The sequence below is a fragment of the Aythya marila genome (assembly GCF_965140915.1).
Source record: "Aythya marila genome assembly, chromosome: 1".
NCBI lineage: Eukaryota > Metazoa > Chordata > Aves > Anseriformes > Anatidae > Aythya > Aythya marila.
The window spans coordinates 169,895,164-170,039,028 of record NC_139042.1 but is presented as its reverse complement, the minus strand read 5'-3'; the positions used below and the strand labels follow the sequence as shown (position 1 = coordinate 170,039,028).

Here is a 143,865-nt window from a genome sequence, read left to right as displayed (position 1 = left end):
TCCACTCCAGTACCAAGGCTTGACATTTTTTGGCTAGGGTTGCCACTACACAGGGTTCTTGTAGTGCCAAGACCTTTCATCTGAGCTAAAGAAAGCAGGTATTTAACTGAAAGAAGACCCCAAACGTGCACAGAACATTTCTAACCACTGCCCCTAAACACAGCTGATGGTGGGGGAATTCTGCCTTTGAAGTCATTGTTCCTATCAGATTTGTTTTTAATTGAGTTCGGAGAGTTGCACTGCGAATATTTTTTAGAAAGGAAGCAGTCGTATGCAGAAAAGATTGGGTTCTGTGCATTGCCATTGGGGAGCAATGGTGAATTTTGGGATTGTTATTCTACTTCTCCCTGATGATTGTGTTAAGGATTGGAAATTCTAGCATATTTTATTTTCTATGAAGTAGGAAGATGTGAATATCTATCTTAGTGGACCTCACCCAATACGCAAGAGGCCGGAAAAGCCTTACACACTAGAGTCCTCCTACACATTCAGTCTCCATGGTTTCTGCAGTTCTGGCAAATCTAGCCCCAGGTTTTATGTGTGGGTTTCCTAGGAAAGCTGGTGATTGGATGAACACGAATAAAAATGGCATAAAATGGAAAATGTTCTGGTACAGTATCAACCTCAAGATAAAAGGAATTCCTTTGAACGTGGAAATATTTTGGGAATGCCTGAGGGATTTTCCATTGCCCTCCAAGCTCATCATCTGTAATCTCTGCCTCTCTGCTTCCCACCATATTTCAATTTGCAAGACTTCTAAGGTCATAGCAGAAGACAAGAAGTACTAGGAAAGATGCCACATGAAACTGGTGTATTTATGACATATACCTATACAATGAGCCTAGGTTTGGAGGAGAAAAAGAACAAATATATGCATTTGAATGAAGCAAAATGTTTATCAGCCAGGCTTGCTGCACTGAGTATTTTCTACATTTTACAAAATATCTCCCATACAAGTCTGGTCTTTGCAGAACTTACTGCAATAAGTGGGTTATCTGAATGGTGAATTGTACCTGAAGTGTTATTCCCAATAATCACATTTGATTAGAGAGTGCATCTGTGCTTGCTTTCTGCAGGAGTTGCCCATGTTCTGAGGGTCGGGAGTTACACCTGTTTTCACCAAGGTAGACCTTTGGAGCAGATGTTGTATCGATCAGACTTCTAGGACACACATCACTGCAGAGCCCAAGTCACCTTAGGCAGCATATTTCAGAGCTATGTATAAAGAATATTGATTTTTGGCCATGTATTTCTAAACACAGCAAAAGCAACATCTGCATCTTTGTCCTGAACTTGCACCTGGCATTTTCAGTTCTTTCTGTGCAGACTGGCTGTGAAACGTTTCTAATACCTAATCCCACTGAAGTCAACAGCAGCCATCTTCATGTGGACAAGATCAAACTTTGAAGAAGTAGATTAAGATCAAGGTGAAGGAGAGAGACATAAACTTCAGCTTCACAGCTTCATATTGGAAGCCTCTTTCCAGTAGCAAATGTATGATAAATTGCTTCATCAAGGGGAAAATGCTTTGGAAGAAGCGATGCTGTTGCAAAAGATTGGACAGCAAACTTCTGTACTCCACCCTTTACCCCTACCAGCTCATTCTCAGCTGATTCCTGGATTAAAAAGTGGGGCATCATCATAGAAACAGAAAACACGATGAAACAAAATAATGGTCCTGTGGAAAGAAAGGAAACACACCTCACAACACTTAGATCCAAAGGTAGAAGCAAAGGGTTACACTATTACTGATACTCTCATGAGCCTAATCACCAATATTCAAGAAGGCCTGCCTGAAAGTTATTTTCTTCACACATTTTTGCAAGCACAACTTGCAAGTGCAAACAAGAACATGACCACAGAGTAAGTTTAGGTTTAGATTGGCAATAACTCTAGCGGAGTGGAGACTGTTGGTACCTGATGGTGCCCAGTGACCCTTGTGAGTTAGGATGGTCCCTGCAGGGAACAAATATTGCACATAGCCAGGAATAACACACCGTGCTCTGGTTCTTCGAGCAATGCAGGTATGACCCTCTCTAATAAGCAGACACAGGTGCAAAGAGTGGACCCAGCTCACACCTTGGAGGTAATTTAACTTACATCTCAAGGTTTTATCCAACGTTGAGAACTTTGGGCAAGCTGTATGTGTAACTTATCCTGATAGATACAGGGAACTTGCTTGCAAATGTTGATCTCGTTGACAAATGCAGGCTATTAAAAAAGTCTTGCATTAGCAGCACTGTAGTTAGATGACATATGAGCAAGTCAGGGGTGATTAGGGAGAGAGAGTCCTTATACTAATTGATTGGTTATGTTCTCTATTATAGGGAGCTCATCCACTATGTTTTAGCTAGGCATAGGTTTTAAATGACAAGGTTTTAAAAGTGCCTTTGGAGTTGGGAGCTAATATGAAATATATTGCAACATAAAGTTCCTTCAGAAAATGTAGCCCTGTTTAACACACTGGCGTTAGGAAGACAGTGAGGATTATTTTCATGAATAAAACGTGCAGAATTTGGCCCGACTTTTTATATACTGCCTGAGTGGTTCTGTGTGATTGCTTCTGCATTTGTTTTTGTTTCCAACTAAAAGCAAGTTGTTTTCTGTGGGAATCTGAATTGTGCTCTGTGTATTATTTACGTGTGCTGAAAGAAGCAGTGATGTACGATAGGAGCCAGTATGAGACTGCAGCAGAGGAAAGCCATTAAAACATATACATGCTGAACTCATTAACTAAATTTATCCAGTATTATTTTTAGTAAAAGTCCAGATGACTGTGTATCCCCATTACATCTCCCTGGGCTTGTAAATGATTTATTTGTAAAACAAGAGAAAAGGAAGGCTTAATGGAAATTTATCAAATTATCTTTCTAAAATGTGTTTCATCCACGTTGTAGCCGAACACTGAGGGGCCACAGCAGCTGCCCCTGTAGCTCAGTGGTTGCAGCAGAAGGCAGGCCTACACCACATCCCACCTTCACGTCCTGCCTCCCCAGCCGAGTGCTCTTAATTAAGGCATCATTATCCCCTGTATAAGGGAGCCTCTGCAATAGGAGAGGCTGAAAAAAACCCTCATGCTGTGAAATGAGTTGAAAGCCGGTGCCTTGCTTGTCTCCAGCAGAGGAGGTGTGGAGTCAAGCACCCTCAGGCCAGGGAAGACTTTCAGCCTGCCGTCACCATGTCTCAGGCAGGTTTCTCTCCAGGCAGCAGAGATAATGCAGCAGAAAGCCTGAGCAGGGACACTGTCACTACAGAGTCCCTTAGGAGGACAGACTCCCCAGTCGCAGTGGCTTTTATCACTCCCCTGGCCCGGTGCCTTATTCCCCCCCAGGTCTGCACAATGCCACGGCTCTAATAGGTGACAGCTGATCCTTTACAGAGCATTTCATCCCGGGCTATAGCGGGCATTTTTCCATACTGCAGTGACAGTCAAAACTCAGTCCTAATGGAGAACACCAATTTTTTCTACCCAGACCTCTCAGCTGAGCAAAGCCCTCTGCACCAGTGCTTGCTCCACCCCTGCCTCACACCTCCGAGCTCATCTTCCCCACCACTGGAGGGTGAAGCATCCTCAGGACACCAGCAAGACAACTCCTTCTTCCAGCACCCTTTCCTCTTCACAGATGCTGTTTGCTACATGTCATTCAAAAGCAGAGAAGCAGGCAGTGAGATCACCCTGGCTGATTGCAGTCTGTCCCTCTGGCTCTTGACATCTTCACTCTTGGCAAACAGCGAGACGCTGACTGTGATGGGGGGACAGGGACCTGCTGGGGGAGTTTTATGGCAATTAAATCTATGTCAGAATAATTCAGGCACACTTCATTAATTCTGGTGCACCATTGATTTTACTGCAATTAAGTTCTGAATCTTTCAGACTTGGTTGAAATGTCAAATATCAATTAAAAAAAAAAAAAAAAAACAACTCAGGCATTCACAAAAATGGATACTTTCTGGAGATGATTTAGCAATACTTCACCACTCCCTTCCATTTTGGTCACCAGCTCTGATAAACTTCAAGTATGAATCTTCGTCTGATAGTGTTAAAATGTTGGCCAATGCGTCTGGGAATCATTAACACTTCAACCTTAGAGCTAAATTCATGAACATTAACCAAGGAGAGGTAGGTACCCAGTTGCCAATGCAGGCTTGAAGACAACATGAAAATGAGAAAAAGCTCTGCTATCATGTGTGAGCCAGTGCAAGGTAAAATTAAAATACATAATGGGAGGAGTCAGTCAAGTTTTAATACAGAATAAAACATAATACAGTGGTGATAACACAGTGATCACAGAATCACAGAATCATCTAGGTTGGAAGAGACCTCCAAGATCACCGAGTCCAACCTCTGACCTAACACTAACCAGTCCTCCACTAACCCATATCGCTAAGTTCAACATCTAAACGTCTTTTAAAGACCTCCAGGGATGGTGATCTTCAGGGATGGATGATGCATCGATGTCCCTCCTAACTAGAGCTGGTGTCTCATGAGCTCTGCTCCTGGTGCCAGGACCAGCTGTGCTGGATGGGGCTTGTCTGTGGACCCCGTGCACAAGGGTCCACCCTCCTGACTTCCACGTGTTTCCAGTGCACACATGCTAGAAATCCCTGTTGCACCTTGCCCACATCCTAGGAACAGCATCCCTGCCTTCCTCTGCTCCTGCAGTGGAGAAGGGGAGAGGACATGATAAACACCACTGATTACGCTCGAGAGATCTGGAGAGTGAATTTCTAAAATATGATGCTCATTTTGTTAGACACTGTTTGAGGATATTCTAGATGAGAATTAATGAAAACCAATAGCTTTCTAGTTGTGTTTATTGTTTTCTCATTTAATTAGGGACTTAGCTCCATGTTCCAGTGTCAACAGAGCCAGCAAATATTTAAATGAGGTTGGGATACTCATTTCTTCATCACTTTGCTTCAGGGGAGAGGAAACTCCATTATCAGTTTCTCCAATATTTTATTATGAAGCTGCAAAACAGTTTTTGTCCACATCGTGCATTGCCAATAGAGGGGGAGAACACAAGACGCCGGTGCACAGGAGGCTAACACACCTTGTGTCTGCATTATGCAGGAGCGCAGCTGGGCTATGGCAAAGTGCTGTCCTAGGCAAAACGCAGCACGGAGCCCCCTGATGCTCCCTCGACTCCCCCAGGGGCACGCCGTGTGCCCTCACATCACAGGGGACTTTGCTTCCCTGGCAGGCAGAGGCTGGGACTTCCCTTCCAGCCACTCCTGGCACCATGCTGGAGGCCAGGGGACATCCTGTAGCATTTCCCCATGCTTTTTGTGGGGTGCCCTGCTGTGTCACACTCCTCCTGCCACATCTCCCCGCCAGGATGCAGTCACTCCTCAATTTTAGGGTTTGCGCTCTAATTTTATGCTTTGGGCCAGCCTGCCTGCTGCCAGCAGGCTCGGGCATCACCGCACCCACCAAACACTCCTCGCCTCCAGCACATTTCCTCCTGAGCACGAGACCTAGAAAGACACACGAGCTTATGTAGCTTATGTTCAGATGCAGTCACACGTCTCCCGGACGCAGAGACCAAGGCTCAGGTGTGACGTTCGGCTGCCAGCAGCACATCTAGCGCAGGGGTTGCTGCTGGGAGCTTTCTTGTTTCATGCCAGAGTTCCCCTAGCACGCTGAAAGATCGGGAATGGAAGGCTGCTTCAACCGTAAAGGTAGCATCCATTTGTATTTAATAGCTAGCATTGATTTCCAATTTCATATCTGCTGAACAGTAGCCACCGGCCACATTAAAATTCATCATCATCTTCGCTGCACCTTCCAGTTCAGACTCTGCCATCACCCTTAATGAATCAATCCATGTCAGCACAGCCTGCGTGTGTTCTTAAACAGCTCCTGGTGACATTACAGAGTGAGCTCGGCTGGACCCTGCACAGCCCGGTTTTAGTCCACGGGGCTACAAGGATGATTTAGGCATAAAACACTCAAGCAGCTGGAAAGACGTGCTCAATCTTTATGGAAGAGCTACTCTTTGTACTCGTTGTGCTACTCTTTGTCCTTAACGCACACATTTATTGCAGGATAATTGTATTTATCCGTCATTGTAAAGCTTTGCTGTTCTTTAAAGCAGCACGGAAGGCACGGGATCAGCTATGTTATCCTCTGCCAGTGCTGAAATACAGCTCCCTGCCTGGCCTGCCCTACGTGCACACCAGCCAAACCTTCCTGGGGGTCAGGTGTTTTGCCATGCAGGCTTTGTTGCAGATGACCCGGAGCCACCCCACTCTTTTCACCTTATTACAGGGCATAAATGAAGCGCATGTCAATGCCGGTCTCCTCCAGGCCTGTGCAGCCCTTTGCCGGGAAGAGGCCCGGATATTTAGTGAATTTAGTGCACTGTCAGCAGACAGCAGCAAGCTCACGTCAGTGCTCGGTGCCACGTTCGAGTGGGGCTTTTGTTTGGGTAAGGGCAGCTCTGCTCGGATCACGTTCTCCTTCAAGAGATTAGTTCTCCCTAGACCTAATGTTAGCACAGTGAGCCCAGAGATATTACTCATCAATTAAAATTTCAATAAAAATAAGCTGTCATTACCATAAGCCTTCTGACTGGGAAATGTGGAGTTGAGAGCTTTACCACCCCGGCCTCTGACAAAAGCCCCGAAGACAGGCGGCCGTGGTGTTAATTGATTGGTGTCATTTATAAGTAATCTAACAATGCTGAATAATTTATTTGTCAGTGACAGGCGCTGAAAATATACAGCTGCAGGGATATGGGCCCAGCCCCGGAAGAAACGGTGCGAAGCGGGGCGCAAGGCAACGATTAAGATGCGGCGATCTCCTTGGGAACACTTTCTCGTGTGCTTTGCTCGCCTGTGCTTTGATTACGGCAGAGGTGTATAGATCTGACAACGGGGGAGTATAGATCCGGGTGGCCAAAATGCATGGCCTCGATACTCTCTTTTGCAGCAGATCACCTATAATGAATTTTAAAGGCCTGCACCATGGATGCCTAGCAGGAAATGTGTGGTGTTGAGTGCAGCCTTGCCAAAAGGACGTAAAAATTGACCATAGCATTTCCACGCTGAGGATGCTGCTGATGGGAAAAGGCCATATGGTTTCATCTGTCTGACCAAAATGGAATCAAAATTCTTGCCTCTCAGTGCCTGCGGAGTAGGCTTTCCAAGGGTCACCTAATAGGGAGTGCCTCTCATTAATCTGCATTGTTTTTGCAACTGCGTGAGTAGTCCCAGTTCGTACGCTTTGAAATCAAGAGAAATCACCCCAGGGAGCAAGAAAGGCTGGAGAGGCTGGCTGGCAGAGCACAATCTCTGCCCTTGCAGATGTAGGAGTGAAAAGTTGCACTTAGCTCTGTATTCGCTCAGGCAAATCTCCCCCTGCAGCCGATGGCTAAAAACCGGGACCAGATTCAAGCCCACGTCACAGCAGCAGGCGGGCGAGTCCTGTGCGGGGGCATCCCACCCCCACAGGCCAAACCACGGCTTTTCAGTTCTCTGGAGCACAGGATGATTTTCTTAAAGGTCCATTTTACTGGGAAAATTAACTGCATTTCTGGGACTTGCTTTAGAAAAGGTTCCTGTGCTTTGTAACTCTGACGTTGGTCCCACTGGGGTTTGTAGAAGAACTCAGATTAGCCCCAAAACAAAAAGGACGGTCCCTTTCGGTCCCTTTACTGCATCATTTCTACACTGTTGAATAAAATGTAAAAAAAAAAAAAAAAGAGAGAGAGAGAGAGAATTATATTGTTTAGACCTTATTCATGTGGCTAGCTTCAAGTTGCGTGTTTACAAAATATAGGTACTTTAACAAGCGATGCAGGGTGGGGTATTTCACCAGTTTTTGAAGTCAGGCGATTATGTGGAAATCTTAACTTTCACAAAGCCTTTAGTTCTCCAGTCTGCTCCTGGAAGTGAGCCTAAAAATATAACCAAATATAGCCAAATGCCTCGGAAACTAGAATGTTAGAAAAAAAAAAAAAACAAAACAAAACATGCAAAACTCTATTTTAAATCCATCTATTCTTTTTTTTTTTTCCCTTTCCCCTAGTTAGATGTTCCTTCTCAACATGAGCTTGATGATCTCTGCCTTCTCTGAGTGACTCTTCAGCATTTCCAGAGCTGTGCTTGCTGGAGGGGAATGCTGACTGCGGACAGCGGCTCCAGCCTTGCTCCGAACGAGTCAGCAGCAGAGCTCTCACCGACTTCACTCAATGCTGGATGGGGTCCAAAGAGAACAAGGGCAGGAGGGAATATACTTGTTTTCATTACTCATGTTGGTTGTGTAAACAGCACTCACTTCTCACTGAGAAATATGCGACTTTATTTCCATCATTTTTAGAAAAGAAAAAAAAAAAAGCAAAAAAAAAAAAAAGCATTTACCAAGAAAATAATCATTACTGCACGCTGATTGCTCTTTTATTTTTTTTTTCCATTGCTGCGCACATCAGAGCACGCATTGGTACAAATACAACTGATCTGGTTAAGTGTTTTAATACACAGGGGAGTAAATTGTTTGGGATGAAAGAAATTCATTATCCACAGTTTGCAGGGCTGAAAGTCTGGCTGTTTTAATGTTACTGCAGAGCAAAAAAAATTTAAAAGTGCATGCTGCGACAAGCTGAAGGCATCTTTAGGCTCCATTATACTAGAGTAAGCATATTAATTAGATTATTGTTCATTCCTTCAGGAAAGCTGAACCCCGACACGGCCAGTAGGAAAACCAAAGGCAATCAGCCAAAAGAATGGCCAATTTCCCCAGATTCTTTTTTTTTTTCCCATTAATTTCCTTCACAACGGGAAAACTCCTGGTTCCCTCCTGAGATAAGGATGGGGAAAGCCTAAGTGCACATTGTGGGGAGGCCACACGTGAGTGCAAGCAGCAATGTGTGTGCTCGGCAGGGCAGGAGCGCGTGTTAGGCTGCAGACCCCGACAGGGTGCACGCTCCCACTCAGGGCGATACGGGTCAGAGCCTCTCCTCCCCCTGCAAACAGAGGTCTCCCACATACAGCAAACACATCCAGGCCTTACACAGAGCTCAGCTGTTTGGACAAGAGATTCTGTGATTAAACATTAAAGGACCTCCTCGTCCAGGTTTTTGCATCAGCTTTTTCCTGCAGGGCTGTTGTTTTTGTCCATACTACCTGCCAGCTTCTGTCTGATAAAGGAAAAAGAAGACATATTTATTTACTCCCTTATTTGTTTACATTTTACCCCTACTTTGGCAGAGTTTTGTGATCCAGAAAACTCACCTTGTGCTGTCTGAAGCGATTCCTCTTTGTGTACAGCATTGGAGCAACATCTTGGGAAATGACGTGTTTCCCACACGGGTTCTTGTACAGGGCTGCTGCCAGATCCCCCTTTGAGCCCCAAGGACAAGACATTAAAGTGAAATCATTTCCAATCCATGAAAAAGCTTTGTGGGGTGGGATGGTCCAAGGTTCAGCACAGAGCTGTTCTTATAGGATTGGGTTTGCAAGTGCTGGGTTAGCTGCCTTCAGAAGAAGTTACCTCAATAGAACCAAACCTGTCCCATCCAGAGGAGCAGCGTGAAGGCTGAGCAGGCTGCAGGTGTTCCCAAGGCAGCCCCCAGCTGCAGCTTTCTGTCCAGGTTGCATTTAATACATCGCCCAGTGATGTGATGCTGCTCAGCTCCCCCGAGCCCAGCAGCTCCCTGCAGCTGAAGGCACCTCTGCATGAATTGCTGTCGTGTCTGCCTTGATGATCCTGATTTTGGGGTCTCTGGTCATATCTGCCTGTGTCAAAGCATCCCTATCCTGCCCTCCAGCTGGAGAGGAGGAGGCAGGATTTGTTCCTTCACAAAGAAAAAGGCATCACCCCAGGCATTGCCCCTAAATTCCTTCACACCGTGGGGTCCTGGCTCGGCTAGGAGCCGCAGCATTGGCCCTTATCAGGTACTGACTGTCTGGGAGGACAACAGCACGAGGAATTTTGTTTGCTCAAGTAATGGCAGACTTTATTATAGAGCAACCATGCCATACCAAGCACGTTTAATAATTAAGTGGTGAGATATGACAAGTGGTGAGCTCCAGCACAATTTTTACATGCCTGGGATTGTAGTACAAGGCCAAAAGGCCAAAGAATTTCCATCAGAGGAACAAACTATTTTGCATTTGAATCACCTATTTTGTCTATTTTTCTGCAGTCTGTAGCACAGCTGTGATATTCTGTCATAAATATTGTAAGCATAAAATTTCTCATGGTCTGAGACCTTGGAATCTCTTCTCCCCAGCAATGCATGCATATCGCCAGCATGCAGGACACCGGAATACACCCCTCTGTCCCTGATTAAGTCTGGAATTGATTTTCAGACCACAGCTAACAGGTCTGAAAAACAGGTTTGCTGATGGAATTGCTGACAGATTAACTACATCGATGCAAGGGCCATCACCTCAGTGCCACAGCTGCTAACGCTCGAATATTTCTCCTTATGCCATAGCAAAGGGGAGAAGAACTTGAGATTTCAAAATGATACTTGTTCTTATCTGCCCCAAGTTTGACGTGAGTTTTGTTTGCTGCTTACTTGTCTCTCTCCAGTGGAACTTGAGCGCATTGTTATGAAATGCAATATTTTCCGCGGAAATGTCGAACTAATGCAGCATCGACCCTGAGACTTTAATCCTAAAGAAAAAAAAAATCAGAACCAAAGTCCTCACAATAAATTTATAACAAGCTCTTTGTGGTATTCTTTGCAAGGCCCTTCTTTACGCAGAGAACATAACACCGAGCGATGTGACGTGCTGTACAGCAAATATTTATTTTTTCAGATAAGCAGAGAGGCTTGAAAGGCCTAATGAGCTAATTGAAATAAATAAGGCTCTGCTGGAACTCTGGGCCGGATGCTTGCGGCTGCGATGGGGAAAATGCCCAGCTGCTCTGCTGCTCCTACTCTGCAAGCTCGCCATGGGCGCGCCAAGCTGCTGGTGGGCCAGGCTCCATGGGTTTAGGCTGCTCACTGCTCCCCACCTCTGCTCTGGCCGACCCATACCTGCAGGAATAATATGAGCCATGCCTGGCATAACCAGACCTGACTGGCGATTAAGAGAGGGTGTGCTTGATCGGGGCAATTAAAATTAGAATCCTGCTCTTAGTAATGGCCAGAACGTGCTGTTCAGCGGAAAGACAGCAAAACCAAACATTAAATCATAGAATCATAGAATCATAGAATATCCTGAGTTGGAAGGGACCCTTAAGGATCATCAAGTCCAACTCTTGACACCGCACAGGTCTACCCAAAAGTTCAGACCATGTGACTAAGAGCACAGTCCAATCTCTTCTTAAATTCAGACAGGCTCGGTGCAGTGACCACTTCCCTGGGGAGCCTGTTCCAGTGTGCAACCACCCTCTCTGTGAAGAACCCCCTCCTGACGTCCAGCCTAAATTTCCCCTGCCTCAGCTTAACCCCGTTCCCGCGGGTCCTGTCACTGGTGTTAATGGAGAAAAGGTCTCCTGCCTCTCGACACCCCCTTACAAGGAAGTTGTAGACTGTGATGAGGTCTCCCCTCAGCCTCCTCTTCTCCAGGCTGAACAGGCCCAGTGACCTCAGCCGTTCTTCGTACGTCTTCCCCTCCAGGCCTTTCACCATCTTCGTAGCCCTCCTCTGGACACTCTCCAACAGTTTCATGTCCTTTTTATACTGTGGTGCCCAGAACTGCACACAGTACTCGAGGTGAGGCCGCACCAGCGCAGAGTAGAGCGGGACAATCACCTCCCTTGACCTACTAGCGATGCCGTGCTTGATGCACCCCAGGACACGGTTGGCCCTCCTGGCTGCCAGGGCACACTGCTGGCTCATATTCAACTTGCTGTCTACCACGACCCCCAGATCCCTCTCTTCTAGGCTGCTCTCCAGCGTCTCATCGCCCAGTCTGTACGTGCAGCCAGGGTTTCCCCGTCCCAGGTGCAGGACCCGGCACTTGCTCTTATTGAACTTCATGTGGTTGGTGATCGCCCAGCTCTCCAACCTATCCAGATCCCTCTGCAAGGCCTTTCCACCCTCATTCGAGTCCACAACTCCTCCAAGTTTGGTGTCATCAGCAAACTTGCTCAAAATACCTTCTATTCCTACATCCAGATCGTTTATAAAAATATTGAAAAGTACTGGCCCTAAAATGGAGCCTTGAGGGACCCCACTGGTGACCGCCCGCCAGCCTGATGCAGCCCCATTTACCATAACCCTTTGGGCCCTGTTGAATATTTTGTAAGATATCCAATGTTCATTAGAGATACCAAGAGGGTGCTTGTGATTCCCACCCTAAAAAGCTTCTGCTTCTGCAGCAACCTGAAGACCATGCTGGAGACCAAACCCACAGCGGTGACAGGCAGCCTCACCTCGAGGAAGATGGCCATCGTGCCTGGACTGACGGTGGCCATGTGGAGCTGGAGGCAGGCAGGCCAAGCAGGAAAATATGGGATGGTCAGTGAGCATCACCTCAGCTGCTCTTAAAATGCATCCTGTATGTAGGCAGTTTGATTACAATACAGAGAGGCAAGGGTGAGGAAGGGAAGCATCAATTGAGATGTGATCATCTGGCCGCATGGTGAGGTATTTGTACATCTTCCTGTGTGCTCAGCCAGCTGTGTGTGTAACATCTGGAATTAGGAGGGGGAGTACAGCTGGGACACATCCCTTTCCTGATTCCTGCAGATAATCAGCTTGTGCCCCGAGGCACTACACTTTGCTAACCATCTTCTTCAAATCCAATTTTAAATGGACTGCAAGATCATATTGTCATGCTGGCTGACTGGTACGGCACATAAATACATAAACCCAAGGTATGACCTGCATGTTACAATGCAGTTCAGGAACTGGGAAAATGCAGAAGGAAATCTCTTATATTAAAAAAGACAACAGCATTCTTTCTATGTGACCATTCTTTTTATTAAATTACGTATATCAAGATTTCTACCATTTTTCCTGAAGAAGTAAAGGCTGCTTCACAGAAGCTTCAGGGAAATGGCTGCATTTTAATACAGTCTAATTGACTTTTATGGTTATCTCTGAGGAGTCCTGGTCATAAAAGCTAATTAAATTATACTGATCTACATATTCAAGAACCATTCTATTTCTCACCCTTGAAGAAAAAAAAAAAAAAAAAAGAAAGAAAGAAAAAGCTGGAGGATCATCCTCATGATTAGGACACGTTACAATCTCCTGACACCCCTCTTTGTGCAGTTTGATTTGCTCAGTGTTGCAGGATATATTTAACCTTCCTGAACAAGTGACTGTCCTTACCAGCTTTAAGGATGTCGGCGATGTTATTTCAGATCTCTCCTTCTGCAAGTGTGTAGAAAGATGTATGTGCTCGATTTACAATTCTACACTCATCTAATAATTCTCTAGAGAAAAGGTTAAAAAAAAAAAAAAAAGTGAATGCAAAAGTAAATCATCTAAATCTGCATGACAAGGGGTTTAAAAGTAGACTTACTGTATTTCTTCATTTTCTTTTTTCTTTTTTTTTTTTTTTGAGATTTTTTTTGTTTCTGCTCTCAGCTTGTGAGAGATTCTGACTTTGTTGTAATAGCAGCTTAATAGCATGCCAGACCTGATACTGTAAAAAACAGCCTCACTTTTTTTTGTCTGACCTCCCATTATTTTCACATCCTGATTACCCACACAGTGCCAGATTTCCAAGATGTATGAGAGCCAAACAAATCAGACTTGTGCCAAGAAGAATTTTATGAAGCAGGAAAAAAAGAATGAATACCCTGGTAGTAGTCTATCTCTATCTTTCAGTACCCACATACTTTTGCAAATCTGGCCTAAGGCTGTAAGCAAAATTCTCACCTAGAGTTATGGCCATTGCCCTGAACAAAAATTGCAGAAATGAGTTCCTCTGGAGTTAACATCAACATAATTAGACCAATTTTTTTAAAATAGTCTTCTGACACAATGCCCCATACAAATCTCTGTCCAATGCCTTAATCCAGCTAATACACTGTGCAGTAAATAACTACTAAGAATTGCTCAGCAGCAGCTCAGAGTCCAGCAGGCTCCCTTGTACTTGCAGCCACCAAGTCGGGGGGTATAAAATACTATAGGCAGCAGCAGTGACATGGTAACATCCCCCTTTTTCTCTTTTATTACTGCCTGACTGAGCAGCTCAGACCTTCTTTCATCCTCTACCTGCCTGTCCCTCCTCCTCTGAACTCCTTTGGCTCCAAGCATCCTGGGGACAGCTGTCAACAGAGCATCTGCTGCTTCTGGTTTGCATCTCAGAACGATCTGCCAATACAACAGACAAGCATTGTCATATCCAGTGCTGCTACTTATTGCTGACCTACTCTTTCTCCCAGCTCCCAGAAGTTTTTGAAAACACCCATAGCATGATTTGAAAGAAGTCCATTCACTAAACATAAAAATGTGGGGGAAGGCATTGAAGAACTAATGCAATTGCTTCTGTAGTTCTTATACTTACTTCTATAGCATCAGCAAATCCCTGAAAAGACCCCCAGTAATGTGGGAGTTTGTAAGGTGAATATATGAAAATATAAAAGTCACTTCCAGCTGGGGAAAAAAAAAAAAAAAAAAAAAAAAGGAGCTGATTTGTCAATTTTTTTATTTTTTTTTCTACAGAGCAACATGTGAAACTACCAGATTTGGGCAAAACATCATGAACTTCCATAGGAAAACATGCAAAGAAAAGGAGGTATGACTTCTTGGTAATCGAACCAAATTGGGAAAGGGGATGTTGAGGGACCAACCTCAAGATTGGTCCCTGCCTCTGTTTCATACTTTGTAAGGCTCCACCTCTTTATGGCATGAGCTGTTAACCAGCTCTTAGCCATGCTAGGCAGAGAGCTGGGGGGGGTCTCAGTTTCTTCGGTGAGGGCAGACTGGTGACAAAGCTCCATTGTTCTGGTGCCTTGTCGTCCTGTGCTGTGTGATGGGGAGGTTTCCATGCCAAGCTTCTAGCTAAGGATCAGATTGCAAAAGAGAAAATCCCTTTGGCCTGAGAGCCTGTACAAAACAAGGGCTTTGTGAGACAAAGAATGAGGGCTCCCATCGAGACAGGCACCTCTTGCATTCTTGTTGACACGCATGTTCAGCACCGCGGTGAAATCAGTCACGTGCTTTGCATAGCTTTCTTGACCCTAAATAGGACAAAATTCAGTGTCCCATTCATTGTCTTTTCGGAGAAATTCCTGACCAAACCAGACATTTGTAGTTACAAGAGTTCTCTATTTACAAAGATCCAACTAGTTCTGCTTCCTTGAGCATATAGCTGCCATCAGACAAGGCAGTCTTAGTCCCATGCTGCTGCCCGGGACCAAGGTGGGGCTGGGAAGTCAGGCCAGGATTGAGGGGACATGGCCTGGCAGCACTGGAGACAGCACTCCTGCAGCACAGCTGGTGGCTTTTTGTATATTCATCCTGAATGGAAAGCAGCTGATATGCCCACAAAGCTTAACCTAAACCAGAAAAATATTAGCTAGAACCAGGCAGTCTTAGATACCGTCTTATTTCTATTTGCTTTACACCCAGCCCCTCAGATAACAAGGAACAGCAATATTTCAAGGGTCAGGTTTCAATCGTGAATTTGTGCATACAAAAAGCACAGGTCTTATCTTTGCAAGTGGTCTGGTAATCTGGAAAGTCTTTGTTTTCACCTGGGAAATCTGACCCCCTGGTTTCATAGCTGGCAGGGCTTGGCTGCAGGTGCTGCTGCTAGCCTAACGCAGTGTGTGCAGTGTCTCTAAAGCGGCTCTCAGTGACCTGATCAGGCAGGTCGATAAATATGGCTGATATACTTTAATTGAGTAGTTTCACGGCTCGGTTATGTCCTTGTTTGTAGATGGATTGCTAGTGTGGAGATTCACAACTTTTGTTATTAGAAATGTCTGAGACGCTTCCCCACCACAGCCATAATTCAGAAGGAAACTGCACCAGCTGGACCTCTTCCCTTTTAGCAAAGCCACTCAGCTGTGTGTGTTTGATCTAAGGATGGTTATGTTATATTAGTGTGAAACATCTGATAAACAGGGTGGATGATAGCATTAGAGCCTGTGGTGTTGACAGAAACTCTGCCCATCCACCAAAACCTGCTCAGCCTATGCGGTGCTTGGTGAGGATGTACTGAGTCCTTTCCCTGGTGACCATATCCTGCTTCTACTTCCCACCCTCCCTCACCCACAGTTTTGTTTTGCTGTTGTCTTCTGCCCACAAGGCACCACAGTTTCTGCAGCTGCTGACTTCTATGACTCAAATGCTTTTCTGAATCCAAAGCCGGGTTACAGAAGTACTGATGGAGCAACCACAGCCAGTGTTTTGGCTTCTTCTGTAGGCATATGCTATGAAGAAGGGCAAGTGTACCCTTTTAGCACAAGGGCTGAAATGTAGCTACGCAGCTTCTTGGTCTTTTAGGAAAGCTGTGTATTATCCATTCATGACAGTAATATAAATCCTCAAGTTACTGCCTGACTGTACTCTGCCTGAGTGACCAGGGAGTAACAATTTTTAAAGGTAACTCACATCTGAGAGCCTTCCTTCCTATTGGACTTGGGGTGTATTGGACACTTAAATAGGAGTTAGGAGCCTAAATGCCGTTGGTCAAGGACATTGGCCTTGACCTTAGGGATGTTTCTAGGGGTAGATCTAAATCCTTAGAACTAAATTTAACTTAATATGTGAACAACTGCCACAGATGATTTGTATCGTTCTGGAAAGCCCAAAGACGGCCAGGAATGGTACTCTCTGTACTAGGCCTTGCTTGGACACCAAATGCAAATACAGTCCCGGCCATAAAAACTTACAGCTTAAGGTTAGGAAAATATGTGGCAGATAAGCAGAAAAACAGAGAGGAGAGCAAGTCCTAGGAAGTAATGAAACAAATATTTGTTAGTCTAATAGGTTTCACTTGAACTCATAGAGGCACTGTGGCAAAAGGAGAGTTTTAAGGAAGGACTGAAGAAAAATCGTGGGGCAGCTTTGCTGATGTTTACAGAGATCTCCCAAGTGTTGGGGGTGGCTTAAGACAGAATGTGGAGGCAAAAGCTAGCAAGAGGCAATGAGCACTGATGCAGTGATCTGGTGAAAGGCAGGATTCAGCTTCTCAGCCCTGGAGGATATGGTAGGATGGGATGAGGATAGGCCATGCTTCTCCCCACCATCCCCAAGCTGGCATGGAGGGAAGGTACCCACAGAAGAACTCCCCTAGAGCATTACACACGCTGCCTGACAACTGAAAGCCCCCCTTCTTTTGACTTGCCACAAGTTGAATATAACTAAAAAGCTGAAATGGAAACAAATGGATAGATAAATGCTGAGGAAACAGACACCATAGAAACATTATAAACATGCACACTGTTTTTCAAAGTTTTTTTTGCTTACGATTCAGTAAGAAGATATTGGATGTACCTTCTGAAGTTAGTGAAGAATTTTATACGCTTTGAGTGTAAAGTTTATTCCTCCACTTACACTTTGGCTTGTTTGCACTTATTTTTATAGTTCTTCCTTACCACACTCTTTGTGTTTGCTAACATTTAACATCCACTTCTGGCTTCAGCTGCAGCTTTTTATATCAGTGTAACCACTTTTCTCATGGTCTCTTGGTGCTTGTTCTCTGCTTTGTTTAGATTAAAAGGAAGGACAGGCACTTGCAATCCAATCAATTGCTACTTGAATATTTCCCAGTACCTACTTGTAAATTCCTGGAAGTTTTAGTGAGTTTTGCATAATTCTTCTGATGATTATCTCTATTGCCTTTTATAAAGCAAAACTTGTGTCAGAGTCATCAGTATTCTGCATTCTGTCTGCTCCAGAAACAACCATAAAGTCAGACGTGACATTTGCCTGGATTTGACTCTGCCAGCCTGAGCACTTTCTTTGCAAGGCGTCCAGGTTTTTTCTTTGCACATCCCAGACCATTAGATGTGCAAGTAGGAGGGAACCAGAGCTGCAAAGAAGAGACAACCTTACCTTTTTACACTAGGGACACCGTGTTCCTACCCCTCTCTCAGAAACAAATTTTCTACCCATTGCCAAGGGCTGTCACTGCTCTGAGCCAGTCTTCAGAGTGAGGAGGGTAGGACTGAAGTAAGATCCTATCCTGAAGAGATATGTGTTGAAGTTAAGGCACAGATAGATATCAGAAAAATATATACCACTGTGGTGTTGCTACCTTACACTCAAATATTGTTGACCCTTTCTCTCTTCAACCTTCTGTTTATTATATTCACCTTAAAACAGTGTGGAATGTGCAATCAAAATTTCCCAAATTATCATTAAAATTTATTCCTTCATGATTCTTTTGGACTGATCTCTATCATCTGTGCAGTGCACAAATATTTTTAACTATTGTAAACTATACTGATGGGCCAGAAACATGCAGTTTACTGTATTTCATCTGAAATTGTGCTATTTGGGTCAACATACAATGTGAATATTCATGATAAGTCACCTACATCAACAGTGTATTTGTCCCCTATTAAAAACCATACTATGCAGATTAAAGTTCCATAGCTCCCTTTTTAATCTCCTGTTCCACAGTTATGGGGATATGACTGCAACCTCTATCCCATTAGTCCACCACATGGGGGGTTTATGAACAGTCAGGGAAGTGTACATTCAGTGGCTCATAAAGAAGTCCACTTCCACAGTTCTGCAGCTAAGTGCTCATATATAGCTAACATTGCTTTAACTACAGGAGACAGAACATTTCAAAGAGTAGTGTTTTTAAACGGTTTAACCATTTCATGGTTTTTGATTGTGCTTTATGTTTTATGTAGAACCTACAAATATCTGAAAGAAAACTCAAGATTCAAATGTAGGTGACACCAAGATCCTTCACCATATTTCAGTCCCATTATGCCAAATACAGGATTGACATCACAGTGAAAGAGGTTTACAAAACTGACAGCAGCAAATATTCCTTTGGTTCAAGCACTGCTGAAGACAATAGAAAAACCTGGACACTTACACCAACAACTGCCAGCAGGAAACGCTAGGAAGGGCACTGATGAGGAAATGAAAAGCACCAGGGACAAGAGTGTCTCTGGGTTATGTTGTCCATAAAAGAATTGGGCTTAGGTTTCAATATGCTTGAAAAGTCCCAGGTGCTATCATGAAATCAGGAGAGTGCCCCCAGGCCTGTGGTATGTATATTGTATATCCTGGAAATGCAGCACAGAATTTTACGTGTACATTTTTGAAAACACTGCTATGCAAGATCGACAATCAGCTGAATTATTCATTGTGGAGAATGAGAATGAGAACAGGAATGAGAACAGAAATAAGAATGAGAATGGTCCAGCTGGTCCAACATGGGACTGGGATTAAGAACTGCTGGGTCATGTTCTGGGTCTGTCTTTGAAATGGCTGTTTAAGAGATTGTACAACTCACCTAGCACACATGCACATTGCCATGTTCGTCTTTTAAATAATAATACCAATCTGCTGAGAGGCTTATATAATTTCTGAGAAAGTCATTTAGATACTTGAATGACAGAAGCTATGAGCAGGCATTGCATTATTACTGTCCCGTGTGGTCTGCAGCTATCTTCACTGAAATATTAAGCAATGACCCGATTGATTATTCTTATGACTTTTTGAACAGAGCCATTACACAGAGTTACGTGTCTTATTTGCTGACTTGACAAGAAGCCTTGTAGTGGGCCCCAGGTTTCTTGCCCATGGAAGAAGGAACTTAAGACCCTTTTCATGCCCAGAGGTTTACCAAACAACCAGCCACCATTTTGCTGCCCATGAGTCCAAGAATAGATCTTCGTGCTAGGCTCTCCTCACAGCTTGTTCAAGCTTTGCTTTTATTTCCTTCCCCCCCCCCCCCCTTTTTTTCCTTTTTTGCTGGGATAGGAGAGGGTTATTGGTACCTCTGTCTGTCACACATATTTCTTCCAAAGGTATTAGCCAGAAGGCCTCACATCAATCTTATATAGGCCTTTCCTGTAGGAGATGATCTGCTGACTTTTTTCTTTGTAGAAACTACTATTTTCTAGTTTCTTTGTTACGCCCTCCACCTTTGGAGAGGTGCAGCTCACACTTGTTTAACAGAGTAAAAAGCCTGTTTTTTTCCCCTGCAGGACTCCCAGTGACTTCAGCAATAATGTCACTGCAAACCGAGATCAAAATTTTCCCTGCATTTGGGAGTGCCTTGCCTTAGCTGCTAGAAAAGCCACTGTATTTCAAATAAATATTTACATTTGTGTTTTATTTGTAGCTGATACTTTGGGAAACAATTAAATGTTTCTTTTCCTTACTAAATCTGAATGATTCATATTTGGAGCTGATGAGTTCGTTGTGTAATTTTTACTTGCTTTGCTGTATTTTTATTGCTGAATTTGTTATGTTGAAGAATCATGTGTGTCAGATGTAGTCAGCAGGCAATTTCATTACTCATGAGTACACATTTCTGAGTGTCACATGGATTGTCCAGAAGAAAGAGCAGACTATCAAGCTGGCAACATCAGAAAATGTTCCTCTGAACAACTTGGAACTTTAGGGACAAATAAAGGTTTTTCAAACTTAAAAATAACCTGCTAGATAATCATTCTATCCATATGTTCCAGGGCTGTTGTATAGTCATTTCCTTATGCTTATTTAGTTTATATGTTAGTATATGTTGTTTGTAGATAGATTGTGGACTGTTTCCTGACTTCAAAACCCTGAAGTTTCAGCTAGAGTTGAAAAGGAATATTAAGGATGTTTTTAATGGGAACAAAAAAAAATCTACTGATATTGAACCTCTACTGAGTTTCATACTTCTGACTCCAAGTAAATGCAAAAATCATTAGACAGGCCACTCCTAATGTGGTGGGTTTCTTGATGCTGATGATGGCTATCGCATGACTCCATAAACCATTTATGCAGTTTTATACAAAGCTATCTGTAAGAAAGTGCAGTTCAGGGAACATACACACAATCTAGACTCCTCACCCATGTTCCTCTTACCAACATCCTACTGAGGTAGTGGGAAGCATGCGGAAAAACTAGCAGGTGTGTGCCTTATCTTTGCACCTTCAGCACATGCTTTCCCAGGTGGAGATGTTTTAATCTCCCTGAACTTTCTTGATTAACTATTAAAATTTGTTGATATATAGTTTATTTGAAAGTGTAACATTTTGTATTTGCATTTGTTTTATAGAAGTCCTTACTCTTGGTACAAGAAGTGTAGTTCTAAATGGATATTCCACTGTCCATCCAAGCAATCAGGGCTTTAATTCTGCTTTCAGTGAAGTTTTAGTTTTTAGCAGACACAAAAGCAGATCTGCATTCATGACTGCTTTTTATAATTAAACCCCAAAGAGAGGAGCTGCGATTAATGTAATGCAGTTTTCCAAATCAATATTGTGGCTTCTTCCTCCCTGATCTGCTGAAATACAATTTCAGAACACAGAACACACTGAAGGCTCTTGGGGGGGAAAGGCACAGCACCTAGCATTTCCTCATTGTCTGAGAAACTAAAAACTAGGTAGGTGGACCTTAAAGAAGAGAAGCCAAGGGGAATTGGGAGAGCTAAGCAGTTCTATATAGCAAGGGACATCAGCTTAAGACACTGTTGTGCCTGTGATGGTTCCCTGCAGGGGGAAAGTATTATCAACCTCCTCCTTGCTTCCTCATTAGTTATTTTTGGCTACAGACAAGTCCTTCATTCCTCTTTACCAAGAATGCTAGACTTCCGTCACCATCAGAAGAACAACAGCAGCAAAACAATGTGCATGTCTGCGTGCGCTCAAAAGAATGATGATCAAGTATAGAAACTGTTGTGACATTTGAACAGAATAAAGAGTGTTTCTAATTTAGCAACTGCATTTATGTCATAAAATGTTATACTGGCAAAGATATAACATACTTTGTAAATACATTTTCCAGGCTTTTCCAAAGTCAGCTCATGCTACGAATATTTCATTTTGCAAAGTTCAAGAAGTAATATGAATGTTTCCAAAACAGGGAGGCCTGCAATTGCAAGATACAGATTATTAGATGAACCTGCAGAGGACTATACGCCATCAGAGGACCAGGTGTCTAGCTCAAATGTAGATGTTTGAATTGCCGATGACTCAAGCTAGGTGAGATGAATCCTGGGCCATATGTCTTCTTGATTTTACAGGCTCTCTTGGAAGCAGAGCCTGGAGTAGGCAGTGAAAATACTGAGGCATTTTTGTTCTGAAAACCAGAAAGTTTGGTGTTCCCCAGGCAGGTCTACTCACCATATGTCTTTACATTTGTTCTGTATCATAAAATTGACTTCTTGTTGCTTGGTTAAATACAACATTTTTAAGAAGCCAACATATGGTGGTATCATGCCACTTTTCAGAACTGGGATGCTATGGAAGAGCAATGGGGAATTCTGTTTAAAAATTGGTGTTAGGACCTATCCTCAAAAAATCTCTGCTAAATGGGGGAAAGGATAAGTTTTTTATGAGAAATAAAAATCTTAAAATATTGATAAATTACTTAACATAGTATAAGCTCGCTGAATCAGAAAATGTTTGTGGCAGTTGTTGAGTGTTATATTGAGGATTTGATTCTGTGCAACTAAATGCATGAAAATTCTTTACACATAGACAGATGTTTAAGATGCAAATACATTAGAGATGAACCTGTCAAGTCTAAAAAAAAAAAATCTTTGCTTGCAGTTTTCTCCATCTTTCAAGTAACATTCATTTCATTATTATTTTTGTGTTTCAGGGTAAGGAGTAAATAATGTAATAGCAACCAGCTGTCTCACTGGCACCAGTCTCCCTGCCCCCTGAGGCTTCGATACAGTCAGGAGGTGTCTCATGCTGTGAAAGCCAGCAGAAGAGAGATCAGAGGGAGGAGGGAAAATCGGGAGTTAAAAACAAAAACAAAAATAAAAATATCTCTCTAGTTCAGATTCAGCACACTCTGGACCAAATTCTTGCCCTCAAGGGTAGAGAAGAAGGCTCTGCAGAAATGTGGCACTGCCCAAGGGCAATACACGTGTTGGGTGATGGCAATGACAGGAGCCACATCTACATTGTTCCAGAAGAATATGGCAATTTTACGGGAGCTTTCTGAGTGTTGCCATTTCCCTCTGGACTAGGTCGCACAGGTTGTACTGAACATCATCTGGAGGTAATGTGGTGGGAAATATCCTACCCACTTGCTCCCACATCATACTATTCCCTACATCCTAATACTTCAGATTATCAGAGTGTCATCTTCAGAGCCATCCACCCACTTTCGTAACCCCCCTACATCTGAGCGGAGGAAGTCTCAGCGGCAGGGTTCTCTGTCAGCACAGCTCACGCCAGACCTTAGGTTCAGAGTAACCCATCCTGTTTCACACAAGTTCCCAACGCTCTGCTGGCGTGCCAGCATCGCCGCTGAATCACCGAAGCGTCTTAGTCAGCCTGCTTAAAATGGCACAGCTCTGAATTGTCTGGTTGCCTCCTCCAAATTGCATCTGACCTTCTGCCAATCCCGCTCACTTGTTTCTAGCTGCAGGCCTCTTCTCTGAATGTGCACCCCCACGCTCCCTGAGGCGTCTATGCTCTACAGGCCATGCTGCTGTCTGCATCCCTTTCCTCCGAAGAGGTTCTGAGGCTTTCCTCCATTTGCTCTATCAGACCATCAAACCTTCAGGGTGAGGGCTTATTGTGTGTTAGGCGCTGACCTCTTCCTGTACCGCATCATGTACATTTACAGCACTATCAATTATTTAAAACAGCTCTGCCTTCAGTTCAGCCACACGCTGAGTTAAGCTCCATAGCCTTTGGGTAGTTCGCAGCAATTTTATTTTTCTTCCTCAGTGTTTCACAAATTGCTTGCTACTTTGTAGCACTTGTTACTATTTGCTAGAGGAGATGATATGGTGTATTATCACTCAATAGAAGTGTTTTTGTGGAGATAGTGTTAGCTTTCTTCCCAAAAATTCAGATATGCCTGCATCGGAATGTAATCCCAGACCCTACCCCCAGAGGGTCCTTGACTTCATTAGCACCTTCATTTAGTTCAGACAAGTAATTATTAATATCAACATCTAATTCTAGCAAATCTAGCTGTATGTGCCACAAGGTGACAAGATGTAATAAACATAAAACCATATAGACTTAGAAGAAGGAAAAAATGTTCCCTTCAGTTAGCAAGGGACAGACAAGATAGCAATAGCAACAAACACTGATGCACATAAGTAGATTCATATTTTTTATCTTAATCTTGTTCCCATGCACCAAGGTAATTGTTTAATGCTTTTTCCTTTGAAGTGCTGGGGACAATTTTAATTATTTACTCAGGTTAATGAAGATGTTAAGCTCTGCCTTGTGCAATATAAATACCAGGATGTTAGACGACACACATGCTATTTTTATTTAGCTCAGGAATAGCTGCAGACAAATGCACAGGGCACACAGGGCAGTGCTCTGGCTGGCTGCTTCAGCCATCTCCAGCCCCATATCCACCCTGTAGGCCCTACACCCCAAGGTAGGCCAGGGTCGTACAGAGCAACCTCAGGACCTTCACCTCTCCCAGTGGCCCTTCAGCTTGCTGGCTGAAGCCTGGGGGCGGCGGGGGGGGGGGGAAGCCTCTGCAAGCAATGTCCTCGTCCTCTTCCACTCCCTCCTCCAGTGCAGGGCTGTCCTTGCGGTACCTGGGAGGCAACGCTGCTCCTCACCAAGGTCTAGGGCTAAGAGTCCTCCTCTTCAAGGTCTAGGGTCTAGCCCTAGCAAGGCCTGTGGGCTCCCCTCCTGTCTTCCCATCCCATGTGTGCTCAGGGATAAACCAAGAATTATGAGGTCAGGGCACACAAGGACATGGCAAAAGCCAGATGGGATGAGGGACCTGTCCTGCTCTTGCCTGTGTGTGTAGGCATGTGGCAATTCCCAGAGGAATCTGGGAGTAAGCCAGGAGACCATGTCACCAAATAACTCACATGCTATAGTCATGAAGAGTCCAAAAATGTTATTGTTCCTATTTTTCTCTCTTCAGGCTTGCACCTCTAAATAATATTTTTTCATCTACCATGCCAAGAACATTAGACCCTAGAACTACTGAGCCTCATCACAGAAGACACAGCATTCCCTCTATTCAGGCAAGCCCTCAAATCAAAACATTACTTAGACTACTCAACAGACATGGTATAACACACAACAATCAAGCTTTTAATGGGAAAGCTGGAGGGAAGAGAAACTGTTACCTGAACCACTTCCCATGACCTGTAGGTCTGTGCCCAGCCTCCAGCAGTCCCATGGTAGCTGGTAGACTGGGAATGTCTCAGCTGAACGTGACCAGCAGTAGCTCAGTCACTGTCAAAGCTTCTAAACTAAAGGACAGAAAAAAAAGGGGCAAAATCCTAAGGCATAGTTCTTAAATTTTGCTCAGATGTCAAAACCTCTGCATGTGGAAAACTTACACAACGAATTACAGAGAAGAGTCTGTCTCCCTGTTTCAGTGCAGTACATCTAAGCCAGGCTGGGACAAGGTTCTCTGGGGAGACTAACACTGGCTGTGACACTGCCTGGCTGCATCCTCAAAAGGAGTATGGAGGAAAGAGGAAGACGAAGACATGGAAGGTCTAAGCCAGACACTTGAATAGTTCTCCTGATATCTTCTCTGTCATTTTAAGCCTTTGGCCAGCAGAACCCTTTTGCACCATGTGTGAAAAGATGTCATCATTAGAAGTGTTATTTTATTATCTGATTGAGAAAAAATTCCTTCGTGCTTCAGTTGAAACCCATTTCTTCTTGTCTGACTGGAGCTCTTGACACTTAGCTTCTTTATTCTTTTTTCTTCTGTATCTCCAGAATCTCAATATTGTGTTTAAAGTCTCATCCTCTCTTCCAGTGAACTCATGGTCACCCCACAAATGGCGCTGTCTGCAAATTTAATAACCCGTTTCATCATTTGAGATGTTAATGGGAACATTAAATAGTACCAGACCGAGAGAAGCCTCTGTCCTACCCTACTGCATACCTCTGTACAGTTTTGGTGAACTATTAGTTACCACTTTCCAGACACAGTTATGCAATGAACTTGGCTAATCACGCCTTGTATCACACTCAGGAGCCCCAGTAACTTCACCAGTGGTCAGGGGAGGTGATCCAAGAAATCATAAGGACACACCTCCAACCTTCAGGATCTTCCACCCTTACTCCTCATGTTTTTGCTGCTTTCTACACTTCCTCCCATTCATCACATCCCTGTTGGAGGCACCACAACAGCAGCAGGATAGTGCCAGTGCCACTCTGAGGAGCAGCTACCAGTGGAGCTACACAGAAAAGACCCTATGGCACTGGGCAGGTGACTCCAGGCAAGTTCTTACTCCTACATTTTGTCTAGGGAAAAACCTAGAAGTCCTGGAGAAGAGTTCAACAATGCTACTAGCTTTTATGATTTCAACCTAGGGATCTTACTCCGAGACCCTGTGGTGAAATGCAGAAAAGAAGAACTTAAGCAAAAACAGACCAGAGACTGAAAATGCCAAATGAGGAGGAAATAATTTTGAAATTTTTGCTTGTCCACAAAGCTCATTAAAAAGCCACAGACACACAGCAGAAATAAGGCCTCTAAAAGCAACACTATAAAACTGTACCCTTTGTTTGACCTGCAGCTCACAGTTTAGGCAGCCTGGGGCTAGAAGTGGATGGTGTTCTTATCCAAGTTTTAAGTAATCATCATGGTGCACTTGCCATTTTTTCCTATGTCTGACCAAAAAGATCCAATTGAAACTACCCACATATTTTTAAAAATGTTTAAAATTCTTTTTTCAGTGAAGCTGAGGTTTTACTCATCATCCCTCAGCTCAAAAAGGGAAGCAATAGAGGAAAAGCAAAGTATAAATTTATGATGGCTGGTCCTCTATGTATTCCCGAAATCTCCTTTACTTGCCTATTATGCATAGTCTTGCTTCTTTCAGGCCTTCCAAAAGATGTACATTTCAGTAAGGAATTTGAGTGAAAGGAGCAGTGGCCTTAGTGACTCCTTAAGGCAATAGCTGCAATAATCCTTTCAGAAGAGAAAATATACATACACTTAACTTGATTAATATTCTACAGGATAAAGTATTACTTTTAGAATGACTTCTTACGTGAATAGATGAGCATCTTCTAATGTTCAAAGTGTCTTTTACTGCTAAAAGCAGCGTGCAATGCAAATAGCATGACCTTGTAGAGCACACTGCAGTTACAGGATATACTGCTGTGAAATGCATGCGGTATGAACAGTCAATTGAGCAAAACCTGTCCCATATAGGTAAAGTTTTATACCTAAGACATTTTCTGGGTGTAGTCCCACAGCAGGAGCCACTGTGGAAGTCGTTTTATAGCTTGTATTTCTGATTATCTTTTACAAGAATAAAATACTTCAAACAATGTGTATTTGCCATCAAACTTGGGGTAATAAACTAATGCTTCTCTGGGACATATTGTGAGGATAATGGTGTACTGGGAATGCTTTCCTCGAGCAAGAAGTCATTCTCTCTCCTTATCGGGGGACCATTCAGAAAGAGCTGTTTTCCATTGACTCCAAGAAACAGACAATTGCAGCCCTTGTACTTGAACATTCTCTTCATGTGCGCTTCTGTGTGCCATGCTACTCTTCAGGAAAAATAATTTTGGAATGGGTAAACACATCCAGACTAACATTAAGCTAGTTAGCAAGTGTAACGAGAAGTAGTGGCATTTGCAGATGACTACTATGTGTACTCAGGCTGCTTGTACTCTAGTTGCTAGCCTGTGCTGTCATATCTTATTAAAATTAACACAGGTATCTCATAGTCAAATCTATCTTGAGTAAATGTTTATATTCTATGTAGACATATCCAGTTCAAAAGCCAGAAAAAGTGGAACAAGTGTCTCTAAAGAAGCACTTCTCCTAATCTTTTTTTTTGTCTTTTTGCATATTAGGAAAATAGGCTTTCTTTGTGGAAGTTGTTATTATAGTCTTAGAATAGATTGGCATGCTAGGGGCTGAGTCATATTGGGTTTGATCTCCCTTATAAGGCAGCAAACCAGGAGTAACTCCGCAGAAATACATTAAATAAAACTAGGCTAAGTGGGATCAGAATCAGCCTCACAAGCTTGTGCAGGGTTTCCTGCTGATGATACATGTATTTTGAAGTTAGTCCTCACCTTATACATCACTACAGTGACAATCACAGTTGTTGGAATTGGACAAGAGTCCAAATCCACACAGGAGAGCACACTGCAGTACGACCTGAGAAAGAGCTTTTGGTTTAATGTATGATGTATGAGAGTCATTCAAACACACTATCGATACTTGCACTCCATAATGTTAATGGGACTAAAAGCATAAGTAAGGGTTACAAGATAATCCCTGACATCATCCTACTAATGCCTTACACTCATTTTTTTCTGATTCACCTGGCTGTCATATAACTAGACCTGTGGACTTGTGCAATTGGTGTGCAATTTTTTGTGAAACTTGTGTAACTGGACTACCTGGACTAGTGCAAAGCATTTGACACTGTTTTGCATGATATCCTCGCCTCTAAATTGCAGAGACAGGATTTGACAGATGGACAGTGGGTAAGGAATTGGCTGAATGGTCGCACTCAAAGAGTTGCAGTCAATGGTATGAAGTCCAGGTGGAGATCAGTAACGAGTGGTGTTCCTCAGGGGCTAGTACTGGGTCCAACACTGTTTAACGTCTGTAGGTGACATGGACAATAGGATCGAGTGCACCCTCAGCAAGGCTTCAGGGGTGGGCCTGTGTGAACCTCCTGAAGTTCAATAAGGCCAAGTGCAAGGTCCTGCTGCTGGGTTGGGGCAACTCCAAACACAAATACAGGCTGGGTGGGGAATGAATTGAGAGCAGCCCTACAGATAAGGACCTGGGGGTTCTGGTTGATGAGCCAGCAATGTGTGCTTGCAGCCCGGAAAGCCAACCATATCCTGGGCTGCATCAAAGGAAGCATGGACAGCAGGGTGAGGGAGGTGATTCTCCTCCTCTACTCTGCTCCTTGTGGGACCCCACTTGGAGTGCTGTGTTCAGCTCTGGGGCCCCCAGCACAAGAAGGTCATGGATCTGTTAGTATGAGTTCAAAGGAGGGTTAGAAAATGCTCAGAGGGCTGGAGCACCTCTCCTACAAAGACAGACTGAGAGGGTTGGGGTTGTTCAGCCTGGAGAAGAGAAGGCTCTATGGAGACCTAACAATGGCCTTCCAGTGCCTAAAGGAGGCCTGCAGGAATGCTGGGGAGGGACTTTTTGTCAGGAAGTGTAGTGATAGGACAAGGGGTAATTGTTTTAAAGTAAAAAAGAGTAGATTTAGATTAGATATAAGGAAGAAATTCTTTACTCAGAGGGTGGTGAGGCCCTGGCACAAGCTGCCCAGAGCAGCTGTGGATGCTCCATCCCTGGAGGTGCTCAAGGCCAGGCTGGATGGGGCTTTGGGCAACCTGGTCTGGTGGGAGGTGTCCCTGCCCATGGCAGGGGGGTGGAGCTGGGTGGACTTTAAGGTCCCTTCCGACCCAAACCATTCTGTGGTTCTGTGATTCTATACACTATGTATTAAAAACTACTGGGGAATTCTTTGTGATTTAGCTCTAAAAACTGGTTCACAAATCTTGTGATCTGACTAGCTTAAAAGCCCACTTGTTCCCAGACATGTAAGCACCACTATAACAACATAAAATAGCAAATCATCTCATCTTCAGACAATTCCTGAGAATGTATTATTGCTTAATTGCTATCAGTTTTGTTGGCAAAGAATGTACCTACTTCTTTTCATGGTATATTCATTTCAAACCATTTCTATTGCAGTCCCTGCTGTTCTTCTTCATTATTTTTATCCTCTATGGGCCATGAATCACATTGCTGAATCCAATGTCTTTTCTTAAAAGCCAGTTTTCCTTGCTAAGTTGTTAATTTTTATTTTTTTTTTTCTGTTGGCTTTGATGTCTTTCTTCAGTTTCCCAGTGCATCTTCAGAACTCCAATTCATTTCAGGCTTTTATTTCTGTTGATGTCTTCCCTTTAATTTATTACTACATATGCCAGCAATTTACAACTGTCTGATTTCTTTAATTTGAATTTTTCATGCAATAATAAGTAAGACATTAAGTTCATGTAGTGCTATCAACCTACGGTGACAAAAAAAAAAAAGGAAAGAAAAAAAAAAGTGAGTGGTGTACCAGATATCATCTTCAGTTTCTTTATGATTCCAAATCTTCATTACATTTTTGGTCTTCAAATCTAAAAGGTAAGGACAAAGATATGTAAATTACAAACAACAATGAAAATAACTCTGAAGGAAAGTCCAGTGTATTTGAGAGCATAATTGTGTTTAGCAATGAAGCTAAAATACTCACTTTTTCAAAATGCATTCTAAATTTCAAGCCCAAATGCCCAAGGCCATTTGAAACTCACTTTCAAGAATTGTTTGAAGGTGAACTGCTCTAGGGGGGTGAAAAAAAAAAAAATACATAGCAAAACCATGCAGATATTGCACACAGCAAAACCCAGCCTGAGCCAAAACTGTTCCCTTTGCTCATCTCCTGTCACTGTTTTCATTGTCTCAAATGTTCGGATGTTCATGTTCCACCCTTCATGAGGGCTACAGAGCAGGGAGAAAGCATAGGGGAAAAAGAGGAGAAAGAGATAAAGCAAAGAGGAAGAAACAAAGACTTACAGAATTTCCCTGTGTCTTTTTTCATTCCCTCCAGAATATTTTGTGCAACCCACCGTTCCCCATTTAGCTCACTACGGGCACAAAAGCATAATGTCTCTGTGTTTTCAGTTCACCTTTGAGATCTCACTCTCCTGAAGTTAAATTCCCGTAAAGCTCTAACATACAGAAACATTCTGCTTGTATTACATGGAAAAGGCTTATATTTTATGTAGATGTAATATATAAAGGTGGTGTTTTCTGTATGTGGTTAAAAAGGAAAATGGAGAATATAGCATACTTAAATTCAAAAAGGGAAAATGTGAACATACTTCTAAAGGAAAAAAAAATCAGACGCAATTCTCTTTGTTATGTTCATAAAATCATCGTTTCTGTGTGATTCCTTTTAAGTTCAAAGCACTGGGTTTTTTTAGCAAATGAGACAAGGGGGAAATGGTGAGGAAATGGTGAAAACAGTTTCCCTGGGGAAAACTATTCCCCAGTTCTGAAAAAAGTTTGAACATATTTAAACCTTAGGGAGATGAAAGCATTTTCCATCACATTTGTGCTTCTCCTTTTTTTTTTTTTATTATTATTATTATTTTTACATAATATAGCACAGAAAGAAAGTAGTATACCATTCAGATTGATAAAACTGCTCTTCCTTTGGCTGACACCAATCTCTTCTTTCATACAACCTTTTGAAAGGTCTCCCACCATTTTCAATGGGGTGGCAAGGTACTTCTTGCTGTCTCTACATTGGCCCCTCATTCAGCTTTCAGGGTTTTGTAAGTGTTTTGTGTCTGATGGGACTAAGAAGGAAAATTCAGTACAAAAAAAAAAAAAAAAAAAAAAAAAAAAAAGAGTAGTTTGAGTTATGTCCCAGATTTTTTAAATATATTTCCGTATGAAATACCCTGGAAATCTTTATATATACCATTGGACTTGCAAACAGCAGCCAGGAAGGGACCTCAAGGAGGTCCTCTTGCCCACCCCACTTCCCACAGTAGGATGGACTATACCTATGCCATTTCTCACGGGCACTTCTCAAGTTTCCTCTTAAAGATCTCCAGAACTTAGAGATCTGCTTCCTAGGACTACTCTAGTGTTTCACTATCCTTACTATTAAACATCTTCACTGACACCCAAAATGTGTGTTGTTTTTTTATTATCCCCCTTAACACATTTTTACTGGTCTTATCCAATGTGAACATGGAGGTCAGACTGTTTCCTGTCCTGTCTCTGCCAGGCCTTGATGTCTCTGAAAAAAACATGTTTGAAGGCTGGCATCTTGTCACTCCTCTTTCTCTGTTTCTGCACACAAAATAACCTCAGTTCCTCCTGCCTTTCCTCAGAGTCTGTGTTCTCGTGATTATTTTTTGAGCTTTGATCATTCTCGTTGCTTTCCTCATGAAATTTTGTCATTGCTCTCCCTGTCTTCTGAAGTGGGCTATCCAAAAATGGATTCTGTATGGATGAGAAAAAGAGCCCACCCTTCTCAGCCCCTGCTTCTGCTGATATATGTAATATCAGTATGGGAAAGCTTCATCAGATATAGTAGAAACAAATAGTATTTAAAGATCTATTACACTCAGCTTTCAGGAAATTGCAGTTTGGCCTCGTTGTGTCATTTGCAAGCATTAACAGGCATTAAGGCTACAGCCACATGCAGCAGAATAAGTGGATACACACCCAGAGGGAAGGAAAGTTAGAGGTGCTGTTGCATGTAGACCTGGAGTTTCCTTTCTGCCATGTAAAGACCTCCACCACAGCACCCTTCTAAAGGTCATTTGCCTCCCACACACATGAAGAAAAGAGAGGTAGAAAAACTGAGATGAGAGGGAGAAAGTGCTGACCTGCTGTAACTCGATCAGTGCTACTGCAAGATGATGCTTGCATAGCAGGATCATATCTTCATTCTTTCCTTCTCTTTCAAAACTCAATCCAGTTCATACTCAATAAGTATCAAGTTTTCTGGAGACTAGCTTTTGGAGTTAATCTCCTGTAAGACTGATCTGTAGTTTTAATAACAAGAAACCCGTGCCGCATAGCTGCCCAGGGCTCCTCCTGTGTTGTATTTAGGATTCCATTCAGAAGCAGCTCTCACTTTGTCTGCTGCCTTCATAAATAATAGATACATCTTGCAGTAGAGATTAGCAAAGATTGTTAAACTTGCTTTTTTTCCGCATGTGTAAGATTTGGTAGCTTTTAAAATATTGATATAGTTGTGAAAGTTGGTGGACCTATTATATTTTTAAGCAGGAATGTATTTTTTTTAGAAAAAAAAATGCAAAGAAGAAAATGATAGATCTAAAAGGCAGATCTCTGACAGTCAAGAACACCAGAAAATGTGGTCCTTGTTTTCATGTCTGTGGGAAAATAGTTGCATTACTGACTTTTGTGATATTCTTTTAAGAATATTCCACAGATATCGCTGTAGATTTCAAAGCAATTATGGTAGGTCATGAAAAGCCTTCAGGAAAAGCTGCCAAGGTACTGCACCATCTAAAAGGAAGAACACAGTGCTGGAAACTTTTCAAATCTGATTGAGAATAGACAGAGGAAGATAAATTTCCAAAGCCTTCTTTGCTTATTTCACTGATTTTACTTTTAATGTAATACTTTGCAATTATATCTGTTATTTGAAAACACTTTCATGCTTCGCCTTGGTATTCACTTTTGGGGAAAAAAAAAAAAAAAAACAGATAATTTACTGCATGTTTTTGGTAGAAACCAGTTCTATCAAGACTGGTGACTTCTGTTTTTTCTTTTGTGTGCATGCTACTGATTTTAACTGTCTAAGCAGCAACATGGTACTTGTTATTGTGGTTCTTTGGATGAAACGATGTCCTATTTCCAGCTCTCTGGCCCATCCCTTCCACATATCCCACAGACACGACTCTTCAGTGCAGCTTATTACAGGGACAAGTTAACTGGTAATTCCATTGTGCTTCGTGGCTAGGATCCTGAAGTGCAGGCTGCCTATCCAAAAAATGGTGGACAAGAAAAAATATTTAAAAAAAAAAAAAAAAAAAGAGAGAGAGAGAGAGAGAGACTGCATTAAATAACCATAAAAGTTACAGGGTCTGATAATACACACAGCTATGGCAAAAATCATTGCTTTCATGATGCAGCCAACTTGCCATTATCCAGAGCTATGGGAGAGGAGGAGAGGAATAAAGGCCTGAAATAACCCAGCTAATGGAAAATTGCAGGCAATATGGCACTGAGCAACTCAGTGCCAAGGCATCTGAATGGTTTGCTGTGAAGTCAGCCAGAATGGCTGGTGCCACATTAGTGCTAATAAGCCCTTCTGGAGCACATTGATTCCTTCAGGATCTCACAAGCACGGCCTTTTGTCCACGTTGCACGTTGCAGGGATACTCAGAGCTGGCTGAGGAGCACAGTGCAGATGTAGAAAGGGCACTGCAGAAGTTAGCTGAGGTGCAGCTGGACTCAATACCTCAAGCTTAGTGCCAGACCTGCTAAACTGAGGCTGGCTTCAGGCAAAGCCACCTTGAACCACAGGGTGCCTGGACACCCAAGGTCCCTCTGAGCAGGGCCAGTATCAGTCTTGTATGATTAGATAGTTCGGTCTTTGGCATACAGAAGTGGCCTAGCTGCCTTGAAGATAAACCTACTCTAGATATAGCTATGCAACACCATCAAAATTATTGGCCAGGTCCAAACTAAGTCTGTTTCCATAATACAGTTAAGCCTGAAAACACACAACACTAAAAATGGATGGCTTTAAGGACAGACCATTTGAGACACACAATAAAACATTTACTCAAGTCTCATGTCAGTAAGAAGTTCGCAGCTGCTTACTGTCCGAACCACTTCCCAAACTTTACGTCTTAGCCCAGATTACTTTGCAAAAACAGGGCTGGGGTCCATGTCCTTACCTTCCCCACCTGCAGGGAATGGCAGTGTGAGGAATTCCTACCTTGTGAAATGGTAGCTACAAAACCTATCGTACAGCAAATTGAGAATGGAAATAACAGGACTGAGTTAAGGGGGACTGAAAGGTCCAGCTTTCATGACCACAGAGGGATACCACAAAAACAGTCACGAAAAAAAATACTTGGAAGTTGGAAATCAGGAAACAGGTACACTATACCCAAGTGGATTAGCTAAGGCATGGCTAACTAGAATTGCATATGACTTTTTAAATTACACATTTGGCACCACAAGGGATGTGAAGAGAGCAGGGGGGACTGACCGCATTGTTTTCTTTTGACTAAGAGGCAGACTGTTTGGACTGGAAGTGGATAAGAACTTGCAACAAGCTTTTCAGTCTTTGAAGATTCATCAGGTTACATACAACACATCCAAAAAGGGACTTAGCCTCTCCTCAGATCATAAATATATTATGGAAGGAAAGTCAGCAAATACATGAGAAATGCCAATATTTAGAGCTTTCCTCTAATTTTCTTCTCAGTGACCTCTATTCATGTTCTTCTATAAGCTGTCATTTGATTCCTCCTTTCCTCCGACTATTCCCATGACGAAATGTGAAATATCCTGCAGAAAAATTTAAAAACATGGAAACAGGGACACCAAGTCAGACAGTGTCAGCATAGCCCTGTACCCTGTCTCTAACCGTGGGCAGCAGTAAATGCCTGGAGAAGAATTTAGGAGGAGAGCAAGTGCATGATGTTATTCCCAGAATATCTATCTAGTACACAACAATTTGTGGTTCGGAGGATTCCTGAACCAGACATGGTGATTTTGCATTAATAGTCCCCAATGGATTCATCTTTCATTAAGTTGTCTAGTCACTTCGGAATCCATGCTAATTTTAATCATCTACAGCATTTTGTGGTGAGGGGTTCATACTTTCAGCATTCTGTCTTCTATGTTATTGATTAAGATTCTTGGTATTGGTATTTTAAGGAGATATTTCAAGAGATATTTCAAGAGCTGATGAACTAGAGTTGATCTTTGACCCTGAGATGAACAGAGATGTGATTCTTCTTCAGAACATCAGATAAATGTACCTCAAGCTTTAAATGGGGAGAAAAAGGTGAAAAAAAAAAAAAAGAAAAAAATAAATAAAACAAGAGCACAACAGTAATATATGTCTTTACACAGTGAAAGTATTTGAGTCTGGTTTCAGCTGCAAGCCTTTTGTCATGCACAGCTGAATTTATTAGAAAAGTTCTCAAGAAGTAATCTAAAGTTGGCTGCATAGTGGCACAGTGCATATGTTAGGGGGTTTCTTTGTTTGCTTGTTTGTTTTTATAAGCATTGAGTTGATTTTATGCTGCAGTGTGGCTAGACAGACTCAATGTTGTGTAGTTTCATAATCAGTGTCTTCTGTTTCCCACCATTCCTTTTTACTTAACATGTGCAGGAGAGAGTTCCCTGTAGCAACTCCTAGTAGCATCCAAAGGAATTTACAACAGAAGTGTGAAGTCTATTGTATACTGAGAAAAAAAAAAAAAAAAAAAAAAAAAAAAAAAAAAAAAACACCAGATCCTTTGTGCCATAAGGTAATGGAGCGTATCTAAAATAATACTTTTGAGCATTAAGCTCAGGAAGACGTGCTCTATTCTGTAACCACCAGCTTATTGACAGAAACTGAAACTGAAAAAAACTGGCCAAGTGCACTTCTGTATTTTCTTCATGCCTGGTTGTTGTGTTCAAACAAAGGCCTTCTATTTCCCAGGCAGTATAAATGCTCCTTGTTTTAATCTAGAGTTCATAACCTAAGAATTTGTTCCTATGGAAATTGTTTTATTGTTGTTACTAGTGCTACTGAGAGAAGAGAAAGAAAAACAAAAAAAGCATTAGCGAAGCATTTAGGATTCCTAATCGTATTAATACAGACAGAAAGAGGGGAAATACTAAAGCAGGGAGATGACTTTGGTCAGCCTGGCCAGCAGTAGCTGCTGCACACTGCTGGTTTGACCTGACATCAGGTGGGAATTGCCACAGAGGGAGGTGCTGAGATTTGGTCAGAAAGCTCTGGTGTAGAGGGGGAAGATGAGGTAGGCCACATGGGAACATCACCTGATTCTGTGAATGTGGGTGAGATGAGGTTGGGCACAAGGTGAGCAGGGAGATGAGGACAACAGGGAGAACTGCCCATAGGCATCCCACTGGGCTCCTGCACCTTCAGATTGCCTGGCTAAAGGTTTGGCCCTGAAGAAGAGCCGTAGGTTGTTGTTCAGCCACTGCAGTGTTGCATGCTGCTGTTTGCTGTAAACTTGTGTTCAAAACAGAGCCAGACTTTTGAACCAGAGGTCCCCGGGGAGGCAGAGCTATGTACCATTACTAAATTTAGAAGCTTCTAAAGTGGAAAATGGTAAAATGTTTTGCAAATAGCAAACCTTTCAGGATGTGGTGCACAAGAGGATCTCCACACAGCCTGGCTGCTGCAAGCTGATGATTGGAAAGTAGGCAATCATTAATCTTTTTCTGGAAAGACATATAGATTCCTGAACTGTTCACAGATGACTTCAGCTACATCCGGAGAGAAAGGCCTGATTTTTCTTCCCAGCTCCAGTCACAGAGAACATTTCACACTGGCACTCCTGCCTAGGAACCACTGCTCCCCAAGGAGGCATTTAAATCCTCTACAGAAACAAATGAGTCAAAGTAAAAGCTGACGCGTTTCCTGGTAATATTTGGGAAGGGTGTTTTCACCCGATTTTGGCTTATTTTTAATGAGAGGTTTTAGTTATCATCAAAACAGATAATCTATTATGTCAGATAATCATGGTATTTACAGTCTTTATCACCTTCGGCTCAGTTTGTTGTATTAAACTACACTTCAGCCATAACACACTTTCCTGTGCACTCTTCTAAGTCATTGCCCCAACAGCAACAGACAGTCACCCCCTTGAAGAAGTTATTATTTCTTAACATTGGGAAACGTAATGTTAATTAGGATGTGTTAGTACTTTGTGTCTTACTGTGGCATATTTACAAAGTTCTGTAAGAAACTTGGCTTCGGATTTCTTTACTCTTCTGAGAAAGCTCAGCCAGTGCATTGCACTACATCATCTGCTTCATGTCGTCTCCTCAAACTTCACCAGGACACGGCATAACAAGTAGCTACTAGGGGCTAGATGGCTGGTGGATGTAAGTGAAGGTTGCATCGTGCATCAAATGCCACGGTCACTACAAGTGATCTATGTATTTCCATGGATATTCAACACCCCAACTCCCAAGTAGCTCTGTAGTACAGGATCCACAAACTGGAATAGATAAAAAGGAACAAAAAAACCTCAGAGAAATTCTTCCTCCTTTACTTTTTGTTGATTCACAATAAAGAAGCCAGATGCAGTGAAATAAAATGTGTGTACTTAGGCAAGAATGCTTTATAGTTTAGTTAACAGAATTATTTAATAAAAACAGGCAAAATCCCATAAAAATTAACATTTTGCCTCTCTGATGTGGAAGATATGTTGCAGACTAGTGATTCAGAATAAAACTAGGATAATGCAGTTGCATGAATTATAAAAAAATCCTCTTTATACTACAAAATGAGACAACAGAATTTAAGAGAGAATATTAATCTCTTGCAACACCATCTCTTGGTTTAAGTTGCACAGCAGGACAAGGATTTCCTAAGACAAATTTGATAACCACCATGGAGGTTTTTTTCTTTTTTTAGTTGCCTAGTTACACAGTTTGTAAGCACACACTATAAAGTTAGCCCATTTTTGAGTTATCCTAAATGTGTTAGGCCTGAAAGTATAGCCTTGGCAATGTACCAGAGACCCAAAGATTTCTTGCAGAAGACTGATATGTATCAGTTTCTGGCAAAACCTACAGATTAAAATCATCTTTGGCATACAAAAAGGTCCAGGCAAGACCCAGACTGACAATGACCCAGTGTTTCTGCATGGATTAGTCATTAGGCTTCTTCATGATTCAATCTACATGGTATCTGTAATATGGGAAACAAAGGGATATTTCCTTCATTTCCATATAGAATTTTAAGATCTACAAATTAAAGAATTGTATACTAGTGCCACCATAATATTAAATTGGTAAGCCTGTATTCTGTGAGTCATTGATTTGCCATCTTTTCCATAGTATTTTATAAAGATACCTTTCAATAAATCTTTTTTTTTTTTTTTTTTTAATATTTTCTGATTTCATGCTCTGAAACTTGCAAGGATGTAAAACATTTGACCTTGCTACAATCTCTTCTCCCCAACACTTTTGTTTCCTCTTTATTTCTGGCACTACCATGACCTCTCTGAATCTGCCTTTACTCAGCCCTCTAGGAGCGCATTAATTGGATTAGATTTAGCGACTCCCCCTTCATCCATTACAAAGCGTAGCAGGGTGTTGCGGATCCAGCCTGCAGCTCATCAGGCAGAAAGCCGTGAAGGCAGGAGGCAGAACCGGGCAGCCCAAAGCTGGGAAGCGGGGGCCCAAGGAGTCCCAGAGCGGAGCTGCCAGAGCTGTCTGAGAGCTTTCCTCTGAATAAATGGAGGAGAAAAAAGGTGCTGAACAAACAGCAGCCGAGCCAAGACCTGCGGAGCAGAGCCCAGCTAAATGAGAGGTGTAATGTCTTAAACTCTCCCACTGATACAAGCTTTGTTGAGAAAAGCCCCAGTTAGTTTCACTGTCAAGTTCGGCAGGCCAGCTGGCCACTAGCCACCTCTGTTTGCCCACCCTGCTCTGGTAGCTCCCAAGACAGATCTGCACAAGGCCAGGTCAGGTCTAGAAGCACTGTGGGCCCTTCTGCAGAACTGTGCCTGCCTGGGTAGGTATAATGCTAGCTCACTGCTTTTTCCTCTTTGTGTGCCTTTATAGTCTAGTTTAGATATGTTTTGTATTACTCACTTTTTTTCTTTAAACCAAGCATTCACCCCTGTCTCCCCTGCTTGCGTTTTCCTAGATAATTAGAAGCTGTGTGAACTATACTTATGGGATGAAGGTGGGCATGGAGAGCAGAGAGCAAATACTAAGGTCCCATTCTTTCACCTTAGAAACAGCATTTTGTTTCAAAAGAGCCCAAGAATGTTGCCATGGCACTTGGGGATTGTTTTTGTGTGTTGGGTTCCACTGTGCAGTGACTTATATAGAGCTTCTTTTAATTTCCTGACATTTTCAGTGAGGAATCTAAACTATAAATTCTCAGATCCCCGAACTTTGCTCCCATTTTGTGATTTGAGCTCATTTTATTGGCTGATAATGATTTTATAATAAGAGAATTGTTCACTCATTAGTGGTGCAGCTACTGTTGGAGGTCTGTGCCCAGCGTAGATTACTTCTTAATCCAGGCCGGCCAGACATTTAAATCAACCATGCATTTTAGCTATTTCAAATGAAGACTTTTCATTAAACTGGCTTCTATTAATTTTCACAGCCCTCTGACAGCTGCTGTATCAGACTTTCCTTTCTGTAATTACGCGTTGCAATTTTTTTATATATGAACAGTTTTTAAATGCAGGAGATAAGTGACACTGGTGCTGTTTACACTGCCAAAGCGATTAGCCCGGGGGAAAATGAGTATAGCAGGGACAATATGGGAAACATTACAGAAGTGAGTTGCTGCCATATGGGATGTCATTTCACACAGTGAAACGTCTCGGAGTCGTTCGGGATCGTGCAGCCTGCAACACCCCACACAGCTGCACAAGCCGCAGCCCAGCACGAGCAGCACTCCTCTTGAAGAGGCCTCGTGCTCCGCTGGGCTGCTGTGTCACCAAATTAACTCTGCTGCCTTGTGTTTAGCAGCCTGGATATGCCATAGCTTGCGATGAGTAGCTCGCATGAAATGCTCGATGCAAAGAGCGAGGCCCATCTCACCAAATCTTTGCCATGAAGACAAAAGGCCAGCCATGGGAGCTCTGAGAACCTCCCATGGACAAGTCACTCTCCTGTCCTACAGCACAGCAAACAGTTTTTCCCCTCTCAGAGACATCTTAGCCAGGTCTTGCCATTCTTTTAGCCATTCATTTTTGGTCCCACAAGACTTCTTCAAGCAGGTCAGCAAAACCCCGCATGGTTACTCTGTGACCCCAGTCAAGTGATGGATGTGGCCTAACAGGAGCTCTCCTGGATTTCCTGGTACCACACACTCCACCACCTCAGCAGCTTCACCCGCACCATTCCGAGGACAGTGCGGAGGAACAACAAGGCAAGGAGGCAAAAAGAGGTGGAACTTTAATTAAATAAGCCACTGGCAGCAAAGGAAACATCTGTGGTGCCACCACCTTCCCCACCGACTGCAGAGCAACAGTCTGGTGGTACACATCTGTCTCTGCTAACCACAGAGCCTTGAAGACCTCCTTAGACTGAACACTAATTTTTCAGATAAAGTCAGAATTAAAGACCCCACCCAAGACATCTCTGGGTATGTTGTGTGAAAGCACCACATCCTGATATCTTGTTTGCTAATCATTTTTCAGGCTGTCCAACGCTGTTTCTGATCATGAAGCAGTCTTGATGCCCCCTCACTACCTACTCTTTTTTTTCTTCCTGTCCTTTCAATTTGTATTTTGACCTCTTCCTTTGCTCTTGCTTCTGTTGTGCTTCTTTTCCTCTCTCTTTCATGTTTTTTTATCTTCTCTTTTCTCCTCCTCTAGTTTCAGCTTTACATTTCCGTATTTTGTTTTCAGTGTGCCACTGCCTCTCAAGTTGTCACAGTAACACCTCGTACATAATTAGCTCGTGTCTTCCTCAGCTTACTGTCAGGTAGAGATCTAATTGGCCTCTGATTTTCCCCAGGGCAGGACAAGTACAACCTTTTTTGTCCTTTCTGCTTCAAGACAGCCATCATCTGTGTCCTCCTGAACCCTTCCTCGCCCTGGTCAACCATTTGCCTTTTGTGAGGAAGGCTGAGAAACAGACAACGTAGCCCCAGAGTCAGCCAGCTCCCCACTTGGGTAGCTCATCACAAACCTGCATTCTTCAAACCCAATTTGGAGCCAGCAGGTCCGAAGGCAAGCTTCAGCAGTCATGTGAACACAGGATTTCAGGCTGGTGTTAGTGACTCTGGGGAGCCACATGCACCAGAACGACCCTCAGCCCCGCAGCACCGAAACCTCTGAAGGATGGAAATAGAAATAATTCTGAGAATTAAAGCAAGAGGTGGCTGGGAAAGGGGGGGGAGGAGGAACAGACATGCTCCTCAGTGTTTGCCAAGAGACAGCTTGCTGTTCAATCTGGTTTATAACCATTAGCTTATAAAGAGGTACTTCTCAGCTCTGCTGTGCAATGACACTGAGGAGTCACTGCCCTGCACATCGCGGAGGGCCTGAATGCAGCCTGTTGTAACCGAACTGTGTGGCGGGTATTTTTCCTCCAGGTATTGCCACGCATAAAAAAGCATCCCAGGCTCTTTAGCTCCATTAAAGAAAGCAATTATGCTGTCTTCATTCAGCTGGACTGGCAGGCCAGTGTCACTGTACAGCAAATTCATCTCCAGGATCTGCAAATGGCAGAGCTGGCCTCTCAGTACACGAAAGCTCACTGCAGCAGCATTAGCCGCAGTACCTTCGCTGCATTCTGCTTACACTGTACAATATCGTGTAACTTGATATTTCTCTGAGTGACATTCAAATTTAAGCCAAGAAGAAAGCTGATCGTCTTTTTTTTTTTTTTTCAAAAACATTATGTGAGAATTTTAGACCTGTGTCTCTTGATATAAATCAGCTCTGTGCACAAAAATCTACTAAACTACTCTCGACCCCTGTAAGGGCTATAATTGTCACATAATTTTGGTGTGATTATTGTTCATCCATTTATGTGTGACTATGATAAACATACTCCCTTGGAATTAGTCCATTTAAAAGCACAGTTCCGTGATCAGCCTGCCCTTCTTAACCCTTCTTGACCCCCAACTGGTAATTTCTTCTAAGTCATTTTAATCATGTTTTATCATTGCGAGGCTTCTTAATAGGACAGTCTAGCCTTCCCTCCTGACTGCATGAACCACTGCTGTTGGAGTTTGATTTGCATGACCTAAATGATTTCTGCAATCACTGCTCTCCAGTTGTTTGTCCTGGAGGGACAGTGAAGGATTATACTGTTTTAAAAGCATTTCTATTTAGCAAATACCTCATTTGCAATAAGACATCAGCATTTACCACATTCATAATGCAACTGGTCCTGCTAATAAATTTCATTTCTGCTTCAATTTTCTTGCTTCGTAGAAGACCAGAGACAAAGATTGCATAATTGAGATCCAAGAGCAGGTAATATTAATTCCTTACCCATTAGCCCTCCAACTGCAGAACTGTAAGCTTGTTCCAAACAGTTCATCAGGAGCTCGCACCATCCATCCTATCACAAGGACCCCACATGAGGACCCCTTTTCATAAAAGGGAAGGAAGCACACTCTGCTGAAGCCCTGAAGTTCTGCCTCACATCCTACTGCTCCTTTCTGCCTCCTATTTGCTTCATGGAAGAAAGGAAGAAAAGAAAGGAAGGAAGAGAAGGGAGGAAGAGTAGGAAGTTTTTTTTTAAAGAGGCTTTTAGTATCACAGATACTTTGAAACTAAAGATGCTACCTCTTCTATTTGAGGGACTGAGCCAAAGAATAGGAATCTCATTATGGAGTTAAATCACTCCCAGTTCAAGCCCTTTTTGGGGGTTTGGGGAACAGAAACACAGCGAGGTGTGGTGACAGGCTGTTGTTCAAGCCTCTTTCAGCTGCTCTCCTAAATGGGCAATCCTCAGTACCAACAGCTAATGTAGGCAGTGCTAGCAAGGCCAAAAGCAATTAAGTACATTTCCTATGCTGCCTGCCACTACGGAGTTGCACTGAGGAAGAGTTAGGTAAGAGGAGGCAGGGTCTGAAGTTTTCCCATCATCCGGCAGCTGTGCAATACAAAAGACATGATTTTCTTTGTTACAGTAAGCTAAAGGAAGGTATGAGTTGATTAATGACCACGGCAGAGGAAGAATAAATAGTGAAAGCATTTATAAGCCTCTGTATACCTTCCAGACTGGGAATGGATTCCGAAGCAAACTACTACATGTAGTGGTTGCTGTTACAGAGAGGCGTTCCTGTCATGTTATTGATTTTGTGTATTCATACACTGAAACCACCCATGTCGTGTCAAAAGCAGCAGTAATGGTCTTCCACAACTTCTTGAAATATCCTATGTCTTAACACGGGGTATGTCTCTTTGCCATGTTTCTGTACGGCTTAGGACATCGATATTGGACCTATTAGACCTTGTCATAGTAGGAGGAATAATTATGGTGTAATCCTTCTAAGAACAATATAGTTTAATAAAAGATCTCCTTTTCTCAGCTTCTATATTTAGACAACGCTACAGCTTCACAGTTCTTTCCATAAAACAGGCCTGGTTCTGGCAACTTCTTTTGGGAAAAAAAAATTTCTTCTGCCCATCCTTGAATCCAGAACCATGTCTCCCTCTGGACCCCCAGCAACCCAGGGCATGGCTGCTGGGAGGAGAGAGCTCTTTCCTCCGCACTGCAGCCTGCCTTTGTGAGGGAGAAAAAGGAGCTGAGCCAGCGGACACTTGTTGAATTCTGAACATTCTCCATCACCCACCACACGCGGCGCAGACAGCTCAGCTGCTGTCTGCAGAAGCAGCAACACAGAAGGCTTATTAACAGAATAGACCGTAAGGCATCTTATCAGGTTACACAGACCCTCACACGCAAGTACGCACACACGCACCCACTGAAATAGTAGTGGCCAGAGAGAGAGAAAAGCAATTTGTAAGGTTTCCACCTCTTCGTGCCACAGCAAGTTGAGGGACAGGCAACTCCCTAAAACATGGCAAATGGCCATAACTGGAAGTCTCACTATTAGAAGTCTGTTTCTGTGCTAAATTTGGATTAAGGGGGGAAATCATAAAATCTGTTGTTAAACTGAGCAGAATCCCCTATAAAGCCAGTAATGCTAGGGTTTGCGGTGAATTGGTACAGCACACACAGCAGCAGACAACATGAGGTGCCATTGACAAACAACAAATATCTGGCAGATAATTTTAAGTCTGTAGTCTGGAGCAGAGAAAGCAATCGATATATGTTGGCAATATTTACCCACTTACAGTACTGCCAAATGTGAATTTGCAAGGATGTGTTGGCTGTTTTGAACTGATCTTTGACTTTGTCTCTTCACAAGCAAAAGTGGACTGAAACTAGAATAATCCATATTGCAGAGAAAGAGATATGGCAGGAATACACAGGGTCACCCCTATTATTTGCTCGTGCCGTAAGAGTCACTGCTGAAAAAAAAATTAGGTCAGATACAATTTCCAGAGGGATTAAGTGAGGTAAATCAGATTGATAACAGAATACGAGTCTGACAAAATTTGCCATGTCAGACTTGTTCATCCTTCTACTTGGAGTAAAAAATAGAGTTTGGGGGGGGTTGTTTTTTTTGTTTTTGTTTTGTTTTTTTAATTAGAACATAAATTTTGGATTTAAAAAGAATGAGCCCATATCTGGTACATTATCCATTTCCAGCTCTCTCACTCTCCCTTCCTCACTCCCTTCAGGCTTTTATACATATCCCCTTAGAAATACAGAGTGAGACAGCAATAGTTGCATGACCTGCTTCATGTGGGCAGTAAGGAAGAATATACATGAGATAGAAAAGTGTCCTGTGGCAACAAAAACTAGGCCAAACATGACTTTGGCTTATTTAATTTGATTCATGATTGCTGTTACAATCCATGAGCTATGAAAATTCTGCTGAAAAACAATAGTAATTTCAAATATCAGGTCCTAATTAAGAGCAGCAGCAATGTCTTTCTAAATCAGACTAATAATCCATCTCATCACATACTCTGTCTTCCTGGAACTTTTTTCCTGGAACTTTCCTGGAAGGAAGGTCCTTTCCTGGAACTTTATCTTCCTCCTCATTCTGCCAAGGCCAAGAAATAGTTTGAAACTGAAGAGCTGGTTTCTGTGTGAAAGAAAAGGCAGGAGAGGAATCTGGCCATCTGTAAGTTACCAAGAGAAATGGAGCTTCCTATGGTCATAAAGGTTTAAAAAATTCAAGAAACAAGCCCAAGACATGGAATAAATCAAAGGAGAAACTAACTATTGTTCCGGGGCTTTTGCTAGCGTTTTTAATTGTGGAAATAAAAAAAAAAAAAAGAGAGAGAGAGAGAAAAAAAACTCTCAAGTAGAATCTCTTTGATACAATGGTATTAAAGGATAATTTCCATTCCCCAGATACACCATCTAACTCCTAATGAAAGGTGTGTCCTGAAGGACAGAATTTGGTCTTATGTGAGTCTAATGAACCCAACATCTTCAGCAGGCTTCTCAAATACTCCTTTGTTCTGTAAAGTGCTTTACTGTTCTGTTTACATGAAAGACACTGTACAAAAATGAGTCAGATGAAATGCTCTCAGGCCAGATTTCATCTGACCTTCCAGTGATACCCGGGTAAAAAATTAAAGGGAGGTCTTGTGCAGGGACTAGAGACACATTTCTTTTTACTGCATGAAGCACCAGGTCTGCTCCCTCACTGCGAAGGAAATGAGGACTCAGGTCTAACTTGCCCCTGCACGGGGGGAGATACTGAAATGTTGAAACAATCGGCACATTTCCCCACCATAGCAAGTTAGCGTAGAATAGCAACCAAAATATAACCTTACCTTTCAATAATATCTACAAAAGAATTGTGGCTTTTTCTAAAACTGTGTCTGCAGGGCAGAGCTGCTTAGGGACCATGTTTGAAAGGCATATCAGGAAGGTTGTACAACTGTACAAAGTTGGAGGAAAAAAAATAAAAATAAAAAAATAAAATAAAATGACTCTCTTTATCAACCACTAAGTTATATTGTCCCAAGCAGGTGATGAATTCTGAAAAATTAAGAGCTTCGTTTCTCTTCTGTGCAGATGTATTCGGTTTTCAGATCTCCTGCAGTTGTATTGATACGGCCTTATAGACAATCTACTTCTCAATGACAAATCTGTTTAGGTCCCTGGAGAATTAATTTCAGTACAAACAGAATAACAGGCACCAGGCCTAGAAGGATCTCTAGTTCACATGTAGCACTCTGGAAGCACTGCAGCTAGGTGGGAGCTCTGTTCAACAGCAGAGCAAAACAGGTTGGGAGAATGATACTAAGACAGACTTTGGAGATACTCCGTGATCCTGGGGGAAGGAAAAGTATTTTGGAGATCATTTTTAATTTACTGTCAGAACTCTTCAAATGTTCATGGTAGGAAAGGAGTTGTGTTGTCTGCAAGTCAGTTAATAAATTAAGGTTCTGATTATGTAGTCATTCACTAGAAAAGACTGATAACCTCTAGATACGGCCACACTCCATTTAATGGAAAACCTGAAGGGGACCAAAGAGTCTCCCTCCTCAGGATCACTAAGAGCCAGCTTTAAAGTAGCTTTAAACTGGCATACAGTGTCTCGACAGTAGAGTGTGAGGCCAGGCAGGAGGAAATAATGTTGAATAGCACACGGCATTGCTGATGGCTCTGCTCCAGTTCAACTGCCCCCACTGGCTCATGCCCTGGGAGACCCTCTGGAGGTCCTTCCCCTTTCCTGGGCACTGGGGAAGGCAACCAGGACAGATGGACTTGTGTGGCCTCGTGGCCCCCACACCAATGTCTGCACCTAGCACACTGCATTGCCTTGGTCCTCCCTGGGGATGTCCTGACAGGACTTCTAGCAGGACAGCAGGAGCAAGGCTCTGACCAGCCTGTTCTCGTGCTAAGCACTATTTGCCCAAAAGCAAGGGATGGACATGTGGCACTAAGCCTTGGGACTGCTTCAAGCACCAGGTCAGTCTTGGGCCTGGTCTGGTGTCTCTTGACTTGGCCACTGAATCCTAATAATGTTTAAAGCTAAGAAAGAGATTATGGTGTCTGATGGGAATCAATAGATTGCCTCTGACTTTTGGCCTAGCTATTCCCCATATCTCTGTATTTTATGTGATGTTTCTACTGACAACTGCAACAGAAATGTAGGCAGGTACACACCTATCTCAACTCTCCCACGTGTTAGAAGCCAGTGCTCATAAACTCTTTCCTGCCCCTTTCAAGTTGAGAAAACCACACGAAAAGCCACATGCGACATCCAGCTTAAACATCAGGGGTCACAGAGTTTTCTTCTGAGAACTGCTTTGAATAACCTTTGTGAAATAAATGCAGTATAATGTAATGAGGCAGATGACATTAAGCTGTCAGCTCTACATGATGGATGTGTGTTGTGAAAGGAAACACAAAGACATGTACAAGAACTAGAAAAGAACAGAAAGGAAGTACTGAAAATGCAATATGCAAAAAACATTCAGGAACTGGAAAGCAGGAAATGGATACAAAGAGGTAGACTGGAAGTCTTGCAGGAACTAAACAGCAAAAGTGAGATGACAAAATGCTACAAATCAGAGGTAGAACCAAGGAATGTAAACAGGAAAGCTATAGTCCAAGAAGCAGGAGAGAGAAATTGATTTGTCTTCATGGTAATAAAACTGCAACTATTTAGTGCATAGCCTTAGAGGCTGTTGTTACTCTGAGCTTTCAGGTATTCTCAGACAGATAGTGAGCTGAACAACAGCTGAGAAACTTCCAATATACCCACAGTCAACAGGTCCGTAAATGAACATCAGAGAACCAGGTACCCTCCAACAACCCCAGTACAACAGCTCTGGATGCTGGGAGTGTGTGCAAGGAATGGGCCACACAAAGGGCTGTGGGTCTGGCTCTGTATGGCAGCATTTCTTATATGCTCGTGCTCTTAAACCCTTTCAGAAATGCTCTATTAGCTCATAGTTCACCACCCACCTGTCTCAGTTGTAGTGTCCGATGTTCTAAACATTCTGAGGGCATCTGTGACAGCTTCTATCACACTACAGACAAAGATTTCCAGGATGGCCCCAATGGGCCACATTGTCAAGTGGTCTTCTGGTGCAGAGGAACCTTTTCAACAGATCAACATCTCAGACAGGTTGTAGAGAAATCCTGTGGGCACAAGAGAAGAGATGTGGACTGGAGGAACCCAGAAGAAATATTAGATTACTATGACAGAACAAAATAAAGCAATAAAAAGTTTTCATTACTTGAAATCCAACAGCCAGGTTCTTGCATCCCTTGTAGCAATATAAATCTGAGAATCCCTGATCTGCTCAAAAGAGTTGCTGGTTAATATATATGCAGTTTTCCCTAGAATTGCTGAGTATCTTTGATTCTTGTGTTAATACTTTATCTGCTTGTATGAAAGCAACAACACCATTTTACACTTGGCCCACAAGATCCAGTGTAAGGAGTACTCATCAGCTCCTATCATTGCACCCAGTAATTATCTTTGTGATAATTAGCATATGTCTCTTGGAGATCTCCATCAAGATTCCTCTTTCTATTGTGGACTATAACTATTAGGTTGGATCTCTGGCTGGAATGAACTGGTGTAGCACCCTTAATTAATATCTTTTCCTCTCCCTCAGAGCTGAAAGAAAGCCCTAGGAAAAGATGTTGTTAAGGGTTACTCAAGGCAGCCTGAACTGAAGATCTGAATCTCTTAAAATCTGATTATGCATTCCTTGTGCACTCAGAACTCTGAAAGTTTTAGCTTGGTCATAAATCCAAGATCAGACCCTCCACTTGTCTGTATGTAGGAATATGTGCTGCACTGAATGCAGGTGTCATTAAACTGATAAACTGGGTACTGATATAAGCATTTTTCTTAAAGACTGAACTCATTTTCAGACTTTAAAACTTCATAGACAGTATCTATGATGCAAAAGTGCTTGGTCTGCCATCCTTCTCATTTTAATTAGCATAATTATAATGGATTGCTTCGTATCATTTAAACAAGTTCACATACCATCATCTCACAACCAAAATGCCACTGGCACTTCATGGATCTCAGCTTAAGAGCAGTGGAGGTCATGATTTTCCTCTTTCTTGTTTGCTTCCGAAACACAACTCAGCCAGTTGTAGCTGCAGGACCTGTTTACAACCTGGGGAGGTGGCTGTGGGAGCAGGACAGTCATGTCCCCACTTCCTTTTACTGATAAAAGCCTCAGGATAAAATGTCAGCCAAGCCAAGTGCTTCTGAATGGGCTGCTCAGGCAAATGGCAGCAGGCTGGGACTGAAGTCCAGCTGCTTACCTCTTCCTGCAGCAGATTTATGGTATTTGCTCTGGAAAGAGGAGAGACTTCAGAAGCTGTTGATGCTCATGAACCACAGTGTTAAAGCAGAATTGTTGACGCCTTTCTGTGGTCACACATTGCTCTTGTAAAAGTACAGTAACTTCTGACTACAAATAAATGTTTATAACATGCCCCTCTGAACTTGTGGAGAATCTATGCCTAGTAACAACAGGGTTTCTGTATCAAAAATATATATTTTATTATTATTATTATTTTTTTTTATTATTTTTTTTTTTTAATTGGAATACCAGTTCTAGAACAACTACTTTTTCGGGTGCACATAATCCACAACATTTATTTTGGTTGATTTTTCTCTCTAAAAATAAGTACTACCAGTTACAGCTAGCCTTTGCTGGCATACTGTTACAATCTTTCTCATCATGCATGTTGCATTTATGTATATAATAGCAATTATTATTCTTACATACCCCTATATAATGACTATCCATACTATTGGCATGTATATGTGTTATGCTATTAGAATGATGTATATTTTATAAATAAATGTTATACATTATACATTATATATATATACTTCAGAGCTACAGGCTGGGAGAGGAATGGTTGGAGAGCTGCCAGGCAGAGAAGGACCTGGGAGTGATGGTGGATAGTCGGCTGAATATGAGCCAGCAGTGTGCTCAGGTGGCCAAGAAGGCCAACGGCATCCTGGCTTGTATCAGGAACAGTGTGACCAGCAGGGCTAGGGAGGTGATCGTCCCCCTGTACTCAGCTCTGGTGAGGCCGCTCCTCGAGTACTGTGTTCAGTTTTGGGCCCCTCGCTACAAGAAGGACATTGAGGTGCTTGAGCGGGTGCAGAGAAGGGCGACGAAGCTGGTGAGGGGGCTGGAGAACAAGTCCTACGAGGAGCGTCTGAGGGAGCTGGGCTTGTTCAGCCTGGAGAAGAGGAGGCTCAGGGGCGACCTTATCGCTCTCTATAGGTACCTCAAGGGAGGCTGTAGCGAGGTGGGGGTTGGCCTGTTCTCCCACGTGCCTGGTGACAGGACGAGGGGGAATGGGCTTAAGTTGAGCCAGGGGAGTTTCAGGTTAGATGTTAGGAAGAACTTCTTTACTGAAAGGGTTGTGAGGCATTGGAACAGGCTGCCCAGGGAAGTGGTGGAGTCACCATCCCTGGAAGTCTTCAAAAGACGTTTAGATGTAGAGCTTAGGGATATGGTTTAGTGGGGACTGCTAGCGTTAGGTCAGAGGTTGGACTCGATGATCTTGAGGTCTCTTCCAACCTAGAAATTCTGTGATTTTTTTTTTTCTGTGATTATTTTCTGTATAATGTGTATATGTGTAAATGTGTATACATTTACATTATGCATACATAAATGTGTTTTTATGCATAGATGCAGAAAGGAAAAATGGATAATTGGACATAGGGTACTATATTATGAGTCATATGTGAATACAAAATAGAGAAATAAAATAAATAAATAAGCAGTGGCCTGGACGCTCCTCACTCCCTGGCTGTGGTCTCCATCAGGGCTGTAAGCAGGAGGGTGGTGGTGTGTTTTGGAAGGTTGCTTGATCAGAGAGTGAAGATCCCTGCCAGGATGCCTCTGCCGAGCACTGCATCTTCCAAGTGCCACCCCCAGCTGCTGGCAGCAATTGCTGGCCGATACCTGGATGTCAGTAAATGTCCTTTATTGTCCCCAGGTGAGGCTTGCAAGAACAAAAAGGTAGAGAACCCTCCAGCCTATAAAACCTCAAAGAATATATTGGCATTTAACTATTGTGACTTAATCAAGATTTGTAAATACGTTAGGATGAGTAAGCGCTACACTCAGTGTCAATTGAAACAAGAGGATGACACAGCACTGAGTTTATGCTAGCCAAAGATATTTCTGGATGATCTGAAAACCGCACCTATCCGCTGCTGATGCTTGAGGCAAATTATTTCTGTAGGCTCAAACAATTAGAGATATCCTCCTGAATGATGTTTATCTAATGCTGCTTTCTTCGCAGTAAAGACTGTTAATGCAGCAGTTGAGCAACTCCAGGAAGACACAGTTATCCTGAGATAATCAGGAGCCTGAGGGCTGAGAGGCAGTCATCTGTGTTCTGTGCCCCAATTTCATCGGTATTTTAAATTAAAAAAAAAAAAAAAAAAACTCTATGTTAATACATCATGAAGGTCAAACATTTCATTGCAAAGAAGTGTGGAAATTCAACAATAGGATTCCCAGAGCAATTCTAGCTGTATACATATATATATTACATGTAAACAGGTACGCTGGATTTTCCCAAATACTATGACTGTTGTCACTCAAATCTCCTAGAAACATGGAGAAATCATTAGGTAATTGATGTCTCAAAAATTGCTTATTTGTTTATTTGCCTCCATATATGTGTTCATGAAGTGTGTGGGTATGCAGACAGCCAATTAGTTCAATTTCATTTTTGACATGTATTTATAGATATTCTTTGATGAACTTTGTATTTCATTTCTATGTTATGTGATTGCATATACAGGGGAGGAATTATTGTTGATCTGTCCACCTTAAAATGGAATGGTAAATATTTCCATGTACCTACATGGAATCCATTTTATGTGATAATGGTGCCAAATCACAAGACACTGGGTGCAGAAAATGTTTTCAACTTTGCTTTGGAGGAATGACAGATCTTTGCCACCAATATTCACTGAAAGAAAATGGGATTGGGATTTATTAGAAGTGTTCAGGGTTCCTAATTATGGGCCAAGCCCCGTTGTACTAGGAAATAGAGTAACAAATCCAAAATGAGGTGTAGCAAGCTGATGGGCATCAGCTCAAGTGAGCTCTGCTCACTTTCTGGAGCACATGTACCTGTATACTGCTGTCCCCACACACACAGCCTCCGTGAGCAGCCAAAGCCACGGACAGCATGTTCCCAGGAGCTGGAAGATGGGTCTGTGCCTGGAATAGGGCAGACACAGCGTGACCAGGATGTGGGCCAACCTGGGAGAGCCTGAAGCGCCTCAGAACTTATTTTGTAAAAGGCAGGATTCCATCCTGAGGGCTTTTCCTCCATTACTGGATGCCCATAGACAGACAAAAAATTCTGCTAAACATTAAAAAGCTATTCCCAAGAACTGGCTATAAAACAACTCTTATCTCCAAGGCACTACTCTTTCTCTGAATCCACTGTTATGTACCAAAATTGTTAAATAACATGGTGCTAATCGAAAAGTGTTTTTAGGAAAAAAAACTATTGTCCTCTCCTTTTATGTCATTGGAGGAGCATAGAGAAATAGAGTAAATGCTGATCTCTGAGCATAAGTTTCAGCATTGTAGTGTCAGAAAGGAAATGTAAAGGCTATCTTGATTATATCACACAACCCAACCCCAAAACTAACATGAAATCTTTAAACTGCTGCATTAAAGTAAAAGGGGAGGGAAGATCAAAGATAGAGAAGAAAGGGGGGAGGGAGGATGTTGCTGTTTTATAAAGTAATGGAGTGATATATAATAAAGTTTAAACTAAATGATATGAGTTGGAGAAAGACTGCATGAAATCCATCACTGCAATTCATTGTGTCCTCACTGGAGTCTGAAGCTCCCATAATTTGCTCATATTTTAAGGAAAAGGAAGAAGGGAAGGAAAAGGAAGAACGCAGAAGAAAACGAGTTAGGAGCAACAGTAACAACTCAGGTGGCAATACCTTTTTAAAAATAAAAATTTGAATTTATTTTAGGTCACTAAAATCATGGTCCTGTGTCTTCCTTCACTTGAATTGAATCTGAAATGCCACACCGTGCATACAAACCAGCTGCAGAGCTAGCACAGCCCATGGAGTATCGCCTTCACGTATGAAACCCAGCACCAGAGCAACTGCAGCATCACCTTCACACAAGGCAGCAGCCTCAACTCCGTCCCCATCTCCAGATGCGACTCACAGGGCTCCTCGCCACGCAGCCATCCCTGAATGCTAAGACACTGTCTACAGCTCAAATCAGAATGAATTTTATGCTGCTCGAGGTTGTAATAGAAGATTCTGTGTAGCGCAGAGGCAGTTAAAAGGCTTGGGACCTTGAAGCAATTCAGAATCTGCTAGGAAGGTTTGGAGAAGACAGCATTTACATTTCAAATGTGTATTTCTATTGATAAAAATTGAAGGAATAAAACAAAATAGACATCTCATGGGAATGGGATATGAACAAACCAAAGTTCAACAGAACTGCATAGTATAGCAGCAGTAAAATGAAAGGACCCGTAAAATAAACCTATTACACAAACTGCCTATTCAGAACCTCAGGCAGGGTAAGGAGCAAAAAAGAATTTGACCTTGTATCCTTCTGAGTATCAGAAAGTGTCAAATAGGTTGTAGGCCTATGAATTGATAAACCACCCTGAAAAACAGGGGGAAACGAACTGAGAAAGTGGCAAAGAGCAAGGAGAGAGGGAGCAGGTGGAGACAGAGAGGGGCACCAGCATGTCCCTGAGCAGCTCCCACACAACATGAAAAAATGTCAAAACTTTTCCTGGCCAGGCTGTGAGCCGTGGCCTATGGCAAACGTAGCAAGTCTTTTGGAGATGGCTTCATTTTAGGATAGGATAGGATAGGATAGGATAGTTGAGTTGGAAGGGACCATCCGAGATCATGCAGCCCAGCTGCCTGACCACTTCAGTGCTAGCCAGAAGTTAAGGCACGTTACTGAGGGCACTGTCCAAATGCCCCTTGAACACTGACAGGCATGGGGCATCAACCACCTCCTAGGAAGCCTGTTCCAGGGTTTGGCCACCCTAACAAAGAGATTTTTCCTTGTGCCCAGCCTGAAGCCCCCTGGCATGGCCGTCCCCACATGTCCAGGGGAGCAGAGTCCCCGGGTACCTCCCTCCTTGGGAAGCTGCCAAGAGCCAGGAGGTCACCTCTCAGCCTCCTCTTCTTCAGCCCAGGCGGCCCAAGGGTCTCAGACTGCCCTCACGGGACAGGCTGCCAACTCCAATACCAGCTTTGTAATCCTCATCACCCCAACACCCTTTTTGTATTGTGGAGCCCAGAACAGCACACAGTATTCAAGGTGAGGCCGCATCAACACCAAACACGCCAGGAGAGTCGCCTCTTCTGACCTGCTGGCTATGCTGTGTATAACACACCCAAAATCATTCATCCATAACACACTCATCCAAAAACAGCAAGCTTGTCAACATTTTCTTTTATTATGTGTATTCCTTGGTGCCAACTCTAACAATCCCTATTCAGCCCTCTCTCCTGGTTTGTAGCTTCAGCAGCAGCTTCCATGGCCAGAGGAAAGATACGGCAGAACGAGGCTGCATCGGCAGAGCGAGCTGAGGAGAAAATGATGTAATGGAGTTATGAAATACATTCTGCTCTCTGTGCCGTACATTTTGTTCTTCTAACCAACCTGAGTACCAAAACTAATGAATCGCTAACGTAACTAATGATCGCAAGAGATTCCTGTGAATGCTTCTGGCCCACTGTGTTAATTAAGGCTTGATTCTGAAGTGGACAGAAATGAAAGGAAGCAAAGAAAAATCCTATCTATATTTCAGTGTAAATTGTTGTGTTAATTGGGACATAATTCTGCTGCTGGGGGAAGCAGGACAAAAAATACTGAGTATTTTTAGACCTGTCATCATTACATGTACTTGCTCCTGTCTTAATATTGAGGTAAACCAGATGTGAGTATATGTTTTAAATGCAAGTATTGCTAAATGTTGCACATCCCTCAAGGGCTGAAGTTGAGTCCTGATATAAAGCTCATTAAAATCAACAGTAACTTTTCCTCTATTTTCAGTAGAATCTGAATCTGGACACAAAGGGATATTTAAAAAAAAAAAAAAAAAAAGTAATTGTGAGAAAGAAAATTCAAAGATAGTCAAAATGTTGGTGCTGACATTCCTTTATACTTATGAACACTGCTTTCGTAAGTTAAAATTCTGTACTTTCATTTTCTGGTAAAATAGGATCAAATAGGACCAAATACGACCACCATTATGGTCCCAGTGCTGTCCTTGCTCAGACTATTCAGATTTTCTTCTCGGTGCATCATTTAAAAAACTCTGGTAACAGGGTGAAGAAGGTCATTCTCAGCAAGAATACAGACTTATAAGTGGAGGAAACTAAGTGTGAGCTCACAACTTCATGCTGCCATGTTATCTAAGGTGTGATTCAATCAGTCATCATCAGATAATTGTCGTTGCGCCCAGCCCTTTTATGGAAGACTTTGAAGAACTCTCCTAGTATCACAGGAGGCGGTGATTCAGAAGGCGGTAACCTTCTGTCTGCATCATGTGCTGCTCAAAGTGTCCTCTCGGAAAAGGAGGGAAGTAAGGCGTCTGAAGCTTTGAAATTGTTAAAATATGTGTGACTTCTTTTTTTTAAAGAAAAGTGTTAATCCATAGCCTGGACACTTTCTGCTCCAGGTAATTGCATTTCCTCTCTACTTCCACGTTATTCTTCATTTCCTTTTTAAAACACTTCTGTTGCTGTGACAGCCTTGTTCCTCATCCAATCAGCTTGTTGTCCAATGCAGTTTGAAAGATCTTTTCAACACAGGATAAAACAAAGTAGGCTTTTCCTTTTACCAAATTAATCCTTATTTTTAAGAGTTTAAATTCCAGAGCTTTTTCTACAATCTCCCTGCAAGAGTGCTGTGCTTTCACAACAGCCATGTTGTGAAACAGCTATTCCATGCTTTATCTGAAGTAACTACAGTGATATAAAAAGTAGTCTCACAAAGATAGGGGAAAACAGATTTTTAAAAAAATGACACCCCAGTAAGCAAATGTTGACACTTACAATTTAGATTACAGTAGTGTCCATTGCTTTAGATTGCTGTAGTGTCTGCAGCTTAGAAAAACAAAGGCGGAGTTTGGCCCTCAAAAGAGTTATCACAGTGGAAAAAAAAATAAATAAAGGGAGGGCTACATTTTATAAACAAATGGAAGGAATGGAAGGACTTGGGCCAACAACATGGAAGAGAGTCAGACGAGTAAGAGATACTGGCAGGCAAATGTGAAGAGAGTCAAACATCCCTACGAGATAGGAAACATTCATTCAACACAAGTTGGAGGAAGAAGAGGTTTGGAGTGATTTAGAGTTTTCCTCAACAATGAAGAAAATGTGGAAAGTGAAAAAGATTCAGGAATAAAAAAAAAATGGAGTTGAATTTCTGTCAAGTTTGTGATGAAGCCCCAATTTAAGCAACTGATTAATTATTGGCAATACACCAAGAAGATGCAACTGAGAGAGGTTAGGATGGAGAACTGCATAAATGAAAGCTATGTTGGAAGTTAAGATGATGAACTGGTAGAAATGATAATCATCAGTGTAAAATTCTCAGTCTGAGTTGTCTGAACAGATGAGAAGACACAGAGAAATTGCTCAGAGTTTACAGGGGAAGACATGTCTCTGAAATGTCTGGAGGAGCTATTCAGGCAGGCAGGGATTCCCCACGTACGTTACTACATCTTCTGAGTGTGGAGAAACACTAAATGAAAATCCTGTCAAAGGATAAAGAATGATAAAGATATCTCACACAACTATGCCTCAAAGATAGCAGACAGTTTTCTTTAGTGTAGGAGATGTTGTCTCCTTATTACTCTCGCAATCCAAAGCACATTCTGACCTGTTAAACACCCTCTTGCTGGAACAACACAGCCTTCGAGCTAAGAATCAAACCCTTTCGGTCCATTCACCAGAAAAGACAAGAACTTTGCTTCCTCTCGGAAAGCAAAGCATCCTCCTCTATTAACCAGATGACATTTCTATGCCTCTAGGACAAATTTCTAGAAAAGTTCACAACTAATTGGCACAGGGCCCGGATAACATTCTCTGGCACCGCGTGCCCATTAAACTCCAGAGTTTGCTGGCAGCGCACGCTCTGCATTCTGTCCCCGGGATGGCTGCATTTCAGCTGTAATGAAACTGCAGTGCACAGAACGCCACATTCCTCCCTCCAACACCCATGCAGCCCCAGTGAAAACAATGCAGGCAAAGTTAGAAAAAAATGACGTGGAAGTGACCAAAGGCCATCCTGTCAAACTTTGATTAAAGCATCATTTTTATAAGTCCTTCATTTTTCCCAAATAAACTATCAACTGTCCCCCGTCCGTCCATCTGTCCCCTAGTCATTCCTCAGCATTTTTAACAAGATCTGTCAATATTTTCATCCTCTTCTTCCAGCAGAAAGGATCTTCTGTGTTCTCTTTTAGCTGTTCCTCCCAACAGCCACGACATTACCAGGCAGTTCACTGTGTTAGTGATGAGCAGGCTGAACATCCCATGAGCTTCAGCTACGTGCAGGTCATGGACACGAGAGGTTTTTGAAGTACAGGCAGGCATCTGGAGAATCAGGGAACATAAGTCAGAGCACTGAGAAGGAAAGCCAACGTGGCTGTGCTGTCACTATTCAATACAACAGCACTTCAGCCCCATCTCCCTCATTTCTTCTACGTTTCTGGCTCCTCGGGGAGCTGCTGCGCCATGCAGGCACCTCGTCTCTGGCACAGCTGCTGGAGTAACCAGCAGTGAGCAGCTCAAGCACATCTTAGGCACACAACGAGCTGAGCAGAACGAGCCGTGCAGAGTACCAGCCTGCTAAGCGTACCCAATTTCCACTCACCAGTCACACTGATATGAGTAAAGCTGGTTTAAGAATTGTGCAGAGGATTAACCAAGTGATTCATAGGCAAATCCAAACTTAGGGGCCCGATTTACATTCAAAATATGTAGTCCAGAGGGTTGGGAAAAGGAAACACTCAGTCTCTTGGGTAGAATGGATCCTAATTGCCTATTTCTTCTAGTTATTGTGATCAATTTTCAAGCCTGTCTATATTAAGCAAACCATATGTGTATATATGTGTGTGTACACTTCTTTTAAAATATCGGGTTTCAGATTCCCCTGTGTGAAACTCAAACGCCAAGATCTGCTCGCCAGAGACTCGTTCAAACTCCCAAAGGCCCCTTCCTGTTTTCTTGTTGTGTAGCAAAGAGCGACACTTGCCCCCACCATCTATAAAACACGGGGTAATTAACGGCACACTGTAAAACATTATTATGGCGATGACACGCATCTGTTCTCTGAACGCTGCCTGTTATTTGGGTTTAATCTAGGTCACCGATGAAAGTTGTGACGGCAGAGGGTGCATCTTTCTGTTTGTTCTTTTAATCTGTATAATGATTGTCTCTGGGAGCTGATAATAATATCTACTTAAAAAAAGTCTAAAAAAAACTTTTTTTCTGTTTGGTGAGTATATATACTATTAAGCTAATTGTTGCAAGAGATGCTCTTATGTTTTTTACTCCGGAGACACTATCAGTTTTGACATCTGATTTATGACTTCTGCCCCACATAGGATGCCCCGCCGAGAAAGGACTGGTTTCTGCCTACTCGGTTTCTCACCGCCTGAGCTCTCCGGCATTATCCGTCATTTACAGGGATTCATTATCAAAGTACTACACGAGGCTTTAAGCTGTAAAACACCAAGAGATTTGCCTGGACTTTGGAGATTTTGTGACGTCTGGGATTTGGAAGCAACACTCAAAAATGTTTTCTAAATGTGTCACTTTCATCGTGAGCCTCGATGAAGCTCCTCCAGCCAAGGGCAGATAATTTACCAGTTGCTCTTTGACCGCGTTTGCTCTGGCCTCCAGCATCTCCCACGCACCCACTCCAAGCTGTACAGCCCCCAAACACCCATAGCGAGGATGTTTGCAATGTGCAACGGGGAGAAACATCATCTTTTAATATTTTTTTTTCCTTTTTCTATCTCTGTGCTACAAGCAGAGAGCCTGCGCTTCCTCCACACCCACTCTCCTTGCCAGAAGCCTCCTTGCAACTTCCTGTCAGTTTCACACACCATGCCGTGGACTTCCTCTGAGCAAAAGTTTTATCTCAGCACACCATGTTAACTATTTGCTTACTTTTTTTTTTTCTTCCCTCCCAGAATCATAAATGATTATTTTTAACGTTTATCAGCGGAAGTATTTGTGACTGGAAAATATTAGCGATGGGTGGGAGGGGATGGGGATGGGGGGGGGGGTGATGTTGGTGTGGAAATGAGGGAGAAGCGTGTCGGGGAGGCAATGATGTTTAATGGGGAGATGAAGGGATGAGGAATTTAATTGCAGGTCAGGGGCACCCCGCTTTGTAGCGCAGGGCTAACAGCAGCCAGCTGGCATCCAGAGGCGAAAGGAGCTGCGTAAAGGCAGTGACACACCACGGTTTTGATACACCCTCCATCCACAGATCCTCCGAAGGGTGGAAGAGCCCCAATTCCTGCCATTTCTCCTCAGCGCTGACCCGCGGCCACCATTACACGGAGAGAGGGGGGGGGACGAGCCCACGACCCCGTGAAGCCGGGACAGACCCGGGGGGGCTGCGTCCCCTCAGGGGCGGGCAGCGCTGAGGGGAAGGCGGTGAAGGGAAGGGGAAGGGGGCGAAGGGAAGGGGAAAGGGGGCGAAGGGAAGGGAAAGGGGGCGAAGGGAAGGGGCCGGGGGTGAAGGGAAGGGGGCCGGGCGCCTGCGCGGAGGCAGGGTCAGCCCTTCCCTTCCCTTCCCCTCCCCTCCCTCCTTCCCTTCCCGTCCCTTCCCTTCCCTTCCCGTCCCCGCCCCGCCGCCAGAGCGAGGCTGGCCGTGCGGCGTCACGGCGACGGCCCCAAGCCGCGCCCCGGCACAGGCAGCCCAGAGGCGGCGGCGGAGCGGAGCTCGGGAGCTCAGCGGGAGCTCGGCCGGCGGGGTAAGGACGGCGGCGGCGGGGAGAGAGACGGGAGGGGAGGGGAGATGGGGGCAGCGGCAGGAACATGGCGGAGCCGCCGCCGATGCCTCGAGGCTGCGGGGCGCTGAGTTGGGGGGGAGCAGGGGAATGGGGGGGGGGAGTGATGGGGCCGTGCCCGGCCCTCGCCCCGCCGCCGCCGCTGCTGCTGCTGCTGCCCGCGGCCGAAGTTGCAGCGGGGGCGGAAAGTTGCGGTGAGGGGAGGGAGGGAGGGGAGGGCCGGGCCGGGCCCCAGCCCCAGCCGCAGCCCCAGCCCCGGTGGTGGCGGTGCCGGCTGCGGGAAGTCCGAGCCCGGCCCCACCTCGTCCGGCGCCGCTTCCGCCCGCCCGGGGCTCCGGGAGGAGGAGGAGGAGGAGGAGGAAGAAAGGGGGGGGGGGGGAACCGGGGCCGGGCCCCGCTCGCCGCTGCTCAGCCCCCGGCGGTGGCGGCGGGGCCGAGGCCGGAAGGGACGCGGCCGGGCCCGGCTGCGCTGTGGCAGCGAGTGGAAGGGGCTGGTCCCCTCCGGTTTTGTTGTTTTTACCCCCAAATTTAAAAAAATATAAAAGAAAATGCCCCCCCAGCACCACCCCTCCCCTCACAGCGACACAATGCCGGCCCCTCCCGGCCCAGCGCGGAGGTGGGAGCAGCTGGGCGAAGTTGCTGAAGGGGCAGAGCGAGGGTGACAAAAAGGGGGGGGGGGAAGGAGAAGTCCCCCCACGGCGTGAGGTGGGGACGGGCCGGCACAGGGGGTGTTCCTGAGGTGTTTCTGCTCGAAAATCGCGTGGTTTGTGTGTGCCCTCCTGCCTTTGGGTGCTTTGAGCAGTATAAGTTGCTGTTTCCACCATCTAACAGTCATGTTTTATCCCAAATTGAGGTGCACAGACAGGGAATGACAAAGAGTTTTCTAGGGACTCTTTCATGGTAAACTGCGTGATGCAGAAAAAGAAGCCATAAAACGCTCTTCTTGTTCCCATAGATTGTAATTAAGAGATAAAGAAGCAATCACATTGTCTTACATAGTCACCACTCAGATAAACGCATTCCCCTTCGGAAAGAGGTTGGAAAAAACTTGGAAAAACAAACCCAACGCTCTGCTTTGGGGTGGCTTAATTCAGTGCTAAAATCTCCAGCTTTGGGAAAACAGAGCTTAATGTCTAGCACAGCCAAGCGTTTTCACTTTCTTCATCCATTCCTTTTTTTAAAAAACTCTTGTTCCAAGTCCATCCCGGAGACTTCATTCTAGCGAAAAATGAGCCGAGGGAATAGTGAAGGTTGCCTTGGTTGTATGCACCAAAGGCTTTGCAGATAAACTTTCCGAATAACCGTGTGCACTGTTCTGATCCTCGGTGCCTGCCTGTTTTCAGGGTCGTTTCATGCACTTGTATGGACTACTTGAAGTTTAGCTTGCAACTGGAGGGTAAGGCTTTATGCAGCTAAATAGCCGAGGTTTGAGTTGCTCCATATGCTATAAATGTCATGCATCCTTTTCTTTTTTTTCCTTATTTTTTTAGCAAAGCTGATCATACTTGGCACCTGGCTGCCTGGGGGTGAATTAAAGCGCAAAACAGAGCTGAGAGACTATAAGCATAAAAACAGAAGTCAGATGAAAAAAAAAATAGCCTTTTGTACTGTTTGTAACCGGAGGTCCTGCTTCGATTACTGTATGCATGCACCAGATAAGTTTTCTGAGTGCAATTAAAATTTTGCTGTTCTGTTCTCCAGCTCTGCTGCAGGACAGGTCATCAAAAATAAATCTGAAGCGAGCCATGACAGTTTTCTTTGTGCTGTGCCAGTTTTGCAGGGCAAAGCTGACTGTCTTTAATTTGAGAGCCTTTCTGGAGCAGAAGCAAACAGATGGGAATCTAGGTGAGAGCCTACAAAAGCAGAAAGAAATTACTGTATGGCTGAGGAAGGAAGCGTGCTGAAGATGACTTAGCTTGTGATCTAGCACTTAGTAAGCACGGGAACTGAAATAAATAGGTGTCCACCTATCGTCTGGAATATGAGAAGTGCAGGAGTCACAGAAGAATTCGAGTACTCGGTGTGTGCTGCTGTAGTGCCGGTCCTGGCATCCGTAGTGCCATGCTGCCTGCTCCGAGCTAGAGAGGTGCTCCGAGGGGCAGGGATAGTGTAGGGATTAAAAACGGGCGCGCTGTTATCCTTGGGTGGGTGGTGAGACAATAGCTGGGTCCTTGGCCGGCAATGCTGAGATGACTTTCAGATACCTGGCTGACTTCTGAGAGCGCTCTGTAATTCTCCGGGGCACGCTCTGCAATTTCTCCCAAGCTATTGTGAGTTTTAATCAGAATTACTCTTAGTAAATAGATGGCTAAGTATACCCTATGCAACAGAAGCTTATATTTAGCTTGTGGTTGCAAGCAGTGCCACTCTTCTGTCTCAGAACAAACACAGGAGCAGACTGAAGTACTCTGTGTAATGTCAGCCTATTGAGTCCCCGCTGAGCTGGGGCAGGCTTCTGCTGAGTTCTGTCGCATCTAGGTCAGGTAGAGGGATATTTTAGACAGCCTCCTCCTTTGGAGAGACAGAGGGAGTGACTGCAGTAACTACACCTTCCTTTCTGAAGGCAGACTTTGTTTTCCTGCGCACATATGGTTGAGATAGTCAGGTTGTATTCTTCTCGCACAAAGCAGGGAAGAGGAAGGTGTTTTTTTGGTTGTCTGAAGGCATTTAACAGGGGACCTGCTTATTGCTTGACACTTCTCAAAGTTGTTCAGCAGCCGACTGCAGGAGAGCCGGAGCATCTCACTCGAAGCATCTCGTGTATCGCTTCCGTCTCGGGGCCTGTCAAGCATGAGAGAGCTGAGTGGGATAGGCAGAGTGGAAGAGAGTTGATTACGAGGCGGTGACGCTTTGCTTGTAGTAGGCAAGCAGTGTTTGGAGACAGCCGGAGACCTCGTCTGGTGGTGCAGATCATTTCTTGATAGCGCAACTCAGCCAGGCTACCTTCGGAAGTGGCGGTGAGTTCTGGCTTGCAGCCCTTGTCTCCCATGCTTTAGGATGCCCAACAAAGCACTGGGCAGCTAAAAAGGCCTCCTATTTATTTTTTATTTTTTTAAACTGTCTGCACATCTCTGTGCAGTGAACTCCGAACTATCTCCATGGGCTTTTAGCGACAAGGGGAGGGAGGAAGGCTGGACGCACGGGCTTGGCAATCTGCCTCCTGAGTGACTTTCGAAATAAATACACAATGAGTCGCGGGCCCTCTAGCTCTTCAGGATGCTCTCTGCTCACAGGCAGGGTTTTTCCCAGCACGGTCCATCAGTGAGGCAGAGGGGTGAAGGCTCTGCACGACCCCGCAGGGAAGCGAAGCTGAAGGGGCTGCTCAGAGCTGAAGCAGGCAGGCGAGGAGGCGTTTGGCAGCGCCGAGCGCATTGTCCCGCTCAGCTTTCTAGTTATTAATCTGAGGAGCTGCTGCTGTTTGAAGTAAATCCCTGCTCTGCAACTCTGAGAGGAGACTGCCAATTACAGTCAGCGTGGTTAGCTCGGCCTCGGCCAAGGGAGGAAGGCCAGACCAGAGTGCAGAAGTGGGGGAGCCTGCCTGGCCCTTCCCGTGGCCGAGCGCGTGCGTCCTGCGGCACAGCCGCAGCATCTCGTGTTTCCCCCCAGCCTGAGACCCTCTTCAGGGAACCCCTGGCTGCTCGGATCAACCTATCGTTCCTGCAGCTGTTACAGCACAGGAAGGTGTTCAAAATCCTAATTATTTGACCAGTTCTTCTGCAAAAAGGATACCAGGTGGCGGTGTTCCTAATTCACGAAATAATTCTCCATGTAACCCCAATCTTAGGGCCATGAGAAATTTTGTATCATTAAATTTCTGGACAGGGTTGAAGAACTGGAACAGGAGAACAGTTTATTTTCCTTAACTGAAGACAAGCCTTAAAGCAAGCATCTGTAACTGTAATTCCTGGCTTTCCTCAGAGAAGCTCTGAAGAAAATGTGCTCTTTGCATCAAAATGTGTTGATGTTGGTGCAAATGTTAACTGTTAACCTTACTTGCCTTAACTATGAGGTTTTATTAGTCTTGGTTTTGTTAAGTAAAAGGTAAAGATTCAATTCAGCAACATTATTTTCTTTACCACGGCCTACTTCATAACTTCATGAAATGAGTTGGTCAAAGCTGTTTCTGAAATGAATTTGCTGTCTGCTGCCCAAATCACACGTGTTGGCCAGCCTCCTCTTCAGTTAATCCAAAATAACTCCCAAATACAAATAGTCCCTGCAAGTGTTCCTTTTTGTCGCTCTGTGTTAATTATCGTAGCTTTTGGAGTCTTCTCATATTTTTTCCCCACGCAGTCTGCTTCTGCAACCTAGTCAGTTGCATCTTGATTTCTTTTTTTTCATGTCTTCAATGAAGGGAAACTCTTTAAGGCATTCTTCATGTATCGAGAAGAAGCAAAAAGGGAACCACCACATCTTAAAGACGAGCTGCAGACACCTGTGAGTTACCTGTGTGAAGCTTGAGAGGGGAGGAAGAGGAAGCAGGAGGAGGACCTGAACGATGCTGGCTGTGGGACTTCCTTCAGCATTACCGAAATCAAAGTGTGTTCAAGGGATGTAGGGCCAGGCCACAGCAGCTACTTCCTTTTTTAAAAACTTAGCTTCACATGCAGTCAGATTTTTATTTAAGATGAAGTTAATATGCTGAAAACCCTTTGGACTGGATGAAACTGATAGCCAAGTTGCACAGTTCTTGTTTGCAGTTAAACTTCTGTAACACCTGGTCTGATACTTCCCCAAAAGTGATTCTCTGGAAGAGGAGTGGAAAGCTGAAGCACATCTTGTTTGTTTTTTCTAAATGTGGAGGGGAGCAAACTGGACTGTAGCAGAGAGGTAATCTGTTAAATGGAAGTTGTTTAAGAACCTTTCTCCACGACATAGTATTTAGGACTGGATTTATTTGTTTATAAGGTGATGTTTACACTTGGGACTGAGCTGTGTGCTTGTGTGTCCAGCTTGTGTGGTCAAGTGCAAGGGCAGGAACCTCTTGCTTATTAATCTTGCAGGCCTTAAGTAGGTAAGGTGAATCGCTAAGACATTGTAAGACGCAGTCGGTAACCCTCCTCTCATCTTTCATTATGAAACTGCTTACAAGATAATGTTCCAAAAGCTGGATGTCCTTAAAAAAGATGACCCATAAAACATACCCTGCCTAGTTTCTCAGTGGTTGTTGCAGACAGCATTGTTGGAGGATTTACAGGCTGCAAAACCTCGATCCTTGTGCTCCTGCAGTTACACAGTTAGTGTGTATGTGTAAGGGTATATCAGGCTGGCTTTCTGTCACCCTCCTGACTTGTTTTAAATGGAGAATTGACGGTGATCGTGGTGTTCTTGACCACATTGTGCTGTTATTTATGCGTGCTGTTACGTTGCCCAAGTGTATGGGAAGTGCTGGGTGTTTTCACGGATTCCACCATGAGCAGCATCAGAAACGTGAGTTCTTTGCGAGTACAAATTCATCCTCAGAGTTACTGCCCATGCCATTACCAGTCCACAGATGAATTTCTGAAGTCATTTAACATCATCAGTACTCCCTGAATAGAAGCACACAAGTCAAGTTGCCCTGGACTTGTGTTCTTAACGTGCTGTGAAATGCTTTTCTAAAACCCAATGTCTTGCTGACACTAGTTAATTGAGAATATGCAGTGCTTCTAGAAATTGGTGCCAAATTGTCATCTTAGCTCTTGGTGGAGCATAGGGGGCTGTGTAGTAGTCCTGTGGCATTGAGCAGGAACACTGGAAAGGCAAAAATAGCTGACTGTCATGCTAGAGAATCGCTCTTCCGTCTTTCTCATAAATCTCATCTGATTTATGCAGCAGATTAGGAGATATCTCGCTGAAGAGACAAGAGGCATCCTGTTACTTGATTATACATCATTCTGGGCTTTGAATAAGTTTGGAGACCAGCAGGGGGAAGCTTGCGATCCCACAATAAATCCAGGTGCTCATAACTTTCCTTCTAACTAGATGCTTGATTTTCACATGCCCTTACTTCTGGTGCAGACTTCTCTGCTTGCTTTTTATATCTGAACACTGGAGAGAAACAAGCATTTCTGAATAACAATCATTTGCTCCTTGTGTGCTCTTTTAGTTTGTTACCTTTTCACCTTGCTTTATGTTTGAGTGTGCCCATTGCTTTCTTTTTTTTTTTTTTATGATGCTCTTTCCTTTTCTCATCTCCCTCAACCTTTTATTTCAGGAAACGCCCTGAGCTATATTGAGGTTCAGCCAGAGATCTTGCATAGAAAACCAAAGTGTGGTGGCTGAAGTTTTGCAAAAACAGAGTAGCTGAAAGCGCAGTTTTACAATAAAGCGCTTTAGGCCACTGTATGTGCGAGTGTTTGGCATCTTTCTGATCTGTGTTGCTTTTCATCAAATTCCTAAAAGAATCTCAGAAGAGAAACGCTGTGTCTGTGCGAGCAGGAATTAGAGGGAGGAAACGGAGTACTACGTGTGAAGCCATCAATGAAAAGAACAAGTAGGTTGTACAGTTTGTTTCTTGACAAACAAAGATACAAGAAGTCCTGAAGCTGCCTTTTCCTTTTCTGCTAGGAATCTGGGTCCTGCCTAGCCAGCATGTTAACGAAGAAGCAACATTACATGCACGTTAGTTTGGACTCACTTAACTACAGCAGCCAAAAAATGTAGCTTTGCTCACTGGAAGTACATCCTGCTCCTAACTAGAGGCAAGATCTTAAGATGCAGTTTGTGAATATCTATTTTCTTTCAAATTTCTTGAGTTGAAAATCTTTGTAGTCTCAAATCCTGTAATTCTTCCTTAGTTAACTGCATGCAGAGCGCTTTTTAAAAATGAAATTCTGTGCTGGACGTTTCATAAAGGAAAGCCAAAACCTTCTTTTGGAAGCTGAATGCTGAACCTGCTGTGGCAGTAGACGTGAAGGTAAGGAACCATTCGCAGCCTTATCTACAGGCGGCTGAAGCCACACGCCGAAAACCCAAAAAGAGGATGCACTGGCTGTACCGGGAACTCCCTGAGTGATGTGGAAATAAGAGCGGTTTTGTGAAGGATAAACTTGTTTCACTGGAACGAGGGGTGGACTGAAAAGTTGCTCTTCCACTGAGGCTTTGCCCAAAATACAGATTGTTTAGAGATGCACATCGTTGGTTTCCTGGAGGTAAAACTCGTCCAGGAAAACGTTTAGGATGTGGTGGTAATACCTGTTGAAATAGTGCAGTGATTGTCTGAATAATAGATGACTCTTAGATGACCAGGCATGCTGCTCTGTACATAGAAAGGTCTTCCTGTCCAAACCTCTGGAGCTGACTTTAAATTTTGGTTTGGACAGCCTCTGCTGCCCTGTGAAAGTACACATTTGATTTAAGTTAACAGCAAAGCAAATCTGAAGGAAGTACAGGTTTCTCCAGTAAGTGACAAGCTTTGAAGATGTAGAGGAACCAAAAAGCGTGGTCTGAACGAGAACGAGGCTGGTCTTAAGAAGATTGAAATAGACTCTTGTGGAGACTTGTTTAATCAAGTTTAACCCATACTAACTTGGTAACTCAAGATCCAGTCCGTGTAATAGCGGCGTGGGGCTGAGTGTGATTCAAATTCATTTGGTTAAAATTACTTAGCTCTGTGTGTGGGTGTCGTGGTGTGTGTGAGCTTAGGCTTACAAACGTGAATTGCTTCTCTTTGGGCTCCTGCTTGCAACTGTCAGATTTTTCCTTCTCGGAAATTTCTGACCCATTTAATAAGATTCTTTTTTGGGGGGGGGGGAGCTGTCTGAGATGCATCAGCGGCTCACAAAGCAGAGGAACTACTGCAGATCGCAGCTTGGCATGCGAAGATAAGCTAGCATTTATTTTAGTGTTTTTTAAGCACTCTGCTGTGAAGCTGCAACAACTTAGCAGTTGCCTCAAGGACAAACCGGTTGTCTGTGCCTCTGTGCAGGGCTTTGGGCTTGGGGTTAACTTCTGCAGCTGTCGTCTTCTAGTTGAGGTGTGTCTGGGAGTCGCACGCTGCCTGAGGAGCTGCCATCCCTGGTTCACAATGTTCTGCCTTGCTGCCAGAAGCAGAGCAGGATGCTCTAGGACAGAAGAGCTGAGTTGGAAGGAACCACCAGAGATCATCCAGCCCAGCTCCCTGACCTCCTCAGGGCTAGCTGTAAGTCAAGGCACATTACTGGGGGCACTGTCCAAATGCCCCTCGAACACTGGCAGGCACAGGGCATCAACCACCCTGCTAGGAAGCCTGTTCCAGGGTTTGGCCACCCTCACAGGAAAGAAATTTTCCATGAAGTGTTTCATATCTCACACAAAACTCACCTTCATCAGTGGATTCAGCTAATAAATGCAGAAAGAAGCGATTAAGTCACGCCTCCATTATTGCAGAAGTAGAATAATCGTGTGGCAGGAGATGGTAGTTGTTGCTGGTGGTTTGTGTGTGCTTTTTTTTTTTTTTGCCTAACTTAACCTCATGACAGAAATCTTAAGCTTTAAAAAAGGAACTGTTTATGGAATTATGTATAACTCAAGTAATGTTTGCTCACATTCAAATAACTGCTTCTATTAAGGAAACATTGATTGAGAGCTCAAAACAGACCCAAGTTACAATTACGTGACTTTTCTGTTCTGGTTCATTTATCATAGAAGAGCTAATTTTGTTGCCGTAATGATTGCTAGTACCTACTGTTCTCAATTTGCATAGGATCAGTGTCCTTCCGACAGATAAAACTTCTAATCTTAATTAGAATGGCACATGAGAATTGCTAAGACAGATCTCGGGCTACTAGCCTGAGTTGTAACGGAGGGACTGTAAATCATACTACAGAAGGATACTTTGGCATAAGTTGCACTTTGGAAGATGATTTTTTTCTGTATCTCATGATGTTGTTAGCTTCTAACTGGAAATAGGAAATTTTCAGGTGGTGGTTGAAGAGCTGCATGCCAAGGAGCTCCACCAGCCAGTCTTCGGTGGCCAGTAACAAAAGGGGATGTAGTGATGAGGGAAATGTCCGTGCCTTGAGGAGGTGTAAGTAATGTCAACAAACAGGACTGAAATCCAACTTTTAATATTGAAGACGGTGCAAGTAGGCATGGAAGAACGCAAGCTCTCGTGTTGCCAGGCCTGTACACGATGCGTGGATTATAGAGACAAACTGGCAGGAGGGACAAAGACCCAGGACATCCTGGAATTGCAGCTGGACTCGGCGTCGATGTACATTTGAAGGTGGAAACCTGACACGAGGCTGGATGGGTTCAGCAGCCAGCGGCACAAGCAGAGGAGAGCTAAGGTTGGCAGATGTTACACAGATAGCGCCTGGAGTTCGAGGGTAGGTCTTGTTTCTGTGGCAGGAATAAAGCTGCCTTTCTGCCTCTTTTCCTAAGAGGAGTGCCTTAAACCGACCAGAAAGCTTAATTTTTGACGTAACTTTCAAACTGCAGAAGTGTGTTTTTACAAGGGGAGTATCTTGACTCTGAAAACTTGGGCACCTTGCTTGTAGTCCTGCTATTTTTATCTCTATCTGTAACTTGAAAGGTAAAATTTACTAGAATGGTTATGAGGAGAAGCAAATGATCAAATCCGCTGTTAATCAGGAGGAGACACTGGGAGGTGCATCAGGTCAAACCTGGCAGGTTCTCCGTGTCCATTAATTAATAAGTTCAGGCAGTCTATTAATTAATAAGTTCTAGAGCTAAATACTGGCCCTACTCTAAGGACAGCAGAGACAAGCTTGCAGCTGTAAATTGCCGTCAGTTCTCAAAATTTGCTGCATAGTTGAATACTTATGCTGGCAAGATATTATAATGTGATAATTGTGCTTTCTCTGAATTTAATATGTTTGTAGTATTTTTAAAAATCTGAGTGGTCTTTCTGCTCACTGTCTGCCTGGATTTTTCTTTGCAAGCATCAAAACCATTTGCAAGTCGGTTTCTTCAGAAATTCTGAGATCATCGTTTTAGCTGGAAGTCAGGCTGGTAGAGCACGCACAAACAACTTCTCTGGGGGATGGTGGCTGCTTTACTCAGACTGGAAAAAAAGGGTGCCACGGCAAACAGTTACCAAAAACAGATCTGATAGAAGTTACAAAGTCCAACTGAGGCTTAAATAGGCTTAATACAACTTAATTTAGAGTCTCTTATAAAACCTGAACTGGCATAGTTGAGTTTTTGCGTAAAACTGAAACTTCAGCTCAGTATTGGAGCATTGCATTATTTTTAGTAGCTTAAGAGTGTTCATGGCATCACTTGTTTTGAAACAAGCTGGCTTTTTACTCTTGGTATGAAGCTGCTGCACGTTGTGCATGCGCATTAGTCTCATGCTTGGAACCTCATCCTGAGATGTCTGTGGCTTCAAGTATGCGGTTTTCAGCCTTAGAGCATGCATCAGGTGTGTGTTCAGATTTAAGATCTAGCCGGGAGGTAACTTTGACTTTGGGAGGAGGAGAAATTACTCAGTTACACTAATTATAGACCCCAGAACTACCCAGAGGTAAGCTTGCATGTGACATTTAGTGTGCTAGATCCTTTGCAGAACTTCTACCTTGCTATGACTTACATGGAGTTCTCTTCAATGGTGGGAAGAAAACTTGGTTATCTCTGTAGGATGAGCATCCCCATGGGATGTTCAAGTAGTAACTTAAACCTTCGTGCCCTGCTTGTGCTGCAGTAACTTGTTTTTGTGCTTCTGCCTCTTTCTCAGGTGGTTAGTATGACGTATCCTGTCACTGGATAAGTTTAATCGTCCAGGCAAGTTTTCGAAGATACTCTGGCATCAGTTAAAATATTTGAAGATAATGGAAGAAATCTTTTTGTCCAAGAAAAACTGCTGCATTAGGGCCCAGAAGAACTCGCTAGCTAACTGACAAATCATTTTCTTTCAGAAATAGCTTCTTGTCTTGACAAAAAGGTGTCAAAATCAGGTAAAAAGTAGAAACAAGAAGTTCTGGTGTTTACTGAGCAGCTGATTTGCTTCCAGAAAGTCTGCATTAGTAATGGATTAGCTATTCTTCCCAGAGGCTTGAGTATAAACATCTTCAATTAGACCCTATCATCTTTTCATTGCATCTTGTCTCGAATTGATTTCGGAATAGTGTTTTCTGTAGATAAGTGTGATAAAGTCAACTCTGGAGTATTTTAACTCAACTCTTGTAAGAGAGATCACCCTATTGAGCAAGGATTATGTGAGTTGCTTTAATTCCTAAAACATCTAAAAGCTTGTGGAAGTGAATGGACTGAGAAAACCCTCCTTGTTTTGGTGTTTAGAGCTAAGAATTTAGGACTTCTCCTCGTGTAAATATTTGAGGAATGGTAGGAACAGCCCATGTTCTCCCTAACTGCCTGTTCCAACACAGAAGGGGCTCTAAACCAAGAGACTCAAAACTTAGAGGAATCTGAACAGCCCAGGCAATTAGCAAGATTTAGGTTTGGCCAGTACCAGAGCTGGGAAGCAGCTTTTCTTGGATGAAACAATCCCCTGGCCTTGGTCAGAGTGACTTAGTCCTGTGAATGAGCTAGAGCTGTTCTTCGAAATGTCTGACCGCTGTCCTGTCATTCCATCTCAGGGCTAACATCCCCTCTCTGAGAAGTAGGATTTCTCTTCCATGGTGAATTTCTCAACTGGTAAGCAGGTAAACCAGTCAGTTGATTTGCTTGATCTGTCATTCAGATGTTTGAAGCTTTTTACTTATGGAAAGAGTTGAGAGGAGCTTGAGAGCACTGTTCCCAAGGTGGTTCTAATAAAACACCTCTTCTGAAGAGGTAAATATGCAGAGGCAGAAGAGGTATGAAAATTTCAGTGAATGCACTGAACAATACAACCAGTACATCAAGACCTGAACATGAGAGTGGTGTCTGCAGAGTTCTGAGAATGATAATGCTTCTGGGAAGGACTATTTGCTTAAATCCATACCTGAACAACTAACAACTAGTTTGCATAAGCAAGTCTCAGGGATATCTTCAAGGACTGAATGTGTTTAGTTCCTGTTTTGGCCTGGAGGTGAGTTCTAGTTCCAGCTTCATTTGGTTTAATATCCCTTGGAAAAATTGATTGATTGGCTTTCCCATTCCTCAGACAGGTACCAAAGTTGAATCAGAAACCAAAATTTGAAGCTGAAAGAGCTGGAAAAAAAAAAAAAAGAACAAACTAAATTCTAACCCCCCCAAAAAAACTTGTCTTCGTAACTGTCATATTGAGTCCAAATCCTTTCAGATGCCTGAAATGGTACTTGAACTTGCCTGAATTCTGAGTTCTTCGTTGTGTGGTTGCTTTTTAGGAAGGCTTCACAGGCAGTAAGCGTGCAGCATCTTCAGTCATCACTAAAAGAGCATTTTTTTATTCCTTGACTTCCTTAGGGTCATCACTTTGGTTCACCTTTGTCTGGAGACATGCTTCAAGAAAGCTTTCCAGAAAATGTCCAAGAGGCACTTTTTCCCACTTTATCTGATCAGGGCAGAAGCGGAAAGCAAGCTCTGTGTAGAGGGGTCTTGAAAGATGTGAACCTTTTAACGTGCTCTCTGTCCAATGGTTTGTCTTGCTTAAGCTTTCCTCTTTCTGTTCAAATGGTGTTCATTCAAAGATGCCCTTTGAAGAACGAGCAGTGGTTCACTGGATGAAAGTTGCAGTCATTTTTATAAACTAGAGGAGCAAGAGCTGTATCAAGAACTTTGATTTTGAAGAAGTGTGCCAGTCAGAAGTGGAATTAAGCAGGCTGTCCTGCTTCGGGAACAATTCTCCTCTAAAGTAAAGTTCCTTGTTTACTCTCAACCGTGTACTGAGTTAGTTATCATCTCTGAGTTAGTTATCACCTTTTAGTACTCTGTTCAAAACTGGGATGACCAAAAAACAAGAATGTCATCTCTGCTCTACTCTATATTCAAGAGGTGATAAACCTTTTGAATATAAGGATATATAAATATAAAAATAAAAGGATTATATCTATATATGAATATAAATGGCTGAGACTAGGAGTAATCCCCTGACAATGTAAGAGATGGCAGAGAAGAGTAAGAAAAATTAACGTTGTTCTTTTTAATGTATTAATGAATGTATTAATGTGGTACATTAGTTACATTAACATGCTGTATATTAATGCGGTGTAGTAGCACTAATGCATTAATATATGCGTTAATTAGTAAAAGTAATATTGACGAATAAGAGGCTGCACAGTCTTGGAGGCTTTATGGACTGTTACATCTCAGGAAGCACACAAGGCAGCTACTGAAGTCACCTCAACTCTATCAGCTGTGGGTGCCAAAGGGAGCTCACTACTTCTGGGAGATTGTGTACTTCAGACAGCGCTGGAGTCCAGTTTGTGTGAAAATTGTATTTTTGGAGAAGAGTAAGTTCCCTGATTTTCTAGCTAAATCTTGCTTTGGATGCCTCCAGAATTTGGCTGTGCTGATATCCGTGCGTATAAACACTTGTCTCAGTTGTGAAAGACAGTCCCTGCTCCAGTGAGGGGGGGTGAAGGCCACTGTTTTTGCATGCTTCCTGTCTTCCTCTTCTTTAGTGCCTGCATAGAGACCACAGTGGACAGAGTTTTTCTCTGAGTTAGAGGAGCAGAAAAATGAAAAAGCAAAGGAATTATTGCTCTCATTCCTTGAACGCCTGTCACCTTAAAGACGGCCACTCTTCCAACTAGCATAAATCTCTGTTAAAATACTCCACTAAAAGAAGAGGGAAGGTAGGGATTCAAACAAATTGCTTGGTTTATTGGGTCAGAATAAGTTTGAAATTATTTGTGTCTAATTGCTGGGCAATTCTGTGGATACTTCTTACAAACTACTGTCCAATAAATGATTTTGCTTATCTATTAGTCAGATACTGTGCTATTTTCCTTCTGATTACACCCTTCTGAGTATATCCATTTCTCATTCCTCCTGAGACTGGGTGATCTGGGGAGTACAGACAAACATTGTTGGACTTGACCCTGTCTTGCTCTGGATGCTCTGACCACGCTGTGATATGGCTGTGGCTTTAACACATTAAATTTTAGGTAGGAAACACTCAATCCTGACTGTCTCCTGATCTGAATAAGTGAGATCTTGTCATTAGAGCAGTGGATCTAACGATCCTGTATTTTTCCAGTTAAGTAATACAATTGCTTTCTGATTGCTTTGAATTAAAGGCTATCATTGAAATGTCTGGTTAGTGTCAACTGCTGAAAGCTATTCTGAAGGTGCCACTTTGAGCTCTTGTTTGGATCGTACAAGTGGCTTCATAACCGTGCACTCTTACAAAGTTCTTCCAGTCACTTTTTTCTGCCTCTTGGGGTAGTGGGCGAGAAAAGGGCAGGAAGGAGAACGTGTGAAATGCAAGGGGCAGATTTTATAAGGAGAGATTGCACACAGTCAGTATCTGCTCTAGAATAGCTAGTGAAGTTTTTTGTTTGTTTGTTTTTGTGTGTTGTTTTATTTTTCAGGCAGAGAAGGCCATCCACCAGAAATGTGTGCATCCATCTTAGGTTTTACAGCACGCGTAGCTTTCAACACTTGAACTTTTTACATCAGTGTCCTGCTTTGAAGCTTAATGGCTTCTGTTGTTTAAAATGCCATTAGGTAACTGAAATATTGTGTGCTTTATGGCTTAAACCTCCCCTTTTATCCTTTGTCTTCCATCCTTCTCCTCTGCTTCCACCATTTGTCATAAATGAGTCAACAAGAAATTGTCGGCGCTGGATGGAGCTGAATGCAATATTAATTCCAGAACCCAGCATTATGTCAATCCGAAAAGCAAAGGAAGAGTAAGATCAAGGCTTGGGATGCAAGCAGTCCGTACGCCACACGATGCAGAAGGATGGGTTGGAGCTAGAGCAGGGCCAGGTCAGGCTGGTCAGGAACCACGGGAAAGTCAAGTTCAGGCAGGATCAGAGTCCTAACCCAGGCTGGGCACGCTTATAGCCAACAGGCACATACTGGTCAGTGGAAAAAGTGCTAGCTTTTCTTTTACTCCACATAGCTGCTGGTCTGCCATGCTCCTAGCTTTGCAGACTGGTGGTTTCTTGGCTGAGAAAGAGACAGAGACCTCTAACCAGGACATTTTGCTTTCCTTAGGAAAAGTTCTCCTAGCCACGAAGTGAGTTTCTTTCCTGTTAGAAAGCAGTGCAAGGAAGGTGAAGTGACTTCAGGGCTGCTACCCGGAGCCTGTGCGGTGGGAGCAGATGGCAGCTGGTACTTCTGCAGGTGCTATTCCAGAGTTAGCTTGAAAAAAAGCGTTTTGGAAAACAGGTGGTTTTGTGTTTCATTGCAAAGCTTTTTGCTTAGGCATTTCACAGATTAAGAAGGCTGGCTGACCGAGCTGTAAGAGTGTATACGTGCTTCAGTTACGTACTGTGACCAAAAGCAGTGAAACCAGCTCCAGAGCACTGGATATTTAGGGCTTTCCTTCCAAACCTGGATGCCAAAAGCAGCTTTGGCTTGTGTTAAACTCTCCTGAAAGTCACAAATGACTCAAACCACTGGGTAAGCAGCAGCTATTGAATATCTATTCTAAGTCCTATTACTTCTAAATTACTGTCAGCCTTCATTACTGACATCTGCATATTTAGTTGCTAACTTCAGACCAAATACTGAAAAATTCTGCTGAAACCATCCTCTACAAGACAGTGAAATTGCTGCAGTTCACCCAGATTACTGCACTGGGATTTCCCCTCTTCTGACTAAGTTTGTCATTCTAGTGACACCTTTCCAAAAATAAAGACATAACTGAATGTTTGTTTTAAAGAAATGACAGGTGAGGTAATTACAGGCTTAACTCGTCATGAGTTTGAAAGGTGTATTTCAGAACAGTTAGACGAGCCTTTTTGTCTGCAGAAAGGTTGGACGATTTAGGGCTTTGTGGGTCTAACTGAACGTTTATGAGGGTGCAAAGCAGGTAAAACGGTGTGCGTGGCTCTGGTGGAAGAAAACTACTTAAAGGGAGGAATGAAAAGTTGTTCTGTTAGGTGTGAAATTGGAGAGTCCTGATGTTTGTTGAAGCCTGTGGAGAGACCTGCATTGCTGGGCATCAGGTCAGTGTTAGTTCCTCGCTGCTTTCTCCTTGCACACCCATTGCTTGCTTAAGGCGCAAGAAATAGTTCAGGTAAATAATACTGCTCATAACGTGTTTGCAAGAAGAAAACAAAATAGGGCCTGGCTTCTTGATTTCTCAGTCTTCAGCTAATGTGGGGTTAACCGTTGATGGCGTAGATGAGCACTGACATGGAGGTGCTCTAATTTCTATGTAAATCGTCTTCGTGGTGCGTGCTAAACAGATGGCGTGACTCCCAGAGATGCTGTGAGGTTACTGCTGATGAGAGGGCTATGTCCTACCTTGCTTCTGCTTCCCTTCTTTGCAGGGAAGTTCTTCTGGGGGAGGATGATTTTGTCTTTTGAAGGCGGGGAGGGCGTACAAAAACAAATAACTCCATCTGGTACCTGCTGGAATCAGTGCAGGGGAGGAGCTGAGACCTTCCTCCTGTAGAGTCACAGCTGCAGCAGTTCTTGGTTGCTAGCAGGACTGTAAGAAGTACATTTTCTGGTGTGTATAACCCAAAGACCTGCCCCAACATCTGCGGCACTGCTTTAGTTTTTGCCAGGTTGGCTTCCAGTGAAGAGGCGCAGGCAGATCCAGCAGGCAGCTGTGGGGAGGCACACCAGCTAGCACACAGCTCCCAGCTTCTCGGAGAAGAAGGGTCTCAAAATAGTATTTTGGTTGCTTCAAGTTAGTTGTAAAACCACAATCATTATAACAACATTTAGGTATCTAGCAGAACATTAATCAGTCCTCAGATTTAAGCAGGTTTTTTATTATTTTTTTAATACTAACTTCTGTGATCCTGCTGTTCTTTTTGAAAAATGGTTGTTCAGTGGGAAGAGGCTGGTTTAATTTTCTTATACAAGTCTCTCTGTGAATGATTCTTCGTTTGGCATTTAAGTGCTTCCGAATGAGCAAATATATGCCATCTCCTCTTGGATAATTGTTTCTTGTTAACAGTAACTGTTAGCTTTACTACAGTAGGGTTTATTCAATATTTCTTTTATGGCAGAACAGTGGTGTGAGAGAGAAAATACTATTTATCTGATTGTTCGTAGCTTGCTGTTGTAGCTTCATTAAGAGTTGGTGGTTTGAAAAATGGCCATTCTGCATTTAAAAACATAAAAATCCTGAAGCCTTTTTATCAAACTCTGCTTAGAGAATTGGGTTGCGGTGTCAAGGTTGTGCTTTCTGGGTGTAGATCAAACTTGGAGCCAGTAGATAGAAGCTCTGGCTGATAGTCCACATAAATGAAGCCACAAATGAAGAGATGCTGTTCACTCAAGAAGCTTCCTATCTGTTTTTTTAGTCAGTGCTAATGTTCTTAGTGGCATGGTGCAGGTTTTCAGAGGAAACTGGAGACACTTCATGCAAGTCAGCTTGTATGAGCAAAATCCCTTACACATGTGCATGTATATATGAAATCGCAAAAACTTGTGTGATATGAAACGAGTTTGGGGGATGGCTGTGGAGAGGATGTAGTAGCTGTGAAACTTATGTCTTTTTAGAATTGCTACCTCAGTACCATGAGTGATGAGCATTAGCAGCTGTTTACCTGATAAACGTATACTCAGTACTGGGAATGCTGCTGTAAAACTGCAAGCTCTTTAGGCATCTGAGTGACTCCTGGGGATAATGATTTTGGTCTCCTGTTGCAAGACACACAGTGCAAGGAACTTCTTGTGAGGGAAAAAGTTATTGAGAAACCTGGGAAACACCTTAATGCTCCCTGAAATAGGCACAGCGGGGTGCTAAAGACTTGTTTTCCTGTCTAGAAAAGCTTGTATAAGTTCTTGTGGTGAACACAGATCGATAAACAGTGTGCTGTGATACAAATAATTTCCCTATGAATAGGAGCAAATTTAATTTCTGTGCCTAATTTCTCCATGCTATAAGTGAAGGATACCTATATCCAGAGGCCTCCGAGGGAGTGCTGTATGCATGTAGGTACGAGCAGCTCTGCCAGGTACTTTGACTCTTCCTTCAAAACACCTGGGATATTTTGGCAAGATCATGATACTGAGCTCTTCATTACAAAGAGTCTTAATCTGTTGTTGCCTTTTCTCCAAATTACTGTTTCTTAGGATATAAAAATCTCCGTTTGAAAACCATTTCCAAGTCTGTAATATTTTGAGCATGAAACTATACACAATAACACATGAATAACAGTTCTTCTTGAAGCCTTAAAATCCTGTTCAAACGAAGCACTTGTCGGTACTTTACTTGCACTAGGTGGAAAAGTATTATTGATCACCATTACTGTCTTGAATAAGTGGCCATGGTGTGTAATAATTAAATGACATCCTGCTTAGGTTAAGCCTGCTTACAATGGTGTCTGTCCTGCCTTTATCATTTTATATCAGTATTTAACTGTTTTTGTCTTGTTATACACGCAAGCTAACAGTAATAACGTAGTAACGCTAAAATAGTAATCCTGTTGAACAAAACTGGTAAATTTATTGTGTGTTTTAGGTATTGAGGGCGACTTATCTCTTGCATCATGCGTGAATACAAGCTAGTGGTTCTTGGTTCTGGAGGTGTTGGAAAGTCTGCTCTGGTAAGTACTGTGAAGCAGCTGAAGTTGTTCTTAGATTCCTGGTGTCTTGCTTTTTCTCTAATACCCTCTGCTAACCCATTATTTTTGCACATTACATGTAAGCAATGACTGCTGAGGGTTCCTGGCTACAATAGCTACACCCTTTGCTCTGTATCTGTCAGCACTTTCCGCATCCAATGGTGCACTCTCGCGTGCTGGTATTTTTGGATGTGGTCGGTTGCTGGAGCTTGGTCAGATCTCTGCCAGTCCCACACAGTGAAATGCATAACCGGAGCATTATGAAGGTCTCTAGCTTCACTGGATAACCCAGGCATGCGTAGGTTTGTGGGAAGTCAAGCTGCTTTGGGAAACCAATATGATGAACTGTGCCAGGCATATGCCTGGCCATGGTAACTTCTGTCTCTAGAAAGTTCTCTAGTGTGCTGTTTGCGTAATGTTTGTTAGTGTCCAAAACACTAATTTTTTAAATGCAAATACTTCTATCCTTCTACATATTTGTGGGAAGTTTGTCATGTTTTCTATGTCTTTGCCTGCAAGTAGGTGAATAACTGCAGCAGGTAGATGACTGTACACCAAAGAGCTTGTGAGTTTCAGCTAAATGGGTCCAGAAAAGTTAGAGTCAGACTGACAGACTAGCACTAAAAAAGTTCACAGAATATGAAGTTTTCAGCTCAACTGAGAACTTTACGTCTTTCAGTTTATTTGTGCACCTTATCACAAATTAAGATCTAGAGGCACATTTTATCAGGTAGAAGCTATTATTTTACAAAGCAATTCCTAAAGGAAGACATGTGACAAATCATCTTAGGTTATAAAAGAACTTTCTCCTTCACCTCCATTCTTACCTTACTGCAGCATGTCTGGATTTGAACCTGTCTGCTCTGGCTTGGCCATTGAGTAGTAAAGTTCCACTTGTGCTAAAAATCTCCTACACACTAGGTATACAGGAATATTTTACTGAGTTTAGTTAGGAGCAGTAAGTGCTGGCAGTTATTTTGTGACTAATTCCTGTGCTGGCAGGTAAGTAGTAAAAGATGCAGTGCTTCTAAATACAAATGTGAAAGCCATGCAGCTGTACTGTATCCTATTCAACTGAAAACTAATAATGATTCCAACAGTTAGACAAACCTTAAATCAATGCATGCTTTAGTTCTTATGTTCCAAGTGAGAGTGCCTAAAAGAAAGTGTAGTATTACTCTATCTAACAATATGTAGTCAAATAGGCATATGCCTCTAACTTCTTGTAATTTCACTTCATTTATAATCATCACTCGCTTAGTTTGCCTTCAAAACTGTGAAGGATAAGTGAATATACACCTAGAACAGTAATTTGTGACATTTTGTACAGTATTCAAGAAGGATCTTACAAGAACTCTTGTCTTGCAGACTGTACAGTTTGTTCAAGGAATATTCGTTGAAAAATACGATCCTACGATAGAAGATTCCTACAGAAAGGTAGGTGCAAAGATGTTCTTGCGTCACAGGAACTTAAATGCTTGCTTCAAGGTGCAGTAGATGTTGTCAAATATTTGAGGTTTTTGCTTCAAAAAGGGTATGCCTGGTAATGTCGTGTCATATCTAGTAACTGAAGTTTGAACTGTAAAGTTGTTCTTGAAAAGTCTGTCTGAAAGGAGTAATGCAAGATTAGCATTTTAATAGTTAGGCATAGTACTTTACTGGCCTGTCAATTAAAAAAAATAAACTTGTCAGAAATGAACAGAAATATTTTTATTATATAGGTATATACGCATATATGCTATTTTATACACATATATATATATAGTAACGTATTTATGGTTTTGTATACAAATGCGTGTAGGTACATACAGCTGTATATTGAGTTAGTATCTGCAGGCAGATTTCCAGAGGCTCTAAGCGTCTTTGCTCCTATGAGAATGTACTAAAACCAAATTCAGGCTCACCTTCGGAATACAAGAGGAAACATACAGGACTCCTAACAATTTCACTGATAGCTCGATACGCTTCCATTAGATGGACTGCTGTTTTATTAGTATGTTGACACAAACCTATCATAAATGAACAAACACTCTGGCCTGTTAGTTCCTCTCTTCTCATCTTCAGCATGACAGGCTGCAAGGCCTGACTCTGCTTGCATTATCTTGAAATCTCCATATTGCTCACTTTTCAGTTTTAGCTGAGACCATGATTAATATTCCAGGCTTACATCTGGACTACTACCAAAAGAGTTAACCATTTGGTGAAGCAGATCAGTGTCAGTTTCTCAAACTTATTCATTTTGTTACCTGAATTACTGTCCAGTCTCACTGATACTCCAATGTAAGTCACCAGGGGACCACAGAAATATTACTTTCTATATAGAGGAGGCAAGGTGAACAAACCTAGCTAGGGATGGGGCTGAGACTGCAGGACCTTCTCTTTCACCAGCGGGAAGGTATTCCTGCTGGAATGAAAAGGCTCATTAACAGCCATTGCAGCTATAGTTACCAGGAGCTCTTCTGAACAGAAGAGGAATTAAAGCAAAACAATTCCACATTTGTTTTCTTTGACCTCATAGAAATCTGTATGCTGGAAAAACCCTGGTCTTACTTGACCATATGGGCTTTCAAACAGGACCAGAACTCTTATTAAAGACACAACAGCAGGAAAAAAACATGTAGCAACTTCTTTTTTTGTTATATTAGAGGTGCAGGAATTTTTAAACTGTTATAGTCAGTGGGTCTGACACAGCAAAAGCCCTGCAATAAATGACTCCAGAAATACTCACAACCTGTTCTGAAGTAAAATGTTTCCCTTGTTATATATTTGCATTCTTCAGGTCACATTAGATTTCTGATGTTTGTTGGATGATTTTTTCCAATGAATGGTTCTATGGAGCCTGAAAAAGTGAAGCCATCTCAATAAATTTGCCTTTTGCTAGTGATTTTTTTTTTTTTTTTTTTTTTACCAGAGATCTTAAAATGTTTGTTTCAGTTTTGGTTGCGAAACAGCTAGGAATATCTCTTTGTATGCTTCTTTTCAAATCAACTGGGCTACATCTTTTGCTTAAGTCTGGATGACGCTTTATGCTGTTGTTTTCTTCACTCTAGGCGATATTCTAACTTGCTTCTTGACTCAGGTGGCCTTAAAATGTATTTCTTTGTCAGTTGCAATTCTGTATTCTGGACTTTAAATCTAATTTTAAAGTATGTGAAGTTCAGAGAATGTGGCTTGAAAAACATTGTTTGTCTGGAGCTAAATTTTAAAACAGAGTGAAATAATTGGGCGTCTTGAAACTTAGCCTTGATTTATTCATCAAACCCAAGGGAATGGGTGCTGCTTAATTAGCTTGAATACTTTTGTCAGCAATACATGCTAAAATAGTGACTATTAAAGGAATTTCCTTTCCTGGGGAGGATGAGGGAGGTATGAGAGGAGTGGACGTAACTCTTTTCTCCCAAAGCTCTAATCTAGCTAGTTACAGAAGAAAAACTTGAAGTTAAACTAGTGATAAGGGGCGTATAAGGAATGGGGGACACAGTTCTTTTTGAGTGTTCATCTACCATCTAATAATTTTACATGAAGTACAACTAAGGAGAGTGTACTGATAGGTTGAAAGAAAAAAAACGTGGTCAGCCTGCTTGAAACAGCTTGAAGGCACTTCCATGTCCTTTGTTGCCCTCGAAGACATAAGGGGATGCAGGGAGGTGTAGAAACTAGACAGGCGAACTCAGAAATAGATGCAGAAATTGATCTGGTTTCTTAAACGTTCTATTTTTAAGCTGAATCAGTATCCTAATTAGTGTCACTAAAGGCTTAATTTTGGGAAATCAGTCTCAATGGCTTGCTAGGTGTATTGTATGTTGTGTACCACTTACTGATTTTAATGACTATTAAATGAGCATTAGCGTGCCAATTCAGTTTTGTAGGTTTCACCTGGACTTTTCTGTGAATGATCCCTGGAACAAGTAGAAATGACTTGTGTTAGTTGCTGGTAACTGTTACTACAAATTTAGCAACCTTCATTTTTCATAATCAAAAATTCCTAATCACTTTGTGAAGTGGTACTTGGCTGCTGAAGCTGCTTTTGAAAATGTCACAGGGGCTCTTTGAAAACCTTTCTCCTGCTGTTTTCAAAGTGTATATCCTTATAAACTTCTTAAGCCATTATGCTGCTTTATGCATTATGGATTTGCTTATAAAAATCACAACTCGTGGTGGTTTTGGAGTGCAGTTGCAAGAGGAAACAGTCTAACTCTGTCTCTTTCTCTTAACAGCAAGTTGAAGTAGATGCACAACAGTGTATGCTTGAAATCTTAGATACTGCAGGAACGGTATGTAAAACTAATTTTCCCAAATACTGATGTACTGTGTTAAAGCTATCAAAAAAACGTAGGGATGTGAATGATGACAAGTTTCCTTCCTCGCTTGCTAAAGAGTAACTGTGGTCAGTGCATTGAATAAAAGTTGTTTTTCAACAAAAATTGAGTATTGCAACAGAAAATGAATTGCAAATTTCCTGTGATCCAATGTTCTGTAATAAAGGAAACATCAGACTGAGCATTTTAAAAGTGATTCTGCTGCTGTTTTAAGTTTACATTGCCCAGAGGCAAATTTAGACCCAATGGTTACTTGGTTTTGATTTCTGTTGCTGAAGAAAAAGTGCTTTCTTGTTCTCTCCTTTTTCTATTGTCTGTGAGATGGACTCTTACACAGGATAAAAATAGTACCACTTTAGTCAGCTTATGTGGACTCATGCAAAGGGTCAGCATAAACCATACGCTTTACTGGTCAGGTTTTCTTCCTGTTTAGTTCCAAAATAATACTGGAACCAGTCATTTCCCTCATTGATTCCAGTGAATCAAGACTCTTGGAGTATAGCATGTGTTTTCTGAACTATAATAGCAATCTGGTCCCATAATCATTTATTTAAACTCCACATTAGAGTAAGGTTGTGTTAAGCTACAGAAAGATCAAGTGGCTGCTCCCTTGGAGTATACTCTTCTTCTCATCTGACATACAGTATTTGGTACAGCTGTAGAAGAAACCTTGTATATGAAAAGAGAGACCTTTTGGGTACAAACATGCAAAATCTGTGTGTGGATATTTAGTATGTAGAATAAATCTTGACCTAAAATTTCCACTCCAGCTGCAGAATTGAAATGTCTCGTGTCATTCTGAAAATGTTTGCACTGCATTGTATTAGTTTGCCTCTAATCACAAAAGCTGAGGTATAATGAGGTCAAATTAACATGCTCAATGCACGCAACCACAGAGGAGATGGCCTCGCAAAAGAAACCATAAGTTTATAGGGAATTGTGTTTAAAATTAACATATATAAAACAAATAAAAAGAAGAAGGTAACTGGATTTTACAGCTGAGGCCATATATACAAGCAGATAGAACTTTTAAACAATTCTGTTACTTAGCCTCATAAATCCTGTATCATACTTGAGTTTCGCTCCACTAGAAAGGGCTACATGACCTGGAACAGTTGAAGAGGAGTGAAATTTTAGTCTGAGGTCATGCACTTTCAGTTGATGAACTAGTTCCTGTAATATAATAGTGACGAGGCCAGGTGAGTGAGTGATCAGTCACAAGACAGCAAAGCCAGCAATGCCAGAAAGGCAAATGCTAGCACAGTCATAGTAGTGAGAGCCTGCAAACAGCAACAAGTCCTAATGCTGCTGCTGTGTGGTGCACCAGTGAATCTTCATAGTTGTCACCAAAGTCTAGGGAATGTGACAGGTCTGTTGAGGATCTCCATCCTCTGTTCAATCTCCTTGAAAATGAAAGTAGAATTTGACATAGGAAGTGCCTAGACTACAAAATGGAGACTGAAACAGATGCGATTACTTTGCAGTGTGTTTTAAAGAATAAACGGGAGACAGGAAGGAGTTGGTATATAAGGAGGGATTCAGGAGGAATGTAACATCTGTAATCTACAGACTATGCTGTACCTTCTACGCTCTGTTCCTGTTCTCTCTTTTGAGATTACTGCAGTTTCTGTGATGACTTTTTCCAGGGTTGTAGGCCTTGGCAATGTCCAGATGCTCATTTAGCTACCCTAGAAAATGTTCCAAGCTTGAGATTTAGTTAAAAGTATCTTAATTTGCATTAATGCTTACCATAAAACATGAAAATATTAGTCAGTTTAAAAAAGGGGGGAGAATACAAATGCATCATACTTTCTGACCTGAAGTGTACATCAGTTTGTGTAAAGAAAGTGCAAATTGAATGCAAGATCTCTATCTTTTTTAATTACAGGAACAGTTTACAGCAATGAGAGACCTATACATGAAAAACGGACAAGGTTTTGCATTAGTATATTCCATCACAGCACAGTCCACGTTTAATGATTTGCAGGATCTAAGAGAACAGATTCTTCGAGTCAAAGACACTGATGATGTAAGCATTGCTATAAATGCTAAAGACTTGTATTTAGAGTTCTCCTTGCGGATGTTGTAATGTATACACTTTGATCAGATAGGTTCCAAGCCTTAAATTAAGAGACAAATCAACCAGCAGATGCATAGAACAGAAATGCAACTCTTAAGGCAAAGGAGGAAAATTGTAACTTGACATATGGTATCTGAAGAGAATTGTGTATTTAATCTCTTCCTTTAAAATGTTCTGCTTGAAGCTGTATATAACCTTATCCTGTACTACTGCAGAAAATGTTTCTAAAGCATCTTTTTTTTTTTTTTTTTTACCTCCGTCATTATACAATGAAGTCTCAAACTTACATTAAATTTTTCGTTATAATATGCATACTGCATGTGGTATTTTGAAAGCACAAAGTCCTTACAGAAGACTGTACTGTAATCTTTAAATTTGCATGTTGTGCAGTCTTTATATTTTGTGTGTTCTTGCCAGTAAGTTCAGTCATACCGTTTCCACACAATTTCAGTATTTAACCCTTAACATTATTAAGGTTATAAGTGAGGCTAAAACATTCTTGTTTAGAATGGATTTAAAAAAAATAAATTATGGTTACAGGAAGTGAATATCTTACTTTTTATCATTAATGAAAGTAAGAATTTCAGATGTTTCACATCAGTAAAATTGTTTTTAACAGACATTTTGCAGGCTGTAGCCACCAGACAGAAAAAATTCTTTGGGGTTGGGGAAAAAGCAATGAATGCTTTAAGTATGCTCATCATATTGTGATCCATAACTGTGCTCATAGCATATCTCATTCATAACTGTGCTCGTGGAAACTTTGATCCTTCCTCACTTCACGTATCTTTATATGCTTTAGCTCTTAACAGACACAAAATGTATTAAATCTTTCAATTTCAGTGAAGTTCACTATGACTCTTATAAAGGACCTTGTGCTGTGTTAAGCATAAGTATCTACACGTGTGGTCTGTGTTCAGTGTATTTCTTCTAGACATGATTTATGACCCATTATTACAAATGTATCTTGAAAGGGTAGTATTTAAATTGCGTGTACCTTTCCCATCCAGAAGCTACCAAGTTAGTCTTTTTTTAGTATCAAATTAATGTTGTACTGAGTTGAACTAAAAACAAGATAATTGTGAGCATGTTTGAAGCAGTAATTTACGTGCTTCATTTATTCTGATTTGCATAAGGTTTCTTTAGTTGTGTCTGTTGGAATTGTATTTTTTCATAACAAGCACCCCTCAGTTTTGAAAGCTATTCCATAGTATCAAGAGAAAAATAGTGAGCTTCAAGGTGCCACTTCAGTTCTCTTCACCAAAATTTACATAAATTTTGCTGTCATAGTGGGGGAAAATTAAAGATCAAAATACTGTAATCTTTTTTTGTAACACGTGAATTTGGGAGAAACTTGCATATGTCTTTACAATTTTTTTTAACTTTTTTTTTTCTTGCTGTAAAGTCAATTTAACATTTTCTGTAGTTGGTGATTTTGATAAACTATCGTGTTTCTTTCCTCTATGTGCATCAGCTTACCAATAAATACTGCTCGAGCAAACTGCTCTTGGAAGGAGTACAGATACACTAGAAGTAGAGGAATAGTGGAAGGAGCTTTAGCATCACCCCCTTCATCATGCTCTTCAGTACAGTGCACTTTTTCTAGGATTTCTGAACATGTAGGAATCCTGTAGTAAATTTGTGAGTTGACTACTTGATGTCTTCAACTCACAGGTGGTGGCCATGCATGTAAAAATGAAACCTCTCTAGGTCATTTAGAGCATGTGAAACCTAATCAATTGGCAGTATACTGAATCCTCCAACTATTCCTTCCACCCCTCTCCATCCTGCAAAATGGCAGGCAAAAAAAAAATGCAGACACTTTTCATTTGAAGCCTCTCAGAGGTCTAAACTTAAGTTTCAGTTATACGAGAACTTGATTATTCTGGGAGTCAGGATCCTCTAAGGAGTCAGGTTGGGTTGCAGGTGTTTCATGTTGTACCTTTCCAAAATTTTAATGTTGTTTTTTTGTTGTTGTTTTTGTTTTTTGCTGGTATTAAATTGCTTTTAGGTGCCCATGATTCTGGTTGGCAATAAGTGTGACTTGGAAGATGAAAGAGTCGTGGGAAAGGAACAAGGTCAGAACCTAGCAAGGCAATGGAATAATTGTGCGTTCTTAGAGTCTTCTGCAAAATCAAAGATAAATGTTAATGAGGTAAGGCACAACACCTATGGGACAGGAGGGTGGCAAGGAAATGAGAACAGGACACGGTGTTTTGATAAGTGTTTGTCAAGAAAAAAAAATATTCATAATTCTGTTTTTATAATGGACGACTGTACACTGTTAATGTGAGAATCTGTGAAATATTTATATTAGGGATGTATCTAGCTTTGCCTTGAGACTTGTTCAAATTGTGTTTAATTTTAGTATAATTAGTCTTTAAATTATATGAATTTGGTATAAATATTTCTGTTAGGTTCAGGCTTTTCATGCTACCTGCCCTAGTTGATACAAGCCCCATCCATTGACTTGGCTATCCATTTCTCAGAAAGATTTGTAAGATCTAAGTCTTTAAAACTATTGGATTTAAGCAACTTGTTATTGAACTGTTTGAGATGGTAGGGACAAAACCTCATGGGTTTTATAAAAATTATCAGCTGGTTGGAGAAGAGACCTAAATAGGTGCTCTGCAAGAAAAAAGGAAAGCAAAGCCTCTCTAGTATCTAGTTGCTTACTTATTTAGCAGGATCTAGGTGCCATAATCAAATGCATGCACTTTTAGGGCTTGTCGTAGTTCATGTCTTCTTATCCATTGGGAGTGCAAGCATAAAGAAACAGATGCAAAAAATGCTTAGAAAAAGAGGCTGTGTTAATATTTACATTTCTGAAGCAGCTTGAATTTTATGATAAACCCTGCAGTTCATTGTGTCCTCTGGAAAACATTGTTGGCAGTATCAATTCAAGTTGAAAAGACCTCTATGCAAGACTTGTTTGTAATCAAATGAGTATGGTGTTTTTAAGCACAGATGATTTTAAAAATGGGTAACGTTTGTTTAATTAGTTGGGATTTTTCTGGAAACTACTCAGCTTTTCTTAAAAATTAATTTGCTTAACTGTATAGAAGTCATATGGTTAATAAATTGGAGCTTATTTCCATCAAACACTAAAAGCCTCTGTTGGAAAGTGTGCTGCTTTGCAACCAGGGCTCTAGGAATCTGCTCGGATGGCTTTAGTATGAGGACTTAATTTAAAAGACACAGAAATAATTGGAACAATGTCAATTATGAACAAAACAGATGCTGTTTAATTGTACGGCTTATAAGTGTTTTAAATTAGCCTTTCCGCAAAACTAGAGTCTAATTAAAATTCTAAGAGACTCAAAGTGTGAGAGTCTTATGCTTTATTTTTCTAGGAAAAATTTTGTTTGTGTCATGCTGTAGTCCTATAGAGGCTACTGCCTGACTTTAATACTTTTTAAAGTATCCAGAAAAGCATGATCTTATTCAAAGACTAGAGAGTATTACTGAATATACACTTTACACATTTGCACTAGAACTGAAGTAGTAGTTAAAACTTACCAGAACTTTCTTCAAAAGAGTGTCCTTACAGCGAGATTTGAGTTAAAGGGAAGCTATGTCCTGTTCCCTGACATCAGCGTGACAATCCAAATAGCATGTACTAGTTGATTGTGGTGGCATATATCATGCATTTTCAGATAAATTTGGCCCAGAGTTGAAATGTGTTCAGATTACAGCTGTCATTCCAGTTTGCTTTATTGAAACTGGAAAACCCTTGGCAGACAATTATCTTAAGAAATAGAAAATAAACAGGTGTTAATTAAGTATACAGTTTCACTTACCATCTTTGTGTTAAATAAATATTCCCAGAGGTTCATAGAGTCATAGAAATGCTCGGGTTGGAAGGGATCTGAAAGATCATCTAACTCCAGCCCCCTGCCATGGGCAGGGACACCTCCCACCAGCCCAGGCTGCCCAAAGCCCCATCCAGCCTGGCCTTGAGCACCTCCAGGGATGGGGCACCCACAGCTGCTCTGGGCAGCCTGGGCCAGTGCCTCACCACCCTCTGAGTGAAAAAAGGTTATCTGAAAATACTGTGTGAAGACTGAAGGGTTAAGGTTATGAGAGAAGCTTCTGAATTCTAACAAGTAATCGACTTTTATATTCACAGATCTTTTATGACCTTGTGCGACAAATTAACAGAAAAACTCCAGTGCCTGGAAAAGCACGCAAAAAGTCATCGTGTCAGCTACTTTAATGCATAGCTGTACTGTAGCTCTGAGCCAGGTAAACCTTTTAAATGTGTGTTTTAGCTTTAAAAAAAAAAAAAAAAAAGTGGTGATTTCTAGTGCAGAACTGTGTTAAAAATTCACGATTTATGTTAATATAGAAGTTATCTTTATTTTGCCAATGTCAAACTGCAAAATATGTGCAAGATACACTGTTCATACTGGTATCTATTTTTTTTCCAACCTTTAAGGTGTCAGTAAAGCTCATATTAATCATCTTTGTCCTGATGCCTCCAAAATGCAGCTTTTGGAAGCATGGGGTTTTAATTTTTTGAAGGCTGATAGAAATACTGCAAGAGCTTAAATGCAGGAGTACACACTAAAATACTGTGGTTTGCATACTGAAACGTCACTTTGTGCTTCAAACTCAGCCTCATAGTTGCATGATGTCATAGGAATTTATCTTGCTTTCTTTGGACCATATGGATATTTTATAGACTATTATGATTAGTAGGTGATTATTGTAACACTCCAAATATTTGACCTGGAGCTGTTGGTTAATAGATTAATTTCTTGTCCTGTAGCAGTTGGCTAATGATCTGCCTGACTAAAACCATGCTTTAAGAATGCTGTTGAAGGCTCAAGCAAGCTCTGGCCTGCCTCTTCAGCAAGCTTTTTCAGAAGCTAAGCCACCAGGCATGAATCTATTTTCTGCAACTTGTTCTTTGACAGGTTGTTTCCCCTTTTCTCCCTCCAAGCTTTAGTACAGGCAGATGCAATGTCAATCAAGAAAGACAAGTTACCTGTTCATCTCAATTCCCTTCAATTTTAGAATTTTTCAGTTGCTTCAGTGCAACGATCCATTATTTTATCATCCAACAGACATATTTCCTGCACTGGAGGATCCTGGTAGGAAATTTCACTGCCTGTGTCCTTGCAGGCTTGTATTAAAATTCAGGTAGTACTATGTTTAACTCTTTGGTATTGATCTAATAAATAAATAAATAAATAAATTGAACAGTTGGGATCAATTCAAAGTAGAGCTGAGAGGGTTCCAAAAGCATTAGCTGAGGGTGGCAGAAATGATTGCTGCCTTTCCTTAAGAGGGCTTTCAAAATAAGAGCTTTGATCCTCCAAATGTGTTTCTTAAAGCCACTGGAACTGTCTTACTGTAAACAAAATTACTACCGCTCATCAAATATTGCTTCCACAGTTCAGCTTGGATTGCCATATGTATCCCAGCTCAGTTTTACTTACCCAGATAATCTGTCATTGTATTTGTTCACTAGAGATAGTAGTAATAGAGGAGAAGTGATTAGGTCATTTTCTAAGCCTGTTAACTAAGAACGTGGTTAGTTCCTGCTCTAGTGGTATTAACTAAAGAACAATGAGGAATAGTTGTTGTTATTACTAACTTCTTGTTGTGTCGTTACAGGTCTGAAGAACTGTTGCCCAATTCAACAGTGCCAGCATTCCAACTTTATTAAACCTACCAACATCTTAAATGGACTTTCCTGTGGTGGTACCCTTTGAGAAATGGATGAAAGCTACTACATCAGTTTGCACATTCTAATCACTTTCCAGTGTCACGAGAGATTTTTACTTATAAATATTCTAAGTGTATGCAACTGGTAAAACCAGAGCCTACATCCAGTATTACTGATAAGAGACATTGTTCATCCACCAATGTTGTACATGTATGAAAACTGTGTACTGTATACTTCAACAATCCCCACTTTCTATTGGAGAGTACAATAATGTAAATCCTAAAAGCACCACTATTTTAGCATAATAAAAGAAAGTCCAAAGAGCTCCTATATAGACTACTCCAGATAACTTTGCTTCATCGGTATTTGTAGCTTATTGTAACTTTTTTAAAGAAATACAGGATCATCATCATTGTATTGTACAAAAGCGCTTTGATTAACACAACAGCTATATAGTTTTTTAATTTTAGGAAAAACCTGTGGAGACAGTGATCTAGTCTTTAAGAGTCCTTTCAGTATAACGTCTGACTAAAGACATGGCCTTTAATATCTGTTGGGAAGGAAATGTCCAGACTTTTCAACCTTTTATTGTATGTTTCCTTTTCCTTGTTTACATAGGGAACAATGTTTATAGTTGTGTGTACAGTGGGGGTCTACAACAAGAAGTGTATATTTTAAAACGATTTTTTAATGATTTAACAATTTTTTGTAAATCATTTTCGGGCTTCTGCAGCTGTAGATTCTCACTGTGAATTCCCTTGCTTGCTCATGCATAAGTGTATTTGCAATACCAAATATACAGGTTTAGTACTTTTGCCTGTTAGTGATTGTTTTACATGTGTAACGTTTTGGTTGAGATGTTAAATGGTGGAAGAGTACTGTGGATGTGAATGTGGGAAGTAATTTTAATCATGTGTAATTGGTCACAGGGCCTAAGTTGCAGTAATTAACTTTTGCTGATTTATTTAACAATGCCTTGTTGCTTTGTATGCATTAACGTTTGGGTGTAAAGATTGTGTGTATATCCAACAGGGAGCCACAGTATTTAAATTGACCAACCTAATGTTACAACTGCTTTGAGGTGGCCAAATGTAAACTAAAAGCCTTAATTAAAGTGGTGCAATTTTGTATGACTTAGCATCAGTAGTTCAATAAATTTGGATTGCCATGCAAGGGCTTGCATTACAGTTATATACTACTTGAATGTTTTGTGTTTTAGTAGTGCCAGTAAATATTGATTTAAATCTCTTGCACAGTGCAGACTCATACATCATAGGACCAAAAGGAGCTGTTACGACTTTGTCTTCTGACAAATACATCCCGTAGATACTTTTCATAGCATCATGTGCTAGGGTGGATGAATTTCTGACCAAATTAAACTCCATTTACTGTTTTAGACATGGAATATTTGTAGTTCTAATGTAGGGGACAAAGTCTTAAGTATGTCTTAAGAAAAGTATGTCTTTAAAAGTTAGTCCATCAGTGGCTGTTTTGGGAACCTGAGGATATGCTGCCCGCTGTTTTCCTTCCTTCCAGGAAGAATTAGTTGTTAAAAATGACTTAGTATAGATTTAAACAGAAAAGCGTGTCTTGGGAGAAAACATGGATGATTCTGGATGATTAAACTAAATTTGTTTGGTTTCAAGGAAATCTGCAAAAGAGCCTTCTGGGAGCATTAGGTGTAGTTGTGCAGACTTTACATCTGTTAACACTGTTGGACTGTGAAGTGGAATGCGTGGACTGTGGATGATCTTCTGATCTTGGCTGTGTGTTTGAAAACTGTAATGCCCAAGTACTTGTTACCTCTTCTTTTTCTGGCACAGAATTATCAAAGCTTGTTCTAATCCATTCCTGCAAAATCAACCAGTAAGTTTTGAGATACTTCGTTACACAGAGTGATTTAAGGAGCCCAGGTGATCCTTTCTACTGATAATTTTCAGTCACCACCATTGTTTAATTGAGATAATAGACTTTCACTGTGCAGAGTCACACTTAAGACTGAAATTTCTTTCCATTTATCATTGGAAAACAGAACATGTTGTTGATGATCCCCCATAAAACTGATTTGGTATACTTTGCATCTCTCCAGAGTAGGCTAGGCTGGAGCATTGGATGCTGTGGTTCTTTTTTCTTTTTTTTTTTTTTTTTTTTTTTTTCCATGAACCTCTTTGATGAGCTAATCAAGTTTTCCTCCCTTCACTTTCAACCTTTGCTTATTCAGGTCTTTCTACACTTTTATGTCCCATTGTCAGTTTATCTGTGTTTTAGAACATGTTTCTGTTCCAGGCAGCTGTACAGATGGCAGTGGGTGGGAGGCAGAGAAAAATCTTTAATAACAGCAGAGGGGGCCCTGGTTTGGTCTCAGTGTCCAGCCAAAGAGTACTGATCACAGGGAACATCAGGCTTTGTACTGAAAGCTCTGTACAGAAGCATTCTTGGTTGCTCTGTGGAGTAGTAAATATACAATTCCTCAGTATTAGAGGTAGGTAGTTTCTGGGAAATTCATTGAGCTCCAGGAAGTAAAATTTTCTATAAACTCTAGGATTAACCATCTAAAGATTCTGCTTTTAAAAATAAATTAAAAAAAAAAAAAAAGTATTCCCCAATATTTAGAACTCAGGCCAGACTTGCAAAATTATTAAATCATAACTCAGATAACAACTAAAGAACAGTATTTTTCTCCTTGAAAACTTAAGCAGGCTTCAAGGGAAGGGACTCCCAGCTGTTAAAGGGAAGATGCCTAACAAAATGATGCTGAGAAGTGATGGACGTGAAGTGTAAGGAATAAAGCATGAAATAATCCTATCTAAGTAATTACTGCATAAGAAACTGTTTCCACTGAGGAAGGAGCATTCCTCACAGGAAATGAATCTATGTTAGCAGTTAATTCTAGAAAAGAATCCAGTCTGCTGAAATATTTTTTGAAAACTTCTGCACGTCTTCAGGATAACTGTTTTGTCTACCAACGCTTAAGAAGTTCACACTTCAACTACTTCTATAGAAACAGAACATTTCTCTTAAAGCTTTGGATGAAAACCTGCATAATTCATATTTTCAGGAAACTAATGCAGTAATTTTCTAAATTCAGCGTTAATACATATGCATTATGGCCTATAAAGTTAGCTAATGCTTACAGTGCACAGAGAGGTTGACTGCTTTCTTTCCAACCTAATCTGAAATTGGTTTATGTCAGTATTTAAGTGTCTGAGCTTTCTATGGAAAAAGTAATGTTTATCTCCTGAAATATAAAAGTATTTTAATGGAATTGCACTCTTCCGTTTACAACTTTTCGGCATAAATTTATTTCTTATAACTTGTTACTAATGCCCTTCTTCATTCTCAAATTATTCTGTGAAATGAATGTCTACTTGCCTAACTTAAGGGAATATTTTGAGACTGCAAGATGTTTTCGGATGCCCAAATGAATGCACTGTAAACTCAAACTACTGTTGTTCTTCTGCATAAGGAAACTCAACTTCTGGAAAAGTGTCGTAGAGTTAGATGTTAAGTTCATTTCGTAATATGTGCCGATACTGCAATGATAGAAAGGGAAGGTGGGAGAAGAATATTGATGCAATTTTGATTAAAGCTGTGTGTCTTTCTCCTGTAATGTTGTAATTAGAATTGCTGTTTCCTCATGGGTAAACACTAAAGATGAGGATTTTCTTCTCTTTAAGGGGAAAAAAATAATAATGATGATGAATCGAGCTTTTCTTCCAAAATTTTCTAGTCTTTCCTAATTTGGGGGATAGCTTGAGGGGGGAAACTCTCCCGCAATAGTGAACTAGTTCTAGATAGGCTTCAGCGTAGACTTAATAACAATAGAAACTTAGTTTTAGACTTGAATTGTTGAAGACGTTAGTCTGTATACAACTCTCTGAAGCTCTTTTTGAATTGTAATATGAAGATGTAGCCAAACATCAGTGAAGAAAGAGAGCTTTTAATCCAAAGTTAAACTGCTATCCCAGCAGCGTTAAGCTATACTTCAATTTATAGCTATTGTTTCTTATCTGTGCATGAGGAGGATAATGAAAGCAAGTAAGTTGCTCAAACACGTAATAAAATGCAGTTGTATGTAGTTCTCAAAGGTAGCATTAGAAAAGCAGAGCTCTTATGTTCTCATTTCTGAGTCTCAAGCACCTTCCACTTTGAAAGGTTTATGAACAACTTGAAGATTCTTAAAACCTAATTTAATTTCTCTGTTCTGTAAAGTAAAATTCTGGAATGATGCTTGTAGCAAACCTTATATTCTGTTTTGAAGTACAAGCAAAGCTGTTCTCTTCTGTTCTCAGCGTTATAGTATCTGAGCTTCAAACAGCAGGTAGATGCAGAGTTTGTGTCTCTTTCAATACCCTCCAGAACCATTTATTTTCAGAATTTTTGAATCATCGGACAGAGGGTGGCTTCCTGTTTTCAATGAGATATTCTTTAGGGAGAGAAATGAATGTCTTCATCATTCCACTGCACTCACTTCAGCCTCAAGAAATACTAGTTCTGTGTAACAAACCCAAGTTTCATTGTTTTAAGAAAGTTTGTGGCCACCAGGATTTGTTTTCTTCAAGACTGCATTTGGTATGAACACTTTCATTTGAAAAAGTGTGATTTTGAATTAATTCATACAATTTTTTTGGATACTATATCTTGGAGGGGGATGGGGGAAGTGCTTCAGCCATCTTGGATATGGAGTGAAATTATAGTAGAAGTTACCGTTATTTCTTTGGTCAGTATATGTTACCTTTTCATGCCACCTATGTGGCATCTTTACCATCTTAAGTTTACCAGGGAGGATTCAGTAACTTCACTGTCACACAGGACACAATTCTAAATGTGAAATCCCAGCTTTCATAAACTGGGCTTGCTGCTTGTAACAGGGCCAATATAACACAGGCCTTTGGCACTAATGTCTTGTTTTTCAGACACAAAATGACAGTTATAAAATTGTTAGCATTTTCTTTTTAATAAAAATACTTTGTTCAGCTTCCTCGTAAGAGTAGGCCCAGGAATCAACATCGGTTTGGGGTGAGACCCCACACCCCCAAAAAAAATTAATTTGAGAGTCATCATAGGTATTTTAATACTAAGCAAGCGCATGAATACTTCATGTCATTCTTGAGATTAACTTAAAGAAAAAAAGTCTGCTTGCATTCAAATTTTACAAAGATGAAAAATTATACACTTCCAAGGATGCATTCTGACTAAGAAGAAAAATGAATTAAACCATGAAACTCTTTTGGCTTTAAACTAGAAGAAGGGAGATTTAGATTAGATATAAGGAGGAAATTCTTCCCTCAGAAGGTGGTGAGGCCCTGGCACAGGCTGTGCAGTGCAGCTGTGGGTGCCCCATCCCTGGAGGTGCTCAAGGCCAGGCTGGATGGGGCTTTGGGCAACCTGGTCTGGTGGGAGGTGTCCCTGCCATGGTTTTCTTTGCACTGAAATCTCAGCTAATGCAGTTATGCTGCTGTCAGCTTCATACAAGAGCTTTCTCATGCTACTGCTTTTAATGGTTCTAAATTAAGAATACAGTTTTGTATATGCAGATGTCATGTTTGCAGCTTAGCAATGCATTAGGGTAATTTTTTATCAACTATGTTAAAACATTTTGTAAAGCGTAATGAGAGTTTTGAGTTAGTTATACTAGATGAAAGTTACACAAGTAATCCTGAACCTTAATCTAGTATATCCTGTAAAGCCCTGTGAACTTTAAAGAAAGTTAGAATGGAATTGAGGAACATCAGACATTAGTGACAAACCTGCAGTGTGTGTGTTAGTAGTGCTAGCTGATGAGATCTTGTTGGAGCACTGCTATCCTCGGATAAACTCAAGGTTCTGACAACATGGTTGCAATTAGGATCAGTGCTGGTGCAAACGTGAAACTTGAGATGTATTTATAAATCGTAATCATAGTTTAAATTCAAAGTCCTTTATATCATGCTAAAGATTTATTTGCATTCCCTTTTGCTACTTGAAAGTGTAAGGTGCTTGCGTTAGACTTTTTTTTAGCTTTTTTCTCCTTTTTTCTTTTTGTTGGATAAATGAAATGGGACGGTAGTCAAAAAAAATACTGCCTGAAACACACCTCAAGATGTTTGTCCCATTCTCCCCTGTGCACACCCCTTACCTGGAGCCAGCTTGATGATTGTAAGGTGCTTTCCCAGCCTGCATTTAAAGAGGTTGTATAGACTCAGAAAACTCTTAAGGTTCCTGAATCTTCCATTTTCTTTTAATGTGATGGTGTTTTGTTTTTACTTATTTATTTTTGAAAAAATGTGTGCTGCATGCTGCTCTCTTACTTTCTCTTCAGCCTTGTTTCTTTTCCTTGTTTTCATGTTGCTGCTTTGAATAAACTTGAGGAGTATATAAAGGAAGCATTTTCTCTCTTACTACACCTCTCACTTGCCTCCAGTTTTCTGCCCTAAGGTAGGACTAGCCCAAGAGTTTGAGCTGGCAGCAAAGAACTGAAACAGATATTAATTTGTGCATTACACTGAACTCCTCACTACAGTACAGACAGTAATAATGTGTGTTGTGAGGATGTGTTAAGAAGTCAAATGCACTGAGTATGTAGTATTGCATCAGATTATAATAGTTCCTTGGTATTAATATTTGCTTTCCTGCTGTAATGAAGGTTGTTGCCTGACACTTTCATGATAGAAGGGCAACTTCAGGCTTACATTTTTCCATCAGAACTTCAATTCCTGGGTGAAGCATCACCCCTCTAAGGGTCTTGATTGCCTGTGTGCCTGCACAGCTGTGCTCCATCAGCATTCTCAGTGTCCCTCTTTGTGTGAGGCCCTCCTAGGTTAGGCTCTCCAACAGCTCCACTGAGGCACTGTGGGTTGGTGCCACTGCTTTTCATTAGTGTCTTAATCAAGCTATGGCACTTGTGATGATGTCTTGCAATTCTGCTTCTTGCAGCTGTTTTTTTAGATGTATTACTTTCCTGTCCATACTAACAATGCCACGCGGACGGTTTTCCCTGTACTAAAGCACAAGTAAATGGACTGTTGGTAGCACCTGGCTCTATTATTTTCCTGTAGTTAATGAGTGTGGAAAACCTTTTCTTGAGGAGGAAGGGGAGAGGCAGCTTTGTACCTTTGTCAGCTTGCCCTGAGTGCTGAGGACTGAGTGACCCTACAGGCTGCTGCTTCTCTCTTAACAGGGATGGCAGGAGCCTGAGGTGCTCTGCAGGAAGGCAGTGAGGCAGACACTCGTCTGCAAGCTGCTGACCACAGTCTTGTCCCAGTTTGGGAAGGAGCAGGCGCTGGCTGGTTCTAGCTGAGGAATAAAACATTTTGTATGACAGATGAATCATGTTCATAGGATTGCAGAGTCACAGAATGGCTTGGGCTGGAAGGGACCTTAAAGACCATGAGCAGGGACACCTCCCACCAGACCAGGTTGCCCAAAGCCCCATCCAGCCTGGCCTTGAGCACCTCCAGGGATGGGACACCGACAGCTGCTCTGCACAGCCTGTGCCAGGGCCTCACCACCCTCTGGGGCAAGAATTTCCTCCTAGCCTCCACTCTAAATCTCCCCTTTTAGTTTAAAACCACTCCCCCTTGTCCTGAAAAGCCGCAGGGTGCCTCCCCACAACCACCTCTTCTGCAGGCCGACTACCCCCAGCTCCCAACATCAGAAACGCGTGTGTATATGTATACGTGTCTGTGTGTGTAAATGTTTATGTGTACTCTTTATTTTTAACCACCGACCCAGGGCTCCGCCACAGGAGGACGCCCAACACCCCCCCCCCGCCATGCCCGCAGCACGCAGGCGCGGGGCGGCCCCGAGCCCGGCGGAAGGGCGGCCGCGGCTTCCGTGCCCAGCGCCCGGGCGGGAAGGGGAAGGAGCCGGGAGGGAACGGGGCCATGGAGAGGTGCGGGACGGGGACAGGGACGAGCACGGGGACGCCTCAGGCGTCGCCGCCCCCCTTTGCTGACTCCGCGCCCGTGTCGCTGTTTTGCAGGAGCGGTTTCGGGGAGCTGCTGTCGCCCCGCGACGCGGAGGTGGCCAGGCCTGGCCGGAGGCAGGGCTCCCAGAAGCGGGTGCCCGGTATCCTTTTGCTGTGGCGCCTGTCCCAGCCGTTTAACCGCCGCCGTGTGCCGGCCTCCCTGCCGCCTCTGTCGCTTCGAGCATCCCGGGAAGGGTTTTCAAATAGAGAGCAGCCTCCTTGCTGTTTAAGGTTATGATAAAAATTACTCCTTGCCTTATACCTATCCAAATTGAATAATATTTAAAAATACTTTGAAATCAACTGCTTCGTGAGGTACCCTGCAGTGAATTTTGCTATTGAGCAGTTCCTTTTATTCTTCTCCAGTAGCCTGTTTTCTTTTCACGTGGTATTTTTATTCCATAAGAAGGAGAAAAGTTCAAAACTACGATTGCAATATCTGAAAGCTAAAAGGGAGGGATGGTAACAGCTGGCAGAAGTTGTGACTAGGAAATCTGGGTGAGTTTTGTTCAGAAAAACATCGTGTTCTCAGCAACACAACACGTTACTTGACCCTTAAGTTAGGCATAAGCCAAAGGATGCAGTGTTTCCCTTCTCTCTGAGTGGTGTTTCTTCTGAGTGGAAATTCTCTCCCTTCCTTTATCCTCCCTGCTGTTTTCATAAATCTCAACCTGTGTCAAAGCTTCTGTAGTGATGTCTTGTATAGTCAACTCTTGACTGTATTTAGACTGATTATTTTGATTCTGGGCCAATATGATTGCCAGGACGTCTTATTACCTCCCTCCTTTCTGTAGCAGGGTGTTTTTACAGGGTTTTGTGGGCTTACAAACTCAGGTTATTGTCAGCCTGGAGACTGTGTGATCCGTAGCTGGCTCCATACCTGAGTTTTCTTCAGTCTGTTACATCTTAATTTTGTGGGTTTATGTTCTTTTGCATATATTTTTTGTTCTAATGGTATTGTTCTCATTCAGTATGTCGTAGCTTCCCATCCACAGCAATAACAAGAGATGCGCACATACATAGATCTGAATTTTCACAAAACTTTTTTTCCTCCTCACTTATTTACAGTAAGAAGAAATACTTAATTCAGCAGCTAATATAAAGGTGTTTGGTTTTTTTGTTTTGTTTGTGTCAGCAAAGGAATGCAGTACCTGTGCCCATCCTTCTGCTGTTAGTTGTTGTTTGTTTTTGTTTTGTAAGCTTTATAAAGCTAGTGAGATATTGGCCTTGTTTATGTTGTTGTTTAGAATTAATGTTTCTGGAGACTGACGTGAGAGAGGCCGCTGAAACTTTCACACCACTTTTTAATAAACCATGCCTAGAGCATCGAAGTTGGTTGCTGACAGGAGGAGGTAAAGTAGAGCAACAGAGGCCTTTTTGTTAAAGTCATCAGCATCATGGAATGGAAGGATAGAAAACTTTCTTAAAGCATTCAGGCTTGGATTTTCTTGTTGTGGTTTATGCAGGATATAGCAGCTCCTCATGGGGAAGAAGTATTCTCTTTAATCCAAGCAGTTACAAGGACCAAGACATCCCACACCTGTTATGCTTATGTTTCTGAATTTTATTTTAGAGTGTCCCTTCTAGCTTTCCAGTTTTTGGTGAAACATTTTATGACCTAATTCAGGATTATGAATAGGACTTTCTGCTTTAGTCTGAAAGACAGAATGTGTAATCTTTATTAGATTTCAGTCTCACCAAAATGTTCTTCCTTTCCAAGCGTTCACAATAGAACTGTCGTTGTTGTTGCATAAACCTGAAAGTTTGTGTGGAAGAGTGTTTCTTAACTTATTTGTTAATCAGTTTTTACATCCCTGGATGACAGCATTGGAAACATGACGCCCAGAAGCCATCTGATTTCCAGAACTCCCTGTTCGTTGCTTCGCCAGCCACGTAAGACTTTTTTCTTTAGTATATAGTTAAAAGGAATAATATGCTGGAACTTGATAATTAATAAGAATTCCTAATGATAAAGACATGGACGCACTGTAGGGGGTCCAGTGAAGGGCCAAGAGGTTGATCAGGAGATTGAGGCATCTGATAGATGAGGAGAGGCTAAAAGGAGCTGAGATGGTTTAGCCTGGAGGCAAGAAGGCTCAGGGGGATGTTGACGATGCCATATAACCAGCTGATGGGAGTGAGAAAAGAGGAGTAAAAAGACAGTTGTACTCTTCTTGGTGGTGCCCAGTAAAAAGACAAGAGGCAGTAGGCACAGAATGAAATACTCAAGTATCACATTGAAACTGAATGATTTTTGCCTTGCTAGTCAGCAATCTAGTTTGTTTTGTTCCCTTCCTCTTCACAAACTTCTTCTGTTTTTTTTTTTGCAGCAGCTTCAATTCTTCAAGGTATTTTGTCTTGTAGTGTCTCTTCAGGCATTTTTTCATCCCTAAGTGGCAGGCTAGTTCTGTTGCTGACCTTTGTAACAGGTGTATGTGTTGTTTGCATCTGTGAATGCTTTCCTTCTCCACTGGAGAAGAGATGAGACAGCACACTGCACAGGAAGGGCTGTGACTGCTGGTGGTGGCTGGGGTCAGGTTGCTCTGACATCTCCCAGTCTCAGCCCCGTGTTCTGCATCAGTTTGCACATATCGGGAGTGTGTTGGAAGTTGTTCCCAAACTGGCACTGGTGCAAGATCGCAGGTTCCAGAGAGAGACTGATTCTTTGTGATTTCTCAGGTTTCCTGTCAAGTTCTCCGTGGCCCCTGTTTGTTTTTATTCAGTGCAATATCTAGTGGCTAAGATATAAAATCTGAGCCAGCACCAAAGATACGTGCTCTTAGCATCAGCCTTCTTCTCAAGCTACTCGTGTGTCAGCATTGTCAGCTCTCACAATGAAGCTGCAGGTTGTTCTTAGCATTGCCTTGACACTAAACACACTGTGAAAAGATCTGTAATCCTCTTAGAGCCTCCCTGGCTAGTTCTCGCTGAAATGAAAAAATGCCCATTCCTCCCATTCCCATGTCATCACCAGGGCTTACCTTAACTTTTTATTGTTGGTCTCTTCCCATAGGCTTTATTTTGTCATCATTCAAGTGCTCATATAAGGGGTTTCTAATTTTATTGTCATCTAGCCAGTGTTTTCCAGCAATCTCTGAGGAGAGGCTTGCTTTCTTTCTGCTGGAGCAGCACCTGCTGCTGCTCCACATCCTTCCAGGACTGCTTGGACACAAGTCATGTGTTAATTCTCCCTTAAGAGATAAGCGTTATATGTCATGCTGTGACATTTTAGTCGGGTGGCTCTCTTTCAACTTTTTTTCTCTTTAAAATAAAACAGAAGTTATGAATACCATCTTGAGCATTGTTTGATTTCACTGAAGATCTTGATTTCACCTAACGTGTTGATGTAACAACTTTCCTGGATTCTGTCATTGTGAAATTTCTGTTTTGCTCGTTTTCAGAAAGTTTAGCAATAAAGAATTTCAATAAAAGGCAGCGTATGGTTTGCTTGTGCAACAGTTGCCCCCCAGAATACAAGCACTTGATGGCAAGTATTTGATGGCCTCTGCTCTGCTTTTGTGAGACCCCAACTGGAGTCCTGCGTTCAGCTCTGGGGCCCCCAGCACAAGAAGGACTTGGACCTGTTAGGAAGAGTCCAGAGGAGGCCACAAAAATGATGGGAAGGCTGGAGCACCTCTCCTGTGGGGACAGGCTGAGGGAGTTGGGGTTGTTCAGCCTGGAGAGGAGAAGGCTAGAGCTGCTTCTTTTTCAAGCAGTCTGAAGATCCTGCAGCAAAGCAAACACTGGCATTTTTACTCCTGTTTCTGTTGCTGTTGTACAGTCTCATTCCTACAATGGAACATTTGAAGTGTTCTTGTGAACTGCATTCATTACCTCCTCTCCTGGGAACAAGCTTTTTTTTTTTTTGTTTCCTTTGATGTCAGTTGCTCACAGTTGTGCATTTGGGGCTATTGGAAACTGCATTTGAGAATTATTCAGTGTAGGTTTTTTTTCTGCCACCCTGTAAATTCCTGAGCCTTGAGCGTATTGTGTCATATGGGCAGGGGAGATTTTAGCAGATATTTTCTGGTACCATGAAGGAGAGGAGAATGATGACCCGCTGACAGCTTGAGTGCTTTGACCTACAACTTCAGAGTCAGACTGGTAATGTTAGTAGCTGTAATTCTAGTTCTGAAAATTGGGAATTGATTTGTCTCTTCGATCTGCCTGACTTTCACATCTCAAGAGTTTACAGAAAATTTATTTGTGGTGATTCAAGGTACGTGCTTACACAAAGACAGAAACCTTTGGTTCTTCAGCTGACTAGGTCTGTACAAAACTGATGCGTGGAGAACCAAACACCTCTTGGTGTGAAGCCTTCTAGCCTCTGTCTGCCTGTTTCCAATGGCTTTGTCCCCTTATAATTATAGGGTGTCAGAAGAAGTGACCAGACGTGTTTTTGGCAATCTTCAGGACTTGGGACATTCTAAGAAAGTTCTGTTTATCTGAGACACTTAAAAAAAGCTACAGGCATTGGATCTTCTGCTTCCAAACTGAAGATTAGTGCTTGAGAATGCTTCAGACTTGGCTAATGCTGCTTGTGTAAGCCTAGCATAACTAGAGAGTTAGATTATTAAGTTCCTTTATTGATAATTAACATCCTTACTGCCAAGTGTTCTCAGGCCTAAGACATTTCTAATTGGTATTTGTGGGTTTCATACAAGCCTGGAATGAAACGGAGTGAAAATAGCAATAGCAATGGGCAGGAGCAAGTCACTTTTCCATCAGGTTGGTTTGTGTGTTGTTTCTTCTGTGACCAAGCAGGATTTCATAAATACTTCAGTCAGCACTGCAAGGTTACTTTCCTTGATAGAGCACAGTGGTTTTAACCAGCTTTTGTTTTCAGAAAAGGCTCTCTGTCTTTCAGTTACCTCGCTGTCTCGAAGCGCCATGAAGCAGACGGATATGTCTACCATCCTGGGAACAGGAGGGAGATCTCCTCTGATCCTCCAGACTTCTGGACTGCTCGGCAATATGTCAATGGTGAGATGGTTTGAGCACGTTTTTCTGTTTAGCTCCTGTGAAGCTTACAGTAAGCTACCATTTTTCAGTGTTTCCATGTTTGCACCAAGGACGAACTACAGGTGGGACAAACTTGCTCTTACTACTGCTTCTGTTGCTGCTTGCTACTCGTGTTATTTAGTAATGTGGTGTTTGAGATGGTGCAGTAAGGAATGAAGAGGGTTTTATGGATTTCTTAACTATACTATGTTAATCTGTTCCTTATAACATCTGCTTGTGACTACAGAAAACTTGACTTTGCTTGTTTACAGATGCTTCAAAGATGATTTTTCTGTCAGCAAATTAAACCTTCAGAGTTTTTCTTATTTTAGCACAGTATTAGGCTTCCTTTGGATCTTAATGTTTGGACTTCAAAGAGCAAGTTGTTCTGATTGCTTTTCAGATGACATTAATTATCTTCTACTATAACATCTTTGGAAAAACAATGATTAGAAAAGTCCTAAGTAGGGACATCTAAAATAATTTTTCTCCGTTTATTTTTAAATTGACTCAAAAGATGTGTTTCTGTGTGTGCATTTGAAGTCATTCTTCCTTTTGCTTGTTTCTATAGTTTGTAATGGCCTGCTTGTTTCTTTAAATTGTAAGGTTCTGGGGCCTACAGGCTCTTGATCAGCATTGATAAAGCTCTTAGCAGTAGCGCTGTTGTCCTGATTCAGAGCTTCTTGATGTTCTTTAAATAGCTAAAATGAACTTCACTCACAAAATGCGTAGCGTTTAGTGCTCTGACTCAAATCCAGTTTAGATTAGCAAGGGAAATCTTGGGACTAAACCAAAGTTTTCACAGGAGGGTGATGGAAAAAGGACTTAAAATTATGTCTCATGGAAATTTACGTGGTGGTAGATTAGAACGCTCATCAGACCTTTTTGTATTTCCCACAGAGACCTGATAATATTTTAGTAGAAGTGAGCTTCTTGTTATTTTTACTCAGTTGTCTGGATGTTGCTGAGTGCAATAGCTTTCTGTTCTGGCTGCCTAGAGGGCAATAATGGCAGAGAGAAACCAGGCAAGAGAAGTACAGCATGTAGAAACTGGGGCATAAAAGGAAGAACAACAGTTACGTCCACAGTTTTTGGATACACTTAAGAGACTTATGGCAGTGTTGTCTGGTTTGGGTGTGACCATTTTAACAGTCAGGAAAAAGAATCAACCATTGTCATATCACGGGATCTTCATATGGCATTAATTGCTGCTGAGAAAGCAATTGCTGTCATGGAAACAGCTACGGGAAGCTGTCCTGTCAGTGCAGTGCATGTACGGTCTGTCTCCTGGTTTGGCCATTTTGCTGCCTTATCTCTGATACGTTATCAAATACCTCCCCTGAAATACTCCCAAGAAAGTATAGCTGTGTCTCTATTTCCCACTTTAATACTCTATATTTTCTCCTTAAAGATGTATTGCTTCATTCGATCAGGGGTTTTGAGCAATTCTCCAAGAAGGTTGGAAGACAGAAGTAAATGGTTCTGATCAAATTTTAACCACTTTGTTTAACTTTTCACAGCTGCTTTACAACCTAGTCAACAAAACACTTGGTAAATGTTTATCAGAATACAAAAGGATGGACTGATGCATTTATTTTAAGGGGAAAAGTGATACACAGTGATGTAAAATGCAAGGTCTGATTACATTATACATTTTTTTTAATTTCCCAGTGGGGGGAAAAAGAAAATAAACATGAAGAATTTCCTTTTTCCAGATTAAAATTTATCTTTTCAGAGCTGTTTGTTAAAGTCATTGCGCTTTATCTAAAGGCAGATATTTCATTTTTAATTTTTAGAATTGCTCTGCACCATTCAGATAGCATGAAAAAAAAAAAGAAACTTTGAAGCTAGGCTTGCAGTAGTCTGAGATGGCTGTTTATTTTCTGTTATGCTTTTAGTTGGATGAAAGTAACTGGACAACAGTGCTCTCACCTCAGCAGACAGGACTGTTTACAAATGTGGACATGACAGAAGATGTCACTATGAGCGCTGTGCTGTTGCGTGAGGATGATCCCGGAGAAGCTGGTGAGATAATCTGAAGTTTTCATCGTAACTGACCACACATATATGTTCTCGGTTTTCTGTATCGTTTTGTTTAGACTGTTCTTGCCATAGAAATATCTAGTCTTAAAAGTTCAGAAAGTTAACTTTTCCAGTCATTGCAGTTTTGCCATTTTGTGTTTTCTGTGGGAATTGATGACACAAATGGGACACTGTGGTGATGCAAAACACAAACTGGATTAGCTTTGTGGAGACAGACAAACAAGTTTGTCTTTAAAACTCTCTCAGATGACAGATTTACAGCAAAAGTTTTATAATTATTTGACTTACATCGTAGCTTCTGCATATCTTACTGTCTTAGCTGGTAAATTCTTCTGACTTTATGGGATATAAATAGTTCGTATCATTTCTGCCTTTGCTTAGCTTTATTAATGACAAGATGCCTTGTCATCAGGATTTTTTTTGTAGCGTTGGATTTTTTTAACCACATTGTGTCTAATATGACTGTCTCTTCTTATATGTATTCTAGCTACTATGAGCATGTACTCAGATTTTCTACATTCCTTCCTGAAGCATACATCAACTACCATTTTTGATCTGGTGGACGAATATGAAAGTATATGTAACAGTCAGGTAAATAGTTTGCTGGTGTTTTTTTTTTTCTTACTATTTATTTTAATTTGCAGTCCCTTCCTTAAGTTCTGTTGTTCCTTTTCTTTAAGCTGAGAACTCACAGTGCTTAACATAGATACTTTTAAATCTTCCAGCTGGCTGCAGTCTTGAGTCACTGATTAGCATACCTCTTTACTTTGCCACAGGAATGCCCATTGTGTAGCTTGCTAAATACTAAAAATGTCATCCAGCTGCCATTCCCCTACAAGTGTCAAGCGACAATAAACATGAGCAGATAAATAGATTTTTTGTTAGTGATGGTGAGCTGGATTAACAAATACTTATTTGTCTCAGGTATAAATAAATAAAATCATTTTACTATGATGATACTAAGAGCTTTCTAGTGCATTCCTAATAAACTGGCAGTAGAGTTCTCAACATAAAATTCAAGAGGTCTGCTTTTAGACACAGTTTTTGAATTGATTGTTGATTGACACTTTATGACCAGCAGGGATTGGCCAATTGAAAGGAAGAAGTTATGAGGCTTCCAGCAATAACAGTGTTGATCACAAAAGTGAGAAGAGGGCAGAGTTTGTAGAGCACCTTACAAAACAGAGCTGCATTCTTGTTACACGGCCTAGAGACCATAAAACATTTTTTAAACATTCTTGTGGGAACTTACAGTGTGGAGTACCATCTACCTATTTAAAAGAGATGGTAAATAAATTTGTTTTTTGAGGGAGTATTCGGGATAATTAAAAGATTATCGTAACAGCTTAGAAAAACATCCAGTGATGGGCATTATTAACTATGTATGCATTTATTTACCTTAGGTGAATATACTAGGCAAAATAGTTTACAGAGCAACTCCTGGACAGCAAAAGTTCTCAAAAACTGCCAGTGTCTTGTGGCTTCTCAAGCAGGAGATGGTAACATGGAGACTCTTGTCCGCACTTTATAGGTAATTTACTTGAAAAGCGTGTTACTTCTTTGCAGTGAGATGACTTTCTTAGATACATTATACATAATATTATTTATATGGAATAAGGTAATTAAGTAGCTACTTATTATCTGTTTATGGAACTAGCTGCTGATAATAATGCCTATTTCCTTTGCGTGTATGAAATTGAAAGTTAACAGTCCTATTATTACTTCTTAAATGTAATTTTGTAAAAGAACACTTTTTTGTAAAGGTAGTTTTAAACACTTTGACTTATATTACATATTCTGCTGAATTTTCTCATCTTTATTTTAATCGTTAAGGCTTTGCACTTTTATTTCTAGAGACAGAATACAGTCGGCACTGGAAGATGAAACTGCATTTGAACTCACGGTAAGCTTGAGGGGGAAAATTATTACTACTGTTTGTAAGGGATGTGTCTTAAAGCTAAACGCTTACGTTTTAGTTTTTACAATCCCAATGCTACAGCCACCTCAAAATTCAGAGATAAAAGAATATAAACAAAGATGAGGCCAATTTGAACTCTAGCAAGATAAATATTAAATTATTCCACATGTTGGAAAATGTGAATTTAAATACTCAGTTCTAAATGGAAAATACTATTGTAAGAATTTGTATTAACTATACTTGGTTTTGTTTCATTAAGTATTCCCCACATACTTGGAAAATCCACTGGAAGCAGCTACATATTTATTTTTAAAAGTTGCATCGGTAGTGATAATGTTTCCCCTGGGGCAGAGATAATTTTGCTTTGCCTAGAAGTACATGTGGTCTCAAGCTGTGTAGTACTTTGCAATCCTGATTCTAATTTATCTCAAAAGAAATCCAAACTTTTGTATCATTCTTATTTCAGCTGTAGTCGTCTTGTCTATGTCAATACAGTGTTTCCAGCCTTTGCTGCCAGAATATGCTTAGGAAGACAAAACAATAAGCAAAGTGACTCTGCCTTTGTAAAATTTATGATTGTTGCTGTTTTTTTCTCAGTCATGAAATAGCTTCATCTATGATTCCCACTGCAAAGTTGTCAGTACTTCTAAATTAAACACGGCTGTGCAAAAATAAGTCTCTTCCTATCTCTGTTTATTAGGAAAATTCATATTTTGTTCTCCTTTTGTTGCAAGAAAGCTAAATTAATGCAGGAGAGCAGGAAGAAATATCAGGAGTTTGGGGTGTATTTTTTGTGTGTTTTGGCTAGGTTTTGCTTTGTTTCCTTTTTTCTACTTGCTCATGTTTACAGTTTATATGATTTAGAAAAACGTCCACTTTTTGACATACACAGTAATAAGCAAAATTTGTGATGATACAAATGCAGCCAGTGGAACTGATGGATCTGCTATGTAGAATCTTTCTGTGGTCATACATTTGAACTATATTCAGTCTTAGGTTTACAGATTTTAGTATAACGGGATGTAGATGATGATCCCAATAAAACAAATGTGTATTGTTGTCTGTTTGCAAAGGGACAGGGGAGAGGTAGCATGCTGAACTTTTTGAAAATCTGTAAGTCAATGTGTTCGGTTTGGTATTCGTGTTTTTGTGTCAAGTTTTCTTTTCGAGGAAGTACTAATCAACTTTTTCTTAAATAGCCTTTAAATGCTAGTGAGAAGACGCATATAGAAAACTTGTTTCAGAAAGATTCATTTGTTCGACAAAGCCAGGTATGACAACATTTTTATGGTAAGAATGCAAATAGACCAATAGACATTTAAATGTTTGTAACACTAGTATTGCATAAGCTTCAGAAAATATGAGTTATGTGCACTTAATTAAGCTGTTTCTAATACTTATTTCTTTTTATTCATTTAGGCATGTTATTATTTGTATGTGTAGAAATATCGTTCTTTAGTTTCTAAAGATCAGAAACATTTTTCAGGCTAGGTTGGAGAGGATGGAGGGCTGAGAGCTATTCTTATTTGGAGCATCTGTTACTGTTGATAATGATTAATAAACTAGTAGCACTGTAGTAACTGCAGTATCTAGTAAGAAATAGATTAAGGGCCAAAACAACCTTCAAACTGGGTATGTACAGTGGTGTAGTCTTTTGATTACTCTCTAGATAACAAGTAGATTTAGAGATGGGAGGAAGACAGTTAAAATATTACTTGTTAAATGTTTGTCTTAAAAATGCAAATTCCTATCATTCCAGATGGTGGTAGACTGGCTAGAGAGCATTGCCAAGGATGAAATTGGGGACTTCTCTGATAATATTGAGTTTTATGCAAAATCTGTATATTGGTGAGTTCAGACTTTGTGTTTTGTGTACATTCTTCATTTGAGTGTAAGATTCACATACCTAGACACAGAACTGGTCCAAAATCACTCTGAAGAAGAACTGTTTTGTTTGTTTTGTTGTTGTTTTTTTTTTAAGTTGATCAGTTCGTTTACTTCTTTTCCTTCAATTCTTAGATGTAAAATTGAGCTTCCTCCCCAATTTAAAAGATGTCTTCTCAAATGTCAAGTATTGCTTTTGGGAGGAGAAGATGAAAGGAAAGCCATCAAAACAATTTAATTTACTCTTTAACAAGATGATTTCATTTTTTCATAATAGGGAACAGTAAGAGATGGTCACCTGCTGTTCAACCTGTTATTTATGCTAGATAAAACCTTTCTTATTTGTTTCTCAGGTGTTCAGTTCTTTGTCTTTACTTCTTGCCTGTTCAAGTTCTTGTCATCACTTTGTGTCATTGATCCTCAGAAGTCATTATTTGTAATCTTTTTTATCTATGGTGGATTTTATGGCAGAAAAGACCAAAGCCTGCTTGTGATTCTAGTTGCCTAGAGTAAACTTGGTTTCAGTGGATGGGTGAATACAGGCTTTTGGAATCGTGTTCAACATGATTTGAATTTCTGTCCTAGACTGACTACAGCGAATGCTAATGAGAAATTTTGCTCATGGAGAAATCAGTTCACAGTTTAAATACATGAATGATTAGAATAATGGATGCTTTTGAAAGAAATCAAAGCTATGTGAATTGATTCTATTATTGTACTTATAGTGAAATTTTACATTTTCACTAACGCAGTCCATTGATACACAAACCAAACCAGGTATGTCTTTTCTGTAATCCTGTTCCACTTACAAGTATTAAATGTTTTTTAATATTTGTGTTTTATTAAAATGTGGTTGCTCTAAAACCTTTTTTTCTGAAGAGCATTTCATTGCTTTCAGGGAGAATACGCTACATGTCCTGAAGCAGCGACAGTTATGTACATACACTGGAAGCTCTCGAGCTCTCGTAACAGAATTGGTAAGTTTTATTTAAATATAAGACTTGGTTTCAAAATGGATATAAATTGAATTAGAGAGCATATATGCTATTTTCACAGAATTCCACCAATTTTTAGAAAGTTCTGATATCTAAAAATTGCAGAACGCTAAGCTGGAAAAGGTGAAAATCAGTACAGAAGTTGTGAAGCAGTAAGGAACTAGCTTAGGAGATGATGTTAGTGTTGAAGTTGAATGTTGTAGAATAATTAAGAAAACAATTACATTATTAGATCTGTCAGATGAATGAGATTCTAGAAAAGCTTTTTATGATGATGAAATAAACTTCACTGATTTTAATTGGAAGTTTGAACATGTTGTAAAGGAATTAGCAGTGGAAGAGACTCAATGAGCCAGGATATTTCTGGAGTTCCTTTGAGATGTGTAGACATCTGTTTTCTTTCAGCCATCACTTTTTCTAGCACAAGTACCTGTGGTCTATGTAGTGAAATAAATGTCTTTATTAGTAAATTTTGTCTGAAACAATCTCATGTTCATAAGCAGGAAAGTTTACAGAAGTTAGTGGAAGCCCTTATAAGTAGGGGCATGCTGTTGTTATACAGAAACTAGTGCAATGAAACTAAATCCCATAAATGAGGGGATTTTTTGAGAGCTACTGTAGTAAAAGCTGACAGGAGGAAAGTCAAGGGAAGAAGACTGTCCAGTCGAAGGAGAGAATGAAGTGTCTCTGACAGCAAGGCAGTCGTGAAAGATGAACGTGACTGGGGAGTGATCAATGCATTGATTGAAAAGCGGCTTGAGAAAATCTGTTTGATTAAGTAGAAGCAAATACAGCTATAGAAAGGGCTTCTGAGAAGGTGGAGAAGGACAGACTGTCTGGTAGGTGGAGAGGCAGAAGGGGAAATGATGTTTAAGGACGAAAAGAACTTGAAGGTGAAAAATCCGAGGCAAAGAAAAGGTGGTGGAGTAAATAAAGTGACTGCAGTGGCTCCCTCTGATAGGAATAGTAACGGAGTAGGAATAAAATAAATAAGAGGGGAAAGACAGGAAAGTATCACGCTAGATATGTTGGCTGTATAGCATATTGTGCCAACGTAAAAATGTGACTCAAAATTATAAAACAGGACAGGAAATCATTGGAAGAGGCAGATGTGCATTGTGTGAATGGGTGGTGCCTTTTTCCTTGCAGGATCCAGATGCTCCTATAAGACAGAAGCTGCCACTTGACGATTTGGATCGAGAAGATGATGCAAGGTTATTGAAGTATCTCTTCACTCTCATCAGAGCAGGAATGACAGATGAGGTAAGCCACAGAAAGTGGAAGAATCTTCTTGGTTAACTAGTTAAACTTATTTAAAATCTTACTATTAAAGCTAATGACAAGCTGTGTACTAAAATGCCTGTTTAATTCTGGCTTGTAGGGATTTAAGTTTCAATTCATTATCAATAAGAAAGTGAAATTGCTGAAATTGTAGTTAAGTCTTGCATTTAGTTAAGTAATTTCAGGTGTGGAATAGATGCTATGGAGAAAAGTTGCAACTTTATATTTTGGCTGTTTGACAGCGTAATTTTTTTACTTTTTTTTCTGTAGTGGCTTGATACTAAATATTGCCAGACAAACATCGGATTTTTTAAAGAACTTCCTAATCACATGTCTAATAATCAGTGGATTATCATACAGACTTCCTTTTAAATGTGTGAACATGCTTTTGATTTTAACTAGAGAAAGATTTGATGTATGCTTTCCTTAAAAAAAAAAAAAAAAAAAAAAAAAAAAGCATTAAATTAAGCAACTTTTACTTGCTCTGCTCCTCTGATGTCCCCTTGACTATATGATCTGAATGGAATTGAGGGATAGTCATGGCTAGCATTCTACTTTTTGTTTTGTTACATTTATTGTTTGGCAGGGTCTTCAGCAGCAAAAGCTATGAAAGACTTTATCTGAATATTCTAGAAAGCCTGTAATTCTCCTCCATTAACTCTTTTACTACAATTGTGCTTGTTGCCCTGTCTTACTGAATATACTAAATATATACGTTGCATATACTTTGCATTATTCCTTATCTGAGTAACATCCAGGCAGTCCTAAAGCAGTTCTCAATAAAGATTCCCAGTTGTGAAGCAAGTTTTGTGATTTTATCACATAAATAGTTGTGTTGTCAAAGGCCTCAGTTGGAAACACAGTCCCTTATACCAGGCTCTACATACATGGAATGATATTTGGTTAATGGGAAGGAAAAGGAACATGGGAGTCTTGTATCCAAAACCTTAGACTTAGGGAAATGGTTACTTGCTAGCGTTTTGTTCCCCTGTGGTACATACCCGTTCATTTTCTGATAGTATGGGCACAAGACTATGTTGCTGCAGAGTATGAATATAAATCTGCAATTTCACTTGTTCTTCAGTAGCTGCTAGACGTTGCTACTGTCTGATAAGCACGAAGCAGCTTATTCACTACTGAAATAATAAGTTTATTTAGAGTTTAATCTGAACTAACAGTGAATCTTGGTTAATTTACATTACCACATGTAATGCACAGCTCCTAAGCTAGACCAACGTGTTGGCTTGTTTGTCTGTGCTTTTGTTTGTTACCGCTCCCAAAATGGTTGGATGTCTGCAGCCTTTTCAGCATGAGGCAAATGGAGGTTAGCTAAACAAACCAAGGCCATGTATTGCAGTTTCTCTTGCTGTTCGCTGTTTTGTTAGTGTTGGAATGATACCAGTCAGACTAATCAGATAATCTGTAGCTGATTTTTTTTTTTTTTCAGAGGTGTAGGATTAGAATTCTAAGCAAGCTTTGTTGCTTTTTTTTTCCTCACAGAGTTTGTTTTACATTCCACGCTATTCAAAATAGCTTTGAATTAAACCTTTTTGTGCTAGTGAGCAGACTGTTGAATATCATGGGAAAATTAGGATTGCTGGTTTTAGAAGTGCTTGAGGGGTTTGGAAAGCTCAGTTGATTAGAGAAGTAGGTGAAGAGATTGATTAGACCATCTAAGCAACAAGATGATACCTTAAAGTGAGCTTATCAGAAGGATGTGTAACAGCTGTCTAAGCTAGCAGGGTGGGACTGTAACATATTTCTTATATTGCTCTAAGTACTGGCAGAAAAACTGAAACATATAGTGAAAAAACAAGCTGATGAGCTTTTATTGACTTTCAACTCTCAGTTCTTTTGAGTTTAAGGTTCTTTGTGTAGTTTTTTTTTGTTTGTTTGTTTGTATTATAATCTCGATGCAAGTTAAGTATTTTAATAATGTGTACACTTTTAATGGAGAAACTGGTGGGTTTCCTACCTTGAAGTCCATTGCTGAGAAAATGCATTGTTTTTTAGGCACAGCGCTTATGCAAACGATGTGGTCAGGCCTGGAGAGCGGCAACTTTGGAAGGATGGAAATTGTATCACGATCCTAACAGAAATGGAGGTATCTGCTTCCTGCACCTGAGATGTATAAAAACACGGAAGAGGGCTTTCTCTTAATGTCTGTCTCTAGCAAAAAGAAATTGTTTTTTCTTTACATCTTCAGGGCCTTTCTTATATCTAAAATGTTTTTACCATGTCTGTTGAACCTACATAAAAACTAATATGCAATCATTTTAGTTGAAGGTTTGAGCACACTGAATCCACGTAACACGCTAAAGTCATTTTCTTTTTTGAAAAGAAAGCATAATGGATAGGAAACAGATGTCTAGGAATTCCATACAAATCTTTTCCACTACCATATAATGTTTCATTATGTATTTTCTCAACATCTGACTTCTGCCTTCTAGCAAAGGTGTCATTGCTTACAGACTGAAAAAAAAAAATAGCTTCAGAAAGATACAGTAGGACTTGAGTTCAGCGAATGTAAATGAAGGAAAAAAATATGCTTTTATAATATTTGGACACCAAAGGATTTAAGAACATGTCTTATATGCTAGGCACAGCTGGGACTGGGAGGCATACTGTTTTCCTACTTCCTGAATCCTGATATTCCACTATTTTTATCTGCACAACTCACTGGTGTCCTAGCCTTGTTTTGAGTGTTATCCACCTAGTCTGCAGTCATGTATTGTTTTTTTTTTCCATGATGTACGCTCGTGCAGAGGCCTGCAGAATAGCAGCATTTATTAGATGCTTATACTCCTAAAAAATACTTGCTCCCTAACTCTGTGTTTTCTAAATATAAATAGATATGCTGCAGTCAAAACAACATTTTTTTGCAAGGCTAAATAGCAGGTAAATGCTTAAAATACTGTAATTTTTAGTTGTGCATTTACCAGGCTTCCCAGAAAAGCTACCCCGCAGCCCAGTCAAAAGCATTGAGAAGCTTTGGAAAGAGTTTCAAAGGGATTGGGGTAGGGTTAATAACGGAAAATAGGTTTTACCTTGTCACTGTTTTCTCTTTATTTTTTTAATAGTATGTTTGTTTAATTATCCTTTGCATATAGGAAGAGAGCTGGAGCCCGTTGAAGGGAATCCATACAGGTGCATTTGGAAAATAAGTTGTTGGCGTATGGCTGAAGAGGTAAGTTGATGTTAATTTGCTTGATATTAAAGATGAATTTCTTCAAACTCGATAACATGATTTTAAGTAAACCTACCCTGTGTTTGCTGCTTCTAGGATTTGCAGGTAACTTTTCTAAGAGGACTCCTGAAATAATATAGTTATGTCTTACAGTGAAAAATCTACATAATTGTCACCAATTTTTAAGGCTTAGGAAGTGTCTTTTTTTATTTGGTTGAAAGTGAAAATGCTCACACTGACTTTGATTTTCATCTTGACTCGGTTGATTGGGAAAGGAAAAAACATTGCTGTCTTTCCAGATACATGCAAATTTTTCAGATAAGTTACAATGTTTTGCTACGGAAGGGGAAGTCACTTGCTATTTTTATTTCGGCTCCTGATGTGTCCTGGGATTTTCCAATTTCTTTTTGTTTGTTGTTTTTTTGGAAGCAAGTGGAACATTTTGTAATGGATTAATCACTAATAAAATTTAAAGTGATCAGGAAACATACATGCTTTTTAACTCAGTTATGTTTTCAACTGCTTATTTTAGGAGCAGTTTAATAGATATGAGAGAGCAATCTATGCAGCACTCAGTGGAAACCTCAAACAGGTATGTCAAGCCTCCTAGTGAATGGTGTTCGATAGTTGTGCATTTTGTTTCTTATATGTGACAATAACATCATCAGACATGCTGCAATTACTGCTTAATGTGCTTTCAAAAATCTAGTTAATATGAGAATGGCAAAGAGTTCTGCTTTAGTCAATGTGATCTCTAGGATTTTCATGCCTTAGCTAATACACTTGATAGACTTCTGTTAGTATCATTCATGCTAGCTAGCAGTACAATCCTTTCTAATTCCATTGTATTATTTCTTTTTCATTTTAGTATTACTTAAGAGCTTATATAGTCATTTTTCTGCTCATGCACAGTATTGTGATTTGTCAGTGCTTTAAGCTGCAAGCGTTAGACAAGTTGGCATATCCACAGGTTATTTTGTAACCAAATTTCACAATCAGTAGTTTTTATTTTTCTGTATGATACTTTTTTTTATCTTTATGTAATTCTCCCTTTTATTAGTTTTAATTCTTCAGGTACTGTTGTGCTCTCCTAAGTAGAGATTTTTCTTTTAAAGAACAATGAGAAAAGTAGCAGTCAATATCATAAAGGTTTACTTGCTGTTACATTAACCAGTGATGATCCCCTACTTGAGGAGATTGACACCCCCTCCCCCATCTTAGAATGATGTATTAGGAAAAAAAAAATCAAAACAAAGGGAGGGATGACGGTGAATGTTTTCTGATTTTAGTCATTGAAGTTTAAAAATTGGTTCTTTGGCAGAAGAAGGCATCATAAAACTGTACAGACATATGGAGTAAGAAGTGTTCACCTTCTTGTGGCAGAGGAAAGACACACTTAATGAAATTAATTGTTTTCAATAATTTCAGTAATTTTAAAATCTCTGTAAGAGAGAAATGCTTCATGAAGTGTGTTGTTGTCTCTGGAACTTGTCCCAGGGTTTCTCTGCTGAAAGAGCCTAGTAAGATTCAGAGAAGAACTGAATATAAAGTTATTCTCCAAAGGCAGTTATTAGTCTATCTATAATAGTATTATCTGGGCTGTCCTGCTCAGTCCTATCTCAAACTGAGATTTATCAAACGTCCTGTTACCAATTTTAGAGGTGTAGTGAGAATTAATATATTTATATTTGTGTGTGTGTGTTATTTATATACATTATTATGTATATATAATTTCTGTGTGTATCTGTATCCTCTTAGTTTCTGAATAAAGTAACACAGTTCAAAGACTTCCAAGGTGTCACTGATGCAAAGACCTTCCTCCTGCCCTTCACTTTTCATTATTCCACGGTGACTTGTGCAACCATAACATAAACCAGTACGGCAAAGTGATCCTGTTGACAAATGACCCGGTAGAGAAGTGGAGTTCAGTTTTCATCTGTACTGGTTATCTGAGCTGTTACACAAGAGACGGAATGGTGTCAGAGCGGTGTCACCTGTGAAAGGAGGAAATAGGAGTATTTATTTTGACAACCTTTGATTTAAAATAGTCAAGGAAGTAGAGCATTACTTAGTGAAAGGATTTTTTTAATGTAAATTGTCCTTCATTACTGTATCCTGCACTAATGAAGGAACGGTTGCTGCTCGAGATGGTCTTCAGTCTGCTTTGACAGAACAAATTCTGACCCTAAATTACAGTCGCTATGTTTGGATTCTGATGGTTCTCAATCTCTCATAACTTTTGCTCTTTTGTTTTGTGTATATGCATAGCTTCTTCCAGTTTGTGATACCTGGGAAGATACTGTCTGGGCATATTTCAGGGTCATGGTAGATACTCTCGTGGAGCAAGAAATCCGAACGTCAGTAGTAACTACAGAGGAGACGGAAGAGCTCCCTAGAGAGTATTTAGAAACCAAGTAAGTTCTAAGTAACAAATACGTTCGTACACTCAACAAAAGATCCTGTGTGATCCTTTTGCAATACACAATCTAATGGGTTTGTTTTTGCCTTTTTTCTCCTACTTTGAAGTTGGACTTCAGAAAAAGTTTTTGAAGAACTTCAAGCAACAGACAAAAAGGTATGTATTAATTACAGTTTCTGCTCATTGTTTACTATTTTTAATTATTCACTACGTTGTACTTACACTCCACTATTTAATGAAATGTTCAGATATGTACAGTGGCTGGTTTGTTATAGGTTTGTATCTTTGTACTGCGTACTTTTTCAATTCAGATAGTGTTGGGTTTTTTTGCCACCTTTTAATGATGAAAAAGATGCAGGTTTTGTCTTGTCCTGTATCTGCTAAGCTAACTAGATTTGCTAAAGAAACAGGGGACTATCAAGTGCTGTAAGGCATGCAAAGCAGAGAAAGTAAATTACCTTTTTAACACTTCGACAGAATGTGCAAGGATTGATTTCATGCAGTTTTCTTTGTAGGAGGCTTGAGTGCATATTTCAGAACAGGTCATTGAAAATTAAGAAGCGTATTTGCGTAAGCAGACTGTTTCTTCACAGAATCACAGAATTTTCTAGGTTGGAAGAGACCTCAAGATCATCGAGTCCAACCTCTGACCTAACACTAACAGTCCCCACTAAACCATATCCCTAAGCTCTACATCTAAACGTCTTTTAAAGACTTCCAGGGATTAATTTGAGATAGAATATATAACTTACCTGTTAATTTTGTAAATATTAAATTGAAAGTAGATTTGATGAAATCAATTCAAGGGAATCAAATCCGTTCCATTGGTGGAACAGACATAGTATTCAGCATATTGCTAAGACAAAGACATGCTGAAGGACAGCTTACAGGTTGATTGGGTTAGCCAGATACACCCAGCTGCCATAACCTGTTAGTGCTATTCTCACCATGCAGCAATTTCACAGGTGCAGTTAAATTGTATGTCACGTATTAGTTCCTCTACAGAAAAAAAAATCTTTTCCTTAAATAAGTTTCACAGGCCTTTTCTTTACAGCTTTATACAAAATGTTGCTTGTTCTATGACTTTGTAGAATCTACTCTCTGTAACATTGCTATTTATTCTCCTCTTCAAAGCAAAAAGCCGTTGGTCTTGAATTTCTTCCATTACATGAAAGTATGAACTTCACAGATCTATATTCTGGTTCTGTATCTTTCAGTTTGTCAATATTCTTGTAATTTGACATAGAGATAACAGGTATATTTTCTTTTGCTTTTTATGCAGAATACCCTTTGAAATAGAATAGCTTTTTTCCCTAAGGAACCCTTGCTTTATTTATAACTTTGCTTTCTTTATATATTGTGCTATAAGATTTTATTCAGTTTGAACTTTCCTTTTTCTTCCCTAGAGGGTTATAGAGGAGAACCAAGAACACTACCATGTGATTCAGAAATTCATTATACTGGGAGATGTGGATGGTGAGCTTTTCTCTAAGTGATTTTTAAATGTCAACTGACTACATTATTTCTAGTGACCTTTCCAGAATCTTTATATGCGAATGGAATGTAGAAACACACAGTAGGCAAACTCCACCTAAAAGCTAAGCTGCTTCTTTAATCAAGAACTATAGGGACTTTCTGCAGTTTGACACACAAAATAGTTTTCAAAGAAGTCATGAAATCATGTAAATGTGTCAGAATGTATGTGCGAATTAGTGCTGCAACTTTTTCTGAGAAATGACAAAGTGCAAGCAGATATTTAAGCCAAACAGCTGAATATTTACCAAACCGTTGCTGTTCTGTTTTGTTGCACTTCTAAGGCTAAATTATGTTTGTTGAGGAGATGCAGAGCTTTTGAAATATTTCTTAGGCGTTTTCCCAGGATATGACTAATACAGACATTTCCTGGGTGGCTATAGGTTTAATGGAAGAATTCAACAAATGGCTTTCTAAAGAGAGAAGTGTGCTGCCAGGGCACCTCCTTCGTTTCATGACACATCTTATTCTGTTTTTCCGCACTTTGGGCCTGCAGACTAAGGTGAGTGATTTGTTCTCATAACAATATCTACTCTTTGAATTAAAAATGTGTGTATGTTAATACATAAACTTAGTGCAACAATGGTAAACTACGACCAGGCTGAGGAGGAGCTGCATGCTTGTAGTGTATTTGTTAATCTTGGAACTAAAGCACAACAATCAAAATTTAAAAAGACTATCAAAACAATCAAAATTTTAAAAGAATAAAATTTAAAAAGAGCCCTCTTCCCCTGCAATTCAGCTTGAAAATATTTCTGAGGACGGTGGGTTCTCTTTATAAGCCTTTTGTTGAGAAGGGCCGGACTCAAAATTCAAGGTTAGGCTAATAACAGCCAAGATGCTCTGAATATAACCTGATTTTAAGCACTGATCTTGGAATTGTATATTTTGCTGGGAGCTTGTAAATGCTGTTTTGCTTGAGGTAATTGGCTCCTTTTGCTTCTAGCCAAAACAGTTCTGTATTTTCTATAAATACATAGTGAGTATAGCTTACTAAGTATCTAATCACTTTATGCTAAAAATGCAAATGCAGCTATGTGATCCAATTACTTTTTTCTGAGACAATTGCAAATAATTAGAAGTTCTCCTTTTCTACTACTTTAAAATTTAGAAGTGCTTGTATAAGTTTCTGAATATAACCTATTTCAGCAAAATACAAATGTGTGTTTTCCTTAGCTGATTTAAACCCAGCTTTGAGGTTTTTTTTTCATGTTTGTAATCATTGCTTCATTCCCCTGTTGAAGTTGATTTTGAAGTTACTTATCATTTAGGAGAACGTGTGTGTCTTTACAAAAAAAAAAAAAAGGCATATATACATGTATACATATAAATGAATATATTTATATATATATTAGCCAGAATCAAAATTTGATAAACTAGGTCTTTAAGCTACAATGCAGTAGAACTAATTCTTAGCATGTTTAATAGAGAGAACAAAATAGATGCAATTTCCTATGTGAATTCCACTGTGGGATGATGACCAGTTGTCAGTTACTTCCCGTAAATTCACCTTCTCCAAAATTTTAGAGGAAAGGTACTCATTCAACTCAGTAGACCTCAGAAGTAAGAGAAGGTTGCGCAGGCTTTTATGATATTCCTTAATTGGTGTTTTGAGTACAATTTATATAGGTATGTGCTTATGTACTTTTAGTTTTCTTGCTGGTAGTGAAAAACTTAGCGAAATCTCCTCAAGTACTGTTCGTATCAAAGTGCAGAGACAAAAAAATAAAGCAAGCTTGTTTTTATCAAGTGTTGCAGTGCTTTATATTACTTAGAGATGATAATGTGAATTTGACAAAAAGCAGTTTGCGTGCTTTCAGCATTTCCCAGCTCATGGACCGAATATGGCTAATTACAGAAGATGTCACTGCCAGTAATGTCTTTAAGGAATATGAAAGTGATTTATGAACTAATAGCACTGGAGTCAGCAATAGTAAGATACATACTAATTAAACATCTTAAGATGGGCTGGCACTTTGCTTTATTTGAACAATTACAACTTCTATATTGTGGCATCTGACAATCCAATGACTTTAGATTTTTCAGTTGACTGGTTTCTGTAAAAGAGATACAGATCTTGTGGGCTGAACAGGAATTCCAAACACACTTCAGCAGATGTTTCTTTTAATTTTTAAAACCTTTGACAAGGGGTATCACTAAATGCTTTTTCCTGTGTACACAAGTCTGCATAGACACAAGATAACCAACTCAAATTAAAATAATAGCTCTTCAGTAACAAACACTTGATTCTTAGCTAAAACAGTCTCGGTTGTTCAGGCTGTATTTGGAATTATTTAGTATAGACTATAATAAATGAGCCAGGTGATAAGTAGTCTCCCTCCATCACCCCCACGTATAGGAACATCAGAATTTTCTGTCATAGAGCAGAGCATATAGCACATTCCAATAGCCACCTCTTTTCATGATACTGGATTTATTAAGTAATAATAAAAAGCAATAGAGTAAATTGGGAAGATTAGAAGAAAAAAAAAAAAGTAACTTTCCAGTTAGACCCAGAAGTGTATTAACTAGTTGCTGCAAAATAAATTCCTTGAAGCTAAATCTTTAAATAAGTAGATACATTAGCTATTTTTAATCACACTGTAAGAGAAACAGTTCTTCCAGCTGAGCTTGTAGGAAAGTGTAAGTTACTGAAGCATGGATAAGCAAATAACCTTGTGTTTGTGTTACAGTAGTTGTCTGTAAAGTATCTTCTCTATCTTTTTTTTTTTTTTTTTTTTTTTGGCAACATTATCTCATTCGATTTAATACAAATTGAATTTATATTTGTTTGCAATAAGGAGGAAGTGTCTGTTGAAGTCCTGAAGACCTACATTCAGGTAAGCTTTCAAGAATATATTTCGTTTTCTCTGACAGTTTAGACAAAAAGGAAGAAAAAGGACTAAAGGTTACAGGATGGAAGCAGCTATGAGGCAGTTCGTACTCTCTGAATACATACAAGAAGCTTGCTGAGTATGCAGTGTTTCTGTCAGCAACACTTGAATAAGATGTAGCTTGTTGACCTTTGCTTAGAAGCTGAGAAATAAATGGAATTTTCCAATGAAAATAAACAATCAGCCATCTGCGTTACACATCAATTAATGTGCATTACTTAGGTGTTTACACAGAGGAATATAACTTTTTTTTAATGCATACTTTTTATTCTGCAGCGGCTGATATCTGAGAAGCACACGGATTTAATAGCATTTTACGTTAGCTACTTGCCCCCAGAGCTATCTGTTTCTCAGTATGCTCTGTTCCTAGAAGATGTTACTGAAAGTGATCAACGCCACCACTGTCTTGAATTAGCAAGAGAAGCAGGTGAGATATGCTGGTATTCTAATTATAGTTTTATATAATGGGTTATGCTGTCTTTTAGCAGATCTTGATGCAAACCTGGCTATGAAGATGATGTTTTCTTCCTGTCTCTCTTCATTTTTCAACTAAATAAAATCAGCTTACCGATCACTTCTTCAAGTATTTAAATTAGGTCTTCTAACTGGAACCTGGAATTGCAGTTCTTTTTATAAAGTAAACTAAATAGCACTTCTGCTTGCGAATCACGTCCAAACACAACAGGAACTGTGTGCCCACTTTCTGTCTCAAATACACGCTCTGAAGTTTGACAAATGATCTATATGCAGTCCAGGACGGACTGATGTTTGGGGTTCTCTGTTATCTCAGATATACCTACAATAAATTGTCTATATCAAAAGCCTGTAATTTAGGGTGGCAATGTGAGTATTACTAGACTGATTACTAGGAGTAAGAAGTAAGATCTACAGACAGAGTCTGAGATTCATTCAGTGGCAAGTTTGAATTTCTGATCAGTGTTGCACAATACTTTTAACCTAGGTCTGGATGTTGCAGCGATAACAAAAACTGTTGTTGAAAACATCCGCAAGAAGGATGCTGGTGAATTCAGTCACCATGATCATATGTTAGACACAGGCACGACAGAGGTGAGTAACTTTTTTGGGCAGATACTCTGGTTTCCAGAAAAGTACAGAGTCCTTTACCATATATAATCTTAATTTCTCTTTAAACAATGGTGGAAATTGTCTCGAAAAAGGCTGTGAGGAAAACAAGCTTTCCATATGGTCAAGTGAGGAGGTGAATTGGATGAATTCTTAACTTTGTTTCTACATCTCCTTGATCTGGGCTGTGATGTGTGTCATTCAGCAGCGAGCTTGTATGAGAGCAGTAATTGAAGATAAAGCCAGTGAAATAACTGGGACAAAATATGTTGTAGCTGAGAGCAGGGTATTATCCTAGCTTCTGAGAATTATGAGGATTGACACTTCGGAGCTCAATTGCACATCATTACATGTTCCAGTAATATATTCTAGCTACTACACACATAGCCTTACTGACAGGTTTTTTGTCATTACTGATTCAGCTGGATCCAGTCCAGTGCTTTAGTGCCCACAAGGCAGTTAATAGCTAGCATTCTTTCTGCAGAGTATCCTTTAGAAAGCAAGCAATAGTTTGCAAACTTGTAGCAATGTTTTGCCCTTTAATAGAAAGTTTACTCTTGCATCCTGTCTGAGCTAAAATAGGAAGCTTACCTAAGGCAGCAGCTGGAAAACTCCGGTTGCAGGCTGATTGAACCCCTCAAGTTTATAGCAAGGGTTCCATAAACCATGTTTATGCAGAGCATTCATAAAAATTTGAGGAAGGTGCAAGGTAATCCATAAAAACTCTTGAGAGTTGTTGCTCATCCGTTGGTCTGAAAGTCTTGGCAATACTTGGAAATGGATTTTGGCTGAATCTCGACTGCAGAGCTTGTTTTGTAAGCTTTTCATACAAAACATAGGAATAAAGTGATTCTTACTAGTATGTTAAAATGCTGTCCAAAGATCTCTAGAAACCTGCGTGTTTTGTTGACCTGATTTATTGTATTTAACATCATCTGTATGCTTGAAATGTTGGTGAATCTAACTAATATGTTGGCTTTTACAGGTGGATCGGCTGAAAATAGATGTAATTGACTGGCTCGTATTTGATCCTGCACAGAGGGCAGAAGCACTTAAGCAAAGCAATGCAATCATGAGGAAGTTCTTGGGTAATAAACTTCACAAATACTGTAGGCTTTTTAAATGTTGTTTTTGTTCTCATTGACTATTGGGATTACGTTTTATGTAACTTTGAATCTAGTCTGCTAAAAAGCATGGGCAATATAGTAGAGAGAGCACAGTCTGATCCATCTTTTTTACTTTTAATGAACAATTGTGGTACAGTTTGTCTTTTTATACAAATAAAGTATGGAAAGTACAGCACTGTTGACACTCAGTTTGCATTCTTGTAGCATCCAAGAAACATGAAGCTGCAAAAGATGTGTTTGTGAAGATTCCCCAGGACTCTATAGCAGAAATATATAACCAATGGGAAGAACAGGGAATGGAGACTTCACTTCCAGCTGAAGATGACAATGCCATAAGAGAACATTTGTGTATTCGGGCATATTTGGTGAGTTTCAAATATAGTTCCAACCGTACTCAAGTTATTACTTAAAAATAAGGGTGGCTTTGCCTCGGTGGTGAGATTTTAAACTTAGTCCATTTGATTTGATTTCTGATTCCTGGATGCACTGAAAGTTTACAAAATAGTGAGGTCCTTTCTATACTTGTTACAAAGTAAATTTTGGCTTTTGGTGCATTTAATGACATTCTTAAAAATGAGTGAAAAATGTCCATTGTTCCCAATGCAATCCAGGAAGCCCATGAAACCTTCAATGAATGGTTTAAACACATGAACTCAGCTCCACAGAAGCCTTCTTTGGTGCCGCAAGCAAGTTTTACTGAAAAAGTGGCCCATGAACATAAAGAGAAAAAGTATGAGGTAGGTAAAATTTCCAGTTATTTACTATAAATATTTATATTCTTGCATAGGAGGCAGTCTTAGTTTAACCAAACAGAAGTCTGCTAACTCATCTTGCGTAAGAACTCTATTATAAAACACCTTGTTTCTGTGCTGAAAAGGGAAGTATAAAACAGAAGAATAGTAAGGCAGCTGCACAATAAATTCTCAGGCTTCTTTCTTATGTGACAGCTGTACTTATGATACCATATGGTAAATATTCATTATATGTGTCAGCGTTATAAATACATCTGACTACTTGATTTTGCTATTAACCGTTCCCTAGAAGTGGAGGATGAAGGCTGTTTTGTGTTTTATTTGTCACATTTTCATTTCTGAAAGATGCTGCTGTGTTTTGGTGTGTTTTTTTTCTTTCTTTTTTTTCAGAAGTTCTTTTTGGATATCTGTCCAGTATGAGTATGCTATATTCAGTTTCTTCAAGTATTGTTTTTATAAGCATGACAGAATAAATTATTTAAAGCTAGCTTCTTCTAGTGGCTTTGACTGTTCCTGAACAACTTTTGATACTCTGTACAGGGAATGAAGTGGTGATGGCAGTTAGCAGCAGGCTAAGTTTTAGCCATTGGCTGAAGATTGTAATTTGAATTAGAGATGTGCTAGCTGCTATATGCAAGGTGAAGGTTCTGTGTTAAAATAGCCTCGGAAATTATCCTGTCTCACAGCAGATTATTTTTTTTTTTTTCTTTGCCAGGTGGACTACGGTATTTGGAAAGGTCTCTTGGATGCTCTTACAGCTGATGTGAAAGAGAAAATGTACAACGTGTTGCTGTTTGTTGATGGAGGATGGATGGTTGATGTTAGAGAGGTAAAATGAACTTTTATATCATGGCATAAACCACAAACGCTGGATTGTACCCAGCTGCAACTTTGTCATCTTTAGCTTGACGTCCTTGTGTTTACTCAGCAATAATTCTCTCTGGCCTTGCTGTGACCGGTTTCAGATTGCTTCCCCTTCACTCACTTTATAGATCAGATCTGGCAGTCCAGTCTAGGCTGGTTAGCCCAGTTTTTTGCCTCTGATACTGCTAATTGCTTGATTGTGTGAAGTTGCCCTTTAAAGGTAAATATTCATAATACTCATTCATGTTTTGCTATACTAAGGATGCTGAGGACGACCCTGAACGAACACATCAGATGATTTTGCTGCGCAAGCTGTGTCTGCCAATGATGTGCTTTTTACTGCACACGGTGTTACACAGTACTGGACAGTATCAGGAGTGCCTGAGATTGGCTGACATGGTCGCTTCTGAGCGACACAAGCTTTATACGGTGAGTTACTGAGCTCTAGACAGCTTGGCTTCCAATTAAAACTTCTGTGGGTTGACTGTGGGAAAAGCTTCTATTCAGAAAGGAAGATACCATATGGTACTGAACATCCTCAGTTTCTTCATCTCTTCCCATTCGCTGCAGTAGTAAAGGCTTTCTTTGTGTGCTGACTGAAAGCAATCTAGGAATTAAATTTGAAATTCATCATCACTGAAGATGATAACTCAGTTTTTCTGAGTAGTGCAGTTACTAATTTTTGGACGAGGGCTATTGAAATAAGTTGAGCTGTAAAACTGTAACTGATTTTTTTCTATTACATTTCAGAACATTTTATAAGCACGTTTCATTTTGGAGTATGTGGTTTACCTAACCTCTCCCTCCAAGACCCTGAAAAACAATCCCTCCAAAATATATCACCAAAAAAGGCACACTGTCCTGTGCTCCCTCCCCCCCAAAAAAAGAAACCTGATGAGAACCATCAACACTAAGAAAAATACTGTGATGTATTTACATGGATTGGCTTAATACAGTGTGCAGCAATAAGAGAAACACTAAACTGGGCTGCTTCCCAATAATTTTTGTAGTAGTCATAAGACAGAATTGTCTTGATGTTACTTGCAGGTTTTGAATACTGCCTCTAGCTCCCCGTCCCTTAATGAATGCCATTCTGATATGTCTGTTTTGGACACTGTCCTAAATGAAAAATAAATGAAAACATTGTGTAACTCAGTCAACCACCATTTATTTTGATATCAGTGCAATTCGTCGTACAGAAATATAACTCAATTGAGTATTTTTTATTTTTAGGTGTTTTCAAAAGAAGAACTCAAAAAACTTCTACAGAAACTGAGGGAATCTTCTCTGATGCTTCTGGACCAGGACCTCGATCCACTGGGATATGAAATTCAGTCATAGATTTTTGTGTAGATACTTGCAAAGACTTCTGAACATGAAGTTTAGACACATCGATTACAAGAACAAAACCACACCTCAGTGAAGCTGTTCTGATCTTTGCTTAAAGAAAAACAACAGCTCAGCTTTAAGTTATGAACGTGACAAAGCCTGACCAACGTGAGAAGATATTTGTTACATGCCCTCTTTTGTATTCTTTTCTAATAAAAGTGGTTTTCAAACACGGTGTTCATTCTACTCTAAACTGTCTGTGTATGGGGAGGGCGTGAACCTCTGCTTCAGTGCACTGGAGCACTCCCTCTAGAGCAGAAGCATTATTCAGCAGCAGGAGAATGTGCAAAGGGTGGGTGAAAAAGGGATGAGGAGGCATAGAGTCATTAGGGTTGGAAAAGCCCTCCAGGATCACCTGGTCCAACCAGCAATGGTTAGCAATGTCACCCACTGAACCGTGTCCCCAAGCACCACGTCCAGCCTGTCCTTGAGCACCCCCAGGGACGGTGACTCCACCACCTCCCTGGGCAGCCCGTCCCCGTGCCTAATTACTCTTCCTGAGCAGCCATGCCTCCTCATTCCCACCCTGAGCCTCCCCTGGGGCACCTTGAGGCCATTCCCTCTGTTCCCATCCCTATTTCCCTGCGAGCAACGCGGCCTCCCCTGACCCCCCTCTCCCCCCCAGCTCCCCCAGCCGCTCCTCACCGGGCTTTCACAGCGGGGGAAGGCGCCGGGAGCCGGGCGGCGGCCGCCGGGCCCCGTCCCCGTCCCCCGGTGCGGGCGGCGCCGCCGGAAGGCGCGGGGCCACGTGGCGCGGGGGCGGGCACGGCAGCGGCGGGGCGGGGCGGGGGCGCTGCTGCCGCTGCCGCTGCCGCTCGCGGTGCCCCCGCTGCCGGTGCCCCCGGTGCCGGTCCCGGTGCGGGTCCCGGTGGCGGTGGCGGCCCCGCCGAGCGCCATGGGCTGGGTGCCGGCGCAGGGCCGCCTGGCGGCGGGGCTGCTGGTGAACCTGTCCGCCTCCATCTGCATCGTGTTCCTGAACAAGTGGCTGTACGTGCGCCTGGGCTTCCCCAACCTCAGCCTCACCCTGGTGCACTTCGCCATCACCTGGCTCGGCCTCTACCTCTGCCAGGCGCTCGGCGCCTTCGCCCCCAAGAGCCTGCGGCCCGCCCAGGTGCTGCCCCTGGCCCTCAGCTTCTGCGGCTTCGTCGTCTTCACCAACCTCTCCCTGCAGAGCAACACCATCGGCACCTACCAGCTGGCCAAGGCCATGACCACGCCGGTCATCGTGGCCATCCAGAGCCTGGCCTACGGCAAGACCTTCCCGCTGCGCATCAAGCTCACGCTGGTGAGGGGCTGTGAGTGGATTTGGGGGGGTTTGGGGAGGTTTCGGGGGGCTTCGGGGGCGGCTCCGTCACCAGGTGCCTCTCGCCCGCAGGTGCCCATCACGCTGGGCGTCTTCCTCAACTCCTACTACGACGTCAAGTTCAACGCCCTCGGCATGGTGTTCGCCACGCTGGGCGTCCTGGTCACCTCGCTCTACCAAGTGGTGGGTACAGCTTGGGGTGGGGACAGGGGGTGAAGGTGGTCACCAAAATGCGCTTGGTGTTCTGAGGACCTCGCATCTGGGCCCTTCCCAGATGGGCAAGATTTATTATGGGGAGAAAAATTGGTGTGTCTGAGGGTTGCCTTAGCCCTTTCTGCTGTAGCGCTGGGCTAAAATCCCATGATCAGCACCTTGTCTGCCGTGACCCTGAAAGATTCCCAAATTAGAGTCCCCTGTCACGTTGACCCGATAGCCATCATCACGTTGAACTCTAATTTGTTCATGGCAGATGCTCTGTGCCTCCAAAAGGAGCAAGGCTCTGCAACCTGTAGCACGCAAGATGAGAGATAATGGTCTTCTGTCCTGTTTGGGGGCAGAAGGGGAGCGACGGGGCGTACTAACCTCAGGTGGCTGTGCACTGGAGAAATGACAACACCTGAGTGAAATTATTCTGTAATTTTTCCAAAAAAAAATAGCCAAGTTATATTATATGCACTGAAATCTGTGTTAGCAGTGAACATGGCATCGAAGGAGCAAAAGTCGCTACATTTGGTCGTCAGTTTTATTTTTTAATATAGCTCTGGAAATATTCCTGACAATAAACTGCAGAATTTTTGTCTGTGGAAGTAAATGGACGGCTTTGAAAAGCAGCATAAGCTGCGCTGCAATCAGTGAGGATTAGCAAGCGATGTACACAACATCAGAAGCACAGCATATAAAGAAGGGGGGTGAGAGGTGCTCCCTGCAGCTGCTTGCTGTTTTGGCGGAGGTGCTCAGCTCCATCCTAGAGAGGGTCTTGAATTTGCCTTGATTAGAAAGGAGCTGGCGTTTTCTTCCCAGCTCTGCTACTTTTTTTGTTCCTCCTCGAGTATAATACCTTGCTGCCAGGCAGGAAGGAAGGAAAAGGAAGGTTTAGGTGCTAGGCATTTAGCTGAGGGGGGTTTCACTGTTTTCTCTTTCCTCCTCCCATGGCTGCGTTCCGGTGCTTGTGTGCTTACAAAAGCCAACACCTGGCCCTCTGGATAGGGAACAGTAGGCAGCAATGCTCACCAGTTCAGTGTTACCCTAATATCGTCTGCATGGCGCGCCCTCTGTATTAGTACATGGTTTGGGGTTGCTTTCCTCCTGTTTAACAGCTTTCTCTCTTGGTTTTAGTGGGTAGGAGCGAAGCAGCATGAGTTGCAGGTAAACTCTATGCAGCTGCTGTACTATCAGGCACCAATGTCCTCGGCTATGTTGTTGTTCATCATACCCTTCTTCGAGCCAGTCTTTGGAGAAGGGGGGATATTTGGGCCCTGGACACTTTCTGCTGTGGTAAGACTTTCATTGACTCTTTTTTTCCTTAAATAAGCCATTGTTGCTGACGTATTTAAATTTGATATTTGTTGCTAAGATCTGTTTCTTTGTGAAACAAACAGATTTTTGTACAGTCGTTAACTATGATGAGATGAGAGGGGCATGTGGAAAGAGGGAAAAAAAAACAAAACTTGTGTCTGCCCCGCTTCCTCTTAGAGGAGTTTGTCTGTCAGTTGATTTACCTCCTTATTCTTGTTTCTGTTTAGAAGGCACCTGAACCACAGGAAAATCTGACAAAATCCAGAAGCTTCCCCTAGGGTATTAAATTAGAAATATGTAAGTGCCCTGGTTCCAGCTCTTACTGTCCACTCAGAAAAGAGATAAGCATGCTCACTTCTGCCACTCTCAACTCCTCTTCTGTGGAAGGTTGCCAGCGTTGGTTGCTCTCTAGAAAGGCCAGTTTGCTTTCAGCAAGAAGGCTGCAATTTCTCTTGAGCCTTCTGATGTCCTTGGTGTCACCAGAAGAAAGCCAGTGGTGTTTGGTGTTTTCTCACCACCGCTGATCACACCACTCCATGACGGGTGGAAGTAGTGCTGGAGTTTGTGAACGGAATAGCAAGTATTCAGAATAGTAAAATTGGATAATTTTCCTTTTTTTTTTTTTTCTTTGTTGACCATCTCTCAAAGGTGATGAATGTAACTTCTGTGCGTATGAGTAGCCAGGTTTTCTAAATCACTCATAGCTGTTTGTTGAGAGTAAAGGAGAAAAGGCGTGCGGTGCTATCAGTGTGTATTTATGGACATCATACCCTGAGCTACTCATACGCATCACCGGTGCCTGCACTGACTTGAAATTGTTTCTGTTTTTGTTCTCAATATGTCTTTCCTGCCTGATATTTTGCATTTGCAAGTCAAGGAGCCTAACTAAATAACCTGGAATGGGTATGGATGGTCTGAAGTGTGCTGGGGTGCTGACTGTGTCTGTTAATCCACAGATAATGGTCCTACTGTCGGGTGTAATAGCCTTCATGGTCAACTTGTCCATCTACTGGATCATTGGAAATACGTCACCTGTCACGTATCCTTTGTAACGTTCAGTTGTTTCTCCTGTTCCCAGATAAATTATGTTAGCGTTCATTTGGCTGGGTCTGCTGTGGGAACCTGCTTTGTAACCTGCCTGATTTTTTTTACATGATGGAGGTGGGAAAGCACATTCACGTTTTAGTGCCTTTTATTTCTTTGGTCATGGTTTGTAGAGATCACCACCGTTAACTCCCTGACGTGACCTTCATGCCTACAAGGGTTATTTAACCTGAGTTTGGCTACCTCGAGGAGGAACTGGTGTGTCAACGCGTTTGGTAGGACGGGTGGAAAGCTGTACATGGAGGTTAACTCTTCCCATGGCTGCAGAGATGCTAGGGAGTTGTGCGAGATGAAGTCAATGCGATGCACCTTTACGTGCCTTGGATGTAATCGATGACGTTCCCGAGTGTTTCTGTTAACAGCAAGTATCAATATTATTTTGTTGCAATCCTTAACAGCCGCCTAGATATAACATGTTCGGCCATTTCAAGTTCTGCATCACCCTCCTGGGAGGCTGCCTCTTGTTTAAGGACCCGCTGTCTGTTAACCAAGGCCTCGGGATCCTGTGCACGCTGCTGGGCATTTTAGCCTACACGCACTTCAAGCTGAGCGAGCAGGAAAGCAATAAGAGTAAATTGGCTCAGCGCCCGTGAAGCTTTGGTGTTCTGGAGACTGGGAGTATTGGGAAGGAGAACAAATATTTCAGTACGCGTTGGTTCCAGAATGCACGAAATCGCCTCATCCGTTTTGAGCCATGGTTTTAGTTTAACTGCCGGGATGGTCGCTCTGTAACCGAGACAAACTGATTGAATTATGTGACGTGCCAGGGTTTGCCCAGCGTGGTCTGGCCTGTCACTTTCAATTTAAATGGTCACTTAAAAAGACGTGGCACACTTCAAATTGCTGTGGAAATTTTACGAAAGTAATTATGTTTTTTGCATACCAAACAAAATCGCGATGGCTACTGGACTGGGAGAGAAGGAGAGAAGTCCGCTTGCCTTTGTGACCATGCCAGTATTTATGGTTGTGAGGAAACTCGGAGGCGCTTTAATGCAGACGTGCTGGTGTGTAATGACGCTTCCTCCCTTTTGTCTGCTGGATGATGACGAGGACAAGCACCTTGCTTTGTTGTTCTAGGCAGGGCTGCCAAACTCATTCCTGTTTCTTACATCCTTTCTTCCGTGTGCTTGACTTGAACACTGACGAGTTTCAGCTAAAGAAATGAGAGAAAATTACTGGAGGAGGGAGACATTGGAAGACGGTGAAGCCTTGGGCCAAGCAGGAAAACGGTTCTGAGCTGTCCATCTTAAATTTTGCTTCTGCTCTGTCAGGACGTTAACAAATTCATCGGGGATTTCAGAAAACGTGTTGCTGCTTCGTGATTTTCCCTGTGCCAAAACCCAGGCTGGACACGAGATCTTGTCCGTACTCGCAAGCCTAATCAAATCTCCGATTTTACAGTAATAATCACCAAATATTTTGCAGCCCGTGCTAAAAACATTCCCGGAGGAATCTTTGGGAAGGTCCCAGCCTGCAGCGGGAGTGAGGGCTGCGTGGTTCCCTGCTGCCCCAGAAGCCTTGGGCAGCATCCGTGCATGTCTCTGGTTTTGGGGATCACTGCCAGGTGCCCGGGCAGCGCCAGCAAGGCAGCGCTCACCCACCAGAGAGGCCCCAAAAACGTGTCCAAGGGACTGAGGAGCGCGAGGTGGGACCCACTTCTGCTCTAATTCGGGAGCGCTTTGAAAATTACTTCATGCCGGTAGCAAGCACTGATTTTTGACAGCATGGGAGGAAGGAGAAGTTGAGCACTGTTCTATTTTAAAAAGGGAAGGAGAAATAAAAGCTCTCGGTGAGTCTGGTGGAAGCATATGCTCGCTAGATTCGCGAGGTTCGAATCGATCTGCGGCATCTTGCTCCTTACGCTCTGGAGTTTATTTTGCCTTCATCTACCTCTAGCAGATTTAAGGAGGGGAATTACGTGAACAAAAACAGGTGTTCGAGTTTTGCAGCCATCAAGAGAAATATTTAATTCCTCTGAGCTAAGTCTTCATGTAAGAAACAACGCAGACCTGACGCTCATAAGTTATTTATTCTGTTACAGCATTCGTGGCTTAAGAAACAGTAACTTCTCTGTGCAACCTCAGCTTAGGCTGTAATACTCCATAACATTTCAGAGTCAGAAACACCCCAGTAACTTCACATCTTTACCGACTGTGTCCTAGCCGTTGTACTGGTCCAAGGGTAGTTTTTAATGCATTTTTGTAATTCTATAATTAGTTTAAAAATCCAGCCTGGACTGCTGAAGGATGTGTTCAGACAGGACAGGCTCTGGATGCACATCCTTCAGCAGGTACACTACGAAAGCCATTTGCATTAATTTGTGCTGTGCACAAGTTCTCCTAAAATACAAACCACAGAGACTGATGGGTAGCGAACAGTGAGTTTGAAGCCTCGATGACGACAGTATTTGGGATGGGACTGGAGTGTGGCAAAACGAACAAAACAGATGCCTGAAAATACAAAAGGCGCTGCAGGGAGGGGAGCAGATCTGCAGGAGAAAGGCAATAGCACGGCGTGAAGCAAAACGCTGTAAATACAGCCCGTTTCTGGAACGTCCAAGTCTCGAAGGTCACTTAGGTGACGTGATTTTTTTTTTTGCATATGTTCAAGAGCTCTCCTTTGAGATTCACCTGTTGTACCTAACAAATAAAGTATCTTGAACTTTTTCTTTGTCGTGTGGTTCAAAGTGTTGAATTCAGGAGGCTCTTTATGTGTGTTGGTTCTTTGGATACCGTACGTGGGGTGGGAATAAAGGTTTAACCACTGGGCTGACAGCTGCTTGTTGAGGGGGAGAACAGATCTTGTCTCTTTTCATCTCCTGCTTGAATCGCCTGCACCTGAAGGATATAGGTGTATGTAAGGCAAAGTGGTGCCACTCGGGTTTCTGTCTAATTTTTGGAGCTGGCACATTTTAGGGCTGATCTCGTGAGGAATGCAGGAGGCTGCGTGCCTGCCCTCCCTGACACACAGACCCACCTGGAGGTGCGCACGTGCCTGCACGCTCAGAAGCTGCCTGGCTGCCTTTATTCACCCCCTGCTCAACCTCCCCCAAAACTTAGGCACCAGCCAACCCCTTCCCTTACAGACCAGCTTATGGACAGTTTGTGGGAATGAATCCTGTGGAAGGTTGTAAAACAGTAAAAAGGAAGGAAAGGGTGAAAGGGACTTTCAGGTTGAACCATTGTACTGTAAGTGCTGTGATAACACACTTAGCCCAACTTTCGAATCCTGAGGTAAGAGCAGAGTTTTAGGAAAATCACTGATGCTTACCCAGGAGCAGAGTCACTTACTCTGCTTTTTGCTGCATCACTTTAACATGTGTTCATGCCATTTATATGCATTCAGTTCAGTTTGGGCTTCCACAGAAGAGAAATCAGAGTCTCAACATCTTTAACAACGTGTACGAACCGTGGTATTTACTGTCTGCTTCTGTTTTGACTTCATATTTTATATATGACTGAGCTGTAGTAACAAGTTGGACTTTGGTCCTTTTCTGCTCTCAAGTGCTTTGCTGCCTATCTTAGCTTGTTTTTTACTTTACAAAGTTCCCATTGCTGTAGTTGCAGGGTAAAAGCTAGCACAGATACGAGGGTGGCATTTAAAAATCAGAGCAGATCCAGATGGTTCTGTGAAAAACATGAGTCACTGATGGCAGAGTTATCCTAGCTAACCCCGTCCCTGCAAGTACTCTGTAACGCATCCACCAGGTTTTCTCATTTTCCCCAGAGGACGGGAAGCTGCCTTCGCTCACACACAGACTCCCGGCTCAGAGCTCTGTGTCACCCCCACCTTTGGTAACTCAGCATTTTTTTGATGGATTTTGTGTCTGGTTTTGTGTAAGCTCTTGGAGGCAGCACACCAGAGGAGTTTTCCTGTTGATGGGCGAGCGGCTGCGCTCTCGGGCCTGAGGTCGGAGGAGAAAGCTGTGCTTCTGCTCAGCGTATGAAAAGGGGGCTTGTCCTCCAGGAAGCCTACCTTCAGGACAGAGCGTCAATTCAGCAGCAGTATATCCTCCTCTGTCTCCTGTCAGGAAACGAACGCCCAGCAGCGGCTGAAGCAACCTTTAAGCCTAGTGTGGGCTGCCCCTGGATTTCCTTAAACTTTTTTTTGGAAGTATTATCCACTCAATGCAGGTTAAGTATTACGGTAAACGTTCATTTTGATAGTGCCCTACATAGCAGGAACTTCAGAAGAGCATTTCATAACATTTGGGAGTACAGCTAAGGTCTGACCCATGTCCGCTTTGTCACATCTTCAATATCTATCAAAAGGCAATGACGGATTTCTTAACTGGCTGTGTGTATTTGTCCAGGTGGGCTGTTGAGAAGAGACAGTGCTGTGCTACTAAACACTGGCATGCTGTTAGTGTACAGAGCAGCGATTTAGAAACATCCTGTGGCATATTGCTGCAGTTCAGGGAGGGAGAAGGCTCACTGATAGGTGAGAGAGCTTTTAATCTTTTTTGGTTTTGACAGCAACCAAGAGGCTTTAAGGGAATTCAGAGAGCAAGCCTGACTGTCCCTCAATTTACCTTTCATATTAAGATTTTTCTCCCAAGATGTTTGTTCTGCTCCCAGTTACACAGCTGGTATCTTACCTAGCTTTTAAAGAAGCACATTTCGGGTTACAGACCTGCAGTGTTTGTTTAGGTTGTGTTTTATGTTTTTTTTTGTTTTGGTTTGGTTTGGTTTTTCTCCTAAAATTTTATCGTAGCCATTCATAACCCAGCTTCCCTGATCGATGAGAAACAAACGTGAGGAATGCTGCATACATGAAAGGTAGACTGGATAGGTGGTGAAGACGTGCTTTGTTTCACAGAACATCACTCTCCTAACCGTGGAGATGCATCCCTTTCGTTTTGTTCCCCGAGCATTGTCATGTAGATGCCCAGAAGCACCACGATCTGTTGCATACAAATCCTCTTCCTGCTGGTGCTCTCTGATAGCTGCTCAGCCTCCCATTTGACAGCTCAGTTGCTGCAGAGATGATTAGGATGACATTAGGCTGTCAGCTGCCAAAGGTTAAGAACATGACGTGAAAAACCATCACCATGAGCTGATACAATCTTGAGTAACGAGAAATTTGTTCGAAAACACAGACATCTTACCAAAAAGACCACTGGGGAGAGGTGTGGGTTTCTCTCCGGACAAATGTTGTAACAAAGTGCAGGAGTTGAATTGGGTGAGTTCTTGCTGCGCTGCGGTAGCTGACAAATTTAGTTTCAAGCATTCTTTAGTAATACTCAGACATAAATGCCATGCAAAAAAAAAATGAATAGCTGGATTCAGGCAGTAAAAGATCTTTGCCAGCCCCATCCCACAGCGATGGGTAACCTTCCTGAAAGAAGGGAGCTGCTGTTCCTCCTCCCGTTCGCTCGGTGATGCCCGAAAGCTGCCCTGTGTGTTCAGCCCTGTCAGCTGCTGGAGTGGAAACCCCTCACCTCTCCCCGAGCAGCAGTAAAAAGTAACACAAACGCTGTCAGCTTGTGCTGCAGTGCCCGGGCAGCCCTGCTGCAGGGGATCCGACCCAGCCCGAAGCAGCCTGTGCTACAACAGGAACTGATGAAAGGGGAAAGGCCAGCCCTTCTCGCTGCTTTGGCTGAAAACAATTACTCATCTCTTCAAAATTTAGTCTTCGTTACTTCCCTGTAGGAGGTCTGTCAGAAAGCTCCCTTTCCTGTTTCACTCTGCCCCTTCTGTATCAAGTGTGAAGATGCAAAGTTTTAGGGAATTTGGCAGTCGAGACAGGAATCGTATTCACCGCCCGCGTAAATGCACTGACCTCACGTGCAGCCTGTCAGAAAAGCCCAGGATTATTTTTAGACCTGTGTATGGCTGTGTCACGTCCAGGAAGTACGGGGAGGAGGAGATCTCTGCTTGAAGCACAGCAGGGGAGTGTAATTTTTCATGACCTTTTTGTGTGTGTGTGTATTTACCTCCTTGTGAAGCGCAGGCCGAGCAGCAAACTTGTTTAAAGGAGCTCTCTTCTGGCCGAGGGAAGCACGTGGAGCAGTCCTGGCTACTGGGACCCCCAGCACAGGGGGGGGCTGTGTGTTTGAAATAAAAAAGAGAGACTGGATTAAGAGAAAACTGGGAGGAGTTCTCAGCACATACACATCTAGGCAGGTTTTTGAATATAGGGTCTAAGTTTAGATCCCTAACTCCACAATTAGGCATCCCAATAGCAGGGCTGGATTTGTCAGTGTGAACTCGCTCCCTTTCGGTTGTACTTTCTGGAGAATGGCATGGGCTCAGCATTTCCAGAAACGGAGCTGCATAGCTGACAAGCTTGACATTTTTTTGGTCTCCGAATAAATGAAGTATGCTGCTTACCAGAGAGCCAGAGTCCTTGTTCTGCTGCCTTACCCTGCCTGTAATGTTTTTATCTTTCTTACAGAACATTTGCATTCCTTTCCTTTTTTTTTTTTATATATATTTTTTTCCTGTTGTGCAACTACATGCAGTGACTAAAAAAGGTTTTGTTTTACAATACGCTGGAGTTGCACAGTAAAAACTTTTATTAAGATCTTGTGATTTATTTACAAGTGTGCGTGTTGAATCCGTTCAGGTTTCCGTCTCTGAGCTGAGTGGAAAAACCCCTCATGCTATAAAACATCAACTGTTGTAGAATAAAACGCTCCTCCCCAGGGAGTGGAAAGGCAATATGAAGGTGTTCTGGGATCCAGGCTGGTTTGCTCGTTAAATATGTTTCTCGTGGTGGTTACTCAAAGGCTGGTTTCCTATTTCTTAGTCCAGCTGAAAGGAGAAACCAACAGCAGGGGTCACACGTTCTTTAGGAAATTGCGACAGGTTTCTGAAAACGCATGATCTCGCTTTTCCAAGGGCAATATGACTCTGCTGATCAGGATAAAAAATCTCCCAGTGCTTTGCTGCCCCTGAGGTGGTGCAGGGGATGGGCACACGGGAGGCTGATGTTGAGCAGGGGCTGCTCAGCGCCCACCCAACGCTGTTTTTGTAGACCTGGGTGTGAGGCTACAGAACCGGCTGCCTTTGGTTGTGGTTCAAACCTCATCTGGGATGCCGAAGGGAGAAATTCACACGTAAATGAAGCAGCAAATGGACTGGCAGATCTCTGTTCTCCCTGCCCAAAGGTCTTTGGGAAGTTTGTGTGTTGGTCCCGCTTTTCAGCCTGCTCCATTGAGCTGAACGAGTCTGTGCTGCATCAGCTGCTGCTGCTTCCCTGAAGAGAGCTTTACTCATCTGAGAGCCTGTAATAATTCACAGTGTGTCACACAAGCTGGAAATCATTGAGATATTACTTCTAAAGGCTGGTTAACTTCCTAATTGCTGTCACGTGTCCCTCAGCAAGCCAGAATTTAAATTTCTTGTAGCTAAATATTCTCGGTGGTTTTGGAACTGTGTAAAGGTGAGATGAGCAGCCCCCTGCTCTCAGGAGCTTCCTTTTAAAAATACGTGTGGGTCACTATGAACAAAGATGTGTAAAGAAATTGTTTTAGCATGTGACATCCTTATTTACTAGGAGAATTTAACATGTTTGGGCTATGAGTGAATGAAATTAAACCTCTGGAAACATCTGCAAAAGCAGTTTGCCAGGATTGGGTCGTATCAGAGGAAGAAGCACTGTTTGCATTGAAAACTGGGATGAAAAACAAGTGAAAATGGAGGGCTGATACACATACAGAGTGTAGATAAAACCATGCTGTGTTCTGAGTTTTACTGCAGTTACCTTTTTGGTCTTGCATAAAGTAACTGCGTGGCTGTGTGGACCAGGAGGACAGTGATGAGAGACACCAGCGCTCCCCAGCTACTTGTGGCTTCTCTTCCAGAGACTATTTTCCTTTCCCACCCGTGTCAGCAAAGAGGAATGTGTGCCTGTGCTGTGCAACCCTTTGAGCTACAGCTTCATACAAATTGTGAATCAAACCCACTGGGATGTGGCAGTGATCCCCCTGCTCTGTGTGTTGCAGGGGCAGTGACTTTGGCTAAGAAAGTGCAGTCATCAGCAGAGGGAAGTGATGGCTTGGACCTGAGCGACTTTATTTGCTAGCTCTGCTTGCTCAAAGCTGCAATAACAACAGCAAATCGTGCCTGCTACTAGGCAAAGAAATACCAAGGTCGTGGTTTTGGAATTGCATGGGGAGAAAGCTCCAGGAGCGTTGCAAAGATAGCTGCATGACAAGGGAGAATTCCCTTAAGCCGCTGTGCAAGTGGAATGCAAAATCCACACCTGAGAGGTGCTCTCTGGGTGTCAAGATGTGCATTTCCAAAGAAGTTCCCACCAAAGAGAACAGGTTCATCCTGAAGTACAGAGTAAATGAGCTGTAAAACAGAACAGTCTGCAAATTACCATCAGAAGTGTCTTTGTGGACACAATCAACCCAAGGTATCTTGCAAAGAGAGCTTTCGGCTCCCTTGCAGCACAGGAGCAGCTGGATAGGGCCAGCTGAAGCAATTCTCAGGGGTAATATGCACTCTGCTTCCCCCTGAGGAGCACCTGAGGGAAACTGCTGGGAATTTGGACCCAGTTCTATCACATGAGATGCTGCAAGGACAGTCAGCCCCGGTGACTGATAGCACAGGTAGTGGTGGGACACCCAGGGTGTGGTTAGAAGAGAAGGGAAAGATCACTGACTGGCTCCCTGCCTGCAGAAGGGGTTATTTCTGGGCCCCATTTCCATCCCCAGTTTTGCTCCAGCAAGGAAACTGCAGCCTGTCTTCTGACAGCCAGGTAAGTCATCAATGGGTTTGTGAAATTTTTCTTCGTTTATTTCAAAAAGAGACTTTCTTTGCTTACATGTATTTGAGAGGAAAAAAAAAAAAAAAAAAAAAAAAAAAAGCCACCTTTTCTCCAGCAGATGGCAGAATCACTGACAAAACCATCACTGACGAACCTTACACAGCCAGCACAGTCTCAGGCTGAGCGAGGCAAGGTTTGTAAGCCGAGTAATGGCTGTCAGACCAACTAATGTAGCCAAGAGAGGTGGCACAAAACCAACGCAGTGACCTACGCAGCCTTCAAAAACGTATATACCAGTTGCACTGGCAACTCTACAACCTCTTCTCTGCAAACCTCGCCTTGCTGATAAGGATGGTTGATGTTATCCTCCTCTGTATTGCCCACTGTTAATTAGAAAGAGGTTTCGGTTTGTAGGGCAGCAGGGGTAAGGGATTCCCCTTCATTTTATTCTGGAACAAAAACAAGTCACCAGAAAGAGAGCCACGTGTCTTGATCTTGTTCAAGTTTCTGTAGTGCAGCTGGACCCATCAGAGCCCTCCTCCAGCTAAAACACGCTGGAAACCAGTACCAGGTGACTTTCAGATGGGAGCTGTGAAAAACTAAAGCTCTACAGTAAAGCAAGAGAGGCAGGGTGTCAAATATATGGATATTAAAATGCTAGCAAAGAAGTAAACCTTCCAGCTATCTGCTTCTGTATTGATCCAGTTCTGGAAGACTTTTTTAAACATAACTATAGAAAAATTAAGACACATCAGAGTATTTGCAGAACGCTTTACAAGATCTTTATATTAAACTTTTTTCATATGTTTAGAGACTGTATTTTTTAAATAGACTTTGGAAATACGAACAAAATCTGGAAAGCAGCAATGACAAGGAGGGGAGAAGCAGACAAAGAATGCGCAGGTATAAGAAAGACACCAAAGGAAGCAAGTGGAGAAATCAAGAGGGATATGTAAAAGAGCACAGGAACTCCAGAATGCCAAACTCCACTTCGTTAGCTTCTCACTGCAGCTTTGAGAATGGCAAATGTATGTAAGAGCTTTCCCCATGATTCAGGAGAATCACTGTCATGTTCCAGGGCTTTGTCACCCAAGTTGGCACAAGCAGATGAATCATCAAAGCTGTTGCAACTGATGCAGAAGTGCCTGCTACATCCCTTTGGGTCACAAAATCCCTCCCAGGGACACCCAGCTATCTTCTCAGCCCGATCAAGCACCTGTGCTTAGCTCCTTGCACCTGGCCTTACAAGTCTGCCACAGAAAAAGTGTGGGGTTTTTGTTGTTGTTCTGTTTTGTTTTTGTCTCTGTGGTTACTCGTAATAGAAGGAGAAATATTTTTTGCAGAAAACCCCAAGATCTTTAGAGACATTTGCCTGTTCTGTTAAAGCATAGAAGTGTCTACTTTGTTCTCCCTTTACAGTCACGGTCTGTTAATTCTGGGATGTGAGGTTTAGTCTCTACTTCACAACCCTTTTTTTTTTACCAGGCATTTGAATAGGAAAAAGGATCTGTGAGATGTACTCTGAGTAGCTGTAGAATGGGAAATTGATACAGCTGATACACGGGTGGAGCCTAAATGCTGGAGGCTAAATAGGAGCCTCCTGTGTTCTGTTTTGTTTTGTTCTGTTTTGTTTTGTTTTGTTTTGTTTTAGGCCAGTAACCTTGGTGAGAACAAGGAACAAACTGTCAGGACCAGCGGAAGGAAGTGGTCCCAACCAGGGACATTAAGAACATCGGTGAATAAACATTTTTCATCACATCCTTAACATTCACTGATATGAATATGCCATAGCGATAAGGTACTTAGACAATCCTGGCCAGCGGAGAGCAAGATGACTAGTTACATCCTTTGTGGACACCTAAGTAGAGAAAAGCCATGCATGTGGCTGCAGGAGATAAACCACATGATCACCCATAAACAAAAATGAAGTTCAAAGAGATTTCAGAAATATAAATTTTCTTTGCTAGAACAAGTAATCTGGGAAAGGGTCGCTCAGGATGGAATTACAATGTGTGGCCCACTTCAGCTGTATGGTAAAGTGAATGCTAGGCCGGTTGAAGAAGATTCTCTGTATAAATCATGTGTAACTCCCCTTCAGATCTCTCTTTTAATCAGAACAGTAATACACCACTGGAAACATCATCAATAAATAAACAAAACTTTACTGCATATTCAGTATGCTATGCAAACTGAAAGATCAGAAGACTTCAGGAAGACTGCCTCTCCAGTATTCCCTGTTTTCTGCATAAAGCTCAATACGCTTGAGGTACCAAGCACTGTCTCACGGGCTATTTTGCCAGCTAGGTAGCTGTCTGGGATTCACTGATGAATTTATTTCGTACTCTTCCAGCTTGTCATTCTTGTATTTATACACACTGGCCCTTGATCTAGAAAGCCTGCCTATTTCTTCTATGTTTTTCGTATAAGATGGCTTCTCAAACGGACCAGATGCAGCCACCATTTTGAAGTAAAAAGGCCAAGAGCATGGAGCAATCACTGTCTGGAAAAAAGAATTGCACAGTCATTTATGCTTGCATGGTGTCAAAGAGCAGTGCTGTATGTGCAAACTCACTATCAGAAGTCCACGGATCGTCATCTTCTTGGTTTGGGTCTCAGCTGGAGCTCAGGTTGATTTTCTGACTGTGATCAGGGTGCTTGAGGACATCTGTGAAAGTCAGAGTTTCCTAATTTCACCAGGTGGACAAAATATCACTTAGTGAAGTCCATAACACCATAGTCACTGAAAGGTGATAGAACTAGCACAGATATAGCTCCCCTCCTACCAAAACTGCACCACTTCTCTCTCATACATTATGCTGATGTACTCCAGTCCAGAGAGAACCTCTAGGTTCCTGTGGTGTGGACGTGTTCCTTACTTAGATGTGGTTGTTTCATGTTTGTGGTAAAGCAAGTGGTAATTCCATGGCAGACAACTGGACACTACAAAAAACTTCTCGTCTTGCTTGGCAGCAAGTTGTTAGTTGCATGCCAGCAACTAGATGGTGAGGTGACATTTTATCAAGATCCACCTGAATCAAGGGAGGGCATACAGATAAAGAAAAATGCAGATCGGATAGCCAGGGAAGCAGTGCAGCTCTTCAGAAGGAAGACTTAGCCAGGTACAGATGTGTATTTCAGGAGCTGTGTGCATCCATGCCTGGATTGGAGGAGACCTAATCTCGAGGCTACGCTGAGGAAACTCATCCTCTCAACAAACCCATTTCCAAAGTGGGCTTTGGGATACACATTCAAGGTTCCTAATGTAGCCTATTCGTGATGGCAGGGGACTCTTGGTGTGAAATTACTCAAATAACCTTCAAGATTTCAAGCTGAGGCTACCCCAGATACTGGTAAAGCCTCTAGTGAGCACTCCAAACTACTTGCCTAACTACTAGGATTGTTGTTTTACTCTCTGTTAATAGCTGTATTGGCAAAGCTATGCTTTTAAAAGCAGAGATCGATTTGATACCAGTAGAAAGGTGACTTTGGAATTTATAAACCGCATCGATCATGTCAGCAAAAGGAAAATGCTGAGGCTTTTTCAGGAATAGGCAGTTCTTTCTGTGTAAAGTAAAAGCATACACCAGTCAATAAAGCTGCATCAACCGAGCATTAAACTGTGGGGCTGACCACAATAAAGTCATAACATCTGCAGGGGAGGGCATTTATAGTAACTTTTTGGTAAAATATAGATATATATATATATAATTTCTTATATAACAGGCAGTTAGAAAGCAAGGATGGGAGCATGCAGGAGAGATGTGGAGAATTGGGTTGGCAAGGCTGGCACAATTCTAGGAGCTACATGACCAGACACAGAAGGCGTCTGAGTTAGGAAGCTGCTTGTGCGATGTAACACCCTGCTGGGTGTGGGTAACAAACAGCACAAATCACAGCCAGGCAGCTGGAATCCGTTTTTAATCTCCCCTCCCCTAACCCAAAGTG

General features: G+C 41.7%; 3 protein-coding genes across 3 annotated transcripts; all 3 read left to right on the top strand.

The window, feature by feature from the left end:
* Window positions 1–60,157: 60,157 nt before the first annotated feature.
* On the top strand, window positions 60,158–92,099 carry RAP1B (RAP1B, member of RAS oncogene family). Its single transcript, XM_082782763.1, has 8 exons — window positions 60,158–60,305; window positions 78,787–78,871; window positions 80,258–80,326; window positions 83,107–83,163; window positions 85,097–85,237; window positions 87,300–87,443; window positions 89,418–89,533; window positions 90,911–92,099. The coding sequence occupies exons 2-7, from the start codon at window positions 78,815–78,817 to the stop codon at window positions 89,502–89,504; spliced, it is 555 nt and encodes a 184-aa protein (XP_082638889.1). The 5' UTR covers window positions 60,158–60,305; window positions 78,787–78,814; the 3' UTR covers window positions 89,505–89,533; window positions 90,911–92,099.
* A 6,659-nt stretch (window positions 92,100–98,758) lies between these two features.
* On the top strand, window positions 98,759–127,469 carry NUP107 (nucleoporin 107). Its single transcript, XM_082779873.1, has 28 exons — window positions 98,759–98,835; window positions 98,926–99,011; window positions 100,714–100,803; window positions 103,778–103,893; window positions 105,810–105,936; window positions 106,442–106,545; window positions 107,358–107,485; window positions 107,809–107,857; window positions 109,072–109,143; window positions 109,632–109,720; window positions 110,655–110,733; window positions 111,901–112,014; window positions 114,046–114,136; window positions 115,143–115,219; window positions 115,752–115,811; window positions 117,488–117,633; window positions 117,746–117,794; window positions 119,045–119,114; window positions 119,555–119,673; window positions 121,973–122,011; window positions 122,342–122,492; window positions 123,027–123,133; window positions 124,134–124,236; window positions 124,480–124,640; window positions 124,887–125,012; window positions 125,743–125,856; window positions 126,153–126,320; window positions 127,125–127,469. Exons 1-28 carry the CDS (start codon window positions 98,828–98,830, stop codon window positions 127,230–127,232), a joined length of 2,751 nt encoding a protein of 916 aa, XP_082635999.1. The 5' UTR covers window positions 98,759–98,827; the 3' UTR covers window positions 127,233–127,469.
* Window positions 127,470–128,071: 602 nt separating this feature from the next.
* SLC35E3 (solute carrier family 35 member E3) lies at window positions 128,072–133,868 on the top strand. The gene is made up of 5 exons (XM_082752025.1): window positions 128,072–128,565; window positions 128,656–128,766; window positions 129,919–130,077; window positions 131,055–131,137; window positions 131,609–133,868. Exons 1-5 carry the CDS (start codon window positions 128,176–128,178, stop codon window positions 131,793–131,795), a joined length of 930 nt encoding a protein of 309 aa, XP_082608151.1. The 5' UTR covers window positions 128,072–128,175; the 3' UTR covers window positions 131,796–133,868.
* Window positions 133,869–143,865: the final 9,997 nt, after the last annotated feature.

Excerpts from the sequence above, each read along its gene's own strand:
- RAP1B (XM_082782763.1), top strand. The coding sequence starts at position 78,815 with ATGCGTGAATACAAGCTAGTGGTTCTTGGTTCTGGAGGTGTTGGAAAG. Across the intron at positions 78,872-80,257 it reads GTGTTGGAAAGTCTGCTCTG|ACTGTACAGTTTGTTCAAGG; the intron begins GTAAGTACTGTG and ends CTTGTCTTGCAG. Across the intron at positions 85,238-87,299 it reads GAGTCAAAGACACTGATGAT|GTGCCCATGATTCTGGTTGG; the intron begins GTAAGCATTGCT and ends AATTGCTTTTAG.
- NUP107 (XM_082779873.1), top strand. Across the intron at positions 117,634-117,745 it reads AGAGAGTATTTAGAAACCAA|TTGGACTTCAGAAAAAGTTT; the intron begins GTAAGTTCTAAG and ends CCTACTTTGAAG. Across the intron at positions 119,674-121,972 it reads CTTTGGGCCTGCAGACTAAG|GAGGAAGTGTCTGTTGAAGT; the intron begins GTGAGTGATTTG and ends GTTTGCAATAAG.
- SLC35E3 (XM_082752025.1), top strand. The coding sequence starts at position 128,176 with ATGGGCTGGGTGCCGGCGCAGGGCCGCCTGGCGGCGGGGCTGCTGGTG. Across the intron at positions 128,767-129,918 it reads TCACCTCGCTCTACCAAGTG|TGGGTAGGAGCGAAGCAGCA; the intron begins GTGGGTACAGCT and ends TCTTGGTTTTAG. Across the intron at positions 131,138-131,608 it reads GGAAATACGTCACCTGTCAC|ATATAACATGTTCGGCCATT; the intron begins GTATCCTTTGTA and ends ACAGCCGCCTAG.